This window comes from Lytechinus variegatus, chromosome 2 (genome assembly GCF_018143015.1).
Source record: "Lytechinus variegatus isolate NC3 chromosome 2, Lvar_3.0, whole genome shotgun sequence".
Lineage (NCBI taxonomy): Eukaryota > Metazoa > Echinodermata > Echinoidea > Temnopleuroida > Toxopneustidae > Lytechinus > Lytechinus variegatus.
In genome coordinates, this window is record NC_054741.1 from 68981057 (window position 1) to 69109744 (window position 128688).

At 36.1% G+C, this 128688-nt stretch overlaps 4 protein-coding genes across 8 annotated transcripts; 2 read left to right on the forward strand and 2 right to left on the reverse strand.

The window, feature by feature from the left end:
- Nucleotides 1–8807: 8807 nt before the first annotated feature.
- Nucleotides 8808–32400, forward strand: LOC121408798 (pre-rRNA 2'-O-ribose RNA methyltransferase FTSJ3-like). The gene is made up of 16 exons (XM_041600439.1): nucleotides 8808–9137; nucleotides 14892–14997; nucleotides 15767–15893; nucleotides 16734–16833; nucleotides 19932–20150; nucleotides 22205–22416; nucleotides 22777–22949; nucleotides 23511–23618; nucleotides 24173–24314; nucleotides 24725–24984; nucleotides 25387–25604; nucleotides 26492–26896; nucleotides 27535–27637; nucleotides 29271–29358; nucleotides 29924–30111; nucleotides 31254–32400. The coding sequence occupies exons 1-16, from the start codon at nucleotides 9071–9073 to the stop codon at nucleotides 31453–31455; spliced, it is 2718 nt and encodes a 905-aa protein (XP_041456373.1). The 5' UTR covers nucleotides 8808–9070; the 3' UTR covers nucleotides 31456–32400.
- A 7455-nt stretch (nucleotides 32401–39855) lies between these two features.
- On the reverse strand, nucleotides 39856–71061 carry LOC121408799 (voltage-gated hydrogen channel 1-like). 5 transcript variants are annotated; one of them, XM_041600444.1, is made up of 7 exons: nucleotides 70693–71061; nucleotides 48635–48924; nucleotides 46216–46248; nucleotides 43622–43789; nucleotides 42490–42619; nucleotides 41127–41294; nucleotides 39856–40122 (listed from the first exon to the last, which is right to left on the reverse strand). In XM_041600444.1, exons 2-7 carry the CDS (start codon nucleotides 48899–48901, stop codon nucleotides 39866–39868), a joined length of 1023 nt encoding a protein of 340 aa, XP_041456378.1. In that variant the 5' UTR covers nucleotides 48902–48924; nucleotides 70693–71061; the 3' UTR covers nucleotides 39856–39865. The 5 variants fall into 5 exon arrangements, with proteins under 5 accessions (XP_041456378.1, XP_041456374.1, XP_041456376.1 ...); XM_041600440.1 differs by lacking the exon at nucleotides 70693–71061 and adding an exon at nucleotides 66356–66866; XM_041600442.1 differs by lacking the exon at nucleotides 70693–71061 and adding an exon at nucleotides 54899–54978.
- Nucleotides 71062–78388: 7327 nt separating this feature from the next.
- On the forward strand, nucleotides 78389–83078 carry LOC121408801 (60S acidic ribosomal protein P2-like). Its single transcript, XM_041600445.1, has 3 exons — nucleotides 78389–78497; nucleotides 81554–81726; nucleotides 82769–83078. The coding sequence occupies exons 2-3, from the start codon at nucleotides 81555–81557 to the stop codon at nucleotides 82939–82941; spliced, it is 345 nt and encodes a 114-aa protein (XP_041456379.1). The 5' UTR covers nucleotides 78389–78497; nucleotide 81554; the 3' UTR covers nucleotides 82942–83078.
- Nucleotides 83079–88930: 5852 nt separating this feature from the next.
- Nucleotides 88931–113464, reverse strand: LOC121408802 (nucleoredoxin-like). Its single transcript, XM_041600446.1, has 8 exons — nucleotides 113013–113464; nucleotides 101069–101222; nucleotides 98945–99042; nucleotides 98109–98313; nucleotides 94050–94138; nucleotides 92075–92165; nucleotides 91191–91324; nucleotides 88931–90943 (listed from the first exon to the last, which is right to left on the reverse strand). Exons 1-8 carry the CDS (start codon nucleotides 113328–113330, stop codon nucleotides 90755–90757), a joined length of 1278 nt encoding a protein of 425 aa, XP_041456380.1. The 5' UTR covers nucleotides 113331–113464; the 3' UTR covers nucleotides 88931–90754.
- Nucleotides 113465–128688: the final 15224 nt, after the last annotated feature.

Genomic DNA, 128688 nt, shown 5'->3' on the forward strand with positions numbered 1-128688 from the left:
CAAAATAAGTATTTTTGGAAGATAATCGTATATTGATTTTTTTTATATGTTTAAATTGATGGGTAAGGATCATAGTGGGAGAAAGAGTTTGAAAAAAGAAAAAAATAAACACTTGAGTGTACATTGTGACTCAAATTGACAATTGGGAAAAATGTTCCCATTTTGTATAGTGTAAAGTCAACTTATCCTTTTATCCTTCAGGCCGTGTATGGTGTAAAGTCAACTTATTATAGGCGGATCATGCGGGGGCGAGAGGGCGCCCCCCCCCTATATTGGCGGAGAAAATAAAAGAAATCAGGGAAAGAAATAAAGAAAGGAAGAAAGAAAGAAAGAAGGAAAGAAAGAAAGGGGAGACAAAGAGGGGAATAAAAGAAGAGGGAAAAGTGAGGATGAAGATGAGGGGAATAAACATAGGGTGATCTTTTTTTTTGCACAGCATAAAGTTCTCGCTCACGCTATAGCCTTCGGGTTCGCATTGCATGTTCGATGAGATTATCTTGCTCAGTAGGCTTCAAATATCAAGTTTTGGAGTCAATACACAAGTTTCAGCTCGGACATCGAGCCCATTTTATCGATCTCGCGATCGCATTCGCTTTGTTAAAATAGGCCTAAATAACCCAAACATCCTATTCATAATCACAAAACATAATGTCCAGTTTTCATGCCTTATAATATCAGTACAGCATTTTGCGCTCTCATTATAGGCTTATTAGCCTAGATAAGAGGGATAAGATATTAACATTGTCATATGATGGATTTTTTTCAGAAAGGAAAGTATCGACAAGTTTAATCTCGCGCTTCTTCTATATATAGAGAGGAATGAGAAGAATGGCCAAGTCGCGACAAAATAATTATGACAAATCGCACCTTATTGATGTTCCGGCCCCTAGGTAAAAATAAGGTTACACTTCGTAATTCCGAAGGTTCTTTATTCCGAAGGTTCGTAATTCCGATACACGTAAATTACCTATATACCTCGATGTTCGTTAATCCGAAAACGTAAAAGGGTTCGTTAATCAGAATTTTGTGGCGTTATTCCGAACGGTTCGATATTCCGAAAACGAAATAAGCCGATGTTCTGAAGGTTCGTTAATCCCAAATTGAAATAAGGTCCGTTGTTCCGAAGTTTCGTTAGTCCGAAAACGAAATCAGGTTGTTGATCATTTAGTTTTCGGACTAACGAACCTTCGGAATTACGAACCTCATTTCTTTTTCGGATTAACGAACCATCGTAATTACGAACCTTATTTCGTTTTCGGATTAACGAACCTTCGGAATTACGAACCTTCGGAATAACGAAGCTTCGGAATTACGAATGTATGCGAAAAAGGTAATTTCAGCTTGCACTTCTTGCTCGCATTAAAGTTCAAGTCCACCCCAGAAAATTGTTGATTTGAATCAGTAAAGAAAAGTCAAACGAACAAAACGCTGAAAATTTCATCAAAAATGGAGACGATACATATTTTGTAATTTTTTGACATCCCGACCTTAAAAACTGGACAGCACTTTTTGCAATAATGAACATGTTAAAAAAATGAACATGATAAAAAAGAATGACTGTGAGCGCAAAGCGCGAGCAGAAAATTTTAATATCCGTTCTGGCTTGATCGAAAAAGGACCTGTGAAGGACTGTTTGTAGTTACCTATGAATACAATACATATTTAACAATTAAATAATGCGAGTGCGAAGCGCGAGCTAAGATTTTTGGAAGTTTCATGTATTTTGAACATTTTGAGCAATGTTTGTGATCCTGAAGAAGATGCATAATGTAAAAAATTAATGCGAGCGCAAAGCGCTAGCTGAAATTTTTAATATCCGTATGTGTACTGATAAAAAAGGGGCCTGTTAAGGACTATTTGCAGTTTCCCATGAAGACGATACATATTTCCACAATCAAATATATAAGTGCACAATTTTTTTCCAATAGGCCGAATGTTTTATTTATTATTTGTAAATAATTTATGTTGCACAAACTTATATTGAAACCAAGGCACTGTTACATCTTCCTACATTAATAATTTGAGTTTAAAGTGGGAGCAGAAAGTTTTTGATATTCTGATCTCAAACTGGATAATTTTATGCACGTTTTAAATAAAGGGGCAAGCTGAAATCTCAATAATCATACTTGCGTGTTCAGATTCTAAATAGGCATTATAAAAATCAATAAGGCGAGCGCGAAGCGCGAGCTGAAAATATTTGATATTTCGATCTGGAAAGGGGTGAATTCATGCACTATTTCAAGCACTGTATAGGAAAATCCTGAATTGGATATGGATCGGATGAATGACACGAGCGCGAAGCGCTGATACTTTTGTAATTTTGACCTGATATAGGACCAGGCATTGTTAAGGATATTTGTCATCATATGAAAATAATGACTATCTTCCTGTTCCTCTTCCTAAGAGCGAGATGAACCTTGACGGTATTCCATTCTAAAAAAAGGGACAAATTATTGATTCCTAGGAATTCATGACAATTTTATCATCTTATTAAGTCTATAGATTGCGAAATTCGTTGATATTATAAGACCATAAAATTTGACATTTTAAGCACTTTTTATAATTAAAGGAAAATGAAACCATTGGAACAAGATAGCTTGTGTGAAAACAGAAAAATCAAAGAAACAGATCAACGAAAGTTTGAGAAAAATCGGACAAATAATGAGAAAGTTATGAGCATTTGAATATTGCGATCACTAATGCTATGGAGATAGCAAATTGGCAATGCGACAAAGATGTGTGATGTCACTTGTGAACAACTCTCCCCATTACTTTAGTATATATTTCACTAGAATTGCCTCTTTTATCACATCTATCCATAAATCATGTGTTCTGTCTACATGAGGGCATGTAATATACATATTTTTTCAAGAATACATCATGGATAAAGAGTTTGTTTCATCATAAGAAAAAGCAAAAAGAGACATTTTGAGGGTATTTTACAGTCCATCACCACTGAAGGGAAAGTTGTTCATCAGTGACATCACACATCCTTGTCGCATTGCCAATGTGAGGATCTCCATAGCATCATAGTGATTGCAATATTCAAATGCTCATAACTTTCTCACTATTTGTCCGATTTTTCTCAAACTTTCTTTATTCTTATTCTTTGATTTTTCTGTTTCTACACAAGCCTATTTGTTCCAAAGGGCTGGTTTCATTCCCCTTTAAGAAAAGGATGCAAGGGTTAATATTTAACAAACTAATGCAAGCGCAAATCGCAAGCCGAAATTTAGGATAAAATGTCACGAAAGGGTGATTTATTAGAATTAATATGTTATAAATAACTCACCAATCAAAATACGTTTTAATTTAATCAAATCTAAAAAGGGATATTTTGAGAGATGTGGAATACAAGATGAGAAGTAATCGACAAAACAAATGCTATAGCGCGGAGTGCGAGTTGACCATAAAACGGAATTTGGAACACTTTAAAAAAATCAATTTGTAAATCAAACAAAATATAAGCTAGGTGTCATACAGAGAAATATTTATATAGACTTCAAAACATGATATTATAAGTTCCATATCATCCTTAATCTATAGTAAGCAAGAAAAAGTATCATAATGCGAGCACGAAGCGTTAGCGAAAATTTTATAGTGACATGAAAAATGTCTTCCCCTCACCTTATTTCATCACTCGTCTTCCTCGTCCTCGTATTTTACCTCTTCCGTTTTCTCCTTTCTTTTCCTCTTTCTTTCTTTCTTTCTTTCTTAATTCTTTCTTTTTCTTTCTTTCTTTCTTTCTTTCTTTCTTAATTCTTTCTTTCTTCCTTTCTTTTCAGCCATGGGTATTATGCCCTTTAAAATTTATACCCCATGCTCCCAATTTTTTTTTCTGAATGCGGGGTGGTGGGCCTATGGCACGAGCGATAGCTCCATCCAGGGCTCCCAAGTTTGTCTTGGTATTATGTGCTGCGGTTGAAACCCCCCATTTTCAGCCTAAGTTTCCTTTCCAGATCGAGCATCACCCATATTTATTCTGAAAGCCATTCCCATTTGAGTCCGGAGACCCCGCTCAACTTGTGATCCAGTGTAGGCCTACATTCCTCGAATGTGAATGATTTTCCTAGAAAATTGTTGCAATACGTATTATAGTGATTTATAAAGATGCATGCCGTTATTGATCCAAACTTGAAAACTCCGGGGAAACTCCCAGTGCAGCTAGGCTTATATTATAGGAGACAGTATAGTGAGTGACACGGTTGAGTTTACATATCGACTGTGTCTTCGCTGTGTCTGTTTTAAAACTAGTGAGCGAAACCTTAAAATGTTATGATTTTCAGCTTATCCGATTGAAATGTTCAGTAATATGCTTGTTTTTTCCTCTATCTTTTAAAAAAAAATTTAAATCCACTTTTTTGTTGGAGCGGACTATAGTTCATTTTGGCCCGTCATTATGCAGGGTATCGAGGGGCGGGAGGAGGGGGATGATGACCGGCCGGCCCTCAAACTTTGAACTTGATATCCAAATATTGCAAGGATGCCAAAATCGGAACAATATACAGGGGCGGATCCAGGATTTTGAAATAGGGGGGGGGGGCGCCAGCGGCGAGGGAGCGAAGCGACCGAGCGGGGGGAGGGTGTGGGAGGGGGGATACCCCCCTCCCACGGCAAGGACAAAAAATCATGTCCAAAAGTCGTATTTTGAGAGCACCTTTAGAAGAAAAATGCACACTTAAATCATGCACTGTAACTTATGGAAGCTTAAAAGTGCCACCGAGATGTTGAGATAATTATCTCGGGAAGTCGACATCTTGATAGCAAAAGATAAGATGACGAGATCCCGGATCTCATCATGTCGACATCTTTAAGAAGAGATGATGAGATGACAAGATCCCGAATCTCATCATGTCAACATCTTTTAGAAGAGATGATGAGATGACAAGATCCCGGATCTCATCATGTCAACATCTTTTAGAAGAGATGATGAGATGACAAGATCCCGGATCTCATCATGTTGACATCTTGTAGAAGAGATGATCAGATGACAAGATCTTGGATCTCGTCATGTCTACATCCAGTGGAAGAGATGATCAGATGTCATGATCATGGATCGAAGATCTTGTCATCTGACCATTTCTTCTAAAAGATGTCGACATGACGAGATCCGGGATCTTGTCATCTGATCATCTCTTCTAAAAGATGTTGACATGATGAGATCCGGTATCTTGTCATCTCATCATCTCTTTTACAAGATGTCAACATGATGAGATCCAGGATCTCGTCATCTGATCTTTTGCTATCAAGATGTCGACTTCCCAAGATAATTATCTCAACATCTCGGTGGCACTTTTAAGCTTCCATAGTAACTTCATGAATAAAAGACACATACTGACTCATTTAGGAGCTGGTTTCCAGTCACACACCGTATAAGCGGTCATGCAAAACATACATTTGACAAAGGCTCTTCACTTGCTTGCATCGTGTGATTGAAACGTCAAATTTAATTGATACGAAACTGAGACTTGTAATCGATAAGTTCCGAATAATCCATTCTGTTTATTGTCATTTGTGTATTTACATTGTGTGTTTCAAACGAGGATTGTTTAGTCGTATGGCAACATGCAAAAAATTTGGTTCTTGTTTCCCCAAAATGCACAGTAAATTGTTACAAACTACAGAAAAAAACGACATCATCTTCTGGAAATCAACCTTTTCCCTCGTATTATTTTCAAATCATCTTCAATAATCCAGTCATTCTGCACAACCTCAAAGTAATATAATGCTTCTTATATTCTCATCATTTTTATTGTTTACGTTCAAAGTCTCTCATCGCGTTGCCATCTTAACTTATGACCAGCCAGGATGAAATTGTATTTATATTTATTTTAACATAACTTAGTTTACATTAAATACAAATATGTCTGACCTATACATCAACCGCGTAGCCAGGATTTCATTTTGGAGGGGGCGGTAAATGCACGCGAAGCGTGCCAACACTTACAGAGCGCGCGAAGCGCGCTCCCTAGGGGGTGGGTGCAGGGAGGGGGAGTTTCCCCCTCCCTCGCGAAGCGCGAAGCTTTTAGTGTTTCATAAATTAAAATGAAAAGGAGCCGTTTCTCTTGTCTCTAGTACCTCCAATTCGGTTGACTATATTGCGATTTTGAACCTTGTTTTCAAAAGTGATTGTGAACGCACAAAAGAGGTATACAATGGAGGAAATTAAAATGATGATAACTCCGCACGAAGCGCGGAAGCTAAAGTGTTTTATCAATTTTTCTTGCCATAAAAAGGGTCCCGAGAAAAGGGTATTCTCAAAGATATATTGAAACTTTCTTTGGAAAGATCAGATTTGATTACAAACAATTTAGCATCAGTGCATATTTTTAACTCGCAAAACAGAGGAGAAGATTGGTAGAGGAAGATATTCCTCCCCGCGCAGAGCAATGACACTCTGAAATTTCAAAGGGCGGACGTTTCATCAAATGTAGATATCTCTAATACCCAATCGTCTCTAATTCAATTGATTTTCTAAGATTATTGAAATTCATTACAAAGAAAATAGTGCGCATAAAGTTGAAACTTCTGTGATTTATTGAAACTATCTATCTATATAATACAGGATGATTAATTTTTTTGACTTATCCTGAAGCGCTTCATTTTGAATATAAAGAAACTTAAGTGTCATTCAAAATTTCAAACTGAGGGCGCAGGACAGGAGATGAATGTATACACTGTGAAAAAATTGGGCAATATTTTACCCAATATTTTGCCCAACGTTGGGCCGATAGTCAACCCTACCAACTACTGGGCAATATTTTACCCAACGTTGTTGGGGCATTAATGTGCCCAACTGTTGGGTAATATTTTGAACTACATTTTTCGGGACATTAATTTGCCCAACTTTTTAATATAGTTATTAACCCAACATCTGGGCAAGGCCTACACTCACTTCGTGTACCTGGTCCGTGTCGATCCGGAGACCTTATCCGAAAGTGCTTTGCATGCACAATAACGCTGCATACAAGTGCAAGTGCATATCTCAAGTGAGTGAAGCAAAAACAAAACAGCGTCAGATATATGTCATGTATGTAGGCCTATTCTGACAAATTCCTTACAAATTATGCTTAACGTAAAGTCCAAAATAAAAAAATTAAAAAAACGTTTAAGCAACTCATCTATGAAAGATTCAGCGAGGCTCCCCAGCCCCCAGTCATCTAGAAGCTCCTCCATATCTTATCGACCGTGTGTAGCATGCTGCAAGCGCAACTCGTGATCGTAAAGTTTCGCAACATTTACCACTCAGCAGGGCAATTACTAGCCCAACAATTGGACATCTGTATTTTGGCAGCGGCAGAGTAAAAATTTGCCTAAGTATTGGGCACATAATGCCCAACAAAACAATAACCAACGTATATATTACCCAACAAAAAAATGACCAACGTAAATTTACTCTTTTTTTTCACAGTGTACAGGGAAATGACATGAAGTTTAATACAATTTGATAAAAAAAATATTGTACTTTTTTATTTAATACGACACGAATTCCATACCTTCCTCTTTTAAAATTAGGAACCTGTTTGCCCCCAAATTATGGTTGTTTATAGTAATGACCTGAAAAGCGGGAGAAGCTTACTTTATGGAGGTGACGGCAGAAACTGATATAAAGATTTTACCCGCTTGGAGCCGACCAGACCAGAAGTTGCGCGATCAATTGAAAAAAAAAACTTCATATATTTACTTCGGCCTAACCTTACTCAAATTCATGCCCTAATGTATACAATTTTAACTTTAACTGGCAAGAAGCACATAGCTGAGGTGGAAAAACAGGGTTAGAGAAAAGGTGGGGGAACAATGGAGAACTTCAGTATTGTCATTTGACCGCGCGCAGCGCGGAAGCAAAATTCATATATGAATTTAGAGCAAGAAGAGTGAAGGAGTTTCTCTTTTGAGAAAAAAATAAAGAATAAAAAGAAAAAAAAAACACAAAGCTACCTTTCTTCCCTTTCCTCCCTTCCCTTTTCCTTTTCTCCTCTCTTTTTTCCCTTCTTTTTTTTTTCTTTTTGGGGACGTTTTGGGGGGGGGGGTCGACCGCCCCCACCGCCCCCCCTGGCTACGCGCCTGCTATACATTTCAGTGAAAACGTACATGACCAAGGCAGAATGATAATGCTGCGCACGTGGCGCCCGATATAGGGCTTCATCTTTGAGTGAAGAATAATCTCGGGGATAGACATTATCATTCGCATCGTTGACACTTTCTCTCGCGATCTGTTACTTACAATTTACATGTATTTGCCATAAAGACGGACAAACGCATGTTACAAAAACACAAAATTTCGGGAAAAAATGATATCCAATCCAACATCTTCAAGACTGGTCACTGCACTGCAACTCCCGATTACAAGTGGTGCAACCAGTTCCAACCAATCGACTTGCGCGCCCTGGAATTCCCGAATTTACATATTGCAATCATAGAGATATATTATACTTAATAATCTATACATCTCTATGATTGCAATACAGTATGACAGAGGTGCATTTGTGCGAACACAAAGGCCATGAGCGTAAGTTAAAATATAGATTTGACTAGATCTAGCCCTTGAAATTGACTACATTGTACCAATCCAGTAAATTTAACCATCAACAAAAAAAAAAAAAAAATCCGGCGAAAATAGGGGGGCCCCCGGCCCCCCTCTGGATCCGCCACTGATATATTTACGGTATCTCATTTATTTTAGTGCCTTTTCTTTCAATCGGTTGAGTTGTTCGCTCATATTTTTTTCAGAAGCAAAAGGCCGAAATATGATTATGCCGAATTACCCGTTGGACGATATTCCAGACTCTTTAGCAAGCCGGATCGATCGGAATGAATTTCGCCACTGCGCTGCATGCACACCGTACGGTGTACTCTCGCCATCCATGCTCTAGCTATAGCAATCTGTGCATGGACCGGACGAACTACTAATACTATTGACGGTTGATCTAGATCGACTACGCCGGAGTTCTCGGTCTAAACACTACTGAATCTCCGCTGGCCTAATAATACTAGCTGCGACTGGCTCACTTGGATGATTCGATTCGAAACAATTTTTTAACATCTGAGGCGGGCAAATTTCTCCTTAAAAATGGGCAGGAAAGCGAAGATCGGAAAGCAGAGGAAAGACAGATATTATCATCTTGCTAAAGAAACAGGTTTGTCAATTAATTACGGCCCAAGAATTATAAAATAACGTTAACAGTTAACGGCAATCCTGCTGTATTTTAGGGGTCTAAATTATTTTAGGTTGCTAACTTCAGTAAGTGTAGAATAACGATATACCTAAAGCCATTGGGGTGTCATGTGACCCAGGACTAGTCATGGCCGGGCCGGGGGCGCGTTTCCGTTTTACACCCTGGCGAAGGCATTTTCCGGAAAAGAAGCTAAAAAGCGACTAGTGAAGAGTCTACGTCTACGTTTGTTTACATCAGAGGCGTCGATTATGGGGGGGCAGGGGGGGCGATCGCCCCACCAATGAAAATATTGGGGGGGCAAACATATCATTTTGCCCCCCCAATAATTCCGCATGTGCTAAAAATAAAATAAGATTGTAATGTTACACAGAAATCAGCAAGCGAGATTGAGATACACAAATCGTTCTTCGTCTAAAATCGTGCTCAAAATGTCCACTTTTCAGATTGGAATATCAAAAAATTTCAGCTCGCGCTTCGCGCTCGCATCATTTTTGTAACAAAAACCCATACTTTCCATGATTAAATAGGTGAATATGGTCCCGTTGTTAGTTCTAAACCTCAAAAGAACTCCCACTTCGATTTGCAATAATCTTTTGTTGGATATATATCTTGTTCTTTATTAAAAACGTCCATTAAACTCAATTTTTTTTTCAGATCGAAATATCAAAATTTTCAGCTCGCGCTTCGCGCTCGCATTAATCTGCTGGTGATATATATATATATGTGTGTGTGTGTATATATACATATATATATGTACACATATATAGGCATATGTGTGTGTTCGTGTGATCGAGCGCCTTTGGAAAATTGATTCATGATTTTGCCCCCCCAATCTGAAAAATGGATCGACGCCCCTGGTTTACATTATCAGCTGGGCGCGCGATCCAAAGTCTGCACCGAAGTTATCCGCAGAACATACCGTACTGTCTTGCAAATGCAGCTGCATGAGCTTATACTTTCCAGGTTTGATCATTTGCCTTGCCGACTTGCTGATGTCTGTCTTTCTATCTGTCTATATATCTATCTCTCAAATTCTATCTCTATGTAACTGCAGTATCTATCTAATAATCTTCTCTGTCTCTCTCATTCTTTATCTAACATCTATCTATCTCAAATCTCTCTATCCATCCATCTGTCTGTTTTTCTCTATTTCTCTCTCTCTACCTAACTATACAGTATCTATCTGTTAATTTGTCGCTCTTCTCTCTCATTCTTGATCTATCTGACATCTATCTCTCAAATTCTCTATCTGTCTCTCTATCCATCTGTCTGTCTCTCTATTTCTCTCTATCTATTTATCTATTTTTTAACTAGAGTATCTATCTGTTATTTGTTAATAATCTTCTCTGTCTCTCTCATTCTTTATCTAACATCTATCTATCTCAAATCTCTCTATCCATCCATCTGTCTGTTTTTCTCTATTTCTCTCTCTCTACCTAACTATACAGTATCTATCTGTTAATTTGTCGCTCTTCTCTCTCATTCTTGATCTATCTGACATCTATCTCTCAAATTCTCTATCTGTCTCTCTATCCATCTGTCTGTCTCTCTATTTCTCTCTATCTATTTATCTATTTTTTAACTAGAGTATCTATCTGTTATTTGTTAATAATCTTCTCTGTCTCTCTCATTCTTTAATTATCTATTTAATATCTCTCTCTCTCTCTCTATCCATCTGTCTGTCTTTCTCTTATTCTCTCTATCTATCTATTTATCTATCTATTTTTTTAAACTTATCTATCTGTTAATTTGTTAATATTCTTTGTCTCTCTCCCTCTTTATCTATCTAACATCTATCTATCTCTCATCTATCTCTCTCTCTCTCTATCTATCCACCTGTCTGTCTTTCTCTTATTCTCTCTTTCTATTTATCTATCTATTTTTTTAACTTATCTATCTGTTAATTTGTTAATATTCTTTGTCTCTCCCTCTTTATCTATCTATAACATCTATCTATCTCTCATCTATCTATCTATCTATCTGTCTTTCTCTACTTCTCTCTATCTATTTATGTATCTATCTATCTGTTAATTTGTCTATCTTCTCTGTCTCTCTCATTTATCTTTCTATCTATCTAACATCTATCTATCTGTCTCTCAAATTCTCTATCTCTCTCCCTCTCTAGCATTTTCTCTCTTTCTCTTTGTCCGTCCATATTTCTATCTACAACATCTCTCTCTCTCTCTCTCTTTCTATCTATCCACCTCTCTCTCTCTCTATTTCTATCTATCTATCTGTCTATCTTGTCTCTATTTATTTATCAGTCTTCTATATCTATCTTTCGGCAGCTTCTAAGTGTATCAATCCATCAAACTTCAATTTGTCTTTCCATTATAAGTATCTGTTTATTTTGATTTTGTCTGTCATTCTATTCATTTAGTTAATAATTTATTTTTATAAAAAAAAAACTATCATAAACAACGCGACTGCAAAAGCATGTTCGGATTTCACTCCTGACTGCCGCTCTCTCTGTACATGAAGTGCCGAGGAACTGTGCTCTGATCAGTAACTGTGCAAATTGCATGCGGTGGTGGACTCGCCTGTGTCGCACGCTGCATGCAACCAGCGACGTGTGTAGACTCTTAACTAGTCGCTTTTTGGCTACTTTTCCGGAAAATGCCTTCGCCAGGGTGTAAAACGGAAACGCGCGGGCCGGGGGGGGGGTATGCAATGTTCAAAGTCAGATATAATGCCATGCAGCACACCTTGGTTTTAGGGTGTTTTATTATTTGGGGCATAATAGGGGGTATATGTGAGCACTTATGGGTGAAGGATGAAGAGTATAATGGTATATCAAACCGATGGTAATCAGCGATACTTGTCATGGCGGGGGGGGGGGGGGTTATAGAATGAAGAAATAATAAACGGCCTGCCATACCCGGCACGTACGTACGCACTACTGAAGTCTGAACTACCGTTAACAGCGGTCGTGGAGCTGTTGCCTGAACTGAAGTTAGCAACCTAAAATAATTTAGACCCCTAAAATACAGGATTGCCAAAATAACGTTAACAGTTAAAAAACTATCACTGAGCTGTGTAGTACCGTAGGCCAGGTCATGTTAATACTAGTATGGTAGTGGATCGTATTACCGAACACTTTTCATGAATTTGATCATATCAAACACATTATTCTCATAAAATTCACCAAACTTTCACCATAAATACACAAATACCTACAAAATATAGATATGCAGAAATTTTGCCAAAATTGTTTTTTCATTTTTACGACATCAGCTTCCAATTGGACCCCTCTTCGCAAGTGAAATATTTTGGTCACTTGAAAAGGTATCGTATTACCGAACGTGTGTTTTCTATGGGAAAAGTTGGGAAAACAATAAAGTCACTGATGAGCTATTTTGACCATATTTTATTGTTTTGAGGATATAAAGACTTCGAAATTGTGTTTTTGATAATTTTTCATCATTTTTCTATTTAAGTTCCCTTTGGAAGGAAGTTGCAAAGGTTTGAGCGTATTTTATTATTTTCTGACGCATATGATGCGTGCGTTCGGTAATACAAGGCCGGTCGGTAATACAATCACTCACTATACTAGAGGAAAAGGGGAGAAGTAGAAAAAAGAAGAGGAGAGGGGGGAGGAAAGAGGATAAAGTGAAGGAAAAGGATGGGAGTAGAGAAAGGATAGCTAAGCCTAAGTAAGGGGATGGAGAAAAAGAAAGGAAGATGAGAGAAAAAGAAGGGAAAGATGCAAGAAATGGCAAAGGAGAAAGGGAGAGGAAGAACAAAGAAAGGGGAGTAAGAGAGAGAAAAAGAAGAGAGGATGAAACTAAGGGAAAGAAAAGGAGGAGAGAAAAGAAAAGGGAAGTGAAGCCAGGGGAAGGGAAGAATAGAGAGGAACTAAATGAAAGGTGTGAAGAATTAGAGAAGAAAAACGATATTGAAGGGAAGAGGAAATGAAGAAAAAAGAATGAAAGGAAAGGGAGATTTGAAATGAAAAAAGGAAAGAGAATAAAGGGGGAGAAAAGGGAAAGGAAAAATCAGAGAAAAGAGGGGTAAAAACATAAAGGAGAAATGAGGAAGAAAAAAAGAGGATAGAGAAGAAGAAACGTGCTAAGAGAAGGGAAAATGGAGATAAGGGAAGAGGAAATGAGAAATAGAGAGAAAAGGAGAAAGCAAGAGGAGAGGGAAAGTTTATCAGACAGACTGCATCCCGATTGCATCTTAACAGAACATGCGCCCGGGTGTTAGCGGGGTAGAGTTGTTTTTCTACCTCGCTTCCACCCTGGTCTGAGCATGCTGAAATTTGGAAAAATCTTTCTTGACACAGTCCTGCTTTTCTGACAGTGGGAGCGTCTTAACAGGAATGGGGGATTTCTTTCGCCCTGCTTTTATCGGGGTAGGGCAGTCAGAAAAGTGTCTGTTAAGATGAGGTAAGTCACACCTTTAGATAAAGAGAGTATAAACTAAAGACTTTAAAGTTAGAGTCAGTCTAATGACCACATTAAATTGTATTTTCTGCACACCTGAAAAATTAACTCAAGTCAGATTAAACATGCATTTCTTTTTATTCTGTGAAAAAAATCATTTGAAATGGCACTTCAAATTAGTAAAGGGATACTCCGGTCTGAAGATATTCATATATATCTAAATAAATTCATCTTTCATTTCATTTCATATTGGAATGAATAGAGCCAATGAATTTTATATGAAATGAAAGCATATCTCATCTCTCTTTAAAAATAGTATTGTGAGTTATGTTTCATTAATCACTAAAAGGTCTGAAAATAGTCATTAGATTGCACTTATTGATTAGAAATCATTCATGCATGACTGATCACAGATTGCAGCTAGGTGAAAAGCAATGCTATACTTGCCTCTCTCAAGTGTGATATGATACATTAGATTTCATGATAAACAGGTTAGATTTTTAGATCAACGTCTCATTTCATCATGTTGTTAAAGGTCAAGTCCACCTCAGAAAAATGTTGATTTGAATCAAAAGAGAAAAATCAGACGAGCATAATGCTGAAAATTTCATCAAAATCGGTTGTAAAATAAGAAAGTTATGACCTTTCAAAGTTTCGCTTATTTTTAACAAAATAGTTATATGAACGAGCCAGTTACATCCAAATGAGAGAGTCGATGTCACTCACTCACTATTTCTTTTGTTTTTTATTGTTTGAATTATACAATATTTCAATTTTTACGGATTTGACGATGAGGACCTCCTTGCCTGTAGCACAAAATGTTAAAATAATGGAATTCCACGTGTTCAGGGAGGAATGAAACTTCATTTCACATGACAATGACGAAAAAATCAAAATATTTCATATAATAAAATACAAAACAAATAGTGAGTGAGTGATGTCATCAGTTCCCTCATTTGCATACCGACCGAGATGTGCATATAACTGTTTTGTGAAATGAAGCGAAACTTTAAAATGTCATAACTTTCTTATTTTACATCCGATTTTGATGAAATTTTCAGTGTCATGCTTGTTGAATTTTTCTCTGTTTATTCAAATCAAATTTTTGTTGGGGTGGACTTGTCCTTTAAAGAACAGTGTATGTACAATAATTCCAATATACACTTTATGTATTAATAGGGAAAAAAGTGGTCGATGCAGAAACCTCTTGTGATAATGAACATGGGTGGAGCATATTATGAAATCACAAATTGCTGACTTTCTCAATTTTTCTGATGTTGTCTTTCTATTCGTAATCATAACTTTGATATGAACGTTCTTTATTTGTTAGGTTACCGGTCTAGATCTGCTTTCAAGTTGATACAACTGAATAGAAAGTTCTCCTTCCTTCAAGAGTCTAGGGTATTGATTGATCTTTGTGCAGCACCGGGAGGATGGTGAGTACATCGTGATTTTTGTTTTCCAGAAAATACAAATGTATCAAAAAGTTATAAACAGAACATTGATCGAAAGTTTTGAAATAAATGTTATTTAAAATATACAATTTTACTCATCATTTTATTTGAAAATATATGGAGTATAGAATTCAGGAGACAGCCATCGTGAGCAGTAATGCTTGAATGGATGGTGGCCTTTGAAAGTAATTAAGATAACATTTAACATGACATAAAAAGGGTTGGTGCCAGTCTGGTAGATGCACTGCAAGTGGAGCTGCACAATTGCAGCTAGCGGTGATGATGATGATGATGATGATGATAGCCTGTAATATATACAAGAAAGATAGGGTATGGTCTTGATCATCTAAAATTAACATGGAAATGGATTGTTTTAGCATCTTTATAATATTGAGAAAGGACATTTTCTACCTATTCAAAGTACATGAAATTACAAAATGTGGGTTTTGAGCAAAATATTTACTTTGATTGCCCAAAATGTTTCTTACAAAGGCCAATTTATGTGGTCAGGAGAACAAAAAGAAAGAGAGAAGAAAGCTCATATTTAATGCTGAGGATGATGCAATGATGATAATGATAGATAATGGCAAGAAGAAGGAAAGGAGATGAAGGCAGGAGGAGCAAAGAAAAAAAGATAGAGATAATGATAAGCTGAATGAGATAATAGGCTTTCTAGGAAGCTTTTAATTAAATGACATTGCACACTAGAAAATATGCTATTTTGATATCGTTTGTTTCCCTTTTTACCTAGGCTTCAAGTAGCATCACGGAACATGCCTATATCCAGCATGATTATTGGTGTGGATCTCTTTCCCATCAAACCCATCCCTAATGTTGTTTCTTTTACTTGTGACATAACAACTACCAAATGCAGAATGGTAAGTAGTGGGGGAGGGAGGTATTTTGTATAGAAATTGGTTTTCCTGTCACCCTTCTTGTCTTTACCCAATTGAACCCATTTTGGGGTATGGTATTTTATTAGTTGGTCTATGTGGTTATTAGTCAAAATGTGGAAAACTCAGTCGATGAAATTTCATGAAGTGGCAATTAATTTACATTGATGAATCTTTAAATGTAATGATAATTAACCACAATGAGCAGTTTGACCAGACAGCATTAAGACAAATTGCTGGTAAACCATATATATTGTTTCATATTATTAGCCACATTATATGGAATAGACCAACTTACATGTATACATATATAAAATAGGGTGACTCTGAACCAGTTTTGACAATGTGTGAAAGATAGTGATAATATTTTGTGTCCATCATCTAATTAGAGTTGCATGGTATTAAATATTTGATCAACATCAGTTTTGATTCAATGAAATCAATATGTCGCCCCAATGAATCGTCACACAATTTACCACAGCATTATGGATAGAGAGGTAACAGTCCTATAGGTGTTACACATGTTTTGACCCTGGACCCTGGTGGTGGGTAGGATTATGGATGTCTGGGTTTGAGCTTTTATATTCTTCTCACTGATTTATGAAGTTGAACTTGAGGTAGTTTTGTTATGATAATAATAGTACCCGGGGTAGCCACTTCAGTTCCGAAAACTGTTCTCCTAGTGGGCCCTGCTATTGTTGACATGTTAATACTAAAGTCCCAATATGATATGGTATAATTCATGGATGTTTTAATGTTGTCAATATTTTGTGACCATTTTCATGCAGCCCTACTGATTAATGATGATGTTTATCTTTCTTACAGCAATTGCGTAAAGAGATGAAGACCTGGAAAGCAGATTGCGTCCTTCATGATGGAGCTCCTAACGTTGGTACAAGTTGGGTGCTGGATGCTTTCTCACAAGGTCAGTTGATGTAATTATGGCTCCATTGTAATTCGGCTGTGCTGATTTTTTCATAATTGCGTGTGTAATTTCATTCATTATGCTAAGATATTTGTAATATATGCATGATGTAAGAATTTCTGCACTCAATAATATTAAAATAAAGGTATACATATGCTAAACTCTTGCCTAGATTATAATCTTTGTCACTGAGAAAATCTGCAATTAAAAGATTATGATTTCAGAATAAATTTTCTGTGTATTTTATGGTTTTATAATGTTCTTATGTTTTAGATTTTATGGCTACATTTAATCTTTCATAAATTCCATGCAATTGATTGATATTGATTGGTAGTAAAAAAAATATATTTGGTCATTTTCAAACAAAAGTGGACATGGGGGTGAAAATTAAAACTTGCTAGAAATCATTAGGCATCAATGTTTTTTGAAACTAGACATCCTAATGTATATTTTTCCATTTCATTTACATAAAAGTATTAATTATGTCTTGAGATACAGTGAATTTTATGCAAGGGAAATTAAATGTTACAAAATGTTGATTTTTGCATTAAAATTCACATATTGCCTATCACAATATAAAATTTGTATTAGAAGCACATTTGTTGGCAAGATACAAGCTGTGTATTGTATCTAACTCCTAAATAGCAAAAAAAAATTCTGTGAAGTGTTTTTCTGAAAAAAATTGGGTTTTGAAGTTTTCAAAACTGGTTGTCGTGTCACTCACGTTTTAAATGCAAAAAGTTTTCTAGAGCTGTGTATTCTGAAAATTAATTTATCCCAGTACTGGAGCAAATACAGTTTATCTGTACCTTATTGTATATAAAGTAACTTGGTCCAATGTGTTAAGGTAAAGCTAAAATTAACTGTTAAAGTTGTGTCGTGTCACTCACAATGTCGTGTCACTCACGAAATGTCGTGTCACTCACGGTATTATATTGTGTATAAAAAAGGACATCCAGTAATTTTTGAAGCGTTTTACCAGGGATACAGTCAAAATGTTGTTCCTGACATCATTTAGGCCTAGTTTAGGCTAATAATTTCCTCCATCTTCCTAATTTTACTCCTTTTTATGGAAATATTGAATTTGACATTAAGTTCATCTATTTTCTCTCCTCTCCGTGGTTGCCTTGGTTTAAAAAATCCTGACAATTTTCCATTGGTTTGAAGACTCGGATCCTAATTCATATTTTGGTGAATGTACTGTGATTAAGAATATAACAACATAATCAATCAACACAAAATTATGAATGTATCAAGAGAAAAACCACTATACTTTAGCAATGGACATATTTACAATGGTGATTGGTGATGGTGATGTTTCAAGTCATACCTACGTATTACTCGAACATTCTCTGTCTCCATTTACAGAAATGAGCAGAAAGTTCACCTTTCTTTTGAGCAATGTTATTTCTTTGTTATACTCATAGAGCTTTAGAAAAGTCAGGGATCCTTTTTTGAAATTTGCAGAAATTTAGTGGTAAAGTAGTGTACATGAGATATAAGAGATCACCATGAACACCAAACATTTTTTCAAATTCAGAAAAGAAAATATTTTTCTTTTCCTTCTGATTGATTAAATCAACCTTTTCATTTGCCATAAAGCTTGTATTCCAGGACATGAAATAAACAAATTTGCAAGAAAACAAACATTTCAGATGAGAATGTACTGAGATTTGATATAACATTTTGGATATTGCTTGAAGCAGCTACATGCCAAGTTCAAAATCATTATTTGTTCGGCCACCATTCATACCGCTAGTGATTAACTACATGTAGGGTCTGAACAGCAAACTACCATAAGTGGGCCGATGTGTGTTCAGAGCAGATTTGCAGTTACACATATTCATTACAACAAAATGATGCATGTTCATGTAGGTCCCAACAAGTCCCAACCGAGACCGCATTTTGATTTGAGCAACTTTGGATGGGTTGCCATGTACCAGTAGATCAATTTTTTTTTTTTGGGGGGGGGTACCCTGATAAGAACAGAGCTGGACCTCGAGGGGGAAAAGCTATTGAGGTATAAAGGGACCATGCCAGATGATGTTAGCGACTATTGAGAATACCTTTCTTACAAGGAAAAATTATTCCATCCCTTGTGGATGCTGAATTGTAGGAACCTGTAAACTTTCATATACAGATAGGGAGAAAGAGTTAAAGTTTTGAATGATATCAGGCCACAAAAAGAATGTTTGAGTTGATGTCAATGCCAAGACCTTATAACACCTCCTTCAAGTGCCCCCTCCTCCTCTAAAGAGGAGAGTGGTAGAAGCCCTAGTGTGACAATGTGGTATGGTATAGGGAATGTGAGTTGATGGGCAAATATGACCATAAACCAAGAATAAAACATCAGGATGACATATTATGAACTTTAAAGAAAGCAGTTATTATGTAATTAAGCTTGTTTTTTGATTAATGGTATTTTACTTTTCTAGATCATGCAAAAAATACTTTCAATGTTGAGATAAATGTTGTATTTTTGCACTTGTCGTGTCACTCACGTTTTGGATGTCGTGTCACTCACGGTATATAGGAGGGTACCATTTTCCATAGAGAAGGTTTGATTGATTTTGACTATATGTGTTAGATAGGTACACTATTTATGTCCATTTACTGGTACTCACAGTACTCCATGACAATTACTTGGGCACGAATCCAACCATATGTGTTAGTGGTCAGAAACCCATGTCCAAAATTTGTCGTGTCACTCACGCACCGTTTTTTAATCATATCTACTAAACGAATTGTTGAATTCAAATCAAACTCGCAGTGGCCCATGCCAGTCCTACATTGTATATAATATAGTAGTCATGATTGATTCATAACCTTTAAGTTTGAAGATATGAGCCCTTAAACCTCTCCGATTGTCGTGTCACTCACGTTTGAAAATGACCATTTATGAAGTAAGGCTGAAACAAATTTGTATTTGAATTATATGCAAAACCGTTCATTGAAAGAAGTTTATCAAGTGAAGCGTCATTAGATTGGGGGAAGGGAATGGGATGCACACTGACCTGATTGGTTTTAAGAGTGCTCCTTTGAAAAAGGAAAGTGTTTACACTGTACCACCATAAAGACTAGATTTCTTCTATATACAGCCCAACTGACCCTTCATGCATTGAAGCTTGCCAGTGAGTTCCTCAACAAGGGTGGTTGGTTTGTCACCAAAGTCTTCCGTTCCAAGGATTACCAACCTCTCCTGTGGGTCTTCCACCAGATGTTCAAGAAAGTCCACGTCACCAAACCTCAGGCATCCAGGAATGAATCGGCAGAGATATTTGTCGTTTGTCAAAGCTACATTGCACCAGACAAGATAGGTTGGTTCTCGTTGGGTGTATTTATTATACCATTTTCAGATTAAAATCAGGCTTTTGCTGCATTTTTAGTTCAAAATATGATTGCATCTTTTCTGATTTTATTTATACACAAAGCATAAATGCCGATTGTAGGATAGGGAATAGACCGAACAAGACTAGACCGAATAGGATGAGACATTCACAATGGGATTAGACAAAATAAGATGTGGAAGCATCATGGTGTAGCGGTTCTGACTCTCGCCTTTAGTCAGAGGGTCATGTGTTCGAATCCCACCATGGTCTAGCATCCATCGGCAAGGCGTCAATCCACAATTCGCCACTCTCCACCCAGGTGTTAAATGGGTACCTGGTAAGGTGCAAAAGCCTATGGCTTGGAACTCTTGTTGGAATGCTCCCCAGGGAGTGGAGAAGGTGCATACATTGTATACGGGCATACCAGGATCCGGTAATATGTCTGTAAAGCCCTTAAAGACATCATTCTGATGTATTAAGCGCTATACAGTGCGTATCAAAAAAAAGTTTACACTTTGAAAAAGCCCTGGGAATGAAAAAATATACAACATGTGGGTAAATTTTTCACATATAATTTTGGGTTTGGGTCTCATCTATCCAATGAAAGTAAAAGTTTTGTCAAAATGTTACACTTGAGTGAGCTCTGTCCATTTTTGTAAAGCTCGCAGAAATCTGTTTGCGCAGAAATGCTCATTTTCACGCTGTGTCAAGGGGGAAGGGCGAAATCAAACTTGCCCTGCGAAACATTTCTCATACATTTCCCTTGCACTTTTAGTCAATTGAAATAAAACGGACACATTCAAGCATTCTGTAACAATTTTGCCACCCAAATTGAAATTTAAACACTTAGTAAGCACAACCTTTACCATTTTTGTGCCAGCTGGATCTGAGGACATAACTGAATCTGAACAAAAGTTTATATCAGACATCTCCAGCATTTTTTACGAAGGTTTTATCATTGAAAGTGGGTTTACGTTTCATTTTTCATTTAATACTTATTTCTCCACACATTTTCCAAGCTCGATACTGATTAACAAAATGAAAATAAAGCCTAAGCCATTCCATGTAAATCACATCTCAGTGTAAAGCAAATATCGTCACGATGGCCTCGGTGTGTGGGGGAGTGGGGTGGGGCGCAACGCACACTTTGAAGTGTTTGTGGGCAAGGAAACAAGTAAAAAGGTTAAAAGATATCTTTAAATCAATTTTACTAGCTAAATTCTACTTTTCTTCATGTGTAAGTTCTACTTTTATTTGCATAACAGTTTCAAAGTTCTGCGCAAATCATTTTTCACTAACTTTTCAAAAGTAAGTGGTGCTCACTCAAGTGGAAATATTTTTCGACAGTTATATCGTCATTTGCTTTAATGGATCTGTACTAATGTTAAAATGTGGAAAAATCTTCAGAATATTACAAATGTATAATTTTACAGGATTTTTTCAAAGTGTAAACTTTTTTTTGATACGCACTGTATAAAGTGGATTGTTATTATTATTAAAATTGATTAGACAAAATAGGATGTAAAAATGAGATTAGACAAAATAGGATGTGACAATGGGATCAGACCAAATGGATGAGAAGGTGGGATGAGACAATGGGATTAGTCAAAATTGGATGAAACTATGGGATTAGAATACATGGATCATGGGACGAGGCATTGAGATTACACTCAATTTAACTTTTGCCATGGTGTAACTTTGTGTTAAAATTATGGGAAGCCCCAAAAAGTCAAAATTACATATAAATTTTATGTTTCCTGTCTCTCCCTGGCTCTTTCTTCACTTTTAAATGCAGGAGAGAACTTTTTCAGTAATTATTCCCAGGCGGATATGAATGATTTGAGTGTTTATGTGCTCACAAATTGAACTTGTAATGTTAGAAATACCATTGGCTATCCATAGATAAACCACAACTTTAGACCGGAGTTTAATTGAAACTCGAGGTCAGAATAAGGGCCTATGGGACAAACCAAAGCAATAGGATAAGTCAATGAGATGAGACCAAGTGACATTTCAACCCTTCTGACTTGCTCCATCTACAGATTCAAAGTTCTTTGACCCAAAGTACATCTTCAAGGAGATAGTAGGTGAGGAGACAAAGCAGAAGGCAACGATCCTCAGAGACCCATCCAAGGTGAAGAAACCCAAGGCTGAGGGGTACGCTGAGGGGGACTACACCCTGTATCACCCTGTCCCGGTCTCCAAGTATATGAGTAGCGAGGATGCACTGGAGATACTCAACAACTGCAGTGAGGTGAGGAGAGTGTTCTTTGAGTGCTATCTTCAATATTTCCTCACATTCGTACAATTGAAGTTGTACGAATGCCTCTGTATGCCTCCATACCATTGTTCCAGAATATTTACTGGACTCTTTATCATCAAGGAATATAATCAAATGGAGTTTGGTTGTAAAAAATTTAGTTATTATTACAGGTGCAGTTAAACGTATGATGAGTACTACAGTTTAATACATCCACCCATAGGGGACTATGGCACTGCTTGATTACTGCAAGTGTGTATTATGGATTAAAAAACTATTTGAAACTTGCAGATGCCTTTACACATACGGTAAATGATTCATAGATTCATGTTTGACATACTTTCTCCCTGATAGCTTGTGTTTGATGATGACTCCATCGCCTCTCACCCTCTAACATCCAAAGAGATCAAGCTATGTTGCCGTGACATCAAGGTTCTGGGTCGTCGAGAGGTCAGGGATCTCCTCAACTGGCACAAGAAATACAACAAGCTGAAAGCAGAATCGGAAGAGCAAGAAGCAAATCAAGGGTACGCCATCTGCTAACAAGAGTAGTTTGAAGCATTTGTAATGTATTTCAATGCGTTAACGAACACCTGGGTCCCTTTGCATAAAAGTTACTCTTATAGTAACTTTGCCATCTAATGGCAACTTCCCTGAAATCCTTGATTGTGATTGGCTGTTCAGCATTGTTACCATGGTAGTTACCATTGGATGGCAAAGTTTCCATATTAGTAACTTTTAAGCAGTGGGCCCCTGGAGGCCTTTTCATTAAGCTGTTCATAATTTATAATAAAATTGATAATTTAAAAGAAATTCAGTCCAAATTGTTTAGAATATTAGGGACAATGGGAGCATTTCATTTCGCTCAAGATGTTGCAGTCATTTATAAGGTCATCCCTACTGTACAAATTGTTGTATGAACCTATCCTTCCCTGTTTCATACTCCTGGTAGCCATGCGTATCATAGTATTACAGCTGCTTATGACAATGCATGGAATCTGCATTGACATGTAAATGTACACATCCTGTACATTTACTTTACATAATGACTGGAAAATTTATATCATCAAGCAAATGCTATTTTTCAGGAAAGAGAAGTCAAAACCTGAAGAGAGTGAAAGTGAGGAAGATGAAGATGATCAGGTTGCTAAGCAACTAGCCGACATCAAGGAGGTGGAACGATTAGCAGAAAAAAGGTTAGTCTTTTTATTTTTTTCTCAAGTTTGTGGATTATTGGGTGCATATATATGTTCTCCATATTCAGGCCCAAATTAGGGTTTTCCATAACTAACCCCTTGTGTATTGATACTAATGTTAATTGATTCCTTTTTTCCAAGTAAAGTTATCTCCCTTGTTGAATATTGTGTCTTTTGGATATATTTGAATATTCTAGTGTGGGAGTTTGTTCCAGGGGTTAGGTACATGTACTTTGTTATTGAGATTTGTTAAACTAAAGCATTTTACCTTTTTTCTGTAATTTATTTACAATTCCTCTTTCCAAATCCCTAATTTTTAGGTCCAGACATAGTGTCATAATCTTTGCTGATATATATAAGTTATATGCCTCAAATCTGAAAATTGTTTCAAATTGCACATGCACAAGTGCATTAAATTAAAAACACCTGTTGCCTCTGCACCATGGATATTATTGACTTGTATCCTGTGGAATTTGTATACATACAGTAACCTTGTCGTGCTTTTTCCTGACATGTCCAAACAAGCCATGGTGTTGTTTTTTGTGTGTGTACAGGAAAAAGAAGGATGCCCTCAAGAAGCGGAAGAAGCTACGAGAGCGACTTCACAAGTCCAAAGAACTTCAGACCACATTGGGAGATGCCTCACAGTCACAGGGGGAATCATTGTTTGGTCTTGTCAATATTAAAAATACACAGGTAAAATATTTTCCCCTCCATCTCCCTTCCCCCCCCCTTCTTTAAAAAAAAAATAAGTCGCAAGATTTTCTGTGTCTGGGGAATGGATTGCAATTTGCAAAGTCATGACTTTGTAAGAAGCAACAGAAATCAATGTATAACGGCATCTTTGGAACTTTTCCAATCAGGTAAAAAAAAAAAAATAATTTTCAGCTGCTACTTTGTACAATACACTGCTTAAATCAGAAACATTGGACAAACTTAAACAGAACAGTGAATGGGGACTTTTAGGAGCTCTTTAAACATAAATTTGAGAGCTCTTTTTAACATTTCGGGGTTGATTTCTCCTGTGTATTTTGTTCCATGCTTCCAATTAACTTGTACCATTGATATTCATCCAATGTATGTTTTGTGTGAATGTTTTACAATAGCAACTTCAAACGGTCCACACCGATGATGCAGGCACAGTTGCTAATGACAATGAAGGTCCTCCTGAAAAGCAGAAGAAACAGCTTCCTTCCTTGAAACCTGTCAAAACTCCTCAAGTTATCGATGAGGAGGAGGAGGACGATGATGACGACGATGACAACGATGGTAGTCTGATTGACAGTGAGCTGGAGGAGGACGAGGCTAATGCTCTCAGGGCGGAGATCGAGAGGGTCAGCGGAAGATACGATTCTGAATCAGATCCGTAAGTTAAGATTATAACCCTCAAGCCATTTTGCCTGTCCCACAAGCAGCCATGTTGAAGTAGTAATTATGTTACTTTATGTTTACCCATTCCCATAGAAATACTTGTAAATGCTGCCAAATGGGGATGGCAAAAAACATCCACACACTGTATAAATGCATGCAAGCAGGGTCACACACTCCATACACAACATGCATCTGGGGACACATGACACCAATAAATGGGGATGTTAGGAGTCATTTTCTGAAGTTCTTGAGCGCCATCACCCTCAAGCCTTTTGAGAGGCTAGAAACTGGAAAATCTCTGTTTTTCAGAAAACTCTCTCGTGTGATACTAGAGTATCACACTGTCACCTACATGCACAGAACTGGTAATGTATAGCATTCTTTCATTCACAACCAGGGATTCTGATGAAGTGGCTTCAGAGGACGATGATGAACCTTCTGGGAATCCCCTGATGGTAGACCTTGAGAAGGAAGACCCTGAGGTGCGGGCTAAGAGAAAGACCAATCTCTGGTTCAAGAAAGGAGTTTTCTCAGGTCTTGATGAAGATGAGGATGAAGACTTTGAGATCCAACAAGCATCAAGTACCTACAAGCAGCAAGGAGGGGTTATATTAGGTGAGGTGTCTTTCACTATAGCTCATTTGTATTAACCTGTCGTGATCATGCCCTCCCAGTCAGTGTCATCCTGTTGAGGTTTTCAGCGTGAAATGATCGGAGATACCTTCAATTCCAAAGTGGAATTGGAGCATTAGTCACTGATTTTCGCTCATGGTTTAGACATACAATATTTTCCTTGGTAGTGGAAATGATGATGGTTTTATTAGAAGACTCATTTGCAGCCAAAAGCTTTCTTTTGAAATTAAGAACACAGAGGTAACTACAGATAACCAACCAAATCATATTTTTTTTCCTTCACCAACTTCTTGAAATATATATCATACTCTACGTTCTTATCTGATTTCCAAAAATTTATTTGAAAATAAACCATTATAACAATAACAAAATTTTTGCTGCCAATGTGATTTGTGTAAAATCAGTGTTGGTAAAATCTCACCCCAGTCAATATGCATGTAACATGAAAACTTGCAATACAGATTTATTGTATGCCATTTATGTGACAAATAGTAGGTCAACAAACTGTGGGATGATACCACTCTTGAAAGGAAGTGATGTTTTGGGAAAGAAAAAGTAACAGTTGAAGGGCTCTATTTATCAATTTACAGTCAAATTTCTATGTCATGCATAAATTAGAATAATTGATTCAGATAAAATATGATATAACTATTAAGAGAAATTCAGTTATTCAACAGCAGAGATTATGTCATTCTCGTCGTAATTGCTGTGATCTTTGGTGGGAGAAAACACCCCAGGACTATTAGGTTAATAAGGGTACATAAATGTTATCATTAACGAAATATATCATATTTTGAAATTTGTTCAATTTCAAAAGCTATTTCTTATAAATGATCCCTTGCATTTTATTCTACCCACATCATATCCAGAAAAGACAAAAAGCAAAGAACCTGATGAGAGCAAATCAAAGAGCAAGCGTAGCGTGAGCTTCAACACAACCGTCACCAGTCTTGACGATATTGGAGAGGAAGAAGAGGATGAGCTGTCATCAGAGAGCGATGAAGAGGAGAGTCAAACAAGGACTAAACAAAATAAACTCAAGAAGGGACCAGATTCTCGGTCAGGAGGGGTTGGTCCAAACTCTAGGTCCAAGTCTGATGCGTATGACAGTGACAGCTCCGATAGTGACTACGATGACGAGATTATGATGAGGAAAAACTTTGATGCCGAAGAGATGAATGAAAATATGAATGGAACAAATGAAGGGAAGAATAAGAAGAGGAAATTGGAGGGTGGTGAAAAGGAAGCCGAAGCTGTTCCTGCAAAAAAATCAGGTATGTTTGATCCTACCTGTAAAATGTGGGCTTCCCTTTGAGTTCAATATATTTATATTTTGTTTGTAAGCTTACACTTTCAAGAATGGGAACATAACAATTTTTCATATATATGATATGGGAATAGACCACTTTTTCTCATTTTATGTCATTGACCATTATTTCAATACCTTGTTTTTCCCTTGGCAATACCATAAAATAATCAACCTATATGTAAGTCAAACCTCTTTTTTAATGATTATGATACAGCATCATAGCACATTACATTAAAAATTTACATTGAACACAATAATCGGCAACTCTAACCTACAATATCATAGAGAAAAAAAGACAAATTTAAGAAATAAGAGTTCAGGTACTATTTAAAAGTAGGGTTTGTAAGAATTTCATGGTTAATTTTTAGTATTATGTTCCAAATATTAGGTGCTACAATTCCAAAGGTTTGCTATTGATTCCAATCTAGCATTTTTCTTCATTTTTACTCCACTCCATGAACTTATTTGAATAGCCAATAGCCATGAGGCACTTTTTTCTTTTGAAATGAAAAGTTGAAATGAATCTTGAATCATTTTTGGTATTCTCCCATGTAGGGGATGGTACATGCATCTTAATAGGCTTTCATTTCTTTCATTTTACAGTTAAAATCCAACATCACTTGGATCCCGAGGGACTAGCCTTGGGTACCATGATGGCCACATCCAGGAAAGCAACCAGAGAGATCATTGAGCATGGTTACCACAGGTATGCTTTGATGCTGGATGGAAAACGCAATTGGAAATAGTTGTGACCAGCTGAAACCAGTTGAGACTTCCAGTAATCCCTTTTCAACGAAATTGATTTAATAAAATATTGTGAGGTTTAAAAGCTTTGAGGAATCAAACATATTGGATGCATGATTTATCACCTTTTTACAAAAAGATAAGATAACAAACCTTCCTTGTGGTGGTATAAATAAGGTTTTTTTTAATGCAACCCAGACATGATACTCATCAACCACCTTTTTAAGAAATTCCTTGTTTTTGACATATAGTTTTGTTTAGATGGATGGGGTCATGCAGTTCATGTTGTACAAGGTTTTCAGGTCACTTTTAAAGGAAAATATACACCAAGGACATACAAAAATACTTGTTTACCCCCCCTGTGGAAAATACAGAAAATATAGCAAATGTCTATGATTTTTGTCTCGCCTGCATAGCAGAGTGAGACTATAGGCGCCGCTTTTCCGACGGCGGCGGCGGCGTCAACATCAAATCTTAACGTGAGATTAAGTTTTTGAAATGACATAACTTAGAATGTGTATGGACCTAGTTCATGAAACTTGGCCATAAGGTTAATCAAGTATTACTGAACATCCTATTAGAGTTTCATATCACATGACCAAGGTCAAAGGTCATTTAGGGTCAATGAACTTAGACCATGTTGGGGGAATCAACATCAAAATCTGAACCTGAGGTTCAGTTTTTGACATGTCATCATAACTTAGAAAGTATATGGACCTAGTTCATGAAACTTGGACATAAGGTTAATCAAGTATCACTGAACATCCTGCATGAGTTTTATGTCACATGACCAAGGTCAAAGGTCATTTAGGGTCAATGAACTTTGGCCGATTTGGGGGTATCTGTTGAATTCCCATCATAACTTTGAAAGTTTATGGATCTGATTCATGAAACTTGGACATAATAGTAATCAAGCATCACTGAAAATTTTGTGCAAGTTTCAGGTCTCATGATTAAGGTCAAAGGTCATTTAGGGTCAATGAACTTTGGCCGAATTAGGGGTATCTGTTGAATTACCATCATAACTTTGAAAGTTTATTGGTCTAGTTCGTTAAACTTGGACATTAGAGTAATCAAGTATCACTGAACGTCCTGTGCGAGTTTCAGGTCACATGATCAAGGTCAAAGGTCATGTAAGGTCAATGAACTTTGGCCATGTTAGGGTTTTTTGTTGAATAACCATCATATCTCTGTAAGTTTATTGGTCTAGTTTATAAAAAGTGGACATAAGAGTAACCATGTATCACTGAACATCTTGTGCGAGTTAGAGTAGTTTTCAAAGTCAGCACTGCTGCTATATTGAACCGCGTGATGCAGGTGAGACGGCCAGAGGCATTCCACTTGTTGGACTTATACCTTTCTTTCCCCATCAGTTTTTGAGGAGGCAAGAATCTCTGTAGTTCATTCTACGTCATTGGTCAACTGTTTTCGCTGACAGGTACCAAGTCTTTGACAAATTGAATCCCCCCCCAAAAAAAAAAAATGTTGAGATTTGTATATTCTCTGCCTGATTCTCTTTACTCTATACTCCATCTAGTGAGGATAAAGATACCTATATACAGGTCTAAATAAAAATGATTTGATTCTATTGTCAGGTATTCATATGGAGACCAAGACCGGATCCCTGATTGGCTTCGACTGGATGAAACTAGGCACTGTAGAAGAAATATGCCTGTTAGTAAGGTGAGATCATCAAGGATACCTACATCTCTCTCTTAATGAGCTGATGTTATTTAATCCAAGATCATAACACTAAATATTTCATGAAATTACTGTTAGTAAGGCGAGATCATTTAAGATACAAAGATCTCTCTGAATTAAGTGATTTTATTTAATCTAAGGTCTCAACACAGAAAATTTCATGAATTTGATCTTCCCCACCTGCAAAAAATTTACAACTGATTAACCAAATTGCCAGTGTGAATTTTATAGTCTTTGGTGGTCTTACTTTTATGACATCCTCTTTTTCTTTATTTGTCACACTTCATTTTCCTTTATAGTTGTTCAGCTTTTTTACAGGTCATTGTATGACCAAGGTTGGGTTGTCAATTTGATACTACTAAACAACAGTATAAGGAAGATAATAGTATTTGATGTAACTTTGAGCAAGTCTTTGAGTATTTGGATGAAGCTCACTGAGAGATGATTAACAATTTAGGCGGTTACTAGACTTGGTGGTATCTGTATAAATGATAACAGAAAAAGCGAGCTCAGGCATTAATTATGACAAAAAAATATCATATATTAGGAGCTTGTTGCAGAGTACCGTGCAAGGCTACGGGAGGTGAACGCCCGTCCAATCAAGAAGATTGCTGAGGCCAAGGCAAGGAAGAAGAAACGGCAGATGGTGAAGCTCGAGAAGCTACGAAAGAAAGCAGAGGTGATCAGTGACATGGTAGACTCCTCGGAGACAGAGAAGATGCATCAAATGAAGAAGTAAGTTATTAATGACAGGTTACAAGCTACTGAAATGCGCAATTTGATTGGCTGATAGGCAATTTATTTGCAAGGGGATTTTGCATTTGTAATATATGACAAAATTTGTGAAATGGAGGCTATGTTTTAGAAACTGGTTATGAATGACATGTTACAAGCTTTTGACATCATACATTTTCATTGGTTGAATGCAAATTTATTGTAAAATCCTAGCATAAGTCATGAATATGGAATGTTATCTGGACCCTTTCTTATGAAACATAACAATGACAATGTGCAATATGTATTGAATTACTGAAATGGTGCAGTCTAATTAGTTCGGAACTCAAATTTCATAGAATCCTAACATGTGTTTGAGCTGATCAAGATTAGAACAAGGCCCACTTTGCTAAAAATATTTTGCTTATTCAACAGATTTTACGTACAATTTGTACAGAACTGTCAACTTTTGTCAATTGTCCATACCCGGTACTCTCTACTTTCTCACCCATCTTTCGTTTTATATTATCTTCTATCCCTGTCTTTCTCTTTGTCTATCCACCCCCAACCTCTCTCTATCATATTTTGTCATATCTTTTGATCTGATGGATGTTTTTGTTATGAATTAATGCAGAGTTAACCTTTACAAACATCAAAACAACATCATTCATCATTGGAATACATGTTTCAACATATGGTACAGTCTGCATTAGTCAAACTTGTCCTTGTCAAATAATTGCCAATGTTGGAGCAATTTTTCAACCAAGGTTGGAAAGTAGAGCATATGTTATATACCTCTTCTCAGTCAAATTTTGCCTTATGTTAGAAAGATTTATGTGGTGCTAAGAGATTTGACTTTATGATTCAAACATTTCTGCTTATATAATAATTAGCCTCTGCATTTTCTTTTTTTCCCAATTTGATTACTATACCTTGTATTTACGTGTGTCTAAAGTCTGTCATAATGCTCTCTTCTTAATATTAAATTTGTAATGTATTTCATCATATTACGGTCATGTGTTGTAAATTTATTTTGGTCTTACAATAAATGCAGAAACTCCTGCAAAAATATATGTATATATCTGCTATTTCAAAATTAACTTATTTCATTTTTTCATTGACTTTCTTTTTTCGCTGTCTCACTTTTGTAACTTATCTCACAGTCTATACAAGAAGATGAAGATCGGTAACAAGAAAAAGGATGTCAAGTATGTTGTGACTAGGAAACATCAGGCTAGTAAGAGAGTCAGTCGACCTAAAGGAGTCAAAGGTCCATTCAAGGTCGTTGACCCCAGGATGAAGAAGGATGTAAGAGGCATGAAGAGGGCACAAGAAAGGAAGAAGAACAACAAGAAGAAGCGGTGATTTCTGGAAGTATGGATAATGGACTTTGAATTCAGAGACTTGATATTGTATTTTAAAAATATTATTTCTGTGCTTTGGTCTATAAGCACTGCAACTTAATGGAATAATAATATGTGAGTTTGGCATTTGATTTGTACAGTGATACCTCAGCATGTGCTATTAGAAGAGTTGTTGATTTTCTTCACATCTAGTAGCTTTTTCATACCAAATCCAGTCCAACAGACTAGTTTGTAAAGCTGTTCATGATAAGTTAAGCACAACTTTACACATGACAGTGACTCATCCTTGTACTGCATTTTAACATGAGATTGCCTTTCCTATTTTTAATTGTGTAAAGTACTTGTGAAAAATGTGAATTTTAATTTACAAAGGTCATATTTCAAATGCAGCTAATAGGATTCAAAATAATTGAAAATGTGATTTAGACACCAAGAAAAGGTCACTAGTCATATGTCAGTTGTATGATCAGACAGAAAGTGTATATCGTACTATGATATAGGACCAAGACGCATTTTAGAACCACTCCTCACCCCAAATATATGATAATAATAATAATGATAATAATAAAGGGAAAAGAGATGTTAATTTCTTTTGACAGATCTCCACTTGTCACTTTTTTTTTAAATTGCCATTTTTAATTTGGCACTGATCTTTTATCTCGTAAAAATGATTTTTTGATTCCATTGTATTATTTCTCAAATCTGTCAACACTATTCTTGGAAATATATATACAAAAATAGTATAGCTAGAAATTACAGGAACCATGTTTGCGTTATTTTTTCTGATGAGCTGTTATGGGAAATTTGTTCAACTCTGTTAACAAGTTTCTGTGCCAATCTTGAACAATAATACAATCATGATCATGCTGATAGAGTGGGTATCTGTATAAGGAAGACAACAAATTGTGTCATATTTTGAAAATAAAATGATTTTATTATAAATGCATTTTTATTGTTTGTCATTGCATATTTTCCTTTTCTATTTATATTACTGAGTAATTTATATTGAAGAGAAATTACGGGGGTGGTAAAGATCACAAAATAGACAAATAAGCACCAAGTGTTCAACTTTAAAGTTTTTCTAACAAAAATAGACCACCCAATTTTTCTATAAACAAATAAAACATACATGTGCCACAGAATTCTGGAACGAAATGTGTGATTGCCAAGAAATTAGTAATACAAGCATTAAATATAAGCTTGATGACGGGTCTTTATCCAAGCAATAATAATGCACAATCTCACATGTGCTGTGTTGATGATCTTTTTTAGCTTAGATTTCACGATATCACAAAGTTCAGACAATGTAACTGCACCAGAGCTAGATCAAGGATGATATAGTGATAATTAACCTTGGTCTTACAAACTTTCATGTGAAATCAGTGTTTACTGCAACTAATTTTATCTTCAAACCCAACGTGCAACAGTAGAATCTAGATTGAAACAAAAGTACACTGAAAATCACTGACACAAATTAGCACATGTGATCAAGTGTATTATAAAAGCTTGCAAAAAAACCTGTCAGCCCAACACAATGGCAATATTATTTTACAAATTTCTAAGCTATTGCTCAATTTCTTTCAGTCACTTGACAATTATTTTTATTCATGCATGAAATTACTTGGGTGGTCATTTTGTAGATATTGTTCAAATTTATTTTATAATCATGAACTGTCAACTGGAATTTATGTGTACTGCTCACAGTAGATTCAAGTTTGGCTTAAAATTTTGATTGACAGTGGTTTGATGTAGCTTATTGGTGGTCTATACTATCAAACTCATCAAAAGATTCTTCTTACTAGTAAAATTATGATTTCCATTCAACTTGGTTAGATTTGATCTAAATGATAGACATCAATCATAAAATGCCACTGATATCAAACCTTATTATTTGTTTCTAATACATGACCAGGGCAGTTATTTAATTTTTTAATTGTATCAAGTTGACAATACAAAAGAAAATATCTCATTTTTTGTTAAAAATGGAATCAGAAGTTGAACTTGAATTCCATACAATAACCTCCTTTATACGTCCAATCCCTATTTTCCTTCTTTTTTCACTCCATGAACCGCTATAGCCATGATTATTATTCATGATTAATGCAATTTCAAACACTTCCAAGATGTAGCGAGAATTTTAATTCATACAACGATACAAGAATTTGTGTTTTGTGAAAGAGAACTCAGCTCTGCCTTGAGTAGATCCTGTCAATTTGTGTAAAATCATGTATCATAGCACTTGTGTCTACTTTCTAGTTGTACACCATGGCAACAGGGCCCAACATTAAATTGATAAACCAGACAGCCATTTCTCACGATACACATTATTAAAGTCATATAAATTAATTTACAATTAAATAAGCAGGCCAGGACTGAACAATTTTTTTTTTTACTTCACATTTATTCAAAAACAATATATTTTTCACAATAGAATTTCTCAGATCTGTCATAGCACCAATATATTGATCAATATAAAATGACATGATTATTTCAACAAAAAAGAAAGAATATAGTTTGAATTGAATTTAGATTCTATATGATAATGCGAAAATACAAACTTTTAACAAGTTTATGGGCCCGTTGCAGAAAGAGTTGCGTTTAAACGCAAGTCAAAAAAATCAGTCGTAAGTCCCAAATGCGCGCTGTTGATTGGTTGAATATCAAGTTACGCATGATTTTTAGAGTTGCGATTGATTGCAACTCTTTCTGAAACGGGCCCCAGCTCTCCATGGGCCTGTTGAAAGTATTTCGATAAAATTAGAAATAAATTGCACATCTTTAAAAGTTGTACATAACTTCAGTGATGTATAAATGAATCAAATTTCAAAGTGAAAATACATTAAAATTGAAGGCCCATTGCTTACTAAACCTCTATATCAACACATGACATAGGAATGAAAGCTTGTTACATGATTTAACACATTCATTTACCTTTCCATGTGAGTCTTATGCAACATATTACAGTCTAACGATGGGGACACTGACCTGATATTACCCCTAGATAGATATTCTTACTACTTGACTATCCTTCTCACACTTCAACACAACCACCCCACAAATGAAAATACAGATGTATTGCTTTAATAAACAAGGTTATCAATATTGCTTTCCACATATTTCCATTTTGAGGCTCTCATTTTCTGGTTAGTGGTAATTGCAATAAGACAATTTTCTTTCAATTTAAATGAAGAAAAGGCAAATAAAACAAGTTAATACATGAATACTAACAAATACTATATTGAAATACTAAATTGTGAATATATTTTGTTTCAACAAATAATAAAAGCTGAATAAATAGGGTTTGTGGCTGTATATTGTTCCGAAAAAAATTAACCAAAACCAGGCTTTCAAAATAAAATCATATTTATTTTGGAAGGACACAAGGACCAAATTTTAACAAGTGGAATGCCTCTGGCCGTCTCACCTGCATCACGCGGTTCAATATAGCAGCAGTGCTGACTTTGAATACTACTCTAACTCGCACAAGATGTTCAGTGATACATGGTTACTCTTATGTCCACTTTTTATGAACTAGACCAATAAACTTACAGAGATTCACCAAAAAACCCCAACATGGCCAAAGTTCATTGACCTTACATGACCTTTGACCTTGATCATGTGACCTGAAACTCAAACAGGATATTCAGTGATACTTGATTACTCTTATGTACAAGTTTCATGAATCAGATCCATAAACTTTCAAAGTTATGATGGTAATTCAACAGATACACCCAATTCGGCCAAAGTTCATTGACCTTTGACCTTGGTCATGTGACCTGAAACGTGCACAGGATGTTCAGTGATACTTGATTACTCTAATGTCCAAGTTTAATGAACTAGACCAATAAACTATCAAAGTTATGATGGTAATTCAACAGATACCCCTGATTCGGCCAAAGTTCATTGACCCTAAATGACCTTTGACCTTAATCATGAGACCTGAAACTTGCACAAAATTTTCAGTGATGCTTGATTACTATTATGTCCAAGTTTCATGAATCAGATCCATAAACTTTCAAAGTTATGATGGGAATTCAACAGATATCCCCAATTCGGCCAAAGTTCATTGACCCTAAATGACCTTTGACCTTGGTCATGTGATGTGAAACTCATGCAGGATGTTCAGTGATACTTTATTAACCTTATGTCCAAGTTTCATGAACTAGGTCCATATATTTTCTAAGTTATGATGACATTTCAAAAACTTAACCACAGGTTAAGATTTCGATGTTGATTCCTCCAACATGGTCTAAGTTCATTGACCCTAAATGACCTTTGACCTTGGTCATGTGACATGAAACTCTAATAGGATGTTCAGTAATACTTGATTAACCTTATGGCCAAGTTTCATGAACTTGGTCCATATACTTTCTAAGTTATGATGTCATTTCAAAAACTTAACCTCAGGTTAAGATTTGATGTTGACGCCGCCGCCGCCGTCGCCGCCGCCGTCGCCGCCGCCGCCGCCACCGCCGCCGCCGCCGTCGCCGCCGCCGTCGGAAAAGCGGCGCCTATAGTCTCACTTTGCTTCGCAGGTGAGACAAAAACAATTTCTGGCCAGCTAGCTAGTGAAATATCTCAGTTATTACTTTCAAAATACCACCATCAAGGACCCTGAAACATAATTACTTAGTTATTCACAATTAGTATTAATTGCATCGACCATGGTGTTTCTAATAACCAGCTCTACAATCTGAATCACTCGCTAAGCTTTATGATTCAGGCCATGGGTCAAAGCATTGAATAACCTTTAACTTGGGATACATTGACAAAAGCCTGACTTGCAACAAATCATGGTGCACTGTGAGTAATGGATTATACAGATAATATTCACTACATTTTAAATGCATACAATTAATACTAAAAAGATTAATTATGAATCATTGCAATTTCAGTTGACAAATACATGTAAAAATTTCATAAATCATCTATATAAACATCTGTGAGTTGTTATAAAATTGCACCAATTCAATTTACACATATTACAAAAATATTTTCATGAAAAGTATGCCTGCAGAAGAGATAAGGTCCATTTCTGTACATATCAGATGAAAATATAAAAGACTTCTGTACATGTGTATTTTATTGGAAGTGTTGATGTATTGAACATAGACAGCTAGAGAGCATCATAGGTCCTGTAACACAAAGCTTTGTGAATGAACATCTGATTGATTTTAATTGTTGATTGTAAATTGTGGTCAATGCAATCAATTGTAAAAATTTGTTTCATGATCAATTGCTAAGCTTTGAGTTACAGACTCCGGGTGATGGCTCTCGGTATTTAGGTCAAAGGTAATGTGGATTTCTGTTCACAAACAATTGTGAAATTAAGATATTGGAATCTATTTTAAAAAATCATCGTGTAATTCTGTGGGGGAAAGGAGTACCTCATTATCTAGGTTCTCTGAGAAGAAACATCCATATATGTAATTCACTTAATAAGCAGGCCTATTCAGTTGAAATCTATTTCAATAATCTAATGATAATCAAAACTGGATCAAGAACTTTATGGAAAAATACTCTTGATATCACCGAATACTTTTCCTGAACTTCTCAAATATACATTTCATTTTCTAGAAAAATATACAACAATCAAAATAAGGCATGACCTGATTTCTAATCGCTAGAAAAAAAAATGGAAAAATATAAATATTTCATTAAAAAATTGTATGTCTACATAACATGAAATTGCCCCATGAACTAGCATACCTGCCACACATTCTTAATGTGTCCTTTTTTTTCAGAAAGTATATTAAAACTTTCTTTCATTGTTGATTCTTGGCATTGTTAGTATTGCCTTACACAGGGTTCCCACAGAAATTTGAAAACAGAATTCCATGACTTTTCCATGACTAAATTGCTGCTTTCCATGACTTCCTGTGACGTCCCGGGAGTTAGGTAGAATTTGGGATGTCACAAAACTGGGAAAAATGGAAATCATGAACACCAATTATAATAGAGTATGAGAGCTGCGAGACACTGCCACAGCCAAGAGTTAAATGCAATTCCATGACTTCCATGACAAATTTTCCAAATTCCTTGACTCTCCAAGACCACAAATTCTTCCAAGATTTTCCATGAATGTGGGAACCCAGCTTACAGGTCTACCTAGCAATAATTTGCAGGTATAAACTAGTGCTCTTACTACAAACTTTGTCAATGGTTGTGAAATATCTTTCAAAGACTTTACATCACGCAGTTTACATACATACAGCTATTAAACAACAAACTGACAAAGAGGTAACGCATGCATATGATGACACAACCCCATACTGACCCAAAAGCAGTTTGGAAAGTTACACTTGACTATGGGACAATTGTTCTATGGCTAAATGAGATAGATTTTACCATCTTGCAACATAGATGCAACAGATCTTAACAGAGGGAGTAAATTTCATATCTAAACTAAATCAAATTTTAGTAAATAATATGAACTTGGCATTCAAATCCTTCACAATAAGAAATTAAGAAATTAATTAAATTGAGAATCTGATTTAGTATCCAAGAGCATGTTTAAGTTGTAAAGTCAATTGTAACTTATTTTTCTTTATGAAAAGTTTATGAAACAGCCCCCAGTGCCCTTTAACAAAAAAATATGAATCATTATATAGATATTCTGTAAATCTATACTGAAGCATGTGTACAAACTTTCAATCCTATATAAATATTGAAATTGCATCTATTTATATCACATCCAATGTATAACCTTTCTGCGTCAAATAGAAGTACACAAATAATGTGTTTGGGGTGCCTCAGATCATAGAGCACATATATGATGTAAAAGGTTATATATTACATTAAAGGAGAATGAAACCATTGGAACTAATAGCTTGTGTGAAAACAGAAAAATCAAAGAAACAGATCAACAAAAGTTAGAGAAAAATCAGACAAATAATGAGAAAGTTATGAGCATTTTAATATTGCGATCACTAATGCTATGGAGATAGCAAATTGGCAATGCGACAAAGATGTGTGATGTCACTTGTGAACAACTCTCCCCATTACTTTAGTATATATTTCACTTGAATTGCCTCTTTTATCACATCTATCCATAAATCATGTGTTCTTTCTACATGAGGGCATGTATTACATATTTTTTAAAGAATACATCATGGATAAAGAGTTTGTATCATCATTAGAAAAAGCAAAAAGATACATTTTGAGGGTATTTTATAGTCCACCAAAGGGAAAGTTGTTCATCAGTGACATCACACATCCTTGTCGCATTGCCAATGGGAGGATCTCCATAGCATTAGTGATTGCAATATTCAAATGCTCATAACTTTCTCATTATTTGTCCGATTTTTCTCAAACTTTCTTTATTCTTATTCTTTGATTTTTCTGTTTCTACACAAGTCCATTTTTTCCAATGGTTTCATTCCCCGTTAAATAACATCAAATACATTTCAAATGATTCAAATAGAGACCTTACCAAATACTGACAAGAATTTGCAAGGCAAGATTCTCAATTTAGGAACAATGAATTATCTGTTTTCAAAATCATGACATTAAAAATACAAATAGAATTTTAATTTCAGGAACAAAAATCACTATGAGGTACAGACATGTTCATGATGGGTAATGTTTGAAAAAAATATATATATTATAATTAACACAATGATCAATACCAATATTTAATGAAATGAGACCCTTATTATATTGGAAGAATACAATGTGTTGAATAATAGCCCATTATACAATTTCACAACAACAAAAAATGCATTGAAAAAAATCCTAAATGGATCATCAACATATATACGTGTAATGTGCAAAATAGAAGATTGCTTACACATAGGGGGTAAAAACATTGGAAATGTGTAACATTGAATAATATTTGAAAGTTTGTTTTGCCAAAGTAAATAAAAACACTTTACACCAAATGTGCATATGAGGCAACTTATAAATATGCTTTCATATAATGTATTTATGATAAAAACAATTTATAAGGCCCTTAATTCGTCATGAGGTTATAAAAAGACATAAGATACACATGTATGGATGTATTGCTTAATGCTCATCATATGCCGTGTCAAAATCTGCTTCAAATTTCCTCTTGAATAATAGTGCATATATGTACAATATTAGGATGGGGGGGTGTTAAAGGATTTATGAGCAACTTGGTTAAATGTTAACAGAGGATACTGTATATACAGTCCGTAGATCTTACATGTATGCCAAATTTAGGGTCTAGGCTGCGAAGAGGGCTTTCTTCAAATCCTCGCAAAGGGAATTGAGGATTACTGCCTTTCCTGAGGAAACAAATATATTGATTCAGTTCTTGTAACATGAGGGTATCATGAGTGCATTAAAAAAATAGTATTATTTCTTATTATCATAATCTACTGCTAGGCAATAGTTGCAGGAGGCATAGTTTGTGTATTAAACATTTTTTTTCTTTCAAGGTGTTGTTTTCAAGAGATTGACGAGTCCTCAGGATGGGAATCGGCCTGAACCTCATTCACATTGTTATCCGTCGTCAGGGTGATCGTTTGTTCTCCCAGCGCCTCTCTTTCCTTTTCTCGCCGTCTGGTATCCAAGTCATCGTTACCCCCTTGCACCCCTCCGTCCCCTCCTCCTGTCTCATGCTTGTCATCAGCAGAGTTCATCTCAACCACCACATTCAGCTGATTGAGACTGAATTTGGGCTTCTCCGCCACATAGTCATCATCTGAACGGTTCAGTCAAAGAGGAATTGAGACGTAAAAGGGAGAATTGGAAGGAGAAAAAGATCGAAGAATAAGATGATGAGAAGAAGGAAATAAAGGGAAATGCTTAAAAAAAATGACACAGAAGATAAAGAAGATTTGAGGAAGAAGGAAAAGGAGAAAGGTAGAGAATGAAGGGGAGGAGGAGGGGGAGAAGAAAAAAAATCAAGAACAAAAGTAGAATCTTAAAAAATAGTCGAAGAAGGCTATTAATGCAATCATATTTCAGTTGTAGAATTATGCAGGTTGTACTCTCTGATGACATATTTTTGGCTGTTTCAGGCATTCTGTATACTACATGTATTACATAATTGTCTGAAATATTGGGAAATTTCCTTCTCTGTACACTAGGGGAGGATTTGATCAGTTGATTTGTCAGTGATCTTCACTGTGAACTGTTATAAGCTTCTGACTTCCTTGCATCCAATCGCTGAGAGTAAATTTGTCAATGAAAATCACTGACAAGCTTCATGAAACACTCCCCAATTAACCCCCACAAAAGTCATATTCTCATTTCTACATCCAAAAAGCAAAACCAAAATCATTACGGACAAGAAGAAACCTATAAGAGATATCTGGACCCAGTCTTACAAAAAGTTGCGATTGATCAAATCAACCACAACTATGGAAAGTCAGCAACATCATCATCTCAACTGCACGTTTTTCAAAATATTTCCTAGATGTGATGTATATTCATACATTCATAGATTTCTTGAAAGTTTAGTGTGCCTATCTTTGTTTACAAAGGACATGCTGCAAATTTCCAGGAGAAAAATTTATGACAATGATGGGTTTCCATATAGTTGGGGTGGATCGGGTCAATCATAACTCTTTGTAAGACGGGCCCCAGTACTCAAGAAAAATTGGAATTAAATATCATTACTCATTATTTTATCTTTCTTGACATCATTTGATATTCACTACCTATAAAAATCTGTGATACAAACCAAATACATGTATGTCTCACCTATTTGGATGCCATGTTTATTAAGGGTATTTCTCAAGACTTCAATCTCTTTTTCCTGTGCAGCACAGTACTTTCTAAACTTTTCCAGCTCATGTTCGACCTCCACTCTTAAATGTTTCTGTGTCTCTATCTTCTTCTTTGCTTGTGTTTCTACTGAAAGGATGACTCCTGCACATAATGAACAAGAATAATAACAATTACAGGTGACAGAAGTGGCGCCAGGGTATTTTGATAAGAAGGGGAGTTGATATCAATTTGTTTCAAATGTATTACAGGGGTAGCAAAAAAAAAGAGTTACATATCACAGACCTCTCTTTTTATCTTCTTACGTTTTTTCTCTCCTTTTCCTATTCTCACTACTTGAAAAATGGTAAGGGAGGGTGCAGTCACCCCCCTTCTCCCTTGAGTGTCCCCTGATTGATGATAAGTTATAGCAAGAAGATTCTCAACTGCATGAAGTCTAAATTCATGCCTCCACTATTGCCAGGCTGAGTGGGGTGCAAGTCAGATTTTCCCTTTTTTATGTGGTTTTTAATAGAGTCCTTGATATACTTAATTGAACAATTAATTCATGTCACATTCATGTTACAGGGCCCAAAATAGAGTTTGAACTAAACTCAACTAATTTTTCAAATATTCATAATCTCATCAGATTACATTGTGGAGAAATTGATTTTTCTGATTTGGTACAGATTCTTTTTGCTTCAGTTATTTCTAATTATTTTCTTTTTCATTGAAAATAAGCAAATAGCAAGTTTGGGGTCACTTTGCAACTATGTCGAGGGCTATATTTAAAATATACTTTGGGACAATTAATAACTCCAGTATATTTTCTTGTGATGAAAACACGTCAACACTATCTAGTTTGACATAAAATATCTATGTTGCCTTGGCATGTTGCAAACCAAACACATATCTCCTCTTTTAGTCTTGTAACAATCGAATACATCCTTTTTCAATGGGGCTATGGGCCTGCCCGTCCATGGCTATGGTTCATTCAAAAAAGGTGGAAATGAATTGTTTGTGTGTACTACCCCAATTAAAAGAAGTTGTTTACACAATCCATTCACTGTGCCTGGTTTAGCAAACAACCACTCTTGGAGATATTCAATATGGTTTGAAGAACATTTTATACTCGGACCATATTCCATGTGGAGCCATTTCAAATCTACTTTTATATCTTTTTAATGAAATCATTAAAAAAATGAGAAAATACATTTTTTTTCAACATTGCTATCAAAATTGAATCCTTTTGTTTGCAATCAGCTGATCTAATGCACGTTTCACTCTCCCAAGAAATAAGGAAAGCAAGTTTTTTTTTAATTGAGAGAAAATTGTAAATACAATTATTCAGTAATTTTACCATTGACTACTCTGACTATCCTCCAAAGTCGAAGCAGAACAAGAAGTTGTAATACTGCAAACTGCTCTTCAAAGATGAGAGATACAATATCCAGTACAAACGATATCACAATGATGATTCCATCAAATACCTGGAAATGTACAGAAAGCAAAATAATGCATGTGATAAAGGAGAGGCAGTCAAACAGAGCTTGGAAATGAAAATATTACAAATTTGAAAGACATGGTTACACTAATATTTCCATTAATATTAAAGTACTTGATGAATATTTTCAGATTTAGAGATACACACTTGGCACCCCCTATATCTCTCTCTATTTCTCTCTTTGTCGCTGACCACTTTCTCCATTATTTTTCTTTACTCACCATGACCTCCAATCCTAAGTTCTTTGTCTCCAAAATTCTTATTGTTTTTGCTGATGAGTTTTAAATAGCGTCACATTAATTGACCCAACAATTTACATAATTCTTTGATGGATGTTTGCACAAAAGGATGGGTTATGTGATAGGTGATACTTGGTTTGAAAAGAAACTTTATTAAAAGTCATGTTTTCCTTGAAAGAATCTCTCAAGCATCTTTCAATTACTAATCCTCACAGTTTTTTCATAGACCAAACATTGGGGGATGCAGGAAAGACGCATAGTACATTTAGATTGGCTAGAAAGGTAGAACATTTAAAATCCTCAACAGGATAGTGAATTAGTTAATCTGGATCCTATTAGTATTCCTTATTTCTTGTCTGCAATGATAATCATTTTGAAGATTAGCGAAATTTTACTGTTGCAGGATGAATGAAAGACACAGCTCTGTCTTTTACTCCTTTGGCTCGTATTCTGAAGTTTGGTTTAAGTTTATTGGCCATGGTCTAACTTTGTGTTATGGAAAGCCAAAACTTTCAAAATGTCATTAACATCATATCTATACTTGGCTCTTTGCTCATCTTTTAATGATGAAGAAAACTCTTTCAGTAATTCCCAGTCAGTTATAATTGACTTAAGTGTCAAATGAGATGACAATTTAACTTGTACAGTACAGGATACATGTACCTGTCGCAATTGGCCCTCCATAGTTAAACCACAAGTTTAGACCAGTGTTTAGATTTAAAAAAAGAGTTCAGAATACAGCATTTTACCTCTAGTTTACTCCTGAAAAACTCCATCCAAAAGACCGGTATCTTGATCATAAGCTCTATCATGAAGATAGATAGTATACCAAGGCTCATGTAGTGAAGAACATTGGCAGCAGTCACTTCTTTCTCTTCCTTTTCAGATTCTGTTGCATTACAATTCCCACCCTCCTCCTGCTCAAAACAAAAGAATATTGATGGAATTTAGTTTGCAGTTTATTTGCATTTTCCAAGATTCAAGACTTGAGAGTAGTTAGTTAATACAATGTTCAATCAAACAAATGACATCCAAATACATTTATACAATAATATATCATGTACACAATAATAAGCCACAAATGATGGTCTAGTGAGCCCAGAGAAATGCAGACCATATAGAGGGACCACCATGTTGAAAATACATATGAAATTATCCAAGGAAATATTGATGAACTTCTAGATGAAAGAGGTGTACACTAGCCACACTATGTACTCAAATGCAACTAAAATATACAACAACAACACCAAATATAATGTAAATATACTTAGTCAAAGGATAAAACAATATCAAATCCATCACATGAATTGGATTTTCACTCAAAAGATAAAAACATGAACTACATGTAATAGTAAGATTTAGAATATGTTTGGATTGTCAGCAATCTTTATTTCAATTTTGAGGTATTTATTTGATTGCTTAGCCTTTGGTTATTATAACTCATTCATGCTATCTACTTTCTTTGAATTCATTGAATACCACATGGCTGTTTTAACCTTGTATTGAAGGATGAATAGTTGCCTTATATATAAAACCAATAATAGGGTTCATTTTAAGATTATACTTCCATCTTTTTCATGAAAGTGTGTCACCCCCCCACCCCCATTTAGATTTTACCTTTCAGTGAAGTGCAGTGTACAGTATGTAGATCGGAAATAAAGAAACACAAAGTAGCAATGAAATTATATGTTTCAAAATTGACAAACCATCAAATAACAATTACAGCTTTGTGCATTGCAATAATAGCATTGGAGAGAAAATTGTTAGCATGCTATCAAGAACCAAGGCTTTTCCCGCTTTATTCCACTTGCTTATATTGTGCTAGTACTTTATCATTATTGCACTTTATCTGTTCAAAGCAAAGGTACAAGAGTACATTCCTTATTAGTTGATACAAACGACAAAATAACATAAGGTCCTTCATACCACAAACAATCTAGTACACGAACCAGAGTGAAAGCAATCTATTAATGAAAATTTACAAATTAGCTCATGTAGGTACATGTACCTTTCAAAGTTACAAGACATTAATACCCTGTTTACACTTAATCAGCTTTTGCATCGGCTCACGGTTCAGAACCGTCAAAGAAGTAGGTTCAGAACCGGGAGCTGATGCAGAATCGGCTTTTCATTTACTTTATCATTGTGACATAACTGCAAGCACACGGATCCAGCATTGCCTTTATTACGATGTATATTGTTGGTGTGCGTATCATTTCAGGTTTTTGCATCGGCTCGCCGTTCTGAACCAAAAGCCGATCAAGTGTAAACATAAAATGTCAGGAAAGAGGAATGTAGTATGTACATCCTTCATATCAATAAAAAGTCTCCTATTTAAAAAAAATGTTAATCCATATATAAATTTATAACAAGGGATAATTTTTTTTCACACAGATTAACTATCAGATGGCAGTTTGATTACACTTGAAAGAGCACTGTCCACTTTGGTAAAGCTCACAGAAAGTTTTTTGTGTGTGCAAAAATGCTGATTTTCACTCTGAGACAAACTCACCATGCTATATATTTCTCAAAATTTTATGCATTTTTAGTCCATGAAAATAAAACTAATAAATTGCATTTTAAACAACTTTGCTACCAAAACAATATAATCCTTGGTAAATATTACTTTAAGGCTGTTTGGGCCAGCTGGATATGAGGGCATAAAATGAAGGGGTTTGCATTAATTTCATACTTGTTTCTCCACACTTCCCGACACATGACTTTCTTAAGGCTCAAGGTTAAATCATAGAGCTACATGTATCTGTAATAGCTCTATGGTTAAATGTACATTGTAATTATCTGGTGTGTGAGGGCAGTGGCAGTTAGGCAATGTCTGGTAATAAAAGAGAAAAGCTAGAAGAAAAAAATATCTTCAAGTTATTCATGATTTTTTAAAAGTAGCCTATTTTTTAAAAGTAGCATACTTTCGTCAACAGTCATAAGGAGACTTGTAGCAAAATATTGATATGAAAAAGTTATAAAAACATTTAATTTTGTAGGATTTTTTAAAGTGTAAATTTTGTTTATACCATACTCACTGTACAGATGAGAACTACATGTATAAATATATCTGGATGAAACAGTATTTTTCTTTCATAACACCTCCCATGAAAAACTAAAGGTAACACAGATATTAAAATTTTCCCTTTTCACCAATCTTTTTAATCACCACCATGAGCAATATCATGTCAAATAAAACCAAAATGCTTTCTATAAATTCTAAATCATATTTTGTTTTGAAAGCATAACAATCAGAAAAGCAAAATCCAAATAGCTAGCTGTGCCCCTCTGCTGTGCTTTGCTAAATGCTAGTATCATGAAGCAATCCCTGCAATATACTTACATAAACTGGACAACACTTTTGTGTTTTGGATGCCTGCAATATATTTATTTGACATAAATGATAATAGATTCAAAAGATAATAACTGATGAATGTGATGAATAGTAAATTACCATAATTCAGTAAAAGACCACATTCCTGGTATCAAATTATTTATGCTTAATAGATCACTCTTAAGATACATATGTAAAGTGAAGGACTAAGGGTTGTGTTTAGCATTCTTCATTTAGAATTACCCGAGGATAGGATTAAGTTTGGGTTTTATATTTGGCTTAAAGATAAATTCCCGTTATGTTAACGATCTCAAAAGGACTTTTTACAGAATCTAATATAATGACCACCCAAGTGTCTGTTTGTATGAATAAAAAATATGTGCCAAAGGATTCTGGGAAAAATTGTGTAATTGCTGAGAAATAAGCAAAATAAGCGCAGATTCGGTCACTTCCGTCGGGTCTTTATTCCAGCAATAATAATACACTGTCCCACGTGCGCCTATCTATGTTGGTGATCTTCAGCGTGAACGTTTTTCAGCGTAGATTTCAAGATTTCACAAAGTTCAGTTTATGTAACTGTACCAGATCTAGATCCTCGATGATATTCTGACAATTAAGCCTGGTTTTACAGACTTTCTCATGAAATCAGTTTTTACTGCAACTACTGGCATTTCTCTTTAATGTGTGAATTTGTCACCAAACCAGGCTATCACATCAAATAGTATGGTACTATCTGGATCTCCCAAAAAGCTGGGTAAACTGGCCAATTGTGATGCTAGCTAGAGCTCTACGCGCACCATCCCGAGTTTGCTCAATCTTGAGATTTTAGCCCGATCAGCCCTCATCGCAATTAATCTCGAGATTCAAGAAACCCTGTCTCCACCATCGCAAGAAGAGCAATTCCTGCTCGAGCGAGGCATCGATGACGCCGTGAATAAATAATCCCTAGTGCGTCTGCACCTACGAATTAGCGCGATAATTTGTAAAATAGCGCTATTCTGCAAATAATCCCAAGATGACTTGAGATTGCATTCTCGAGATTAATGCTATGAACTAGCGCCTCCATTGCAAATAATCTCGAGAATGTTCAGACCGGGATAATTTGCCGGATCAGAAATTTGAAAACTCGGGATGGTGCAGACAGCCCTTCTGAAATCAAACCGGGCCTGGAAAAAGCATGCCATGTGGGTCACATAAACAGCACCTGAACGTCAATGCTAAATGATTTTATTCAAGATTTCATTTTCAGTAATTGTTGAACTACTCCGAATTCCACTAATTTAGGAACATGTATCACAATCTAATTCGTTTCTTTCTTAATTTTCTATTTGTTGTATTATAATTACTATGGTATACCCGACAAATTTTTGCCATCTTTTTAAACACCCAACCTCTTTTACTTTGTTCCTGTTATTTCATTTTGTCTTTTGTTCTAACATGTTCTCACTGATTTATTCTACCCCTGAGGCTTTCTTCTCATATGCTGGGTATTTCAATTAATTTCACATGTCTTATTTTGTAGAACAATTTCATTTTGATATATGCCTAGTTTATTTCAAGATGTATATTTTTCATATGCATGTAAAACATTTGTAAACTGAATGAAATTCGGCCTTTTGGCTGCTATTTTCAGTGAATATTTGAAATAAACCATTCAACGATTCTTCTTGATCTCGCCATCTGTTTTTCTCCATATGTTTTAGTCAATAAGCACATACACCTTGGTAGAGTCATCAATATTCATGAGCTTTACAAAAGTCTGGGGTAAAGGCCCACACAGTAAATTCCATTAAATTTCTTGACCCCTGCTAACAAAATAGTGTGGAGGTAAGAAAAATAGTAGGAAGATATAGTATAAATGATAGTATAATGGGTTAGGGACATCCTCGGCTTAAGCACAGATCAGAGTTAAGAAACTGAAAAAGCATATTGGAATCAATTCCAAGTCAAGTTTATATCTGAAAGCATTCCAATCAAGTATAAATCATGAAATTGATATTGAATTTGTAGGCTGTGGGGTGGTTTTTCATAAAACTGTTATGATGCATGACTTTACACAAAAATGGTGATCATTTCTTGGATGTTACATAAGATTATCAATAGTTTTTATTCACATCAGCTAATAATGTGGAAGTCTGAGATTCCTACATAAAACCAAGCAAATCCAAATGCAAAAATATTTTTCAAAGCTTGATTAGGTTTAATATCTCAGAAATGATCACCACTCATGCATAAAGGCATGCTTAACTTGCAACAAATCTGATTTGCTAGTTAAAATCAATCTTGTATTTGTAAATTGTCTCTTGAAATTTGTAAACACCTGGAATACCTCTATAGAGTCACTAGAGCATTTTATACCCTTTTTTTCTACAACTAACACTTTCAACGATTCTAAAATAAATGATACTTCAACAAAAAATATACTTACACTCAACACCTGAAAATCAATAACCAGCTCAGCGATTACTAAGATGCAGTCGATGACGACAAGGACAAGGATTGCAATGTGAAATCTCTGTGTCTCCATGAAGTCATGGATCTTCTCTCGCAATGAGAGAGGTTCCGTCCTGGCAAGGTGACCATCGTGAGAGTCACTGACCACTGAATCACTGCTGTCATCTTTGACGATAACCCTTGGCTGACTGTTGGCGTCTGAAGGGTTTGTTGTATCGCTCAGACGGCGAAAACTAAACATCTCGGCATCTGGGGTTGCCTCACCTGAAATATAAAAAAGAAATATGTATTAATTCATAATTGTGACACCTGGGGGTGTTTCACAAAGATTTAAGTATGACTTCACATTCAAATGTCTAAGACTCTAGTTGCGAGCATTATAAAAGCATAAATGCATTGGTCAGATCACGCCAAGAGGACACATACTACTGCGCATTGATTAATAAGATTGCGCGTTGTATATCATACATGTACATGTACGCGCCGGCATTTAAGTGCAAATCTTTAGAAGTCATATTTTTTAAAAAGCTAATTACAGAATGAAAATGCTGCCTGTAAAAAAGTGAAAGGGGAAAGGGGTGTCAGAAAATGTGGGGTCATAATATGACTTTTGCCCCGAAATGCTCAAAAGAGCCAGGAAATCCTCATTCACTGCAATATTAATGTTGTTCCAGATAATTAAAAAAATCATTTTTTTTATATGCCTGATGTACAAGTATGTGTATTTATACAAAATGTGTACAGTAAAAGTATGTGTATGTATTTGTCTATAAAAAAACGTACCAGGGGGCCGTTTCATAAAACTGTTGGTAAGTTAAGAGCGACTTTAAGAACGACTGGTGATCCTTTCTTACGCGCTAAACCATCGCCTATATGTATACCATTTACCAAAAGAAAGGATCACCAGTCGATCTTAAAGTCGTTCTTATCTTACGAACAGCTTTATGAAACACCAACCAGCTCATTAATATCAAAACATTGTCTGAAGGATCACATGAATCACAAATGTTAAAGTAACATTAAATATACCGTTATACCAGGGTTTTTTTTTACCTGACTGCTAAGAAAGCATGAATGCCTGTGAGCAAGCAACCAGGGGACCAATGGCTTAAGGTCCTCTCCGAGGGACCTGGTAATGAGGATAAATGCCTTACCAAAGGGCACTAGCGCACCACTTGGGAATCGAACCCGGGTCAACGGAATCCGAAACCCCCGCTCTACCGACTGAGCTATCGCGCTTTGTATCATCCATTGATTTCTTTATGAGTGGATGGATGTCGAGGATTGCCAGGTGCACTTACAAATCAAAGTAGACTGTATAAATCAACCTTGAAAAGGTCGATCTCAAAGCATGACTTGAGCCCAGAATGTGCAAAATGCATTGTATTCTATCACTGCAGAGTCACCTTCATTGATACACAATGTGCTTCACTAAACCCAGGTGAAGTAATGGGTACCAGCAGAAACAAGGAGGGCATGTGCGCAATTATCACTAGTTATTATAGAATGATCATTACAAACACTCATTGAATAAAAAATGAATTAACACACATTTGCAAATAGTTTTTAAACTTTGAGGTTGTTTAACCGTCTAAAATAAAACAATGGAAAGGCTCAGAATTTCAAAGGTAACCACTGTCCACTGAAAGGTGCTTTCATCTCCTGGGTCCTGTTGCATAAAACTTTTTACCTGAGAAAACTCTGGTAAAAACTGAAAACTAAGGTTAGTCTGATTTCTGCCATTGACTTTAACAAAGGGCAAAAACTCAGGTAAAAACAACCTGAGTTTTCTCAGGTAAAAAGTTTTATGCAATGGGCCCCATCTTACTTTTGAAATTCAAAAGTCTGAAAAACATAACATTCTCTTATTGACAAACAATTGGGTGCATGATTTCACCAAATAGAAACAAATAAAAAAATCACTACAATCAATCTATTTGAGACTTCTGTTCACAGAAGTTCAAGAAAAGAAGAAATAGTGTTCGGTCTGTTAAGGCATTGTCTGGTACTTCAAGGAACTTTGTTAGTAAACATAAATGTACAGTACATTAAAAACAGGGGCAATAATATTGCCAATTATAGTAATACTATTTACTTGTACATGTGCATGCACAAGTAGGGCTTGTTACAGGTACCCTGTTAACATGGTTAAAGTTCAATTTGATAATTAATTCATGAGGATTTGACCCTGTTCTCACGGATGGACTTAGTACAATCTATTTCTTACTATAGAATGTCAACTCCTAATACACTTATTCCCCAAACACACATCAAAAGTAAAACACCAAATCCAGTCCGACTGTAGTGACTTCAGCATTTACTATAGGTAGTGTATTCTTGAAGTACATAGAGAGTTGAACTACAAGTACCAAAGTATGGTCCTTAGCAATGAGAACAGGGTCTAAATGGGAGGGTTCTGTAAGTGGATCTATTTACAAGTCCTGTGTTTGTACTTTGACTACTGCAGGCAAGACATCTAAACAAACTTTGAACTCATAATGCCTTCTGCATTCATAATATGGAAATGGTACACGTACCTACATGTAGTCGATCGAGGGCTTAGGATAAAACCAAAAGGTCTGCCAAAGGCAAGTTTCACATAATTTGAGCCCCAAAAAAGGAAAGGCATTTTCTACATATAGGCCTACTGGCTTAATCTTGACAGTGACATGTCATAAATTGATGTACCCACACTTTAGGCTCTACCTGCAAAATGTATACACCCCCCCCCAAAAAAAAAAGAAAGACACAAAACATGCAACACCCATGTAATATGTAAAAAAAAAATATATATATATATATATAATTGTTTCTTTGCTACATTCTCCCTTTCTGATAGTATTTCATTATATGCCAACTTTCTCTAGGTTGGCCGATATCAATTTCAAAAGGAACAGTATCAACATTGTAAGGTTGTGATTGAATTCCTCTTACCAAATCCTTGGGAGAATACAAAACAGCAGTTGAAGATCTTCTTCACAAACTTTCAGAATATCATAACAAAAATATTGTTCCATATAAGGTTAATCCCAAACTTCCTCTGGGTTGGCCATCAAAATCAATATCGCATGGTGCGTTTTCAAGTCAGCTCACCAATGTTTGGCAAAAAAAAGCCCACAGAAGTTGAAGATCGACCTGAAAATCTTATTTACTCCAGCAATGATAATTCCAAACACCTATATAGGTTGACAGAAGACAAACTGATCCAATTCTTTGCAACTTAACCATTGAAGTCAAAGACCTGTATATCCAATGCTTTTCTACTGGTACAGATTCTGCACGTTTAATACATACATGTAAATGATTTGTCTGAGTCTTTTTATAGGTTTATTTAATCTGATGACCTCATACTGTCGCTCCACGGCTACAAGTAGGTGGTGTAGGTTGAGCCCCCTGAAGTCTGAACAGTGCACTACATTGAATGACTAACTACGTATATAGCTAGCTCACTGATGGAGGTTCCCAGGAACTTGTCAAGAACCCCATTCTCATTGCAGTACTTGATTGTGCTAAATAGTGGTCCATGGGACAAGTGAGCCAAACTCTTAGATTTCTCACTACATTGAGTTATAAATTTGTGAAATAAGACCTCTATCTTCCAGTTTCAAAGGTCAATCCATTTTCTATGGGGGGGGGGGGTGGGGGACCACATTTACAAGATTAACTCTGAAATATTTTTAACATTGTACTTGCTATATTCACACTCCAGGCCTGGATCATTCTAGATCGCACTAAACTGCACTAGATCGTAGTTAACGATAAAAAGGCAAAAATGGATGGAAAAATTATCACCAAACTGACAGAAAAGGACTGTTTCCATCACATAGAAAATCAATTGGAAGCTGGCACCTTCAATGTAATATGAACAGCATCTAGGGTATTCTAGTCATGTGACCACCTAACATAATCACTATGCCATAGACTCAAATCACCTTAATCAGTTGGCAAATATAGGGGCACCCTGCATGGGTATTTACTTGGCAATCTAGAGTATTGTCAACACAAGCCCACAGAAGATACAGTTTTGCTCAGAATACAAGTTATTTCAGACTTATTTTTATAAAACAAGAACTAACCAATAGAAAAGCACAAGTGGTATTAGAAAAAGGGGCAATAAGATTAACAATACGGGTGATTGGGGTGCATAACCTGTGTTTTCATGATGATCTCAAGAGTGGACAAAACATTTTTTAGTGGAAAATAATAATGAGCATATGCGAGTGGAGACCTTTTTTTTTCTTTGTCTGACCAAAAATCCCCCCCCTGAAAAATCCCAGATCTGCCACTGGTGTGAGATCAGTTATTTCTAATTATACAACTCCCAAGAATGTTCTATAATCTGATTGGTCCAAATCGGGTCACATGATCATATTCAGCGAACTGCACTATTGCATCCAAAATGCACTATCCTGCTCTCTGACGTCAGAGTGCAGGATAGTGCGAGTTCTGGAAATTATCTAGAATTTAGATCGATCAATATAATTCGGGGCAACTCAGTAACATGGGGGATGGGTGTATAAAACAAACAATACATGCATTCTTGTGCATAGAGGACCTAAATAATGAACTCTGTGCTCGACTCGCCAAATGGATATACCGCAATCCATCCGGTGGACCCGCACCATATCCATTGGTTCTTCTCGCATATCGTTCATTATTTGGCCCTGCATGCACGCGCTTACATGCATTTTTTGATACAAATACATATTCCTATGATGAAATTGACATACACTCCCAGGGGGCCACTTACATTGACGAGTGGATACCATGCGCGACCAAAAAAACACGTAAAAAGGATGTCTTTTTCACGATAGGGCACGTTACGTACGTAACGTGATAAGGGTGTCAAAAACATAAAAATAATGAAAAAAGGGTGTCTATTTCGCTAGGAAAATTACATGTTTACGGTCAAATTTGCGGGGATGATAAAACAAAATTAAAATGTTTTATAAAGGATGTCGTTTTTGCCCCAACACTTCGTGTTTAGAGTTCAATTTGCGCGAGGTGTAGAAGGTGGGGTCGTACTTAACCAAATAAGGTAAAGCCGACGACCGAAGGACCCGTAACAATAAAACATTCCTGTACTTGTTTAGGGGTTCATTTCAGGGAATATTTTCCACGAGTATCATTTTGTTTCAAATACTTGTTAAGGGGTGCATTTTCAGAATATGGAAATTACGTGTTTAGGGTGCTTTTTGAGACCCCATGGTAGCGCATGGTATCCACTCGTGAATGGAAGTGGCCCCCCTGGGCATATACTGTAGGCCTATACTTGTTTTATGGGGGGCTATAAGATTATAATAAAACAAACCAAAAATATTCAGCATTTCGAAAGTTGAAAATCTATCAAAATGATGTACATACTTCACTTTTATCTTTTAACCTAATAACTGTATACAGGATACAGTCATAAGTATATGATGCTGGTACTTTTATACACGACCAGCTGATAGCAAAAGAAATATATCACAATTCTACCTGATGCTGCAATAAAAACCATTAAGTACATGCATTAAAGGACTCATTAAACTGTAATGAGTCCTTGAATAAAACTGTAATGAGTAATAGACGCAAATTTTTGCTTTGAAACTCGAGATCTATCTATCTATGTAAAAGTAACATCTCTGTTGTTCTCTGGTCTTTTGGCTAAATTAAAAATATTTTCATCAATAGGCATGAATACAATTTATGAATCCATATTAAACGTCATTCTTTGTGGAAGTGTTTCAACTTTCATAAAACATCTACTTTCCAGTCCATCATTTTCACTTGGCCCATCAGATGCAAGGTGTCCAACAACTGGGAATTGCTTTCATTTTACCTTTAACTGTCATGGATATATTTTGCTATTTCCCAGGTTCTTGAGTTTTTTAGTGATAAAGGACACAGAGCAGGATGCTGGTACTCAAATTCTCAAAAGAACTTTAAAGTATCCACTTCTAATTGAAATAGATCACATCATAAAACTGGTTTATTAGACAGACAGACAATTTGCCCTGTGAGAAAAGGAAAAGTGATAGTACGGAGTTAAGGATAGTATGGGGTAAACGATAACTGTCTGGGAAAAGAAAATGTGAGAAAAGGGCATTAGCTGTAAAATCTAAATGCCCTTTTCTCACGTTTTTTTCACCTGAACTATCGTTTACCCTGTAGTACTTACTATCCTTAACTCCATACTATCATTTTTCTATTCTCACAGGGCAAATTGTCTGAGCTTCTCTCAGACAAAATTCAGTACTAGTAATGAATCGCAGACTAGTGGTACAGTAGCAAGTCATCAGCACTTAGCTCTGATGACACAACAGCACTGGCTCCGTTGCCCCTCAGGCATACATCAAGCACCGTCCTTTGCTTGGCCTGGTCGCTGTGAAAAAAGAAATTGGGTTGAGCTTAAATAATTAACCCTGTAGTATATGTGGGGCTACCCCACCTATAGTACAAGCCCAATGAAAATTTTTCCTGTGAGAAAATTTCTGATTTCAATTCAATTCATAATCATGATGTCTAATTCTGAGTCCCTGGTTGTTTCGCATAATGTACGATACAGAAAACCAATTTAGATTACTATAACTTTGTTTTTTTTTTATTACGCTATAATAAGAGTGTTGCTGGAGCGAGCACATAATATGCCCACCTGTAATGCGGAAAATGGTTATTAGTCAAACAAGAAAAGTGGAAGGTGGAGACTTGACCTTTGACCTTTAGACTAAAAATCAACAGATTTCTTGGGATCCATGCTAGTATCATACACACCAAATTATACGAGCTGAGGTTAAGTGAAACTGATGCCGGGGGTGGGGGAGGGAACTCGACCAAAAAAGTAGTAGGTATGTGCCGCTGGTGAGACAAAAAATGGGGGCCTTGGAGCGGGTTAAAAGGAGGGTCTTCGGAACAGGCTTCGAATCAACAATGTTTGTAAAAACGGGGGTCCTTGGAACAGGTCGCCCGCGTGTGAGTGCGTATGCATCCCTATGGAACGTGCATGCAGCTAGCCAGGCAGCACAGGCGCCGGGGGCCCTAGCGCAGAGGCGATAGTCGGACAGCGCTCTGCGACCGCTTTAAACCCAAATTGCGGCTCATTGTATTAGATCAATGCAGCCGGAACGGCGTAACGGAATATATGCGAAGCTTTGAAGCGGATTTCTTTTTTCTTGATAAGAAGATAATGCTATGCTTTAGAGCGGCTTTCTTTGTTCTTTTCTCAATAAGACAAAAATGCTATGCCTTGGAACGGAAATTTGAGTGTAACAAGTAGAACGCATCTGGCAGTCTCGCCTGCATTACGCAATTTAATATAGCAGCAGTGCTAACTTTGAAAATTACTATTAAATAATCATTCGCAAAAACACCATTCATATAATGACAAAATACCACGTTCATTGACCACAAATGACATTTGAACGGTGACTTAAGACTTGTCAACTACACAAATGTCCACATTTCATTTACATTATCCATAACTGTCAAAGTTATGATGGCAATTCAACAATCACCCCAACATGGCCCAAGTTTATTGACCTTAACTGACTCACAGGGGATGTTCAGTGATACTTGATTACTCTTATGTCCAAGTTTTATGAACTATATCAATAAACTTTCAGTTAGGATGGTAATTTAACAAATACCCCAAAACGGCCAAAGTTCATTGACCTAGTTAAATGACCACTGACCATGGTCATGTGACTTGAAACTTGCACAGGATATTCAGTGGTACTTGATTAACCTAATGTCTAAGTTTCATGAACTAGATCCATAAATTTCTAGTTATGATAGTAATTCAACAAATTCCCCCAACTTGACCAAAGTTCATTGACCCTAAATGACCTTTGACCTTGGTCATGTGATGTGAAACTCAGGCAGGATGTTCAGTAATACTGATTAAGCTTATGTCCATACACTTTCTAAGTTATGATGTCATTTCAAAAACTTAACCTTAAAGATTTGATGTTGACGCCACCTCCGTCGAAAAGCTGCGCCTATAGACTTCTCGCTCTGCTATGAAGGCGAGACAAAAATGGGGATCACCTTCGCAGCACACACCCACTATACATTTTAGACTGAGTGCCCCCCCCCCCCGGGAATTGAAGTTATCACTTTACAAGGACTTCAGAAAGGTATTAAGATGAAAACATTTCACTGTGACCTTGACCTTTCACCCTTTGACTTCAAAATCAATAGGCTTCCTGGGATCCATGCTAGTATTATACACACCAAATTCACACTAAATTATATGAGCCTAGTTTAAGTTTAACTGGAGTTATCATGTTAACAAGGAAAAGTTAATGGACGGAAGGACAGACAGCCGGACACCAAGCGTGATACCATAATACATGTATGCACGTCTAGGACAGGCGTATAAAAATAAAAAATCATAATACTAAAACAAAATGTGCACTACGGATGAACGTTCAAACTCTAAATCAACCTATCCCTGAATAATTCATTAAAGGACAAGTCCACCCCAACAAAAACTTGATATTAATAAAAAGAGAAAAATTCAACAAGCATACCACTGAAAATTTCATCAAAATCGGATGTAAAATAAGAAAGTTATGGCATTTGAAAGTTGCTTCATTTCATAATCCATAATCCATAATTTATCGTTCGAAATAGACATGAATGAAATACTCCGAAAATTTGCTTTGCCCAATTGATTGTGGGCCCGGCAGCCACCGTGCAGCGCCAGATCGACGAGGCTCTATCCCTTTAATTGTTGAACACCAAACAGGGTAGCAGCAACTCCCATCTTTTAACGTCTTTTGGTCTGACGCGGCCGGGGTTTGAACCCACGACCTCCCGGTTGTGAGACGGACGCTCTACCAACTGAGCCAACACACCGGTCACAAAACAGTTATATGTACATCTCGGTCGGTATGCAAATGAGGAACTGATGACATGACTCACTATTTCTTTTGTATTTTATTATATGCAATATGAAATATTTTGATTTTCTTGTCATTGTCATGTCAAATGAAGTTTCATTCCTCCCTGTACACATGGAATTCCATTATTTTAACATTTTGTGCTTCAGGTAAGGAGGTCCTAATTGTCAAATTCGTAAAAATTGAAATATTGTATAATTCAAACAATAAAAAACAAAAGAAATAGTGACATCATCGACTCTCTCATTTGGATGTAACTGGCTCGTTCATATAACTATTTTGTTAAAAATAAACGAAACTTTGAAATGTCATAACTTTCTTATTTTACATCCGATTTTGATAAAATTTTCAGCATTGTGCTTATCTGATTTTTCTCTATTGATTCAAATCAACATTTTTCTGAGGTGGACTTGACCTTTAAATATGGGACACACTTCACACCATTATGTGAGTGTAGCAGACCTTCATTTTTGAGGAGCGTGATCGCACCGGCGCTCCTTTATACAGGTTTTTTTTAAGCATGAGCACAATAATTTGGAAACATATTGACCCAGGCCTAGTTTCACCACAGATTAATTAATAGCTACACAGCTATTGCATATACGATGTTAAGAAAAATCTACAATTTATCATACATGTATTGTATTCAGTATTGAATTGATTTGAGCTCCACAAGGAGAGCGATTCTGAGGAGCTCAATGAGCTCCTCGAAAAAATAAGGAGAGCGATTTATTGAGCTCCACGAAATTATAAACGTGAAGCTCTGGTGCAGTTTAACATGATGGTCCGGGCTGAAAATATGTATATTTTAATACATAGAGTAGAATTCACTGAGCAAAATGCTGAAAATTTCATCAAAATCGGAAAACAAATGATAAAGTTATTGAAGTTTAAAGTTTAGCAATATTTTGTGAAAACAGTCATGAATATTTATTATGTGGGCTGATGATGTCACATCTCCACTTTCCCTTTTCTTATGTTATTACATAAAATCATATTTTTTTATTATTTCATACTTGTGTGAATAATATGTCTCCCTTAGTTATAATGAAATAAGTTGCAGCAATGAATATCTAATGCACTAAATCAGTTGTCGATCCAAATTTTCTAGTTCTTGGAGACAAAAATTTTAATAAACCTAATTTCATATAATAAAATACAAAAGAACAAGTGCTGATGCGACATCATCAGCCCACGTAATGAATATTCATGACGACGGTTTTCACAAAATTTTGCTAAACTTTAAAATTCAATACATGTAACTTTGTTATTTGTTCTCCCATCTTGATGAAATTTTCGGTATTTTGCTCAGTAAATCTATTTTATTAAGCTACAAATACTTCCAGCCTAAATGCTTGCTTGATCAATCAGCAATTTTCTGAGACAACTCCCCCCCCCCCCGAGAACGCCCATCCATACATTATTTGTTTCAATGCAAAGGTAGAACAAATGCAGGAAAAATATCCTAAAATTCACACTACAATTTATTTTGACCAAGTACACAATAAACAGGATGTTTGTCCTTTAGATAATACTTCAGCAAGAGCATAAACTGACCAGAAGAAAAAATTCTTGTAAAGAAATTATTGATCAATGGTACCAGGAAATATTTTATCATTAAAATGCGATTGATTTGAATTTTTACATGTACATATGTTGAGGCATATTCCTATATGAACTTTAAGAATGGGATAGGTTTCCTGATCAGAAAATATCAGGTATTTTCAGTTTTCGAGTTGGTCCGACGCATCTAGAAAAACTATTGACAAATTGTACCAGGAAATACAAATCATCAGAAAGCAATTGATTTGAATTGACTATAATTAGTGCCCTTATACAAGTATACACTCATCTCAAGTCGAGTCTTAACGTTTTCAAGTTTCTTTCCTGCTTTTGTCGATACTCTACATGTACTTTCTGTTTTGGTAAATAAAAAACCACAAGTCGTTCTATTTATATGCACATAAAAAGACAATTCATAATCAGACAAATTTTATTTTAAAACCTTGTCGACTTCTTACAAACAGGTTGACACAAAAACCTTACACAAGATACAGGGGTAGCAGGACACACACAAAATGTCAAGCTGGTATCATTCATTTCCATGGCATTGAATCATATGAACAATGTTGACAAAAATGATAAATGGTAAGTTTAAATGCCTTTTACAAAATAACAAAAGGCTTGATTTTGTTCTTAGAATAAGAAAGATGATAGAGGAAAGGAGAGGAAACACAAAAGGATGTAAAACAGCAAGAAAACACAACTGGAGATGGAATTAGAAACAGGGTGAGTGAGACTGAAGGAGAGGGGAGGAGAGAGGGGGGTGAGAGATACCTCTTAAAACATATGGACATTGTAGAAGTACATGTATGTTCCTCGCCTAGCCTGCACCAAGTCATAAAATGATTAAAGGGTCAGGCTTTTAGGTGTGGGTCAGGTCCAGATGAGAGAAGTGCTAAAACCTCACCTGGTCAAATGTTACTAGCTGAGAGCACTGTAAATAACCAAGATTATTCGGCCTGATTGTAATAGTCCGGCAGCCCAGGTTTATTCAACCGAAAGCCGGACAAGCAAATGACCCCATAGCTGGATGGCATGGACCTTGAAGTTTACAAAAATGCATTGCTGCCGGGTTCTATGCGTGGTCTTCCCTCCGAAATGACGTAATATATGACGTCACTACAAAATGGCCCTATTTCACCATTTTTCAGACATTCTACACATAGCATGAAGTCAAGGGAGAATATCTCAGCCAAATCATGCTTGTTTTGTATGAAACTTTCAAAATATATTGTTCAAGTAGTGCACAAGAGATTTGCAAAATTTCACGAACAGAAAATATTGTTTACATATGCAAATTACGTAATGAAATTTGCATATCATTAGTTTTGGAGATTTCTTGCATAAAAAATTGTCGAAAATCGATTCAGAAATTTATTTTCTTTTTTAGTGTACTTTATTTGATATTTTTCCTCTCAAGCATAATATCATTGTCTTCATCTATATCTCTACTTTAAGAAAATATATGTCAGTAATTGGAAATGACATTATAGACTGTGATTTCAGCCCCCTTTCCAATATGGTGCGCACATAGAAATCGTGCGTTTTGGGCCTATTTTCACCATATGGCTGAGGTGGGCGACCGATATGCCTACTTTATTAGTGCTTCTTGCATTTTGCATGATATTAAATCTTCCAAACAACATATTTTCATCTTCATTTTGATTCTGGTGATACATCAATGATTTCAGCACAGATTGATTGCCCATTGGGCAGTCTATAGGCTACGTTTTCAGCCTAGTTTTCAACAACGAACCTATACCATGTAAGACTGCATCGTTGTAGTCGAGTCGGATAAGAGGTTCCTGTGTACCATCAAAATATTTTTCACTCATTTTTTCACTCAACGTTTTGGTATTTGTCTAAAGTGTCTCGTTAATGAATCTTGATGTTCCCTTCCCAAAATCGTGTCCAACGGGGTTCAAAATTGATATCTTTGGCGGCCCTCTTTGACTTTTTAAAAATGAAAATCAATTATTTTCATATTTTATTGCACAGAGTCTGACAATGGGACAATCTTTTAATCAATACGCATTTCTCTATGATTGGGATAGTAGAAATCGATTTTATTCGTTTTCTGATGATATATTTTGAAATAAAATTTATCCCGAAATGGGCATGATTTTGGGTCAAAAATTTGCATGTGCATTGATATCTATCTGTTCAATCATTAACATCAACAACTATTTCAAAATATCAGCATTCGACACGAAAGAGGATAATATACCGATAATACTGTGAGGCTTCATGACAGTATGTATAGCATTATTACCCATTTTATTGGAAAATATGCCACTTTGGAGCCCATATTAAGGCAAAAAACGTTTCTGATATGGAATAAAGCCACTTTCATTCTTTTTAAACTACATGGAGATAAGAAGTGTAGAGTTCCCTCTATCTGCTACTAGCATACTAAAGCATACCCCCTTCAGGGAGCGTCGAAATCACCCACCCTTTTTCATATTTTACCTATTGGTGGGAAAATATGCTTTTTCAAGCCCCCATTGTTGCTGCTATGTAGTACGGCCACTTTCATTGTTTTTAAACTATGTGGAGACAAGAGTAGAGTTTCCTCTATCTGCTACAAAAAAGGTGCGATGGTACAGCAAAGCCTACCCCCTCTGAGGACTGCTGAAGTTACCCGATAATTATACGTATTTTGCCCATTAATGGGAAAATATGCTATTTTCGAGCCCCCATTGGGGCAAAAAGTGCTTCTCCTATTTAGTAAAACCACGTTTATTATTTTCAAACTATATGGAGACAAAAGAGTAGAGTTTCCTCTATTTGCTACATATAAAGAGGTGTTGGCATATTGGAACATACCCCCTTAGGGGGTCTCCGAAATCACTTACCCTTTTTCCATATTTTACCTATCTATAGGAAAATATGCTATTTTCGAGCCCCCATTGAGGCAAAAGTGTTTCTGCTATGTAGTAAGGCCACCTTTATTATTTTCAAACTATATGGAGACGAAAGAGTAGAGCTTCTTCTATCTGCTATATATAAGGAGGTGTTGGCATATTGGAACATACCCCCCTTAGGGGTCACCAAAATCACCTACCCTATTTCATATTTTAATTATTTATTGGAAAATATGCTATTTTCGAGCCCCCATTGAGGCAAAAGGTGTTTCTGCTATGTGGTTAAACTACTCTTATTGCTTTTAAACTATATGGAGACGAAAGAGTAGACTTTCCTCTATCTGCTACATATAAAGAAGTGTTGGTATATTGGAACATACCCCCCTTGGGGGTCGCCAAATTCACCTAACCTTTTTCCATATTTACCTATTTATGGGAAAACATGCTATTTTCGAGCCCCCATTGAGGCAAAAGGTGTTTCTGCTATGTAGTAAAACTACTCTTATTGCTTTTAAACTATATGGAGACGAAAGAGTAGACTTTCCTCTATCTGCTACATATAAAGAAGTGCTGGTACAGTAAAGCCTACCACCTTTGGGAACTGCCAAAGTTACCCGCCCCTTTTACGTAATTTGCAAATTCATGGGGAAATGTGCTATTTTCGAGCCCCCATTGAGGCAAAAGGTGTTTCTGCTATGTAGTAAAACCACTCTTATTGCTTTTAAACTATATGGAGACGAAAGAGTAGACTTTCCTCTATCTGCTACATATAAAGAGGTGTTGGCATATTGGAACATACCCCCCTTAGGGGGTCACCAAAATCACCTACCCTATTTCATAATTTAACTATTTTTTGGGAAAATATGCTATTTTCGAGCCCCCATTGAGGCAAAAGGTGTTTCTGCTATGTAGTAAAACTACTCTTATTGCTTTTAAACTATATGGAGACGAAAAAGTAGTTTCCTCTATGTGCTACATATAAAGAGGTGTTGGCATATTGGAACATACCCCCCTTATGGGGTCGCCGAAATCACCTACCCTTTTTCCATACTTTACCTGTTTATGGGAAAAATTAATGTGCTATTTTCGAGCCCCCATTCAGGCAAAAAGCGTTTCTGCTATATGGTGAAGCCAGTTTCATTCTTTTGAAACTACGTGGAATTAAAGGCGTAGACTTTCTTCAATCTGCTGCTAATAAGTGGTTGCACAGCAAAGTCTATCCCTCCGGGGGTTCCGAAAGTCACCCACCCCTTTTCCATATTTTTTCCAATATGGGGAAAATCTGCCAATCTTGGAGCCTCTGAAGAAGGTAGCAGTCGATGTGCCAGCACTTTTTTTTACATGTAGCTGATAGAAAAAAATGCCTTTTTTTTATTTCCAAGTGGTTTCCAAAATCAAAGCTAGCTTTACTTTATAGCAGAAATGCCCTCTTGTCTGAATGGGGGCTCAAACATTGCCTTTTTTTCAATAAAGAATGAAAATAGACAAAAGAAGATCCTACTTTGTCATCTTTATGTGGTTACAAAACAAAAACAAGGGCTTTACTGCAAGGCAGAAACACAGTTTGCCTCAAAATGACTAATTTTCCGAGAAACTGGCAAGATACGAAAAAAAGATTGGGTGACTTTGGCAGCCCCCTGAGGGGTAGGCTTTGCTATGCCCCAATTTCTTTATATGTAGCTGATAGAGAAAAGTGATTTAAAGGAAAAAAATACTCAAAACAAAATTTTACCACATTGGGGGCTCCGAAAAGCACGATATCATAATAGTCAAGCTATGGATAATGGTATGGTTCTGTATGTAACATTTTACTGGTTCTTGTGGGACTATGCTTTAAGGTGCCCGAGAGTAATTGCATGCAAAATGAAAATGCAGAGCAATGCCTCGAACTTCTATCTTTTTCAAGAGATTTAATTATCATAAAAATTGCTTTGTGTAGAAAATGCCTTTTACCCTCATACACATGATACAAGTAATACATACCTTTCTATCGATCGCTAAGTACGTTATTTTCTGCATGTTCACATCAACAAAGGCGATCGGATGCAAGATGAAACAGATAGATGTCAATGCACATTAACATTTTGGTTCAAAATTTTTGATGAATTCTTTTTTTTAATATATTAACCGGACTATTCAGAAAACAATTTCAACCGATTTCTACTATCCAAATCCTAGTGAAATGCGCATTGATTTAAAATTTCCCATTGTCAGACTTTGTGCAATAAAATATGAAAATAATTGATTTTCATTAAAAACAGTCCAAGAGGGCCGCCAAAGATATCAATTTTGAACTCCGTTGGACACGATTTTGGGAAGGAAACATCAAGATTCATTAACTAGACACTTTAGGCAAATACCAAAACATTGAGTGAAAAATATTTTGATGGTACATAGAAACCCCCTTATCCGACTCGACTACAACGATGCAGTCATACATGGTATAGGTTCGTTGTTGAAAACTAGGCTGAAAACGTAGCCTATAGACTGCCCAGTGGGCAATCAATTTTTGCTGAAATCATTGATTGATCACCAGAGACATAATGAAGAAGAAAATATGTTGTTTGGAAGATTTAATATCATGCAAAATGCAGGAAACATCAATAAAGTAGGCATATCATTCGCACACCTCAGCCATATGGTGAAAATAGGCCAAAAACGCACGATTTCTACGTGCGCACCATATTGGAAAGGGGGCTGAAATCACAGTCTATAATGTCTTTTTCAATTACTGTTATATATTTTATTAAATTAGAGATATAGATGAAGACAATGATATTATGCTTGAGAGGAAAAATATCAAATAAAGTACACTAAAAAAGAAAATAAATTTCTGAATCGATTTTTGACAATTTTCTATGCAAGAAATCTCAAAAAACTAATGATATGCAAATTTCATTACGTAATTTGCATATGTAAACAATAATTTCTGTTCGTGAAATTTTGCAAATCTCTTGTGCACTACTTGAACAATATATTTTGAAAGTTTCATACAAAACAAGCATGATTTGGCTGAGATATTCTCCCTTGACTTCATGCTATGTGTACAATGTCTGCAAAATGGTAAAATAGGGCCATTTTGTAGTGACGTCATATATTACGTCATTTCGGAGGGAAGACCACGCATAGAACCCGGCAGCAATGCATTTTTGTATACTTCAAGGTCCATGCCATCCAGCTATGGGGTCATTTGCTTGTCCGGCTTTCGGTTGAATAAACCTTCTGGGCTGCCGGACTATAAGCTTGTGCAGTTTCCAGGACTGTTGGCTTCCATTATAGGGATGATGCTACACTGTAAATGTCCTTTCAAAAGAAACATTGTCTACTTTGAATTATACCCCGTTCTCATCTACCTTCTTAACCCAGCCATGACACCAGTTTTACAATGAGAATGATCAAAGAGATCTTGGAAGCATTTTAAAATGACCTTGGAGACCGGTATGGAAATCCACCTTGCGATGTGGTTTTCAAGACCAATTTGCCTTTAAACTGTGTATGTAGTTGAGGACCCAACCAGTATTTGGTAAGCTTTTGGGGTAGGCAGGGGCAGACCCAGGATTTTTCTAAATGGGGGGGGGGGATTTTCGTACAGGAAAAATTTGACAAGCAAAAAAAGAAAAACCATCACTTGCATGTGTATGGCATATTCCTGTGCCGGATGAGCCCCTACCTGGATCCGCCACTGAGGGTAGGCTTTGCATTTCAAGCACCTCACAATGATTAAAGGACAAGTCAACCCAACAAAAAGTTGGCTTGAATAAAAAGGGAAAAATCCAACAAGAATAACACTGAAAATTTAGTCAAAATTGGGTGTAAAATAAGAAAGTTATGACACAAAATAAGAAAGTTATGACACATTAAATATTCACTTAATTTCACAAAACAGTTATATGCACATCCTGGTTAATATGCAAATGAGGGGACTGATGACATCACCCACTCACTATTTCTTCTGTATTTAATCACATGAAATATGAAATACTTCAATTTCTTCCTCAATGTCATGTGAAGAAAAGATTTATTCCTCCCTAACATGTGGATTTCCATTGTATTTAACATTATGTGGTTTAGTAAAGTTGGTCATTATTGAATTGTCATTATTGCCAAGTATGTAAAAAATAAAAGAAACAACACCATCGACTCCCTCCTTTGTATATCACTGAGTTGTGCATATAACTATTTTGTGAAAAATAAGCTAAACTTTAAAAAGTCATATCTTTTTTATTTTACATCCGATTTTGATGAAATTTTCAGTGTGGTGCTGGTTGATTTTTCTATATTTATTCAAATAAACATTTTTTCTGGGGTGGACTTGACCTTTAATAATATAGGTTGATGATTATGTCCTGTAGTAAAACTACATACAAAGACAAAATAGTATTTTACCTTCAACCTTGGTTTCATGCATGTCACTTTCAGCTCCTGGCTTCTGAAATTCTTTGGTTTCATCCTTATAGGAAATTTCACAATCACTGACACCACTATTTTCTTCTACTTGGGAACTACCCTTATCCTCTTGCACCAATGAATCCATCGGAACACCATTCCCAGACTGCTCCACACTTTCGGCCAAGTTGAAACCATTAGTTTTACCTTCACTGTCTGCCATTACTGCTTTTGGCACTTTTCGCTTTTGAAATACAAAGCAATCTCGAACAGGGAAGTCAAAGAAATAGGTTTTGGGAGACAATGCTGTTGGGCCAGCCTTGACATGCAGTGCTAAAATTTTATGATTATCTTGATGCTATCTGCTCAGACAATACCATTTATCACGTGTGATTACACAAATTCACAAATGTTTGTGCCTGTCAGTTAAAATGCACTCAAGCACCATGAGAAGTATGTACATTCAAGCACTTCAGAACAAATTCGAGACCAAAAGCTCAAACGAGAGGGCTATAATGTAACAATGGGGAATAGAAAATAAAATATGAGGAAATAAGCAAAGTTTTATGTCCGTGCTGTGTGCAAAGAAGGAAATGATCTGGCTGGAAAAAAGTTGTTAAATACATCCAGGGTTTTTTCACGAAAATAAAACTTGTTTGTTAAGGAATCATTTAAAGAGGGGTGATCATGAAAGTATAATAATGAAAATTATATTTATAAAGCACTTAATTTAATACACATGTGCACTTTACAATATAATATGATTCATCAAATGTGAATTATTATCATACCTGTATGAAAAAATCCTGGTGAATTCAAAAGTGACTTTAAACAATAAATAACTGGAAAATACTAAGCCCAAGTACATCTAGATTAATTACACTATTTTCTAAGCAGAAATGTGTTTTTTAAACGGATTGGTTAGCAAAGTGCATAGAGTCAAAATTAATGCCTCAATCCTTGCCACTGATCACTCAAAAGGGTTCTTCAGTACTGTGAGAATGATATAGTATTTCAATGTTTAAAATGACCCCTCTGACCTTTGACCCCAAAGTCAAATTATATTATTTCAATAGAACAAGTGGAATGCCTCTGGCAGTCTGGAATGCATTTCACAATTCAAGACATTGAAAACATAATATGCAGGATGAATAAGAGAGAGAGAAAAAACACATTCCTCTGGTAATAAAATCCAAAGTTCGTTGACCTCATATGAACTTTGACCTTGAATAAGAACCTGTTTTTCCCTTAAATTTCAAAAAATCTCATAAAAGTTTCATTTAATGTGCTTGATTATTTTTTTCAAATAATGAAGAAAATATAAATGTTTATCCCATTGATCAATTATGATCTTTTACTTGATCCAGTAACATTAAAGGACAAGTCTACCCCAACAGAAACTTGATTTGAATAAAAAGAGGAAAATTCAACAAGCATAACACTGAAAATTTCATCAAAATCGGATGTAAAATAAGAAAGTTATGGCATTTTAAAATTTCACTTATTTTCAACAAAATAGTTATATGAACAAGCCAGTTACATCCAAATGAGAGAGTTGATGACATCACTCACTATTTCTTTTGTATTTTATTATATGAAATATTTTTATTTCTCGTTATTGTCATGTGAAATTAAGTTTCATTCCTCCCTGAACACGTGGAATTCCATTATTTTAACATTTTGTGCTTCAGGCAAGGAGGTCCTAATCGTCAAATTCGTAAAAATTGAAATATTGTATAATTCAAACAACAAAAAACAAAAGAAATAGTGAGTGACATCATCGATTCTCTCATTTGGATGTAACTGGCTCGTTCATACAACTATTTTGTTGAAAATAAGCTAAACTTTGAAATGTCATAACTCTTATTTTACATCCGATTTTGATGAAATTCTCAGCATTGTCCTTGTCTGATTTTTCTCTATTGATTCAAATCAACATTTTTCTGAGGTGGACTTGACCTTTAAATAATATTCACCTAATTTAGGATACATACCTGTAGATCTTTATCATCATGTCAATTTTTAAAACTTATAATACTTTGAAAATAATGTCAAAATTTAAAATCCTAAACTAAAGTTTATAAATTGACCCCTAATGACCTTTAGTTTTACCTTTACCTAGTGACCTAAAATATTCATCTAAATTTATTGTTGATACTTGATTTCCCTTCTAAGATAGATTTTTAAGGACAAGGCCACAAGAGAAATACATTTATACTTTCAAAATTGTCTTGAAATTTCCAATTCTTAACCTTGGTTAAGTTTTTGATATTGATAATTTGATACCATATAACACAGTCAAAATTCATTAACACTATAGGCCTGATATCCTTTAACCTTGATCATGTGACCTGCAACTCATGCAAGATGACCAGTGATAATGATATTCAAGTTTCATGAAATAGGTCCATAAACATGTATATGTACTTTCTAACCTTGTTTTTTTTTGTAAGTTCATTGGCAACAACACTGAATGCAGTAGACTGGTTGCCCGAAGTTTGATAGGACTTACACAAATCCATAGGCGGCAGAAGTGGGAGGGATCATGGGGGGGGGTCCTGTCCCATACAAAAAATTTGATAACCTGTTTTTCTTTTGCTTGTCAATTTTGTTTCCTGTGTCCCCCCCCCCTAAATTCAGGTGGACCCCCTCCCTAAAATTTTTGTTGATAACCTTTTTTCTTTTTTTGAGGGGGGTCCGTCCAATTTTTTTACCTGTGTCCATCCCAAAATTTCAGATGGACCCCCCCCCTAAATTTATTGGCTTCCGCTGCCAATGCACAAATCAATAGGGCATTTGGTTAATCATTACATTTGGTACATTTGTTTATTCAAAATTATAATTTTGGACGATTAAAGTATCTTTATTTCTCTGAAGATTCGTAATGAGTAATAATCACTAAGCTCAGGCTGCATGGATCTGTGTTATGTTCAATTGTGCAAAAAACTACTAGTAATCAAAACTGACTGAATGTGATTATGAAGCCTGTTTTATGTGGGAGGATGTACATGCCATGAGGAATGTGAAGGAATTTCTCATTCATTGCTATGACTTTAAAAAGGGAACCGGTACTCCCTAATCCCTGTGCTGAAAATATTGTGATTTTATCGGATAAAATAAAATCAGATTTTATCATTGAATATTTAATCTAAATCAGACGAGTAACAAAATTAAGACATTAAGTTTTGCATTATTTAGTGCAACAGTTCTATGCAAGTATGCATGTCTTAATTATGAAATGAGCAAAATTTTGGATGTCATATAATCCCCACTAATTCTTTTGTATTTCATTGTATGAAAAGAGATGATTTAAATTTCATCCTCCAAGAATGACAAATAATGGATTGACTACTGATTTGAGGCGCAAATTAATTGTTACTGAAGGGAAACAATGTATGAACTATGAAAATATGAACTAATTAGGATTTCATGAAAAAAGAAAGTGGGGACATGACATCATCTCATCAGCCCACCTATTTGATGGCATGCATGGCTACAAATGTTTTCACAAAATGTTGTTAAATCTTATAAATCAATAACTTTATTTGTTATCAAATTTTGATGAAAATTTTTAGTGTTTTCCTGGATTTATTTACCAGGTGAAATAATCAATATCAGCCCAGAGTACACCTTTAGGCTTTAAAGCCGAGGAAGAGTGTGGGATGTAGCAAAAGATCTCATTTTGCTGTATCATTTAAAGTGTGTAAAGGTAAAATGAGCTCATTTTTTACTTTTAATGTACATAATACTCAGGCCAACTGCAGAGTGTTACAGAACCAGTAGGTGGTGGGGCCAGTCGGACAGGACACGGCTGACAAAAAGGAGCTCTTTTATACCTTATGTTTTCATTCATTCATTCATTGAATTGTATGTAAAGATTCATAATCAGAAAGTTAGATCTTTTACGATATAGTCAAACTGTTGGTTTGTGTCTACCCATTTCCGGGTGATTAATTTTCTTAACTTTTTTTTCTTCTTCTTCTTCTTTTTTACCATAACTCAGGAATTTTGTACGAGGGGAAGGCTTCTGACACAAATTTGGCTTCAATTCATCATGCCTTCATCAGCCAAAGTCAAGTGCACATCACATTCAGACGTCAGCTTCCTTTTTAAATATTTTTTCTCCAATATCATTTAAAGGTAGAAAAAAAAAACTAGCTGCAGCAAAAAAATTTCATGGAAAGTCTTGAGTTATGTCACTACTAGGTCTAACTCTAGGCCTACCTCATATCATCTAACGTTAGAATCTTGTTGTACCTGCATACATTGATGTAAAAATATTTTGTGAAATCAAGAAATGCAAGAAATAAATAGTTAGAAATGTTCAAACAACTCACACAAATGTTATAATTCTGATCTGTCCTTTTCCAACCAATAAAGAGACTGAAATCTGAACTGAACTGAGCTGACCCGAGCTCGAGACGATTTTCACAACTCACAAGCGTAGGCTTCGGCTGGGGAGCGCCCGGTTTGCTGGGTGAGCGTCCTTGGGCTGGCTGACAGGGCCGTGGCGTGGGGATGCAAAAATCCGAAAGATGATTTTAATTATTGTGTGGAGAATTCAACATGCTCCATCAACAGACCGAGAATATAAATAGTCACTCTATTCAAGCCGAGATGATCATGACCGTGTAACTAGCTAGATCTAACGTTAGATGAGATCTAAGTAAGTTAGTCTATCCATGGACCTATGATCGTGTATATATCTTGAAGATGCTTGCGGTCGGAGGGGGGGGGGGGAGAAACATGGGTGTTTACATGATGTAGACGGAAAGTGAACATGGTTGAAATCAGAAGACTTGAGACAAATCTGTAACAATTATAAAGGTAAAGAAGTCATTTTAATAACAAACATACGTGTTTTAGAGGATTTCCTTTTTATCATGCAGATCTCATATTGAAAGGTATATTCATGCAGTTTGAAACATTGCATATTGACATTGCACATTTCCCGGGCACATTTCAAAAGTAAAGGTCTTACTTCATGGAATATATAGAGATAAAACATGTATTTGAGACATTTGAGAAAGTTCCATCCGTTGGAAAAGGCAAGTCAGTGCATTCCACCGAACAAAATAAATGGAAATAGATGTAAATGTGGAAGAAATTTCATTCATTGTTTGGACATAATTGTCTGGTGAACTCGTCTAAAAAGATTACAGACTATTCGCAATTCCAAAATTGGAAGTCACTCCTGTAGTTAGTCGTTTAAAAGAATCATTTAGTTTGTTTATTAGAGATATTGATAACATTTTTCTTCGGCCAAGAAAATGTACTTTGAATATAGTAAGCTGATGGAATTTCGTAGTTCAAATTGCTATACGGGATTATTCACGCGAATCGGGATTTTAGGTATATGATTGCTTCAAAAGAAGTAAAAACATACCGGGGAAACATACCGTCACTTTTTTTTTTAGTATTTCGCTATGGAGGGCAAGTATAGTGACGCTCACCCTGCCCCCTGGGAAGGAATATTTTTTGTAAAGCCTTGGTTGATATAGGGAAGACGTATCATGTGATTCTGTTAGTTATATATATATATATTTCTTTTTACATTTATGTTTGTATTCACTGAAAGAAGTTTGAATGCAGGATCAGAAGACCATATCTTCCACCCCCACTATCCAGGTTCCATTGAATAGTAAATACAACTGGCTACAATAACATTGTTGCAGTTGCAGACAATGTATATTTCCACATAGGCCTAGTGCCTAACACCCATCGGGGCCCCAATTCATAAAAAAAAGTTGCTATAAGTGTTGCCGCCAACCATGACAACAGTGAAATTTCGGGGCCTGTTTTATCTGAAAGCTTTATAAAAACAAAATTTGCAATTAGCAGTTAAAAGCAACTGAAATCCTTCAACATATAGGCGGATCTAGGTGGGGGGCCCGAGGCCCCCCCCCCCCCTATTAGCGGAGCAAAAAAGGGAAAGAAAGAAAAAGGAAGGAAAAGAAAAGAGAAAAAAGAAGAGGAGGAAGACGAGTGAATGAAATAAGATGAGAGGAAGACTTGGAAAAAAATATTTCATGTCACTATATAAAATTTTCGCCCGCGCATCGCGCTCGCAATGCCTGTTAAGTGATTCACACATCTTGTTCAACATATGGAGCTTAAATATCAAGTTTGGAAGTCAATATACAAAACACGTTTCTCCTCGGAAATCGAACTTTCATTAATTTGTGTGATTTACAAATTGATTTTTTTAAAGTGCTCTGTAAAAATGTCAGTTTTATGGTATGAATATTAACATTTTCCCCTCTCATCCTTTTCATGATTTACAAAACAATAAGAGTGTCACGTTTTAGGTCTAAAACTAGATTTTTTCCGCTCGCGCTTCGCGCTCGCATCAATTGTTTAGTTATATAGCTATCCTGTTCATGGTTACAAAAATTAAAATTTTCCATTCTTTATGTAAAAATGTCAAAATTTTTCAGCTCGCGCTTCGTGCATGCTCGCATTAATAATATTTGATTTTTGAAATATGAAACGTCTTCATGGCTCTGCAAGAAGTCTTTAACAGGTAGGCCTGTATACCTTTCCGATCAGTTCAAACGTATATCATAAATTTCTGCTCGCGCTTCGCGTTCGTATTAATTATTGCAGGCGCATCTTTTTTCAGAATGTTCAAATTTTAGGAAAACATACATACAAAAAAAAATGCTCGCCCTTCGCGCTCGCATTACAAAATAAGGATTATGATATTATATATTTATGTTGATTTATAGAATAAAGCTAAGAAGTGACTTATACCCTCTTCTAAGAAACAAACAAAAAATCATCTTCGAGCGGCCGATCGGGGAAACTATGGCTGAAAAAAATTCCGCCCACCCCCTATTGGCGAAGGCTGGATCCGCCCCTGCTTCAATATGATTGGCTGACAGTAAATTTGTTATAGGAATTGTGCATTTTTGGTTACTATTTTTCATGAAATGGGACACTGTTTTTATTGGCCATTGAAACCGCAACTTTCTATGAAATAGCTAGGGCCCCGATGTGCAAGGGCGCCGGAAGCGGGGGGGGGGAGGGGGCAGGGGGGGCACTTGCCCCCCCCCAAATAAAATTTTTTGGGGCAATTTAAAGGAGATTTTGTCTCCCCCCATGTGCCCCCCTGAAAGTAGAAAAATGATAAATTATTTAAGGACAAAAGCAAACGAAGGCACTTTTCTGACAGAAAATTGTCATTTCCATTGTCAAAAATTTAAAAGATTTGCCCCTGACGGGGCAAATACATTATCATAGTAAGCCTCTCGTCTTTCGACGAACAGTACCTCTGTGAAACATACCTTTGACAAGCCCCTTTTCCATCTTATTACAGTGTGATAAAGTTTAACCTTTCAATGAATACATTTCAGACTAAAAGCGAATGGCAAATTGATAGTGGTCCACCAATGATTAGGTTTATAACTCTATGATGCTGGCTGTGTCGTCTGACAAACGCGCGGTCGCCCAGAAACGCTCAGACAGGACCCGATATCACAAACGCGCGTGAACACTACTCGAGCAACATATGGAATCTATGTCATAGCTGTCAATGACAGAAACCATAACATCTCGAGAAACTTGTTTCAATTATTTCATTTTCAGCTAAATATAAATTGAGTTAATACAGTGCTAACAAGTCAGTGCCCTAAAGAACATACCAAGGTCATTTCAACTCAATATAGACATGTTATCAGAAAATTACACGCAGAATAATCATGTGTAGAGGATTATAATTTATAATTTGTGAAAATGGTGAATCCCACTCGAATGCAACTTGAGATATTGTAGACATGAAAAAAATAAAATCATTTGTGAAAGTGTTTTCTTGACCGGACTCATATCATCCGAGATATGAATAAAAATTTTAAATAAAGAATATAAAAGAAAAAAAAATAAGCGTTACAGTACTGCTCTACTATAAAAAAAAATCTTAAGATATTTTCACAGCCCCGTATTTTCATCTATTCCTTTTCATTGGCATGATTGGAAGGCGTTTTGTCTGATACTATTTCAGCTCATATGATATAGCACTTATGTATTTTAGATTCCCAAACTTCTTCCCAATACCTGTTACTAATCACATCGAGATGGCAGCTATGTTCTCTGGTTCATCCCAGCTTTTCTTATTCATGGACGTTTGCAAAAATTAAAAAAAAAACAATCCGGGAGTGGGTGGGGCTGCAAAACCTAAATTTTCGAATAAACTTAAAAGCGAGGGGGTTTGTGATGGGGGAGCTTGAAAATTTTCTAGAATAAAATTAAAGGATTTCGTGCACACTTTTGGTGAATTTTGCCCTCTCGATCGGCGGCCCCCGGCTGCGTACGGTCATGTTTGTCATCTTACATTGGTTTGAAACAATTTCGTTTGCAATAAGGCTCGTAATTTGCTGGAACTGTGACCCTGAGTGAAGAAACACCAGTCTGGGTCAGAAGGGAGGAAACAGAAGGAGCAAAAAAAAAAACCTCCAAGACTGTTTAATTCTCAAGAAATTTATTTTGAATGCTCTTAGAAATTCAACTTTTATACTCCATTTTTAAACAAAGTCCTTACCGTGGGGGGGGGGGGTTCCACAGCCTCTCCCGCTCGATCGCTTCGGTATCTCACACTGTCAAAAATATTGTGCCCCTCCTTCGCGATTTTGCCCCCCCCCCCAAAAAAAAAAAAAAAATGAAAGTGTTCCGGCGCGCCTGCCGATGTGTGTTACATGTAGATGAAATAATTGTTATGAAAAATAAAACATTTTAAATAATTATGTCTTTTTTCGCTCGGTCGCTGTATACGCTCCCTCGTATAGAAATTGGGGGCCGTGCTGGGCGGGATGAGAGACGTCGATCTATAATAATACACTACACTGTAAAAACTGTCAACTGACACCAATTGGTGCTAATAGAGGACCACACCCTGAGGTGTTAAAATAACACCATAGAGACTGAACATAACACCAAACAGTGTAAATGTAACAACCATAGGTGTTGTACTGTAGGTATAAATCTAACACCACCAATTTAGCACCGGTGTAAAATAACTGGTGTGGTCCTCTATGTACATCGGTTAACACTGCAGTTTTTGCTGTGTATTCTGTCCTGTCACACCTGGACATTGTTTTGTCTGAATAAATCAATGTCGAAAATTACTCAAGCCCCATGCATGCAGGAACGTCCCACTACAAATTTAAGTCTAGAATCGCGCTCCACCGGGAAAGTTTCAGGTGATTTTTTTTTTCTTTCATAAGTTACCAAAATGGTTTGTGGTGTTTTATTTAAGTAATCACATAAATCCAGTTTGATAGTGTCTTGTGCGGTGTTGGGGCATTACACTCTTTTTACTGTAATTAAGTAAATATCTATATATCACAATCGTACATCATCGCTTTTATATGCTAAAAACCTACATGAATTCCCATCTGCCATGCGATAAATGTTTTTTTTGTATTTGGTGTCAAATCAAAGAAGATTATTTATTTCTGAAAAAATATGTGTGTATATGTATGTATGTATGGGTGGGTGGGTGTATGTGTATATATTTCTTTCTTTCTTTATTCATTTATTTATATATTTATCTAGTTATCTTTATTTATCTGATTTTAATTTATTTCATTTTATTTATTTATCTATTTTTTTTTGGGGGGGGGGAACTGTATAGCTATTTCAGTGTGATCATGGACCTCCTCATGCAGTCATGTAATAGGCCCTATTGTCCCAAACTTGCAATATCGCTTGTTTCTATACTGAAATAATTTGATTTGATCTACCACAAAATAGCCTACATTTTTCATCATTCACGGTAATTTACCCAATGTAAAGGTTTGTGCTATATGTTTCTTTCAAAAATTTGAGACAATTTAAAAGATAATTACACCAATGTCCTGGCATGCAAATCATATCTTTTTTGGATGAGGGCCTTCCAAAATGGGGGTAGAACAATAAGGTTTTATCAATTTTAATCTCAAGCTTTGGTTATTTATTCGTATTCATGAAACGCAAAAAAATAAAGGATATATACCACCACAATACACATTACGTTGAGGACTGCGAATTGCATCAGTAAACGATCGAGGCCTAGCTAACTCTTTTTCATAAAGACTCAAATTGATAAGAATTCTCGTCATGGACTGGTATGATGGTACCATGATACATAAGGCGTGTAAAAAAAAGTGAATATTTTAATTGCCATGGCGGCGTCTACTTTCATGAAAAAGAGGTTTGCATTTAGGAGTGGATTGTGAATTAAGCTTATATACGCCCGCTTATACGCTATTTTATAAGAAATTTAAGGGTACATTTTTCACATGATTTTAATGCCATTCACGCAATTCACAAAATTTTGTAATTAATTTGACATCGATTGTGCCGTATAGACATGATAGAGGGTCCAATTTTGAGGTGCTTATATATGGATGGGTGCATTCATTGATCTGTACAATTTATTGCTAGATGCAGTTGTACCACTCACTGAACTTTCTAGCTCAGGACCATTTGAGTCCGCGAGACCCCCCCCCCCCTCCGGGGGACGTGACCAATCCTCAGAATAATAATAATAATAACAAATTTCATTTTAACATAAATATCGTGATCGAATAGCGTGTAAACATGAAACATGTGCCGTGGCTGAGTGGTCTAAGGCGCCTGGCTGTACATGGAAAGTCCGGGGTTCGATCCCCGGGCGGCACCTGTGCCCGTGAGCAAAGCATTTAATCTACAATGCTCTTTTGTCTTGCTTTCAAATAAAAGGAAATGCTACATGCATTATTAGTAACTATAGGTGTGCCCTTGTTTTTTTTTTTTATTATTTATGAAAGGAAATACAATCAAAAGGTAGGCCTATTTTAATATACAGATATCAAATCAGTAAATTAATCATTAAAAAAATCAATCGACTCTCAGTGGGACTTTAAAAAAAAATGCTTTTATTTACAAATCATCAACATATCATTTACATCAAATTCTACTATAAAAGTTTCAACCCAAAAAAAATCAGTGGGACTTTTTATTATTAGTTTCATAATATGCTCGAAGTTGTTAGGCTGTAATGACCATAGTACGTTTTCTTGTATATTAGGATTGTATAATGTTACACTGATATGAGGTTATACTGTTATATTTGCTTATCGCCCGGGCTTTTTGCATACATTTTGTTTAATATGTTATTAAGAGCTAAGAGTTATTATTTTTAAATAATAATAAAAAAAAGTTGTGTACTCTCCTACTCCGAGAGGGCTGGGGTCGATATGGTGAATAAAAACTTTGTCTTAAGTGAATTTATTTTTGAAATTTTATCATAATAGATAGTTCTGTTGTTTGTATGCATAGGACCGCTATTGATATTTGATACCAAATATTTTTGGTTAAAAGCTATGGCACCCTAATAAAAATATAGAAATAAACAAATGTTATTCGATAGATGGCAGCAAACATGTATCAGCAAGGCCCTTTCGATCGGCGACATACACACACACGTACACATGCGCTGCTTCGCATGCATGCTGTGTGTGATAAAAGTCGTATGACTCAAGAAGTAGTTCGACCATTATTATTCGATAAGTAAAAACTCGGACTCTTCTCGCTCTCAATTTATTTTTCATTTTTTGCCCCGATCTAATTTTCTGTCCTAATTATTTTTGGCTCGTTTCGCCTCTGCTGCTTCTATTGCACCAATTCAATTCTGTGTTTCACTATTTTCAGTTTTGGACGCGGGCCGGTGCATGCAATCATGACACCGATTTTTTTTTAAAGTAGTTTTTGAAGACAGTCAGTTCCGCGGGTTGACTGTTTTTTTTCCGAGCGGCTTTTTTACTTCAAACGTGTGGTATGCTTTTTCCCCGGGGGCATAGAAGAAATATTAAGTTAGCAATAATAGGCATGAGAATAAAAAAGGTAACCCCCCAAAAAAAATGCCAAACTGAGATTTAAAAAAAAAAAAGTGGCGACTGCCGAAACGGTTTGCTTCACTGGCGAGATCTTGTAATAGTCCGCCAACTTGTTTAGGGGGTTATTTTGCATACAGTAGATTAATCAGTGGTATCCACGCCTGGTTCGAATTCGTCGATCTGATGAGCCAGCTGAGTTGGATATTGGACGACGGTCAAACGGTCTCTTTAATCTAAGGGTTTCATCTGGGTTCGGCGTGCACATCGTTTCGTGTCGAAAAGACTTAAAAGTAAGACACATAAACCATTTAAAAAAAGATGTAACACATATATAGTTCATTTATATCACTAGATACCAAATTTCGAAAATCATGAAGGAAAATGGTGACCGTAAAATAGTGAATTTATACGAGATAAATTGGAGAGTGACTGCATGATAAAGACAAAGTGCAGAGATTGCACCATCGCAAGGCATGTGCCGCGTGCTGAATGTGGATTGAATGATGAAGGGATAGAATGGGCGAGAATGATGAGAGTAATGAATAGTGCTGGTAATGTAAATGATTGTGATTGATTGCTTTTGATTCCTATGAATGGACTATCCAGGTACCATCTTGTCCAATTAGGCCTAGCCCATTAATGATTAATTAAGCCTATTTTGCTAAACATGATTGTCAAATGTCATATCGATCCCGGGGGGGGGGGGGGGGGGGGGGGGAGGCCACTTCCATTCATGAGTGGATACCATGCTCGACCATGGGGTCTCAAAAAGCACCCTAAACACGTAATTTCCATGTTCTGAAAAAGCACCCCTTACAAGTATTGGCGTGTGAAACCCTACCCTTCACAAGTATTGGAAACAAAACGATACTCTTGACAATTATATTCCCTGAAATGAACCCCTAAACAAGTACAGGAATGTTTTATTGTTACGGGTCTTTCGGTCGTCGGCTTTACCTTATTTGGTTTAGTACGACCCCACCCCTTCTACACGTCGCTCAAATCGGACTCTAAACACGAAGTGTTGGGGCAAAAAGGACATCCTTTATAAAACATATTAATTTTGTTTTATCATCCCCGCAAATTCGACCCTAAACACGGAATTTTCCGAGCGAAATAGATACCCTTTTTTCATTATTTTGGTGTTTTTGACACCCTTATCACGTTACATACATAACGTGCCCTATCGTGAAAAAGACATCCTTTTTACGTGTTTTTTTGGTCGCGCATGGTATCCACTCGTCAATGTAAGTGGCCCCCCCGGGTATCGATCATTAAAAAACAACTTTGTTGACCTCCAACGTTACTAGATTCTCATCTAACATGTCAGTTGGTCTAGTTCTCCCCTGGTGGAATCAGGGGGGGGATGGCACGGGCTGGCTGTGCTGTACGTGAGAACGGCGCAATTAAATGTAAAAAACTAAAAATGCTGTTAAAACGGAAGTGTGCCCACCCCCCTTTCGAAAAATCCAGGATCCGCCCTTGGGTTGAATGATAGTCTAACGTTAGTCGATGCCCGCCCTTCCTGTTCTGAGCTGTTTACCTGAGCATTGAATGTGATTGAGGACACACTTTTTGGTGCACATTGGCATTGCACAATTCTTTGATTATGAAAAACATTTACTCGTTAATTGATGTATGGCACTTGATGTGCATGTGGGAGAATGTTTGTTGGGCCTAACATCAGACGTAGAAGTGGGTCTTTTCTGAATGTGTAAAACTTTTTTTTTTAAACCTAGGTTTGTGAAAAAAAAATTGTCATTGAAATTGAATTTCCATCCTGTATTTATAAGCATAAAATTTGGGAAAATTGTAATTCAGAATCAGTGATATTGTAGATAGGGTCTAGCTTTAAAAAAAAAAAAATTGAAAAAATTTAGTTGGTGAGGATGTCTGAACAGAGAGAGGTGGAGAGACGTGAATGTGCACAAGGCCTGTGCTTTCCCAACAGTACAATGACCTCTAGTTGCCATTAGTCACAATGCTGTGGATGTTATGTATTGCAACCAGGCCAGGTGGAATTAATTTACAATTTTGTGCTGAAACTTTTCAAACTTTTAAAAGTACAATTCTAAACTATGACTTACCCTACCATGTTCAGGTACCAACATGATCTTTGTTAAAAGTCAAAGGTAGTATTTGCTTTAAAAATTCCATCTATGATCAAAGCATCCATTGAGGATCCTCACTCCACATTCCATGATGATATAATATTTCAACACCATCTTTCGGCTGACACTCTGTGATTAGTCTGTTTAATTAATCTGAGAATGTGGTTTGAAGGACCGACATGTAAACTTTTCAGTCAAATGTACAGTCACTACTGTGTACACTTTCAGATTATGAATCATTCTATTTTGCCTGTGTATTTTTACTGAGGAATATTCATTGAATAAGGGTGTTTATTCATAATTGTTACTCTTCAATGTTCTCCAAACTTAGCACTCATAGTATCGATAGGGTAAGTGTACATAAGTCCTAAATAAAGAACTCAAGAGGCAATTCGTGAATTTGTATGGGAACCCATCTAGTTTAAATAAAAGGTTGAGAAGGGCACCTCTGCAATTGTTGATTATAAAAGCTAGTAACTTGGATTCATGGCATTTAGATTATTTTAAATCTGAGCATTTGCACTAATGCATAGTTTTCTATGTTTGGATTGTTCAATCTTAAAGGACAAGTCCACCCCAACAAAAAGTTGAATAAAAAGAGAAAAATCCAACAAGCATAATGCTGAAAATTCATCAGAATCGGATGTAAACTAAGAAATTTATGACATTTTTAAGTTTTGCTTAATTTCACAAAACAGTAACATGCACCTACCGGTTGGTATGCAAATGAAGGAACTGATGACATCACATATCTTTTGTATTTTTTATATGAAATATTCGTATTTTCTCGTCCTGTGAAGCATAGTTTTATTTCTCCCTGAACATGTGGACTTACCATTGTTTAAAATTTTATGGTCCATTCAAGTTGGTCCTAATTATCTAATTTGTAAAAATTTAAATATGATTCAAACAATGAAAAACAAAAGAAATAGTGAGTAAGGGACGCCATCGAACATTTGCATGTGACTAAATTGTGCATAGAACTATTTTATGAAAAATAAGTGAAATTTCAATATGTTATAACTTTCTTATTTTACATCTGATTTTCAGCCTTGTGCTTGTCTGATTTTTCTCTTTTGATTCAAATCAACATTTTTCTGAGTTGGACTTGACCTTTAAAATTCACAATTTTTCTGCAGTTCAAAGTTCCGGAATTTTGAAAATGTATTCTAAGTGTGAGAATTCTGTGCATATGATATGGCTTATAATACAGATATTTGTTTTCTGTTGTGCAGAATGCGTTACGTGGCCGCATACCTCCTACTCGCCCTTGGCGGCAAAGCCAATCCTTCATCTGGAGATGTGAAGAAGGTTCTCTCAAGCGTCGGAGTTGAGATTGACGAGGACAAGCTTGGTATTGTAATGAAGGAGCTTGAGGGAAAGAAAGTGAAGGATCTAATCGAGGAGGGTTAGTTTTTCTGTTTGTAAATTTACACACCTTTCTCTGTGCAGTACACTTAGGAACAGACCCCCTCCCCCTCCATCCAAATTCTTTGTTGAATTAAGCTATGAGGTATACTATTAAGAGCGACTACATTTACTTAGATGAGGTCTGCATTAAATTGTTGATATGTTGGAAAAGGCTGAGGAATACATGTATGTTCAGGTCATGTACAGTTAATCCTGTCTTAGCTGCCATCATAATTGTCTCCCATTTGAATGAAATGTGTATTTTAGAACATCTTTATAAGTCCACCGGTCGGTGGTCTCCAGTAGCCCTTTATTAAATGAATGCCCTTAATAGATGGGTTTTCCTTTAAATTATTAAAATATGCACAAGATCTTGAATTTTGTATTGCTGAAATCTTTTTTTTTCTCAGACATATTTAACTTCTTTGTAGATCACACTCACATATTTTTGTCATGAATTAGATGGATATAACATGTACATCAAACTTCGATGAAGTTCTATAATTTTTTTTATTGCACTTTAACATGTTGCAGTCACATTTAATGATGATTCAAAATCAACCATCTTTCGGCTGATTGTCTCTGATTAGCTTTTTTGTTTCTGAAAGTGTGGACTGATTTGACAACATAAAGAATGAATACATCAAACCTGTGGTGGTTTGGCCAGTTAAAAGTAGCACACTTCTAAATTGATTTCAAATTTATGGGTACATAATGGGAGAGCTCTGAGCCTGTGATCATTGTGAGTCGGTAAAGTTAAAATTCAACTCCCTATCTCTGAAATACAGTTCAAATCATCATGAAATTGAGATTGAACTGAAACAGTGATAACCATTCTTGATTAACCCTTGATATAACTACTATAGTTTTGTTTTAGTGTACCTTCTAAAATTTTGATGTTGCCAAAGGTACAAGTACATAACAAAGCTATTCTTATTGTGTTAGTTGTTTTGCCACACATTAGTATCCATTAATACAGATTGGTGTATTTAACAGAATGTTAATGCATTACTTTTGTTCTCATGCAAATTTCAACCCAGGCAAATCTAAGTTGGCATCGATGCCTTCTGGAGGAGGAGCCGTTGCTGCTAGTGGTGCTGGCGGTGCTGCTGCTGGTGGAGGCGCAGCAGCAGAGGAAGAAAAGAAGGAAGAGAAGAAGGAGGAGAGTGAGGAAGAATCAGATGACGACATGGGATTCGGTCTCTTCGATTAGAATGCTGCCTTATGCGAAACCATGGCAACATGTACACAAAAGAAGAAAACGTTGCAACTTTGCAGACTTCCATCTTGTATTGTGAATAACTATTATGTAATATGTTATAAAAAAATACACTGCACTTGTAACATAAATAATTGATTGGTCCTATTTGTCTGTCCTTGGTTGATTGTCAATGTTTGAGAGGCTTGTTCTTGTGAATCATACCTGGGCTTGTGACCTGTTTGGTAAAGCTGCTCAAATGCATTTACAAACAGCAGGTGGTGTGTTCTTGGATATATGCTTCTGTAACCGACAAAGAAAAGGTCCCCAGTCAGCATAAATTATTACGAGCTTTGTAGAACTCCACCTAGTACCCATACCAATCAAACCTGGAGCTTGTTTTATAAAAACAATTACAATAACATGTCTGCAATAAAGTTAAAATCTGAAATCAATTTTTATGCTGATATAGAAATTGTGCATTGGTTATTGTAACAAGTCTTTATTAAACAATGACCCTGATATGGTAAAAAAATTTCAAGTTGGGTGTTGGTTCATGTGTTGGAAGCAGTATAACAAATGTGAGTTAACAATTATGCAAATTGCATTGACAGCACATCATTTTTAACATTAAGTGAAATTTGGTGCTTTGTTGATGTGAAAATTAGCATAACACCATCACCGAATTGTCAACACCGAACTTGAAATCAACCATTGTCTAATGCCCCTGAATTAATGAAAAAGTAGAAGCATCTGGATAATAATGAGCGATGTGGTTTGACCCAGGCAATTTGAACAAGGCCAAACAGCGTTTGGAAAATACCTTTTTGACTCCCCTTTGCTAGGGACTGATGGTACAGGTAGACACAATGAAGAAATGAGATGAGTACGATACTGTAGACAAAAACCATTGAACTTATTCTGAACCAAACAAGAGTGCGATGGAGGATTGAGAGAGAGAAGGGGGTAGGGGATGGTTAATTAATTGCAAGGAAAAGAAAGAGGGAGTGATGGGAAGGGAAAATTTGAGAGGGGAGTGTGAGGATTAGAATGAAGGGAAATTAGAGGGAGAGTTGACTATAAGAAAGGAAGGGAAGAGAGATGTTAGTCAAAGAGAGAGAATAATGGGGTAAAGAAATTAAAGGGGAGAGAGTGGCAAGTAAGGGAGTGAAAAGCAAGGATACTGAGTGAGATTGAGATACTTGGGCGTCGTTGTTGCATAAAACTTGCCGGAGTTTTTTACGGCCAAAAATCAGGAAACTACGGCAAAAAAAAATTGCCGGAGTTTTCCATTGCATAAAACTGCCAGAGTTTTTTTTGCCATGAAATTAAGACCGAATTTGAAACTCTGGCAAAAAACTAAGGTTTTTGCCGTAGAAAAACTGGCAAAAATAAGTCTGGCAAAAGTTTTATGCAACGGGACCCTGGAGGCTGTTTCGTAAAGCTGTTCGTAAGTCAAGAGCAACTATAAACAACTGGTCACTGGTGATCCTTTCTTGTAAATTATGTTCCCCATGAAATGATTATTTAGCGCGTAAGAAGGGTTCACCAGTCATTCTTAAAGTCAACTCTTTGACTTACAAATGGCTTCATAAAACACCCATCTGCACTATTGCAGCTCCTGCCCACCCCTATAAGTTGCATTCGATTCTTTGTGTAAACGTAATCACTGACACAAATTGCTATTCACATACAGCTGCATGTACCCCACAATTCTGTCAATTGAACAGATTTCATTTTGATTGTGAAGAGTCCCATGTTGCATTACAAAATGAACTAATCAATTTGATGGAAAGAACAGAAAAAGACATACACAAAGAGACTGCTATTGGAAAGACATTAAATACACATTTATTAGTTGAAGCACAAGCAAACCATGTACCAAATACATGCTCATCCATAAAAAACAAATTGACAACTGGCTGATGCCTCAAACATGCTCATATGCATTACTGTTCTAATTTTCATTCAAACTGGCCCAATGGTGCACTGTGCTGTACAAGTGTACATATTGCTTATCCATACAACTCACTTTTGTATAAATTAATTCTTTGATTCCATAGCTTCTAGTGCATACTTTACAGATAAAAAGTAAAAATCCATTGAGTAGTTGTTAAATTTGTAACAATCATTAAATAAGATGCATATTTTCTCAAAATGAATAGCACAAGGTTAATATAAAAAAAGTTTCGCCATGAGAAGGGATTTTTTATCACTTTGATAAAAAAAATCCCCTCAAAACAAAAAAACCCTGAAAACACTAGTAGAGCAGCTTTGTAATGTAGAGGTAATTTAGGCTTGCAGTGATACTTATTGCATACATGCTTATTCAGTTATTGGAAACTGGATAGGTGTTTCATAAAGCCGTTTGTGGGTTATATATGTGACCTATGCTTGGGCTTAATGAGATACTGTATACGTTTTGTCCTGTTTCACCATAGTGGGAGTGAATTTCCTGTAACCCTGATAAAAAAATGTTTAATTGTAAACTTTTTTGCTTTAACAATTTCAACATTAGCGGTAGGGAAATAAAAAAAAAAAATTGATTTGGTACCAAAATATGGCCACCAGTCATGTATAACTAACAGTTATATGAAACAACACTCCGTGAGCATTAGCAAGCCACATGTCCATTCCTTTCAAAGTAGTCTTGCCAATTTAAATGTTACATTGTATTTACTATTTATACCCACATTCAGCTTTTCAAATACAAAATTCATCAATTGTGCAGAATGAATATGAATTTCAGAACTACTGTTTTTAAATCCATTGTATACATAATTTACATAACAATTTTCTCATACTTAACACAAAAATTGAATCGTCTATAGCATCTTTCTACAATGTAAATAGCACTGAATTCAATATTTTTCAAATACAAAAATTTTTAATTGTGCAGATCACATATTGTTACATGAGAGCAATTACTATTTAATCTATTCAAACATTTGAAAGAAACAGCAAATTAAATATGCATCAAATTAAAAAAAAATACTCAGATTGTGCGTATAGACTAAATATGGAATCAACTTCAGGAGTGAATATTCACATTAATTGTGCAAATAGATTAAAAATTTGAATACAAAATGTGAAGTGACTTTTCTTCCTCTATCTTTGATATTCATATTCCTATTTCCCATTATTTTTGCCAATGTTTATCATCCAGAATACAATTTCATATATACACTGATGAAGTCATAGTGACAATGATATCATAATTTTCATCTCGGATCATGTTAATTTCAAGTTTTTTAAATCCTAAACAATATAAGGTAACTGAAATAATCAACTGACTCCTAAACCAAAGCAGTCATTTCATATGAACTGTAAAAAGACGAATACAATCCAAATATACTGGATTCATGGAAATATATTCTGTCCAATGTATATTGAGGAAACAGCACACACATATCTGTTTATTAAAGTTAGAGGCAGAGTATAATGCCAGGGTGAAATTCTTGAATTGTATCCACGGATCCCTATAACATACAACTGAATGTAAAAAATATGCGATCTGCAGCCATTAGAAAGTGTAATTTCAAATACAATCATATTTGAAATTCATTTTATTTGTTTATCTTGTTGAAATTAGAACTTTCTGGGTACAGGTTTATAATCACACAAGTACCAGAAAATGGAACATAATTGACTAGGGGGTGTTTCACAAGCTCATGAGATGCACCCTTCTAACCAATGAGATTACTGTTGAATATAATGTGCACATTGGCACATAAGCCTACATGTAACTTTTACTGATAGTCAGACTCAACACTTTGTGAACAATCACCCTCGAGGATTGTTTTTGCATGTTTGAAATTGAACAATATGACTTCTAAAAGCAAATACAGGAATATTGAACAACAGATACATCAAACAAGTAAAAGATCAGTTATACAAACTGATTGATACAGATCAGGATCCCGTCTTACAAAGAGTTACCACTGATCCAATCAATCGTAATGCTATGGAAATCCATCAGTATATTTTTTTATAGGAAATTTGCACAATGTCCTTTGTAAACAAAGAGAAGCACAGTGAATTTTCAAGAAAACAAAGAATGCCTGAAATATGCATCACAGTTAGAAAATATTTGAACAAACATGCATAATAGATGTTGATGTTGCTGGCCGTCCATAGTTGTGATTGATTGAATCAATCTCTTTAAAACGGGCCCTGACGTCTTGATTCAAAGCAAACTGGAAGAAAAACTAATTTCATTAAATTTTTTATCCATATTTTTTTGGATTAAAAAAAAAATCCTTCCACTTCAAATGATAATATATCATTTCCAATATCCAGCTCCATCTCATTGTTACATGGTAACAAGGTTTGATAAACAAGTATTCTACATTTAGAATGTCTCATCTGACAAAGTTATATTTAAAACAAAAGAAATCAATGAGTGCAACTTCAAATGATAACATGCCATTTTGCAGGGATCAGATCCATCTCATTCTTGCACAATAATGAAATGTTTTTTGATACATTATTCATCCATATCAAAAAGTTCTTTATCTGACAAAGCTATCATTACAACAAAAGATTGACTGCAAATGACAGAGAAATGCATAAGTTTCATTGTAGAAAACAAATTGATTTGCCATTTTGAGAACAAGTTTGGTCCCTTAAAACGTGTATGCAGATGTATAGTATTGCCATGTAGAATGAGGTGTTAATAACCACTATATGAGTATGACATGAAAGTATTTATTCCTTACTACTGCTGGTTCCCTTTGTTCAGGATCAACACAGACAATAATGTCAGTGTATATGGCTACATGTGCACATACCACCCACATAGGAATTGATGCTGCCAAGCTTGGATATTCATGCAAACTTTGATTAGGGAAACAAATGTGATCTGAATAACATAATGTTCTGTAATACCGTTCTGTGGATGTGGAAGGCATTTATCTTCTCATCAATGCAAAAGATATATTTTTCATACAATACAAACAAAATTGAAGGGAAATCATTAGATTAAAAATGATAATTCATTCATTTGATCAGTATGAACATAAACTTTATACCATGATTGATGCTTCATTATTTTACGGCTCTGTTATACAACCAATGATTTGCCTTCACTGTAAATATACCAACTGTTCACATAGCTTACTTCAAACTTAATAACAGCACAAATAGATGCACATTCATGCAAAGGCAAGCAAAGAAGATACAAAAATATATACAAACATACTAAAAGCTGGAAAATGCTTAAAATCTCTGAATTTTGGTATTAAGTTAAAATATCTGCAAGTAGAATGAAGTTTTCAAAATACAATTTTCTACAATCATAACAAGACACTCATGAAGTTGGAAGAAAAACATTTGAATTACCTTTGGTAAATACTGTATAGGCCAATATTTCCATGTATATGTATTGTAATGAATATATACTTCATTTACGGAAGTACAATTTTGTGCATTATTTTTTAGTGTTCTAATATAAATCTGTGATTGAACTTTTGCCAATTTGATGATGAAAGAGCAAAAAAAAACTGTTTTGGAAATATCAGCATATACAGTTTTGGTAAATTGTAAGTTTTTGAAGAAGAAGAAAAAACAATCACCATTCTGTTTTTATACTGTCACTACAAACAATTATTTTTGACAATAATTCTTCTCTAACAGCCTACAATTATTTTTAGAATCAGAGAAAAACCATTTGATACCATGCTTCTTCATTCATCCTTTCACAATTCCATACAGAATAAAACCTTATATTACTATCTTATATACACCTTTTACAAAGACACACTTAATATACAATGTTAACCACTAGCTTAGTATTCTATACAATCAGCCTGTAATATACAATCAAGATATCGATGATGGAATTAACAACAAAAAAGTATTTTGGGGACAGTTATCTCTTTGTTGAAAAATTCTAACAGCAAAAAAACAGGGGCCCGTAACACAAAGCTTAGTAAAGATCGTGGAACAAATTTTCATGATTGATTGCATTGACTGCAATGTCCAATCAATTGTAATAATCAAGCGTACGATCAATTGTTATGCTTTGTGTTACGGAGCCCAGGACTGAAAATTTTGTATACAAAAATAATGATAAAACATACATGATGAGTTATGACTAACATTGTTGAATGTATGACCTTTGACATGCCCTAGTACAAGATTCTCATGCTCTGATTTCATACATGCTTCTATGATTAAAATGTTCTCTGTCACCATAAACATGTAAAAATGGAAGTTTATATACAGAATAAAATTGTTTAAAATTATTACATCTGCCAACCCCTTTATTGATTTGGGGGAAACATTACATTCATGAGTACGTGTTTATAATTTTTCTTCTTTTTTTACTGAGTCAGGGTGGACTTCCCCTCTAATACCTCTAATGTATTGCTTTTCACTCCATTACCATATTGCAGCATTTGTACATGTTTATACTACAGATAAGAAGTGACAAGTACCTTTTTTTCTTGTTTACTAGTACAAAATCTCTGCACACACTTTAATTCAATATTTGTTCCTTAAAATATTTTCTGCATGAAATCTATTTTCCATAAGATATTATTAGTAAGGTTTTCTAGCATAAGGGGAAAGGTGAAAGTCTACATTGATATTGAGAGAATTCTTGTGTGTTTTCAGCAATCAAATGCCATGCACTAAAATTCAGTTTTTACTGTCCTTAAAGGCGAGCCTCTGATGTAGTAGAGGGCTCACTCAATAATTTCAAATACATTCCCCCCCTAAATTTTGGTTAATCAAGGAAAGGTAAATTTTCTACCAGAAAATGTTTTTTCCTGTCTATGTTCTCCTGCTGTAAATCTAGTGTCATTAATACAAAGTTCTAGTCAGGGCTCTTCATTAGACATAAATGACAGCCAAATAAGTTTATAACTTAAACTGCCTACATCAAATGTATAAATAACAAAACAAGCTTTATAATAACAATTATAATAAATTAAATTTATAAGGCGCCATATCTATCTTCGTCCGGGGAAGCCCAAAGGAATAAAATCAGAAATCCTGAAAAATCATTCAGAATGAGCCCTTTTGTGCACAAATGTCATTTTCTGAGGACTAAAAATAGCTATTAGGGTCTGAATTCAGATTTTGGCACTCCTGTTATTTTGGGTATTCCTGATTTTCATGTTGGTATGGAGAATGAAATAAATAAATTGAGATGAACTATGATTGACTGGTCCCTCTTTATAGTGTTGTTCAAAATGTAATGACTTGATTATGAAATGCTGAATCACATCAGCTAATGACAGAAAGAATTTGACAATTGTTTGATAGCAATGTATAAATCTTCTATTTTTCACTATTTCATTCAGATCCAATTACATAAAGTCACACTAAAAAGATCATGGAAATATTTCACCTCTCACTTGGCACTTCATAATCAAGTCATTCAAAAAGCTATGTGTAGTCTTATGAACAGCTTCCAGCCTCATTCAGATATGATGTGACAAAGCTCAGCAAAACCATTTTTATAGTGTCCTTACATGGTGAGACAAATGGTATCTCTTATGCTAATAAAAGAATGTTACATGCTTCAAGTCTCAAAACGTAGTCTGTAACTCCATTAACAAACCCATCACTTTATAATCATTTTACTATGATGTCATGAGTTTGTCCACATAACTCAAGACAGATTTGTGCGACCTTGTTTGAATTTTGCTCTAAACTATTTAAAACAGTTCTCTTGGTCCACAGATTAAATTACTTGCTTCTGCAATTATTCTTCTGCACCCCATGTATCTCATTGGCTTTGCACACAAAAATCTTGCTGATCATTGACGCAAGATGCCTGAACAAGGCATTATGGAACAACCCCTACATCTTCTCTCTTGGGTTACGATAAGGACGTCCATTCCAGCTCGTCACTGACAAACTTGTGATAGTATTCTCGGATGAGGTCCGGGGTGATCTCTTTCCCCTCACAGCATGACACTTGTTCCCTGGGTATGTTGAGAAGTGCCAGCATTGGAAGGCTCTCATCAGCAATGCTCAGAAACTGCTGAAGGCTCTCCACCATATCGTCCTGCAGAGAAGTGTTTTCAGTTCAGTCTTTAAAACATCTTCATTTCAAAGTATTGCCAAATATTGGTTTGCTTATATTTACTAAGTTGCTTATATTTTCTTAACATCCCTATTCCTATATAAGTTTAGAAAAATACATACAGTGGAAGTGATGTGTAGTATTTGTATATCATAACAGTGTGCCCTCAATGACGTGTTATTATTTGCATATTGATGCCCACACAGATGTGTATCATTTGTATACTCACATCCCCTGCAACAATGAACTTGCAGGCAGGTTCTTTGCCTTTTGCTTCTTCAGCCGCTCGGATCTCCTCAGCTACAGGTTTCATCATCTCTAAAGCTTTGCGTGAATATTCATCATCATCACCTTCTTCAATTTCTGTTTATCAAGGCAAAAGGGTAAATAGTCATAAGAATCATAAACCATTTTTGTCTGTTTAACTCCCATTTATCAATTTCACTTCTTGAACTGCTCAAGAAGAACTAGAAAGCAGCTAGAGACAGATAATTTCAGGAAGGTGCTACACATAGGGGATTGGATCATACAAAGTTTATGAACTTGCCCATATCTTTTTGGAATGCCTCTGGCAGTCTCAAAAACATTACACCATTCAGTGCTGACTTTGAAAACAATTATTACAGATGGATATTTTTTTCTTTAAAAGAGCACCCTCTTCTATTTGTGGACCTTAAATGAGCTTTGACTTTGACTTAGAAACTTGTTATTCATTTCATATTACTTGTAACATATCTAAATTATCTCACATTGAATTTGATGACAACTCTTTGCATCATGCATGCCTCCAAAACTGGAACATAAAAAAATATTTATATTAAAAACACGAATGTTTGGGATAAATGAACATTTTCAAATTGCTCAAGACACCTTTGAAAATACAGCCTAAGATACCTTGTCAAAGGTCTTTGCAGCTTCTTTTAGCAGGAATCCCACTTTAAAAACACCATGCATCTTTTCATACCGGCTTTTCTGCATTCGCCATTGTTCTGTCTGTGATGAAGTGTGAGAAATGGAAACAGAGGGCCGTTTGTGGGATTCCCGCAGGAAAGACGCTGGTCTGAAGTTTGACAAGGTACCTTAAAAGACACCATTGAAGGACAACGTACATACCTGTGAAGAGTATAAGACAAGGCCCTTCATTGACCATTGAGGCAGAGAAGCTATCCAACTCACAGCATGCAGGAGGATACCATGGAAAATTCTGCAAATATCCAGAACAAGCATTGAAAAATAAAATATTTATAAATAAACTGTTAAGGTACACTTGTGTCATTGTACTTTTTCTTTTTTACACAGTTACATAGATTGATGATAATTGATAACATGGTCCATTTACAAAGCTTAAAGATATCAGAGATTTCAATATTCAAAGCTTCAATAATGGAATCTAAACCTTGCAGCCATTTCAACTGTTAGAAAATCATACAATGGTGAAATTTTGACCGACTTTGGGAGTACCATAAAAAAAGAGTTTTATCAAAGTTGTAATAACAACTATTGTCACTGCAATGTTTTTCCCCTTCATTTACTGTTTGACCATTTAATAATAATAATTAAAAAAATTCCCTACAAGTTGCCCAAATTAAAAATTTCAGGGGGGGGGGGTTCACAGAGTTAAGTATGAAGTCATGCTAACTGTTGACATGCAGATGATATGTAATGCCCGATCTTTTTCATTAATACCCAGTAACACATGTCCTCTATGCATGATTTGACCAATGCAGTGATGCCTTTATAAAGTATGCAACTGAAAATTTAAGTACGCTCCTAAAGTCATACTTAACTCTTTGAGAAGTGCCCCCAGATCTTGAAACTATTAAAATTCCCATGTATTGCTCAAATTTTCTTGAAGTTATTTTTATTTATTTGAAAACTACCAAGAAAATAATGATTATATCATTTCTTAACTCTAAAATATTTGATATTTTTTAGTTGATGTTAAACTACTAGCATCAATGTGTACATGTGAGACTTTAATGAGACATACAAGATCAGATTGTGACAGAGTCAATAAATAATTTTCATTCTTATTTAGACACAAAACTTTTTATTTTCTGCCATAATCCAAGAGTTAGTTATAGAATGATTCATTTTTGAAGTTATTTATCATATTTAACAAAATGACTGCTATATTTTCTTGTGTCCTTTTAGGTCTTTAAAATTGAATTTACGAAAAATTGTCCTGGTCTCAAATGCCAGATCATTCTTTACCCATTCTCAAAGTTCTCAATGTACTCCAGTCTGAGCAGCAGATGAGTTGTGCTATTCACAAGTTCTTGCAATTTGCTTTCACACTGCCAAAATATCAATGACTTCAAACACGATTATTTTTATTTCACAATGACAAAAGTACCATGTATCTTATGATCAAGGTGGATCAGCGTATAAATATCCTGATGCAAGTCAGTTCAAAGTAAAGGACAAGTCCACCCCAGAAAAATGTTGATTTGAATACACAGAGAAAAATCAAACTAGCAAAACGCTGAAAATTTCATCAAAATCGGATGAAAAATAAGAAAATTACAACAACATTTTAAAGTTTTGCTTATTTTTCACAAAACAGTGATATGCACAACAAAATGAGAAAGTCGATGATGTCCCTCATTCACTATTTCTTTTGTTTTTTATTGTTTAAATATACAGTATTTCATTTTTTATAGATTTGACAAAAAGGACCAACTTGACTGAATCATATTGTATTAAACAATGCTCATTCCACATGTTCAGGGAGGAATTAATTGTTGTTTTACTTGATAATAAGGAGAAAAATATAATATTCCCTATTTCATATAATAAAATACAAAAAAAATGGTGAGTGGATGATGTCATCAGTCTCCTCATTTGCACATCGACCAGGATGTGCATATAACTGTTTTGTGAAAAATAAGCGAAACTTTAAAATATAATAACTTTCTTATTTTACATCCGATTTTGATGAAATTTTTAGTGTTATGCTTTTTGGATTTTTCTCTTTTTATTCAAATCAACTTTTGTTGGGGTGGACTTAAGACTGTTTTTCTTGTCTTCTCTGGGTGGGCTTTATATACAGATTTTACTAAATACATTCAAAGAGCAAGTTAGTTACCTTTCCCTCAGGATCTTGCATAACACTTCCTCTGCCCTCTGTTGTAATGAGCTTTCCTTCTGCATCTATGATAACTAACATAGGTATGCCTGTAAAGAATAAATAGAAAAGCATGGTGATTCCAGCATGCTCATGTCAGAATGGCTATGTCATACCTAGGTCCCATAACACAAGGGTTAGTGATAAATTGTACGCTTGATTTTCACGATTTGATTGTACATTGTAGTCAATGCAATCAATAGTAGAAAAATGCTGTATGATCATTGCTAAGCTTCATGTTACTGGCCCCTGGATGTTTTAGCCGGTGGCACGACATGGTCTAGCGATATATGCTCCTGACCTTATATCTCAGAGGGCATGTTAGGATTAGGATTGTAATAGAGATTTTGGTTCAGATTAATGTAAAGATAAATATTAGGGTTAATTTAGTTTGGGAGGTTAGATTTTATGTTTGGCTAATAACATGCAGATTTTCCATCACAGCTATTGTCGCCAGAGCAAATGTCATGAAAGTTGGTGGAACCGTTTCAGCCAACATATGCCGGTGTACTGTAGCAAGCTGTTTTATCCTCCTATCTCATTTCTTTATGTCAAGAAATCATTTTGTGTTGTATATAGGTGGTAGTTCTTGATATCAAGAATTGATACATAATATCAACAAATAGGATCAAATAATATCACAGTTTGACAGTATGTTTGCAAAAAATTAACAGAAATATGTCTCATTAGGTCCAAACTTTAATTGGCATATAATACATAATCAAGTAAGTTGTGTTTGACTTTATTGGTTATATTCCAGATATCTGTTCAATATTCAGGATATATATTCAAGATATAATCTCTATATACTTATCTATCAGAAATGAGTACACCTCCACCCAAAAATCAACTCTTCTGTGCAGCCCATCACTAAATGATTTCCTTGAACTCAAACGATAATTAAAAAGAATAAAGAAGGTACCTTATTCATCATACTGATCAACATATCCATGAGGGATATAATCACTACTGTTGGTGCGGTATCATGAAAAACGGTAAACAATGAATACATGTACATCTAATAGCGCTTTATACCAACACACATTATGCGCTGCAAATAGCAGGAGCTTGTTTCCTCTTTTGGCTCATTAAGAATAATATTTTGAAAAATGAAAACTTCAGCAATTTACTGGGGCTCTTTTGTATCTGCGTCAGTTGGTTGGTCAAAAATTGTGGCTTGTTCCACCTTCTTATTAAAGGAAGCTCACTCATTAATGAAAATTATTTTATTGGGGCCACAATGCAAAGCTTTATAGTGACTGATAATATAGTTGTATGACTGATTACCAATAATAATAATAATCAGCCTTATCTATGAAGCAAGCAAGCACTACCCTTTGTGATACAGGGCTCTGGCTGGAGGGCGGAGTTTAGCCATGTATTAAAAAAAAACTATCAAAAAATTGATTACTCAAATGTATGCAAGACGAAATACTTCAAATTTCAATGCCAACATAAAGATCCCCTCCCATCCAACAATGAGTTTAAAATTAAAGACATACATGTATATATAGAACACAAAGTTATTAAAGCAATCTTAAATTGTGATACTGAAGCAAAAAGCTGCCGGGCATTAATTATTTTTATATTTTTTTTAAATTTAAACTGATGATGCAAAACAGATAATCTGTCAACCACATGAATTTACTATGATTATGGTTGATATTTTAATACATTTGCTTTTAATTTCTGTCGACAAAGAAATCTAACTGGCAAGCAGACATTCAGTAAAATTATATGAAACTAAACAAATAAATAGGATGTTTGCTTTGTGGTCACAGGAAATCACACCTGAATTATACAATGACAATACCTAGTCCAACCTCAAGGTCTCCACGGTGTATACCATTTACTGAATATGTACAGAATATAACAATTACCGGTACGTGTTTTATTGAAAAAGTACAGCAAGCATGGTACAATGAAGTGTTTTCATGTGATATACAAATCAACATACTATTTGGTGTACACTAAAATGATCTTTTATGTAGTGTATGACTGACAAATACATGTATACTGTATTGTATGTTCATCTACATGTAATTTAGCAATATTCTGATATTAATGAATGTACATGTACTTGGAAAAAAACAAACCTTCTCTTAATACACAAAGACTTCAACCAAAAATAAGAGGGGGGGGGGTAATATTAATATGAATACTCCCCAGGGAGTGGAGGATGTGCACACATTGTGTGCGGGAATGACTGATTGAATCCGATGACCGGGGTAATAATATATCTGTAAAGCGCTTAGAAACGTCGTTCCGATGGATTAAGCGCTATATAAAAGCGGATTATTATTATTATTATTATTAATAACAGAAAACCAATTCTCTGAACTGGTTGAACAGAACTCTTCTGCAAACTGAAGACTTTCTTGAAATATTAATGAAAATACAAAGCACATACAATGCAAGTCTTGCAAGTTAGTAATACCAACATGAAGACCGAAATCATTTCCTGCATTTTAAAACTAATTATGTATACAAACTCGTTTAAAGCAGGAATACCTAGAATGCCTTTAAGACCTCTGTTACCGTCAATCAATATGTAGCCACATAATGAGGATGGGCACATATGGTTTCTATGTAACTTGTTTTATTTTCCCTATGAAGGATTTGAGACACTGCATGTATGTGTGTGCGACCAATGTGAGAGTAAAGAGGAGTGATCATTACAAGATGATAGTTACAGATATATATGCTACTTCATGTAGTTTTTATCTGATGCCTTTGAAATAATCATTTCATTAATATAGCTTCTTCGTAAGCTACACTTTAATAGGTACTGGTAGTTCATGTCTTTTCAAAAAGACAGGTTTCTTTTTAAAGTGTTTTATCATACATCACACAATGTGAAGAGAGATTAATGCCCATCAAAGGCAGTCTTGTAAAGTTGTAGCTGTAATAGATCCAATCAGTTTCAACTATGGATGGCCATTAACACCATCACCTACACGTAACCCATTTAAATGGTTGTATCAATATTATTCTTTATTTTGTTGGCTGATCATATTATGTATTTATTTATAATGAAATGTTGAGAAATCATGTGACCTAAATGTATTAAAATGGGCAAACTTGAATAAAAGAATAGTTAGATTGTGACAATTTTCAAAGAAATTTCTTCTGTTCTACTGAAGAGTGTAATTTAAAGGGAAAATTGATAGTAAGCTTTCTTGTAATTTATAACCAGATTGACCAATTTGTGAATCTGGCTACATTGCAATTTTATCAGAAGCAGCATCAGTAAACTCATGTATTACCATCCCAGAAGTTAAAGAATTTATATTCACAAAAGAAGAAAATTGTTACTGGAAACCAAACTACAATTATAACAATTTCATAATTTCAGATGAAAAGAATACTATGCATACCTTCCAAAGGGATTTCAAGCATTCTATTTCTATGTGTACATGCATGTTACATAGGTATATTCATACTACATACTGAGTAATTCACGCTACCAAAGAATGATAGAAATTATTGAACTGTAATTTTGGGTCAAAAATTGTAAAGGCTTGTGCGTTCTTGTCTCTGCTCTGTCAATAAAGGTGTGTTTGTAATAAGACTAAAACAAATGAATTAAAAAAATGATGAAAAATATGTCATCATTCTCTCAGTATTTTTATACCTACATGTATGTGGTATTTAAACTATAAAATCTAGAACAGGTTTTAAAAGGATTAAATGGAAAGAGGTGATGATCTTGTTTTAATATTCAGGGATTTATTCAGATTCATGCTGATTTAATTACTCCATTTTGCCAAATTCACATTTTTAAATGAAGAATTTTGGTAACCAGTACTCAGTATTTGCAAAATGAAAGTTTTCAGTGGTGATTTGCAATTTTGGACCATAACTCAAACATTTGAAAAATATTTCAGTCATGAATAATTTTTTTTCCTAAAATTCATATCAAATCTAAATTGGATACTTCCATTATGCTTCCTATTTTACTATAACCCCATCATTCAGGTGTTAGCCTCTCTCTCTCTCTCTCTCTCAAAATATGCATACCTAAGACAGAAAATGATTTAGAAAGCTCCTCGATACGCTCATCTTGAAATGGAAACGCTAGCCAGGGCATCTCAGCGAAGTAACTCTTGAATGAGTCTTCTTTCTGGTCTTTGGTAGCAAAGATGATCTCAAAAGGCTGTCCAGTCTCCTTGATCTTTTCATACGTGCCCTTCAAAACTGGAGTGAAGGTTTTGCATGGCGGACACTTCAAAAAAGAAAAAGTAAAATAATGTAAGTTGAAAATCTGCTTACATGTACGGTAGCACTCCATAAAGCAACAATTTGTTTTCTTTCTAATGCTGCATCCATTCCACATGCAATGCTTAAAGCCTGTATTAAGATTTGGGACACTGTATGTGCATTTTCCTGATTCATGATACATAGTGGGAAGTTCCCAATCTCAAATTTTTTATCATGATATGAATAGGCTCCTATAATATTACTTGGTTTCTTTCTTCATTCTCTCTACTTATGTTCTTTATGTTGAGTGTGCTAAGAGACTTCAATGTAACTTGTGCTATACAAAACTGAGTACTATTGTCATTGTTATTATCATAATTACAATGATAATAATGATCATTATTTTCAAGTTTAAATCTATCGTTAGATGAAATGAAAAGGTGTACCATGATAATGGACAAAATTTAAAATAAAAATATCACAACTGAAAAAAGTTGGGTCCAAAAATATTCTAAGCATTTTCTTTTTTCAGGGGAAAGCCTAAATTGTAAAATCACTTGAACTTGTTGTCTTAGAAAACCATGATTCTGAGGCAAAGAAATAAAGATTGAATACAGCTTTAAAAGAGCCCTTTCTTATTGTACTAAATTACTTACCCAATGAGCTGAGAAATATATTCCTAGAACCTTGCCTTTTAAACTATCCAGGGAGAGGGTCTTCATCTCATTGTCTATAACATTTCCTGTAAGGATATCTGCATTCAAAGAAAATTATAGAGGAAAAAAAAATCTTGGTTGTTGCACACTTGGTCAAATAATAAAATGAACATCATAAAAATTTAATTATGTAGGCCCAAACTTTTAGATTATCATTATCAATTTATATTACATGACATATGTGGGTGCTTGTTAACAAATAAAATTTAATTTTAACATAAAATTCAAATGTATGGAATCCTTACTTGAAGAAACATTCATGCACTAGAAAATGTACAGAGAAGGGCCACTAAATTGGTACCTGAGGTAAAAAAAATTAAATACAAACAAAGACTGATCCAACTAAAACACCCTACATTGACATACTGCCGTGCTCGAGGGGATATGATTGAAACTTACAAGTTATGTCATAGATATGACCAGGAGGTAGTGCCAAATTTGGGTCAGGCGCATGGGCCTACCAGGTCATGATAAAAATTGTTTATCCCAAGATAAGTCGATGAGAAACGCAAGAAATCATTTTTCATAAGAATGTGAAAACCATGGAATAATCTCAGTAATGAAATAGTTAATGGATGAAGTGTCTACAGCTTCGAGAATGGATTGGACAAGTATTAAAGATGTGAACCTGTGAAGTTCAAGTTTGACAAGTGCTGACCCACCAGGACATGATCCCACCAACCTAAAGAGGTCAAGGAATTTGGAACTGAATACAGAGTCATAATGACTTCGTTCAGTATATTCCATAAGTATCCATAAGTATTACTTAATGTTGGGCTTCGCCTTATGAAGAGTTACCATTGATCCAATCAACCACAACTACGGAAAGCCAGCAACCCCAACACCTAAAATGCATATGCCTGCAAAAAATGTTTTCTAAATATGATGCACGCACCATTGTCTTGACAACTCAGTGTGGTCCATTTTGATTGCAAAGGGACATTGTGCCAATTTCCTGGATGAAAAATTGTGACATTGATGGATTTCCATGGTTCAGTTCGATCCATGGACCAGGACCATCATACAGTAGGCGGTTTCAAACCGCCTCGATCACAAGAATCCCCGTTAAATTACGAGAACTTTTTTAGGCTGAAAAATACCCGTTAATTATTCCTGCATTCACACCGCCCTGAAACATACCCTTCGGGATAAGTTCCTGAAGTTACGAGCATGCGCAGTATGGTCTGATAAGCAGGCAAGGCGCGAGATTCAAAATCACTAGCTCAGCAGCCACCCACATCTCCCGCGCCCAACGACGACCAACGACACGCTGGGCTAAAAGTTCCCGTAATTTGCTTTCACATCGCCAAAATACCTGCGACCTTGGAAAAATCCCCGCGAAAGTTCTCGTAATTTCGCCAAGTACCTACTATTTAGCGGGTATTTTCTTTCGGGGAGATTACGCGTAGTTTGCTTTCACATTACCAAAATACCTGGTATTTTCTGATCGGGGTAAATTTCCCGATCAGAGAATACCTGGAACTGGCGAACTTCGAGGCGGTCTGAAACCACCTAATGTAACTCTTTGGCCGTGTTTATGCTTCCATTTTTCAGGCCAGAATCAGCGTTTCCAAACGTGATTAGTGCAAAACACGGTTGCGTCCATGCTTACTTTCATATAAACGCTGTTTCAAAACGCCGATCCTAAACTCACAAAAAGGTGCGTTTGTAAACGTCGTTTGACCAGAATCAGGCTTTCTGGGGAAGCATAAACACAACCGCGATCGTAAACGTGTTTAAATGACGTCATTTGGTACCTGCTTCCGGTGAGATGAAAATCCGCGGGCAAATACAGTCGTATTGCTCCATGTTATCTCTACGTAATAACAACAATGGGAAAAAAAACTTTCGAAAAAAGGCGCGCCCAATTTGACCTCGCTTTACGATGCGAAGCCAGTTGAGATCATGATTTGCTCTGAAAAGTTAAGCATAAACAGCACTCCCAGAACCACGTTTACGATCGGCGTTTTGAATCGACGTTTGAAATCGCTGATTCTGTCCTCGCAATGGAAGCATAAACACACCCTTTGTAAGATGTGACCCTTGTGTTAGTTGTGTACCCACCATTCAATGGCCTGAGCTTCCATGGGAACTTCTTTCCTTCTGGATCAGTCTTGAGTTCATTGCCAGCATTCTTACAAACCACTTCTCCTGTGATGCTGTCTAAGATCAGTAACAGTGGAATACCCTTCACCTTGTACTGGATGTGCAATTCCCTCTGTAAAAATAAAAGCAATTTATACATATAAGTAGTTGGAAAACAACTTATGAACATCATGAAAAAAAAAACATGTTACTGTTGAGACATGTTTCTGCAAGATCATGATTGTGAAACACAGGATCACAATGACTGACCAACAATGGCATGTTTCCACTTCCACTTGTAGGTTCTAAACAGGTGCCGATCCATGCAGAGTCAGATTTTTAGGGGGTGGAATTTGGCTGAAAAAATTTGACAAGCGCAAATTAAGGCATCGCTCACATCGAGATTTGGGGTCCGCCATTACATTTTCAAATTTTTCACCACCATCACCACCCCGCTGGATCTGCACCAGCTGAATGTTCCTCTATTATAAAGAGAGCAAGAATTATGGAAATGGAAGGTAATGTGTTGATACAAAATTTGTTTCTGAGTTTAAATGTTTGAACACAGTTTTTGGGGGAGACTTTTGTTCTCATGTTCCTGGAATTTATGGAATGAGCCTAAGGGAGCTGCTTGAATATGTTAAAAAAAACTTAAAAACTATCTTATTCATTGGATTTTCATCAAACCATCACTAACATTTTCTCTCTATTCTCTTTTCATGTTTTATAAAACCAACTATCCATCAGAGTTAATTTCCCCCTTTAAAAGTGGGAGGGGAAAGTTTATATGCATACACATAACTTTGACAGATCATGGACCCTCCTAAAAGATACAGTAGCAATAAATTATCAAGCTGTGTAGACAAGTTTGCCACAAGGTCATTCGGACAAGCTATTCAGACCACCTTGGGGAAAAAAAACCCTAGAGGCAGTGCTGCACCATCCCGAGTTTGCTCAATCTCGAGATTTTAGCCCGATCAGCCCTCTTCGCGATTAATCTCGAGATACAAGAAACCCCGTCTCCACCATCGCACGAAGAGCGATTCTTGCTCGAGCGAGGCAACAAGCCCGATATTCCGAGCATGCGCACTTTCGATCTTGGAGTTTCAACGACCCGCGCTTTTGAATAACTTCCCGCGATATGCAATCAAGTCCATGCATTCTTTCGCCGAATTCGACCGTTGTTATGCAACAATCCTCTCAGCTCAGCCGCGCTATAATTATAAGCGAGTGAAGTATTCTTCGTTTAATATGATGGCGGACTCCGAGGCAACGACAGAGGGAGAGAGGGGAGGAAAGACATAAAAGAAATGCTATTTGCTCACATTTTGCGAAGGAATAAGACGACAATGCTGTCAGTATTGTTATTGACTATGACCATCGTCGATAATGAGCGCCTCCCCCATCGGTCTGGTCTCTCCCAAAATCCATTCACGGGGGGCTTGACACCATCGTTGCTGATTGGGGAATTGATGAACGCTATGATAAAGTTGACTTTCGCATGCGTTCGGTATAATCGCTGTTTATGTTTTACCAAGGCGGAAATGGAACGCGAATTGCATTATGGACTGAAGGTCATGAATAAATTAACCCAAGTCCAAACCCGAGTGCGTCTGCACCTACGAATTAGCGCGATAATTCGTAAATAGCGCGCTATTTTGCAAATAAACCCGAGTTGACTTGGGATTGCAATCTCGAGATTAATCCTACGAACTAGCGCGATAATTGCGTCTGCATTACAAACAATCTCGAGATTTTTCAGATCAGGATAATTTGCCGGATCAGAAATAGCGCGCTAATTTGAAAACTCGGGATGGTGCAGACGGCCCTTAGGTATTCTCTGACAAAAAGGAATTTTATCCTCATCTACACTTATCAGTAAATTACAGGTACATTTGCCAATATGAAAGAAAAATGCTCGTAATATTCATGAAAGAAAATGTGCTCTATAGTAAACTTGCTGAAATTACAAAAAACTTTCAAAGGGATTTTCCAAGGTGGTATGTAGAAGTGTGAAAGTAAATAACAGGAATTTTCTCAACCCAACGCGCATTTGGGCACATGCGCTGTGGCCTAGCTCGCCTGCCAATCAAATTATACTGCGCATGCTTGTAACTTCGAAAACTTACCCTGAAAAAGTTTGCATTGGGTCGGTGTGAATGTGAAAATTATTATTGGCTATATCATGGAACTGCCGATGATATGCCCATGTTGCTTTCAGGAAAATTTAAAATAGGATTGGGGGGTACTTCATTACTGCAATGTGAACTTCAGAATTTCTAGGTGAATTAGCTCCAAATGTTAACATGAAGATACAAGAATGCATGACGAACAAGTTCAAAATATCTTGGTTGACCTAATATCATCCTTGAAATGGTGTGTATTAAAATAGGATAAGCCATCTGAAAATAAAAAAGATAACGAGTATTTATTCATTTTTTAAAGAGAACTTTCTATAGCGGTGCATAAGGGTTAGTGCAAGCATTTTTACAAAATTGATGCACTTTCACTCTTTGCCCTGGCACCTTCTGACAGATTTTAATTGGCTGAATGAGATGAGAGTGTTTCTTCATACAGCCTTTCTCATTGCTTCATTGATGGGACAAAATGAAGATAAAATGGTTTTCAGAATACCAAAATGGAGAGAATATTTTCACTAACTGATTTTGAATGAGATGCAATATTTTATCTTATCTGAGAATAAATTGACCTCAGTGATACTTAGTATTGCACTGTTTTAATTTCACTCCCTTTAATGTATTAAAAACAGGAAATCAAAGTAACCTCTTCCTTTGAGGCACACAAGGAAAACCAGGAGTGCCTCCAGCTCCTATCCTCATCTTCAAGACTGAGACATTCTTAGAATGACTGACAGCTGAAACATATGTCCGTTACAATAAAACCCGCCCTAACTGTTTGAGATGGGATGTGCGAGTGAAATAGACCTACATACCCAACATTCTTACATATTTTGACTGCCCTCTGTACTTTCTTCACCTTAAAGGAACTACCTAGTACAATAATTCAAATATATTTAATATTCATGTAGCATGATCATTTCATTAGAAAAATTCTACCAAAATTAAAATGACCTTCTGTGGAGTAAATCATTCCTGATACTAATATGCTTTTCTCACTATGTTTTCTTAACCTCTAACCATCTATAAGTATAACCAGGCCATACCATCCTTAATCCCGTACTATTTTTTCTTCCTTTTCGCAATGGCCAAATTGTCTGCCTAACTACGGCTACGGAAATATAAATTGCGTTTCTCACACAAAATTCAGTAATCGAGGATTAGTGGTAGCCGATCTTTGATGGGAAGACAAAGCTGGCTCTATTATGCTCCCAAGACATGCATGGAGCACCGTCCTTATGAGCCAGGTTTCTTTTCTCATCATCCTATTAACCCCAGACTTCCATGCTTAACACAATTGCCAGGCTAACCCTGCTATTTTTCAGGGCCAAACTTTAGTACACGGTGGGTTAGCCCAGTTTACAACGTGAGAAAAGAAAGTGGGTTGGGCTTAATCCCGGACCATAGGTGGGGCTAACTTTCCATAAGTTAAAGCCAGTGTGAGACTCAACTGGTCTTCAGGACGCAACCTTCGCCCAGATCACACTGAAATGTGTGCATGTTTATAGGTCTACGTGCACCATATAGGACTCATTATCGGTGCGCATGCAGAATACTGCCACTGCATGTACGTATCAGATTTCCAATGGAAGTCTTGTTTTTGTTGAGTCAGTCTAATTACATACGTATCTGTTTTAAAGTTTGCACTTGAGAGCATTACCACAGCAACAAATCCTTTAGGTAAACTGATTTTGGAAACCGGATCAGGATTGTGGTGAGAATACTCATGGAGCGATCTTCTAATCTGGTTTCCTGAAAGTAGATGAGAACGGGGTCATTGGCTCAAAGTAATCTGGGAGAGTTAATTAAAGGACAAGCCTAGTCATCAGGGGTAAACTGTTAAAGGTCTACACTTCATGTGATGGTTAATATTCATAGTTTATCACTAAGGCCAATGGATAATCCAATTGAAGACTAGTATCATTCATAGAAGAGATACAAGAAGCTTGCAAACATCGCACATCCATTTTACAAATTAGGTCAAGGTCCCATAACTTCCCCTATGCTTCTTCCAACAAACAGTATGTAGGCCAATACATGGATATTTGCAAAAAAAGACTTCTGATACCAATCATTGTAAACCATGGTGCCTTCACTACATGATGACAGATACATGTACATACATATACAAGTGATACAACCAATGAGGAAAGATTTTCCTCCATGGTACTACTATACATAAGTAATGACTTCAAAGACCTGCTTTCCCTGATTCTTCCTCAGTATCAATGAACTTATATGGGTGTCTAGCCTTTGTTCTGAGTCACGCATGAAGATTTGTATGCAGGAAACAAAATTTTAATACCTTCTGAAGACATTATAAATACCTTTATAAATCTTGAACCAACCAGAAAGACGAGTCGCTGAGACTCTGACCAAACAATTGAATAGGCAGTTAGTGTCCTGACAGGAAGGTGTTGAAAGTCTTAACAGGACACTGTGAATAGGAGGAAAAACAACACGCTCTCCTATCCTTTCAGAGGGAAGTCAACCAAATTCACATTTTAAAGTGATAACTTTTTTTTTGCCCCATCAACAATTCTACATTAAACATGTCAGAACAGACACACATGCAAACTCATTTTTTCCGAGGACTGTCAAAGACTAGAACCATCTCCCCTCCTCAGTTATATCCCAACCATCCTTAGTAACTTTTAAGTCAGCACTCAAAAAAACCATTAAATCGGAACCTTAAGCTGGTGACCGTAGGCGACACACCTCCAGTTTAAACACCTTTATGGCGTCTTTTGGAGGATTCCTACCAAGTACCAAGTATGTACATGTACCTCATTTTCACAAAACATTTAAGCACATATGCACAATATTGTGATAGGCAAATGAGAGAGCTGGTAATGTCATGCACTCACTTTTTCTTTTGTATATTGCTGTATGACTAATACAGTATTTCAGTTTTTTTTCGAATATATAACAACAAAAACAATTTCACATTTTCAAGGAATCTGTTATTTACCTGTCATCTTGCATTTATTATGCTTCCCTAAAATACATGTTTTAGAAGAAACGCTGTTTCAAAACACACAATTTAGTGTATGAGCAGCCTGGATCATTTCACCAAGGAGCTTCTTGATTTCACAAACCTACAGTACAGTATCTTTACAAAGTATTATTATGGCCTATAAAGACGAGCATGAACACAACCCAAGACTTAACCTCAATGGAAACAAACTATATTTTTAGGCAGTGATATTACAATAAAAGGTGTTGAAAACTATGATCACACTACTTTGTATACAAATTATGTACATGTAGTATCAGAATACAGAGATAAGATCCTGATAGCCCAATGTTTATATGATGATAAGGTCTTAGCTGATGGAGGGCAATAAACAAAGGAGACTTCAGTCTTATTCCAATCATAGAGGTAGTACACCTCCATGTACATGTAGTAATGAAAGTGATGTTTATTTTCTTTATGTCAAGCAAATTTTTAAAAATGATGGGTTATTGTATATAAAAGATGTGGGATTTAAAATGATAAAAAGTCAAAAGCTTTTAAACCAACAGATATCAGAGCCACCAAATGGTCAATAGTCAAAGAACAACTCAGTGCAAGCATAGACCCTACTCCATGTGTCACATAGTTTAAAGGGGAAATTCACCCTTAAGAAAGGTTTATTGTAAAAATAGCTGAAAAATATAATAAAACATTTTGGTGAAGGTTTGAGGAAAATCTGTTAAAGAAAGGTATTAGAATTTTAAACTTTCGGATTTGTGATGTCATAAACGAGGAGCTGTCTCATTATATAAAATGCATAAATTTCTTAATTTTTTTAAAAAGAGATTGTGGTGAATAATTTTTTGTTTTCTTTTTAGGAACAAGTGTGAAATTATTTGCTTTTTTGTTATACTGGGTTTCGCCAGCTCTCTTTTTTGAACGCTAGTCTCGTTTCAACAACCAATTGACTAGGATTAAAACCAAGTCACAAGGACTTGTCAAAAGACTAGTTAACAGTACCTTGACATCAAGTTGGTTTTGATAAAAGCAGAAAGTGATAGAAACACATCTGTGAGTGTTTGGTGAAAAACATTGAAGGATAACAAAGTTATGGATTCTTAAAGGACAAGTCCACCCCAACAAAAACTTGATTTGAATAAAAAGAGAAAAATTCAACAAGCATAACACTGAAAATTTCATCAAAATCGGATGTAAAATAAGAAAGTTATGGCATTTTAAAGTTTCACTTATTTTCAACAAAATAGTTATATGAACGAGCCAGTTACATCCAAATGAGAGAGTTGATGACATCACTCACTCACTATTTCTTTTGTATTTTATTATATGAAATATGAAATATTGTTATTTTCTCGTCATTGTCATGTGAAATGAAGTTTCATTCCTCTCTGAACACATGGAATTCCATTATTTTAACATTTTGTGCTTCAGGCAAGGAGGCCCTAATCGTCAAATTCGTAAAAATTGAAATATTGTATAATTCAAACAATAAAAAACAAAAGAAATAGTGAGTGAGTGACATCATCGACTCTCTCATTTGGATGTAACTGGCTCGTTCATATAACTATTTTGTTGAAAATAAGCAAAACTTTGAAATGTCATAACTTTCTTATTTTACATCCGATTTTGATGAAATTTTCAGCATTGTGCTTGTTTGATTTTTCTCTATTGATTCAAATCAACATTTTTCTGAGGTGGACTTGACCTTAAAATTTCAAATTTCTCCTTCTTCAGGAATCTTCAAAGGCTCTGCAGCCTATGATCTCAAATATTTTGTGACATCAAACTGACATGCATTGCCAATCTTGTCTTACAATGAATTATACGAATCTTTGAACCCTTCCCATCCCTCACTCCTGGCCCCTACTTTTCTTCATTTCTAGTTTGGTGGGCAAACCCTTTTATTAGTCAAGGAAAGTGGTCTGAATTTACAGCCTACAGGTCCTGAATGGGACTTGCATAGAATTAATTAGTCAAACATATTACATACTGGTCAAGTCCCACTTATTGTTGATATTATAATTTCAATCAGGGTATATACCTGCAGACTACCATGTTACTGGCACGGCTAAGGAGTTTTCAAACAAGTCTGATATGAAGGTGCTTGGGTATACTAAAACAGGGAAGAAAATCAAGAGAGACAATATGACATGATGCTAGAGAGCATCTATTCATCATGATTTATGAGACAATGTCAGCCATGTCATCATTACCCAAACCAGGTCAGCTGTTGTCATCCAGCTTTCTTTCCCATATTTGGTTGGAAGGGAAACAATATGGCAGTGCCTGGAATGTCTTATGAAAAAACTTCAGCAGCTTGCAATAAAGGAAAATCGACTATAAGGGTGTGTTCAATGTCAATTTTTAAATTTAAACATCAACATGAATCATGATTGAAAATTCAATTGCAAAATACCAAACACAAACACAATCAGAGGTGCACTGTTCAGTGTCGAAAATATACAGCCGTTTATATGTTGATCATCTTCAATTTCTTGCATTCGTTAGCTCAGCTTTAGTGCGCAATTTGACCCATCATAAGAAAGGTCAGTTCTGGCACCTGTTTGTGTAGCCTTCCACTGCGAGAGCAAATTTAAAGACGTTTCAAAACTCGATTGTGTTCAATGTCGCATTCGCAATGCTCAAGGTCGTAAAATTTGAGCTGATTGCGTTTACAAACGCATCTTTTTCAACGTTTTAATTTTCCTCCCAATCATGATATGAAAGACCTTTACTTTTGCGACCAGGGGCCCGTTGCATAAAACTTTTTACCTGAGAAAACTCAGGTTGTTTTTACCGGAGTTTTTGTCCTGTGTTAAAGTCAATGGCAGAAATCAGACTAACCTTATTTTCAGTTTTTACCAGAGTTTTCTCAGGTAAAAAGTTTTATGCAACAGGCCCCAGGAATATAGGACATTGAGCACACCCTTTGTTTTTCATTATATCCGTGTCTTGTAATCATTTTCAATCATGATCTCTATGTTGCCAGCAGCCATTTAAATTTGGAAACCGACATTGAACACACCCTACATTGTAAATTGAGTTAAAATTGAGTCATACAGTGTGTGAAGATGCACAATGAATACAAGGTGTCAATATTGAAATAAAGAAGGAGTGGATGTGCAGCAATTCATATCTTTGAAAGCCAGCTTTGCTTATTTTTTTTTTTGGGGGGGGTGTAAGACCCCTGTTCTCATTACCTTCCTTAAACTAGTTTACTGGAAACTAGTTTAATGCGTAATGAGAACGATGGAAGCAGTCTTGGAAGCGATCTTTCAAACCGGTACGTAAAACCACCTCGTGATGTTGATTTCGAGATCACTTTGCCTCGTTAAACTGGTTTTAGAGTGAAGACACAACCATTCTACAGGAAGCAATCTTCACATATTTTGAGCGTGCTACTCCACACACTGTGTGTAGAACTCATGCAGGAGATTTCACTGATACATGTACCTGATTTCTCTTATGTCCACGTTTCATGAACTACATGTACATGTAGATATATAGTTTTGACATTTCTGTTAAAAATTTCATTTTGATTCTCCCAACATGGTAAAGTTCATTGACCCTAAATGAACTTTGAGGCTTTGACCTAGGTCATGTGACCTGAAATGCAGACAGGATGTTCAGTAACACTTGATTACCCTTATGGCCACATTTCATGAACTACATGTAGATCCATAAACTTTCAAAGTTTTTAATATGGCAATCCAACTCCAACAAATACCCCCAACATTGCCAAAGTTCATTGACCTTGGTCACGACACCTGAAAATCATGGGATTTTCACTGATACATGTACGTGATTACTCTTGTATCATCCAAGTTTCATGAATTATATCCATATTCTTTCAAAGTTATGACCATTCAAACAACTTACTTGGTTAATATTCCAAAACAATTTAATTGACCCTATATGACCTATTGAAATAGAATTTTGAAACTAATGAAGCACAATGCATTCACAATTGGCATAAAGTGATAATCACATTGAATTAATGTAATTCCTGCAGATATTTGTTCATTGTTTTATAGGGGAGTAATACCTAATCTTCCTTAAAATTGTTATAATCTACAGTAAAAAATGGGAAAGATGAAAGTTATTATTTTTTTTCTTATCATTCTGAGTGAATTTGAGCTATCAGATTCTTATACTGGAAGAATATCATGGACAATGGTCCAGTCACTTTACTTCAGTACTATGTGTTTAAATCCATATTTTATTGTTTGAAATAGATACCAGAAATTAAATACTCCGAAAATTTGTTTTGCCCTATTGATCGTGGGCCCGGCAGCCACTGTACAGTGCCAGATCGACGAGGCTCTTTCCCTTTAATTGAACGCCAAACAGGGTAGCAGCAACTCCCATCTTTTACATGTAACGTTTTTTTGGTCTGACATGGCGGGGGTTTGAACCTCGACCTCCCGGTTGTGAGATGGAAGCTCTACCAACTGAGCCAACACACCAGTCTGGTGTCTATTTTGAACAATAAAATATGGATTTTAAGATTAATGATTGATTGATTGGTGGTGATTTTTTACCTGATTGCTAAGAAAGCATGAATGCTTGTAAGCAAGCAACCAGAGGACCGACGGTTTAAGGTCCTCTCCGAAGGACCTGGTACTGAGGATTAATACTTTACCAAAGGGCACTAGCGCACCAAGTGGGAATCGAACCCGGGTCACCGAAATACGAATACCCCGCTCTACCGACTGAGCTATCGCGCCTCCTCTTCTAATGATTTTAAGATACCGTAATACCGGGTATGTTTAAATACACTCATAGCCATAACAAATAACATATGAAGTAGAGCCAACAAGTAATCCCAAATCCCATACATGTATCTATACAGCAAAAGCCAATAAAGGCAACCACTAGTTCTTCAGTACATCATGAACATTCAGAAATTTCTTGCTCTTTGATCAATTAATTGTAACAGGCTGCAGTTCAAGCACGCTCTATTCATAGCTTGAATCTACACTGACTTCATAATCATTCTTAATATCAATATACTAAATGACTAGAACTAGTATACCTTGTAGAGGCTAGACTCTGGAGTAGTATTGATTCTCAAGATCACCTTCATGTACAGGTAGGCCCATAATAAGCTCTAAAAATATTTCAAGCTGCAGCCTCAATATCCAATGTAGGCCTACATGTAGAAAGCATGAGTAAAGTATAGATTGGTGCATTCATGTACGCCATATTTTGTCATTTTGCCTGCTCTCACAATTTACATGTAGGGCCTAGATCTAGATGCATTGTTGTATAATTTTCATATTCACTTTTGCACAGAAATATAACAAAGTGAAAAATTTTGTTTGCAGTATGTCACTCTGTACGTGTACATGTAAGCCGTGACACTCACAAAAATAAAGCCACCTCAAAACAATTTGCCAATGACTGATTAAATATATTTGATTACCGGTACTTGAATTGTTGCAATATAGGTAAATCCGGGGGGGGGGGGGGGTCACTCTCCACATGGACTGCTACCCACCCGTGTCCGACATGCAACCTAAGTGGCGTAATAAAATCAAGTAAATTTGCAACCCTAAATGGCGTAACCCATGAGAAAAGCCTCCTTAAATGGTGTGAACAGGGAAATCCCCTACTTTGATACCCTAAGTGGCGTAAACATCAAAATCGATGCTACATGTATACCTGTGGGCATGTGGGTAACGCGTGCTGCCTACGGGGGTAAATCAAGTGCTGCGCTGGCCACATCAGTGGCTTTTGCACAATGTGCCACACAGTTCAAACTCTGGGCAACATGCCATTCAGAATGGAGCAATGCTAAAAAAACAAGCTTCTCTAGACCTGTAGGGATCCTTAGTACCATTCATGTCATTATCTCAACTCATAATAATCTACAATGTTGTAATATGTTTGATTTTATTAATTTAAATAAATGCATTTATTCTAACGGTCAACATCTCATGTTATCATCTTCTTCCTTATTTTCATTATCATCATCATGATCAACACCGTCACTATCATCACCACCACCACCATCATCATCATTATAAAAACCAATAACATCAGCATCATCATCATTACATCCATCATCATCATCACCATCATCATCCATCTTGATCATCATCATCATCCATCTTGATCATCATCATCATCCATCACCATCATCATCCATCATCATCACCATCACCATCATCATCATCATCACCATCACCATCATCATCATCAATTCATCATCATCAACATCATCATCATCACCATCATCATCATCCACCACCATCATCATCATCAATTCATCATCATCATCATCATCATCATCATCCATCATCATAATCATAAATCATCACCATCCATCATTATCCATCATCATCATCATCATTTATCACCACCATCATCAATTCATCATCATCATCAATATCATCATCATAATCATCATCCATCATGATCATCATCATCCTCATCAAAATCATCATCATTCATCATCACCATCAGGCAACACCAACTTTTAATTTCTACTTTACAAAACAATCCACCGTCATAATTGATTACGAGAGCATGATGATGGATACCCACAAGCGAGGCATCATGCTTCAGTTCATGACATTAGATTCTACATGTAAGCCTCTACCTCTACTGATATTGTTATTTCAGCTAAGGAGATACAGTCAAAAATTGACTCGGTGTATGTTAAAGTGACTAAAACCTCAGCCCAGGGCCCTAGGATCGATCAAGCCGGCATGAACTTCCTGAACTGGCTCAAGAGTCAAGCCACGGCAAGACAAGTGTTTAATAAATTGAGACTGAACTTTGAATTGGAAAATAGATGAAGATTTACCTTTATGTCCCGTCGATTGTATGGTAGAGCAAGCCACGGCATCTCACTGTAATACTCATTAAATTGGTCTTCAGTTTCATCTGAGCTAATGAAAACTATTTCGAACGAACTTTCCCTTTTCTTGAAGTTATTGTAAAAAGAGATTAGCTTCGGAGTAAATGAGCGGCAAGGCGCACACCAATGCCCCGAGAAGTACAGGCCAACAAATTTCGCGTTCCCGGTGATGGATTCAGTCGCAATTTCTTCATGATCCTTGTTCTTTAGTTTGTCTCCAAGTAGTTCAACAACAGGGATCCTCGCACTTCCAGAACAGGACATATTGGAAAGCACAAGATTTCCTTTAATGATGAGTGATGAATGTTGTATTAATTATTTGTATTATATTCCAGCCGTCGTAAGAATAAAGTTCTTACGTTAAGCCCAAGGCCCGAGCTGTGATGTATGTATGTTATCGAAATATGGGCGCGCGCTTTTGCCTTACGAAAGATGAAACCTCTTTCACAACTTCCGTAGTACAAAGTCAGATGTAGGCCGCTGTCCAAGATACTCCCAAATTGGCCAAAACCAGCATTGCAAAAAAAAATGAGTTCCACAATCCTACCAATTCTACACTGTTAAAAATAAAACTGTAAAAAAACAGTAATCATTACTGGCAGCTGGGACTCAGGGGGATTCACAAACAGTATGAACTGTTAAATTACGATATATATGGGCTGTAAAAAAAGGGGGGGGGGGGGAATGGATAACTAGAAAAAAAAAACCATTCATTTAACATGAAAATCTCTGTTAATTTACAAATACGAACACTAGGATACGATAGATGCACTGGAGTCTGGAATCAACGTAAAAACACGATAGTTCATCGGTATTTTTTTACAAAGATTATTATATTTTACTTTGTTTTATATTAAAGTTTAAGTCATAATTCTGATTGATTGATTAATTGATAGCGAATTTATTTCATTTCACTTTTCAATAAAGTTATAAAGTAAATTCAATGATAATATAACGTAATGAAAATGAAATAGAAACCTTCTGAAAAGCAAAGCTTGTTATTGAAGGTTTCCTTCAATAAATAAGACATATTAATGCAAAATACAAAGTTCAATGTATATATATATATATACCAAATCATCATATCTCTTGCAATATTACAAGTTATGACGAAAAAGTGAAAAAGACACATAAAACAAAACGTTACAACAGGACAGAATGGTACAGAGCAAGGCATGAAAAAAAGTTAAACAAAAAAAGATATACGAAAAACTTAAAGAACAGACAAATTTAAAAAAAATCAAGAAACGAGTTAAAGAAAACAAACAAAAAACAAATCTGCACAGGTAGAATCAAAATCAAAAGAGACAGAGATGGAAACGAAGCGAAATGAAGGGAGGGGGGATACGGAAGAACAGAAGATATCCTCAAGATATATACAAGTAGAATGAATAATTTGAGTGTTATAATGAGGTTATAATAATGCTCTATTGACATGATTGAAACTATGAATTGTATGCTTATTTCGTAATTGTGAAAGTGAGTTCCAAAGTTTGATGCCAGAAGATATGAACAGCTTGTTTGTTAAAGGACAATTAAGTTCACTCCACCAAAATCCAACAAGCAAAACACTGAAAATTTCATCAAAATCGGATGTAAAATAAGAAAGTTATATGACATTTAAAAGTTTCGCTTAATATATCCTGGTCGGTATATGCAAATTGGCAGACTGATTATGTCACCCACTCACTATTTCTTTTGTATTTTATTATATTACATAGGTCATGTAGATTCGAATCAGTGATAGGTCAATACGCCATCACGTGACCATGGCTGCGAGGATCGCATTTGTTATATTCTAGGTTTTGACGTCACCTCAGGGAATATACTGCGTAGTATTTTCAATTGCGGCGTTATATCACCTAAGGTGACGTCACTCGCTGCATACAAGTTGCGCAACAAGATAGTTTATTTGATGTACGCGCTAGTGTTAACGCGTCGATTGCATGAAGAACGCGCTTGATGTATTTTCAAAAAAAAAATCTATTATGACGTAGACGGATTAGAGCTGTAGCAAGAATTTCGCTCTTGAAACAGATGATGAATGCAATTTCTGATGGCGAATCCACATATACTATATAATATAACAGATATTGCCTGGTCTATCGTTTTAATAAATAACATTTCAACTCCCCTCCGAAGCTATATTTTTCCCTCGGGATAATATTTTCCCTCAGCGCTGCGCGCTTCGGGCAAAATATATTCCCTTGGGAAAAATATAACTCCATCGGGGAGAGGAAATGTTATATTCAAACTCTAGGTAGGCAATATCTGTATAATATGATAATGTACCGGCCGTCACCGTCGCCCTCTACGGTTTCGACCACACCACCCCCACTCCCTTTCACTCTTGACCGGGTATTGGTGGCCATATCACCCCTTAGCAGAAAATAAGATGTTTAATATTTTCAGGATAGTCCGAGCGGTAAGACAGTTAAAAAGGGTGAGGTGGAGGGGAGAGATGAAGAGAGAAAAATAGATGGAAATATGAAAGGAGGTGGTGTTTGTGATAAATTATTTTTGTTCGTTTCAATCAAAGTATATGATTTTAGAATTACAGGCAATGGAACACTTAAGAAAAGAAGACACAATGGTTTGGAGACAAGATTTCAGGTTCAACAAGAAAAACAAAAATTATAATTTTAATAATTCATCATTCTGTACATCAAACAATTATTTCGCCACTGTTTTCAGATTTATGTATTATCATTAATCAACTCTAATACATGTATTTCATTCTTTATTAATTCTTTTAAGATAGGGGACTAATATTTCTATATTTCAAATAAACTTGATAATAAATATCGTTGTTGGTGATTAATCAATAGTTCAATATTCGAATGATTTATTCGGGTATATTCTTAGTTGTTAAAAAGTACTTGGGAATTAGTTAATTACCTAATTTGTTTAGGCAATAATAAAGAAACAAGAGTTCCGTCTGGCTAGTTTGAGTTGAGTTGTGTACAAAGGTACGTTGGCCAGTTTAAGTAGTTGGGGCCGTGTCAGAAACTAGTCTGCCCCGAATTATGAAAATTCACTTCTATATATGCGCTCAATGCGTACGTGGGGGAAAGCCTATGCGCGTAGCCGCAGTGCGATGCTGTACAGGAGAGCGGCGCGCCTATAGAACCAACGGACCTCGAAAGTTACAAAATCCAATTAAAATGCTTATTTATACAAAAATTGTAACTGCTATAGTAATAAAAACATAGCAAAAGTTTGCATTATTATTTTATACAATGTAATAAGACATTTTTATTTCAATCTCTTATTTGTAAAGACATTTAATTATAATAAACAATTATTTAAAGAACAATATGAGGATCCGTAGTCATCTTTCTTAGTTTGCGCGTGCGCTGTTTGAACTAACAATCCGATCCTAAGTTAACGGCAAAAGAAGTGTAATTTCAACTATTTCGACCTCTTAAGTAATCACAAGTGAGGGATAGCATAATGAAGGTAAGTAATTTGTTCTCATTTCTGATACTATACATTTATCATAGGCACATATATTTTATAATAATTCTTTTTAAAGTATTTTTTACGATTTATAGTTAGATTATGTGAACCGGAACGGCGCGTCGTTCCGCGTCCGCTTTGTTTACATATATAAGAGTGTTCATACAGTGTTTCCAAAACCAAGCCTTTTTGCACTACGCAAACACGGCTGAATAAAATTATACACACAATCCAGACCATAGTTCGTGTTCATACTCCAGACATAAAGATAATCAGAATCTCAATTTGGTTACCTTGAAAATATAACTTACAAAGTGAAACTGGTATAGCACAATAGTGAATTACTCGAGTGAGCAGGAAGAGAAAGAGAGAGGGAGACAGACAAGATAAAAAGGTAAATAGAAGTAGAGATATAGAGGGACTCGAGTTGATTCTTAATATAAAATTAGGTAAACTTAAAATCCTAGTTTGAATCAGGGAGAGGCCCGTTACACAGCCTCCTTCCCTCTAAAAATGCGTCCTCGCATTTTAAAACGTACTTGTATATAGAATGCTCACATAATAGAGACTTCATATATAAAAAAAAAAACACCTTACAGACAAAACTTTCATTTTTGGCAATTAACAAACTCGAATCGCCAAGAATTCCAAATGGCATATTGAACAGTCTATTTGGCAGATACAAGAGATGCTTTTAAGTACAACTCCTTAATTTCCTTATATACAAACTTACATATAACATCACCCGATAGGAACCGTCCTATCATCATCATTTCATCAATCAATCACCGCCTCACAATCAATCAATCATTTATTCAAATACTCATTAGCATTTCTTCTTCTGCCAAATGTTGACCAATATTCTCTGAGGTGTCAATTCACCTCGAAAAATTATGTCTAATATTTTCGGCCTCCCAATGAAGTCTTTATCAAAGTGTGCAATAAACTTAGAAATAACATTTATCATCATATCCCTATCAGTGGCGTTACAAAGTTTTTGTTTTGTTTGAGAAAGGAAAGGAAAGAATTAAGAGAACAGCAGGAAGAAGGTGATAGGAAAAGAAGATGACAGAGAGAGCAGAAAACATTCATATATATATATTTAAATGTACATAATAAAATTGACATGTCAAAACTTCACTCGAATTATTGAAACGGAGAGAAAAGAACGAAAGGACAGAGATAGCGTGCGAGAGTGCAAGGAGGAAACGTTAGAGATAGGTTGGAGGAGGCTTCAGAATTTGCGTACCTTATACTCAAAACGAGTATAAAAGCCTCCTCCGGGAAGATGAAGGGTTTCAACAACCCGAGTGACGCTTTCTTTATTCTGTAAGTTATGAAAATAGCTCTGGGACTCGCCGCAAGAGTGGGAACTATTAGGGTTCTTGGACAAAGAAATCCGACACATTTCCATGAGCTTAGAAATGTGATCTTCAGGGTCGGTAGTTTGCGTGCTCACATCTTCGAAGACCTCCTCCCACTCGGTCTGTGCTACGAGGCTGATGGCGTCTTCTTCGCGGGCTGGGGTCGGATTCAAGTTAGTGGACTTGGCGACTGCTGGAACATCAGGGAGAGAGGGAGTCGGATTAGTGGATTTGGCGACTGCTGGAACATCAGGGAGAGAGGGAGTCGGAGCGTCTTTCTCGGGTTCTGCGGGGGTAGGAGCATGGGTGTTGGTGGGTTCAGGAGCTGGAGTGTCAATATGAATGGACATGCTATCGTCGTCGGAGTCATCTAAGGAAACCGGATCTTTGATGGGGGAAATCATCCTGGGAGGGGTTAATGAGGGGAGACGGAGGGCTCTTCGGAACTTTGGGAGGGTGGGACGAGTGGGGTGGCGTACTGTAGGATCTGGACTCAAGCTGGTTAAGCGGTTTACTCTTGTAAAGGATCTGGACGTGTGAGGAGGTGTCTTCCTGTGTGGGGATCGGCTCCTGTGATGACGGCTAGCCTTGCTGCCTTTTACTACTTGTCGTTCATGTTTCCTCATCATGTGCCTTCCCAGGACTTCTTTGTGGGCTGTTTTGTAACTGCAAAATTCGCAATCAAACGTCATGACGATCTAAGGTAATGACACAAAGATTTATTCAGTGTTTAATAATATTTTAGTAAAAATAATCTGGGGGTTGTCTGTTTCTTTGTGGGTAACGCCTATTTCCGTCCAAAGTTCTGTTGGGGGTATCTGTAGCGACAGAGTTCTGAGTGAGAGTTCTCGGGGTTCTTGGTTTCTTCCAAGCGTCGAGTTCAGGTCCATTGTAGGGTTTCAGTCGATCATAGTGTACGATCTTCTGAGGGGTTCGTGGAGATCGCTGAATTCGATAAGTCACATCCGATAGTTTGGTCATAATCCGAAACGGTCCGTCCCACCGGTTTGTTAGTTTCGGACTTATGCCTTTCTTTCGAGAATCATGTCTAAGCCAAACGAATTGGCCAACGGTGTATGTTGCACTATCAGTTCGCCTGTCATAATTTCTCTTTTGTCGTCGCAGGTTTTTGTCACTTTGTTCTGTTACCCTAACGTACATACTGTCCATTCTATTCCTTAGATCATGAGCGTAATCAGTGTGTAGTTCTGAATCAGGTTGCTCAAACGAAAGATCTACAGGATGGGTAACTTCACGTCCAAACATCATCATGTTTGGGGTTTCTTGTATTGTTTCATGTACAGTGCTACGATACGCGGCAGCAGCAAAAGGAATATATCTATCCCAGTCTTGCTGGTGTTTGTCAGGGTCTATCATTGTTACTAGCATGTTAAGCAAGGTTCTATTGAAGCGTTCGACCATCCCATCCGATTTAGGATTGTACGCAGTTGTCCTAGTTTTCCTAACACCTAGAATCTTACAAACCTCCTTGAATAGGTTCGATTCAAAGTTTCGACCTTGATCCGTGTGTATCTCTATTGGTACACCGTATCGGCAAACAAATTCTTCTACCAATTTCTGAGCCACCGTGTGGGCTTGTTCATCACGAATTGCATATGCTTCTACAAATTTTGTGTAATAATCCGCTATTACCAAAATATATCTGTTTCCATCCTCGGTGATGGGAAGTGGACCTAGAATGTCCAACGCAATCCGTTCCATTGGGCTACCACAGCGTCGTTGCTGTAGAGGTGCTTTTCGTTTCGGTCCGTGCGACTTTCTTCTATTACATGCCAAACATTCACGAATAAAGGACCTAACATCCGCCTTCATTCCTACCCAGTAATAGCGCAACTGAGCGTTCTTCAAAGTTCTGGTGGACCCCAAATGTCCACCAAATACACCCGAGTGCAGTTCCTCTAACACTTCACGAATACTCTTACTTGGCAATACTAGTCGCTTCCTAACAGTTCTACCATTATCCGACTCCCATCTTCGGAAGAGAATCCCGTCGTGGATCTCTAACTGTTCCCAGTGTCCTAATAACACCTTCGTTTTGTACGAAAGAGGCGACATTTCCTCTTTAGTCGGTTTTGTACTTTGTTCTAGAGCTTCGATTACCGGCTTGATATATGGGTCTTCAAGTTGAGCCTTTCTAATCTCAACGTTACTTGTGCTTGTCAATTCAATAACGCAAGTCCGACCGATATCCGTATCCGTTTTCACAAGTTCTACATTACAATCCGATTCCCTACCGCATTGTTTACAAGGTCGTCGCGAAAGTGCATCTGCGTTTGCATGGCTTCTACCAGCCCTATGTACTATTTCAATGTCATATGCACATACAACTTCTAACCAACGCGCGAGTTGACCTTCCGGTTGTTTGAAGTTAGTTAGCCATCTTAAGGCTCCGTGATCTGTTCTAACAGTTACATGTCTCCCGTAGAGGTACTGTTTGAAGTGTTTCAAGTAAGTAACTACTGCCAAAAGTTCCCTCCTAGTTACACAATAGTTTCTTTCTGACTTGCTAAGGACTTTGCTTCCGTAAGCTATCACCCGTACATACCCGTCTTGGACTTGAGATAGTACCCCACCGATGCCGTCGTTACTAGCATCTGTGTCTAAGATAAATTCTCCATCCGAGCGAGGATATGCCAAAATCGGGGCAGACGTTAATCTAAGTTTCAGTTCATCAAAAGCATTTTGACAGGCGGGACTCCATCCGAACCGCCCGGCACGGTGCTTCTCAGTAAGTTGATGAAGCGGTTTCGCAATTGATCCGAAGTCTTTCACAAAACGCCTGTAATATGAAGCCAATCCGAGAAAGCTTCTTACTTCTTTTACATTTGTGGGAGTAGGCCAGTTCTTTATAGCCTCGGTTTTTTCTGTCTGAGTAGATATTCCAAACTGGGACACTTCGTGTCCAAGATAGGAGACTTTGGTTTTGAACAAATGGCACTTTTTCGGTTTCAGTTTCAAGTTTGCTTGCCTAAGTCGGTGAAACACCTGTTTAAGCCTAGCGAGTTCTTCAGGTATTGAACTGCCAAAGACGATCACGTCGTCTAAGTATACCAGGAGTGTTTCCCAGTGCAAACCGGCTAGTACCTTGTCCATTAACCGTTCAAAGGTGGCGGGAGCGTTACATAATCCGAAAGGCATAACGTTCCAAGCGTAAAGACCGCCACCCGCTAAGAAAGCGGACTTTTCTTTTGCGTCGGGGTCGAGTCCAACTTGCCAATATCCGCTGGCCAAGTCAAGTGTTGAGAACCAACGAGCACCTGATAATGCATCGAGTGTCTCGTCGATGCGTGGTAATGGGTACGCGTCTTTGATGGTTGCAGCGTTAAGTTGACGATAGTCGACGCAAAACCTCTGTGTACCATCTTTCTTCCTAACAAGAACTATGTTGGAGGCCCAGGGACTATCCGTAGGTTCAATTAGACCTTTGTCTAATAGTTCTGATACTTGTTCGTTAATCTCAGTTCTCTGACCTAAAGGATGCTTCCTAGGTCGTTGTCTAATGGGATGCTGCGTTCCCGTGTTGATTGGATGTTCAACTAGATTTGTTTTCCCAATATCATTGTCTCCTTTGGAGAAGACGTCCTGAAATTCTATTAGCAAATTTGCTATGTCCTGATGATTTTGTTCAGGAAGTTCTTGGGTGCTTCTATCTAGTAGGTCTTGTAAGTGCTCTGGCACTTTGTCGAAATTAGACCTTGTGTACTTTGGTACAGTTTCAACTTCATTCTCATCTACTACTGTTATTGTACCAAGATTAGTGTCTTTCTTAATCACCTTGTTTGATGGTGATGGATTGAAAATTCTAACAGGAATTTCTTCATTCCCTGTTCTCACCAAAGTTCTAGCAACAATTAAACCACTCTGGGTTAGATGGTTTTTGGCTTTGTCCATCTCTACAATACCCAGTCTATTTGGTTTCAATCTATCTTTTATTTTTCCTCTAATTAGGACTTCACGTCCTGCAGGAATGGTTACTGTTTCTGACGTACTTATACGACAGAATAGGGTTTCCCCGTCATCACGTTCACATTCTATGTCTCCCCACTTAGTGGAAAGTTGGAAAGTCGTAAGATCTAACTTGATACCCATTTTGCACAAATTATCTAGGCCTATAATTCCATCATTGCCTATGTCTGCGACTAACAACTTAGTGAATCCGCAAGTGGGGCCTATCTTTAGTTCAAGTGTTACAACGCCGAATAAGGGAAGAGGGGCGTTTAATTAGCAAGTTTTGCCCTTTTGTTTGATTCTTGCAATAAAGGCCTATCCTTACTTGGGATATTCTCATACACCTGTTTTGATATATAGGACTCAGAAGCACCAGTATCAATCAGAAATCTATAATCATTGTCATGGATCCTAACTTTAACAAATAAACCATTACAGTTTGAGCTGTTGAAAGGAAGTTTTTCTGCGGTCATTCTATCATAGTTCTCACTCGTAGGTGTTGGGGCCGGTTCTAACGTCGGTTTGGGCGCGCCAATGCCCCCATGGGTGGCCCTATGTCGTTTAAATGACCTCGAGGTTGACTTCGTTGTTGTTCATTAGATCGTGCCTGATGAATGTCAGAGGGCTTCATAAAGCAATCCCTTGCAATATGACCAGGTTTCTGACAAAAGTAGCACGTGATTGTTCGAGATTGGTCATTAGTTCTGGCCCGTCTGTTGCCAGAATATTGCGGTTTATCATGCTTAAGCAAAGCTTGTTCTACAGCAATGTCGATTTTTCTCTGCAAGTCATTTTGACTTGTGTCTTAATTCCTTTCCTACAACTCTATTATGAGTGTTCTTTTTCCAAGAACGCTCAGATTCTGTTATCAGAAACGTTTCTGTTGTGATTGCAGCTTCAATCATTTCATCCAAAGTTTTTGATTTGGCATGGAAGATGCCGGTTCGAATTTCAGGGCTCTGAATTGAATCCATGAACTGGATTTTAGCCAGACGGTCTATTCCGTCAAAGTCAAAATCTGGGTAGGCTTTTGTTGCCAATTCCCTAATATTTCTCCCAAGTTCTTGGAGAGATTCATTTGGTCTTCTTTTGCGACCACGCAGTTCCATTAGGTAACTTTCTGATTGCTTAGAGGAAGAGAATCTTTGGGATAGCCTATTTTTCAAAGCATCATAAGTCCAGTTTGTTTGCTTTCTTTCATTTAGTAACTTCAGGGCTGGTCCCCTAAGACTAGCGGACAAGTATTTGACTGCTTGTTCATTGTTCCAGTCATTGATCAATTTGCACGAATCGAAGTGAGTTCCATACTCGTTCCAATCCGCACTACCGTCATATTTATCGGGCATTATGTTGGGACGTGAGCTGTTCGCGGTTTGATTAGGTTTTGGGTTAGAATTCTGTTCCAGTTTAGGTTTAGTAGGGCTTGTTATGTCCTTTTGAAGTCCAGAAGACTTCGTTTCGTTTTCTTCGTTGGTTTTGTTGGTAGTGGGTTTGTCGTAGTTCAAGGTTATCTCACTATCAATAGAACTCGTATCACTCATTTCTTCACTAGAAGCGTCAGAATCAATGCTTCGCTTCGTTTTAGTTCTTCTAGTCAAAGTAGTCATTTGTTCCATTAATTGGGAAAGTCTTGAGAGAATTCTACTTTGCATAGTACGATTATTTCTTGACTTAGCTTTCCTACGAGTGGCTTTTTCAGTCTCAGAATCAGTTGAGTCACATTCTGACTCGATTTTCTTACACTCATTCAAATTGTGTTTAAGTTCAACTTGTTCTCCTGAATTATTTATGATCAATTTGGTAGCATCTTCTTCAGTTCCATTACTTTCTACCTGTATTTCCATCCCACTTCTGACACCAGTTTTGTACCGGCCGTCACCGTCGCCCTCTACGGTTTCGACCATACCACCCCCACTCCCTTTCACTCTTGACCGGGTATTGGTGGCCATATCACCCCTTAGCAGAAAATAAGATGTTTAATATTTTCAGGATAGTCCGAGCGGTAAGACAGTTAAAAAGGGTGAGGTGGAGGGGAGAGATGAAGAGAGAAAAATAGATGGAAATATGAAAGGAGGTGGTGTTTGTGATAAATTATTTTTGTTCGTTTCAATCAAAGTATATGATTTTAGAATTACAGGCAATGGAACACTTAAGAAAAGAAGACACAATGGTTTGGAGACAAGATTTCAGGTTCAACAAGAAAAACAAAAATTATAATTTTAATAATTCATCATTCTGTACATCAAACAATTATTTCGCCACTGTTTTCAGATTTATGTATTATCATTAATCAACTCTAATACATGTATTTCATTCTTTATTAATTCTTTAAGATAGGGGACTAATATTTCTATATTTCAAATAAACTTGATAATAAATATCGTTGTTGGTGATTAATCAATAGTTCAATATTCGAATGATTTATTCGGGTATATTCTTAGTTGTTAAAAAGTACTTGGGAATTAGTTAATTACCTAATTTGTTTAGGCAATAATAAAGAAACAAGAGTTCCGTCTGGCTAGTTTGAGTTGAGTTGTGTACAAAGGTACGTTGGCCAGTTTAAGTAGTTGGGGCCGTGTCAGAAACTAGTCTGCCCCGAATTATGAAAATTCACTTCTATATATGCGCTCAATGCGTACGTGGGGGAAAGCCTATGCGCGTAGCCGCAGTGCGATGCTGTACAGGAGAGCGGCGCGCCTATAGAACCAACGGACCTCGAAAGTTACAAAATCCAATTAAAATGCTTATTTATACAAAAATTGTAACTGCTATAGTAATAAAAACATAGCAAAAGTTTGCATTATTATTTTATACAATGTAATAAGACATTTTTATTTCAATCTCTTATTTGTAAAGACATTTAATTATAATAAACAATTATTTAAAGAACAATATGAGGATCCGTAGTCATCTTTCTTAGTTTGCGCGTGCGCTGTTTGAACTAACAATCCGATCCTAAGTTAACGGCAAAAGAAGTGTAATTTCAACTATTTCGACCTCTTAAGTAATCACAAGTGAGGGATAGCATAATGAAGGTAAGTAATTTGTTCTCATTTCTGATACTATACATTTATCATAGGCACATATATTTTATAATAATTCTTTTTAAAGTATTTTTTACGATTTATAGTTAGATTATGTGAACCGGAACGGCGCGTCGTTCCGCGTCCGCTTTGTTTACATATATAAGAGTGTTCATACAGTGTTTCCAAAACCAAGCCTTTTTGCACTACGCAAACACGGCTGAATAAAATTATACACACAATCCAGACCATAGTTCGTGTTCATACTCCAGACATAAAGATAATCAGAATCTCAATTTGGTTACCTTGAAAATATAACTTACAAAGTGAAACTGGTATAGCACAATAGTGAATTACTCGAGTGAGCAGGAAGAGAAAGAGAGAGGGAGACAGACAAGATAAAAAGGTAAATAGAAGTAGAGATATAGAGGGACTCGAGTTGATTCTTAATATAAAATTAGGTAAACTTAAAATCCTAGTTTGAATCAGGGAGAGGCCCGTTACAATAATATGAAAAACTCTCATTTTCTCCTCATTGTCATGGGATTTTTTTTATTATTACTCCCTGAACATGTGGAATTACCATTATTTTAACACTTTATGGTAAAGTCAAGTTGGTCCTGATTGTCAAATTTATAGAAATTGAAATATTGTATAATTCAAACAACAAAAAACAAAAGAGATATAGTGAGTGAAGGACATCATCGACTCTCTCATTTGTATATCGCCGAGTTGGGCATTGAACTGTTTTGTAAAAAATAAGCGAAATTGAAAAATGACTTAACTTTTTTATTTTACATCCGATTTCGATGAAACTTGCAGCGTTATTTTTGTTTGATCTTTCTCTATTGATTCAAATCAACAATTTTCTAGGATGGACTTGACCTTTAAAAATGTCCTTGTTCTATAGATAAATGGAAAGTCCAGCAGATCTTGCAGGGTACGGCTGGATATCAATTTGTTGTGTACAAAAAACGCTCCTTTATAAGGCATAGAAATGGGACGTTTAACGCACAGTCACTAATACGCGCCGCTGTCTTCGCATCGTGCAGGCAGTCTACGTGTATAGTGGCGGGCTGCTACATTGCGGTGCAGGGGTGTTCAACTTATATATCGTGAGCGCACTCAGCTGCGTGTTTTCACTTCTTCTCCTTTCTCTCTTTTTCTTGTAATTTTTCCTCGCATTACTTGTTTTCATAAATTTCCCTCTCACTTTCCTTGTTTTCTCACTCCCTTCAGTTTCGTAACTCTTCTTGATCACTTGCATTCATTGGCACACCCCCAGGTCAAAAATGGTACGGTTCTATCCAACATACACTCAAGTCGTCGCTGTACGAATAGTGAAATTCTTCACGCGCTGCGTTGCCTAGCTATGCGTGTTTACTGTGTACTGTACTGTGTACACACAATGCCATCGGCTGAACCGGCCGCCAAACTATAGTGACCAAAATTGCAAAAGCTTTTGCAAATGTGAAAAGTGACAGAGTTTTTTTTTATCCAATCAAATCATTCTTAGGTATTCGCAATCTACAGCATTTTCTGCAAAATGTCTTTTTTTGATAGGGTCTATTGTGACGTATATATTTTTTTACAACAATGTGAAGTCGCACCAAACGTTTCGTTTCCCGCACTTGCCCATTGGCTCATGTACAAATGGATTTCCAAAATCATCAAGAAAGGTTCCAAAAACCTCAAAAGTGACAGAACTTAATTTGACTAAAATTGACTGAAAATCATATCATGTTCAAGGCGAGAATATGCTCTATTCATTCTGTTGTGATAGATCACCTTGTTGACGCGTTTGGGAGATATCTTAGTAAATCTCTCAAAAACTGCGTATTTTCTATTATTCTCCATAGGGAAATAATTTAACACGCTACGCACTGCAAAAAAGGAGCGCAAACAAATTGATATGATGGATATTGTTATTCCTTGTATAGAATAAAATACAAAGATCATGGGTATACCATGAGATTTGAAAAGAACATTGTGTGCCCGATAATGAGAATGGCAAATTACGCACAATGCCTTTTTTTTTAGTAGTAAAAGTCTATTCAAATGAAAATCAGCACAAACCTTCATGCAATAATACAAATTATATTACATAATTATCTGCATAAATAAGTTTGGTTGGTTAAATCATTGTGTCGTCTGTTTTTAAAAGGTAAACATCCTGTAAATTTACGATTTTTTCTTTGTTAAATTCTAGTATACAGCATGCAGGGGCGGATCAACGATTTTCCAAAATGGGGGAGGGGGGGCAGTCAATCGGCAAGCCCCTGTGTTAATGAGCAAATGAGCAAGATTTATCCAAGCCCTCTAGTGCATGGCTGAATTCATGTCCCTGCAAAATCTCGTGAATTGTGAGACTTTCTTTCTCAAAGAATTTAACCACTTTCTCCTTGAGTAATATTGATTATTTTTGTACCATGGGCAAGAGTACATGTTACTCTTTTATATTAGTCATTTCTTTTGAATGAAAATATTTTGATAAATAAGTGAATTTTTTACCTGAAAAGATGCATCAAACAAAATTTTCTTCCTCTGTTTTCATTTGCAAATTGTGCAATATTTTGCGTTTTAGGCACCAACATTATTTATATTATTTATATCATCAGAAAGCTCAAACTCTATACTTTCTTACAATGTCACTCTTGATATATGGCATCTTTTAGATGGGTCAGCAGCCAGCTTTTTCCATCAAGAAGCAAGACGAGATTTCTGAATTCTCTGAGTAACATAAAATCCAGAGTTCTGATTGGCTGAATAATGTTTTCAGAACAACAGGCGCGGCTAATTTGAAGAGATTACCACATGGTGAGTGTAACCTTGCATGCAGAGGCCCAGTGTGGGGAACATTGGAATTTGCGTGGGTGTGTGGTCTCTATGACCAATCAGAGCGCAGTATTCTTGTTTTTGAGCTGCTAAATGTACTTGACCTATGAAAAGCTGGCTGCTGACCCATTTAAAATATATCTTCTTAGAAAAATCATATCATATTAAAGCTTAGATCTACAGCTTTATCATGATTTAAAATCTTTATATTATTTTGAATTATGCAGTATCTGCTTTTTATAAAAGTTTTGTTGGAAATGAATCCAAGAGAAAATAGCAATTAAAAGACTAATTCCACCTGTTAAGTTATCGTTTTGAAATAGAAGAGAATGTAAAATCTATATCAGTGGGGTAATAGGCGGAGGGAGGGGGGCAGCTAGGCTGAGTGACATCATCTACTCTCTCATTTACATATCACTGAGTTGAGCAAAGAACTGTTTTATGAAAAATAAGCGACACTTCAAAATATCATAACTTTCTTATTTTCCATCCGATTTGAATTTTTCAGCATTCAGTTTTTATGCAAATGAGAAAGTAGATGACGTCACTCACTCATTATTTCTTTTGTTATTGTTTTTTATTGTTTGAATTATACTATATTTACATTTTTACGGATTTGACAATTATGACCATCTTGTTGGAACCACAAAATATATCGAATTCCACTCGGAAGAATGAAACTATGTTTACATGACAATGAGGAGAAAATTCAAATATTTCATATAATAAAATACAAAAGAAATAATGAGCGGGTGATGTCATCGGTTCCCTCATTTGCATACTGACCAGGATGTGCATAACTGTTATGTGAAAAAACCTTAAAAACGGTCATAACTTTCTTATTTCAGATCCGATTTTGATGAAATTTTCAGTGTTATTCTTATTTGATTTTTCTCTTTCTATTCAAATTATATTTTTGTTGGGCTGGACTTGTTCTTTAATTTCTCCCCATCTCTTACCTCCGTATTTTTT

Excerpts from the sequence above, each read along its gene's own strand:
- LOC121408798 (XM_041600439.1), top strand. The coding sequence starts at position 9,071 with ATGGGCAGGAAAGCGAAGATCGGAAAGCAGAGGAAAGACAGATATTAT. Across the intron at positions 20,151-22,204 it reads CATTGCACCAGACAAGATAG|ATTCAAAGTTCTTTGACCCA; the intron begins GTTGGTTCTCGT and ends CTCCATCTACAG. Across the intron at positions 24,315-24,724 it reads TCAATATTAAAAATACACAG|CAACTTCAAACGGTCCACAC; the intron begins GTAAAATATTTT and ends GTTTTACAATAG.
- LOC121408799 (XM_041600440.1), bottom strand. The coding sequence starts at position 66,578 with ATGGCAGACAGTGAAGGTAAAACTAATGGTTTCAACTTGGCCGAAAGT. Across the intron at positions 42,620-43,621 it reads TTTTCAGGAGTAAACTAGAG|GTATTTGATGGAATCATCAT; the intron begins GTAAAATGCTGT and ends GTACATTTCCAG. Across the intron at positions 40,123-41,126 it reads TAAACATGGCATCCAAATAG|ATGATGACTATGTGGCGGAG; the intron begins GTGAGACATACA and ends TGAACCGTTCAG.
- LOC121408801 (XM_041600445.1), top strand. The coding sequence starts at position 81,555 with ATGCGTTACGTGGCCGCATACCTCCTACTCGCCCTTGGCGGCAAAGCC. Across the intron at positions 81,727-82,768 it reads GAAGGATCTAATCGAGGAGG|GCAAATCTAAGTTGGCATCG; the intron begins GTTAGTTTTTCT and ends ATTTCAACCCAG.
- LOC121408802 (XM_041600446.1), bottom strand. The coding sequence starts at position 113,330 with ATGTCCTGTTCTGGAAGTGCGAGGATCCCTGTTGTTGAACTACTTGGA. Across the intron at positions 101,223-113,012 it reads ACAATCGACGGGACATAAAG|AGGGAATTGCACATCCAGTA; the intron begins GTAAATCTTCAT and ends TTATTTTTACAG. Across the intron at positions 91,325-92,074 it reads TTGTCTTATACTCTTCACAG|AAATTGAAGAAGGTGATGAT; the intron begins GTATGTACGTTG and ends CTTGATAAACAG.